The 144,179-nt window shown below is 45.2% G+C and overlaps 1 protein-coding gene, 2 long non-coding RNA genes, 1 other non-coding gene and 1 pseudogene across 5 annotated transcripts; 3 read left to right on the top strand and 2 right to left on the bottom strand.

The window, feature by feature from the left end:
• Positions 1-28,292: 28,292 nt before the first annotated feature.
• LOC129006836 (uncharacterized) lies at positions 28,293-59,389 on the bottom strand. Of its 2 annotated transcripts, XR_008492098.1 has the most exons (3): positions 58,027-59,389; positions 56,632-57,457; positions 51,362-55,191 (listed from the first exon to the last, which is right to left on the bottom strand). It is a non-coding gene; the product is annotated as an uncharacterized LOC129006836 (long non-coding RNA). The 2 variants fall into 2 exon arrangements; XR_010127416.1 differs by lacking the exons at positions 51,362-55,191; positions 56,632-57,457 and adding an exon at positions 28,293-29,545.
• Positions 36,084-49,361, top strand: LOC129006837 (uncharacterized). Its single transcript, XR_008492099.1, has 3 exons — positions 36,084-36,237; positions 43,242-43,331; positions 49,195-49,361. It is a non-coding gene; the product is annotated as an uncharacterized LOC129006837 (long non-coding RNA).
• On the top strand, positions 54,486-54,585 carry LOC129007026 (small nucleolar RNA U13). The gene has a single exon (XR_008492205.1). It is a non-coding gene; the product is annotated as a small nucleolar RNA U13 (small nucleolar RNA).
• A 1,640-nt stretch (positions 59,390-61,029) lies between the features above and the next one.
• On the bottom strand, positions 61,030-138,772 carry LOC129006834 (isoleucine--tRNA ligase, cytoplasmic-like; annotated as a pseudogene).
• Positions 87,321-90,043, top strand: LOC129006833 (putative UPF0607 protein ENSP00000383144). Its single transcript, XM_054437016.1, has one exon. The coding sequence runs from the start codon at positions 87,761-87,763 to the stop codon at positions 88,688-88,690; it is 930 nt and encodes a 309-aa protein (XP_054292991.1). The 5' UTR covers positions 87,321-87,760; the 3' UTR covers positions 88,691-90,043.
• Positions 138,773-144,179: the final 5,407 nt, after the last annotated feature.

The raw sequence follows: 144,179 nt of genomic DNA, 5'->3' as shown, positions 1-144,179 counted from the left end.
GAAATAAGTTAATAAAATACTTTACTGTTATCATTTATTTCTGATAGTAAAGTAATGATACAATAGATTTAGATCCTCATTTTAGCCATCACTTAATCATGATCATGTACCACTGAACTTAAAAGTTGGAAAAAAAGCAATCTAAATTTCATCTGAGCTCCAATCTCATGTAATTTATAAAATTTTAGAAGAACACAGGTAGGTACTCAGAGTAATCAACTTAGCTTTGGAAGAAGAATTTAATTTTTTATTACCTGCCGCAACCATAGCCTGGTGAATTGATTTAAATCATTGAGCTATAACTGCTTTTTGAAGATTTTTTATTTTTCCCCTTCTTGTGATGTAGTAATTAACAAAATGTAACAATCTAAATTCAATATATAATTTCATGTTATAAAATAAAGGTTATGCATGAAATATAGTTAATGGTCAAATAAATTCTTTGTTAAGATTGGGGACCTTTGCAATTTGTGAGAAACATTCACACACACACACACACAGTCTGTAAACAAAGATAAAATGTTTTTGCTGAATAATGTAATTGTCATTTCCTGCTCCCTTATTGAAAGAGAAGTGTCTGTTTACCTGGATTGTTGCTTAAATCTGCCACAAATTTGTTACTCAAAACCTTATTTATTATATTATAGCAAATAAGGTAATAATTACTGTCAGAGAAGGGGACATACTTTTTGTAACTCTTTACATTTTTCTTAAAATACAAATTCTGTTATATAAATTTTGATTTTGAATCTTTAATTATCTTTTCATTACCTCCCATACATCCTCTAAGTTCTCTTTGTCTTTTTCAACTTCAGTATACAGATTTCAGCAACACTCTAATTTTTTACTGAGTACTTAACATATATGAGAAAAAGATACTTTACAATTTCCACATGCTGTAATGAAATATGTTGAGCTTAGTTTATGTTAACTGCATCTAGTTCTTGCTTGATTTCTTCTTTTTTCCTCTAAAGTTATATTTTATCCTGCAAGTTGTGTATATATGTGTATTAGTTATGTATTTGTTTAACAAATTATCCAAAATCTTAGTGGATAAAGCAGCAAACATTTATTATCTCACAGTTTCCATGAGTCAGAAATTCAGAGAATGCTTAGCTGCATTCTCTGTGTCTGAATATCTCACAAGGCTAAAATCAAGGTGTCGATTGGGCTATCGTTATCCCAAGGTTCAACCAGTGATGAGTCCACTTTTATAGTGACTCAAGTAGCTGTTGGTGGGACTCGCTTCCTCCATGGCTATTCTTAATTGGTGGTTGGCAAGAGGCCTACTTCACTATTTTACCACATGGATGTTACCCATAAAGCATCTCACAACATGGAAGCAGCTTCGACACGGCTAATAAATAAGACGGCAAAAAAGAATGTGCAAGAAAAAAGTCAAAGGCTTTTGTCATCCAGACTTGGAAGTGATTAAGCTCAAGTGTGATTAATCTCAAGCCAACTATCAAGCTGAAAGGACAGGATATGAATATTAAGAAAAGGGGATCACTGAAAGCCATTTAGGAAACTGCCTACAAATTATGTGGATATGGATGTTTTATGAAAATAAAATTCCTTGTCTTAAAGTGGTTTCTTTTTACTTTTTTTCTACATCTAATATTTTAGAACCCAAAACATGGGGATAAAGACAAATTTTAGCATCTTATCCTTAATATTTAGCACAGCATATGTCATGTTGAGGATGCTACTCTTTTTTTCTCTCAAGTGATGGTGATTTATAATGTCTAGAATAAAGTATACTTAGAAGCCAAATTAAAACTGTATTTTATCATGTTTGTATAAGCTTACTAAAGTATTACTAAATACTCCTGTTTGCATCTTCATCATCTCCCAACTTTTTTTCTCCTACTATGGCATCTTTTTGTATCTGCATGAACCAAATGTGGCTTTTGAAATAGGAAATTTTGGATGGAATAATAATCCACTATGAAGGAGTCGTATAGTTAATGTAAGGAGAAGGGCTGACTTACAAGACAAGACCTAAATATATTTTGAAATTCTTCAACACTACTATACCTTCTCCTTAATGTACCCACAACATATGTCTCAGATTTCAATAGTCCTTGGAGACACATTTTCCTCAAATACCTGAATAAAAAGACAAACCTACAATCTTGCTTTATTATATATAAGAACTTAATAATTTACCAAGTATTCAAAGATATCCGGGAACATTTATCTTCTTCAAAGTATTTCCTGATTTTCACTTGCCATTCCATTTCTCATCTGGATCCAGATAAGAACCTTTACCTACTTTTCTGCAGGTTACTCACTTCTGGCTTTCTTCGTGCTTGTGTGGCTCTTTTTTAAACACTTCACACTGAGTTGTGGACACCTATCCCTTCTTTTTTCAAAAGGTCTTTTTTCCCTTCTTTTTTCAGGAGGCAAGGAAGGGGGAGGCAGTAGGAAGGATTGAACAGAGAGGAAGAAGTGTGAAATACTCATTTGGAACAATGGGAGATTGAATAGACAGGACAAAGAATGATTAAAGTGAGGACTGCTGGCATGGTCCTGTTTTCCTCCATCCATGTTTAGTTGCATCGTTGTGGCATGGAATACATGGAGAGCTGGGTTTATCCAGGGCTCCCATCTTACTAAGCAGATAGGAGGTGACAGGGAGATGGGTGAGTTGAGGAGGTGTGCAAGGGACCAATGAGAATGGTTGGCCATGGAATTTAAGCTGGCTCACTAGAAAGGGAAAAGTAATAAAGGAAGGAGGAAACACTGAAAAGGTAGTAAGACCTGGATTGGAGGTGCTGGTAAGGTTGCAGGAGTTTTCAGGGCAGTATAGGGAGTAACCTGGATAGCTAGGAGGTGGTTATCAGAGTGGGCTGCTGTGGGGTTTGCAGTCCTTGGACCTGACAAGGTCTAAAGTCTGATCACGGATGGAGGGGGAATCTGAGGTAGGGCAGAGGACAGGAGTGGGCTTCATGAGATCAAAAGCTTGTTAGAAGGATTATCTACCCGGATACTGACATCTCCATTAAGTAAGAGGCCTAGTGTGAAGAAATTACAACATCCTAAGCTCTTCACGGATAAGGGAAGCATGCGCCACGTGGGTAGCCTCCCCAGTCCAGCACCCAGAATATAGCCTATGCAGAGTGAATACCTGGGGGCTGCTGGGGGTGAAAACAAGGTCCCTGTGATAGGACCTGAAGCCTGGGGATCTCGGTGACAGGAGTGGGCCTAGGTTTTTGGTGCAGAATTGAGCCTTGAGTGCACTGGTGGGATCTTATTGAAAGGAACCCCTCCAAGACTAGAGGAAGACGCATCCTCTGACAATGTAGGCTCTGTAGGCGTCCCAAGTACCTGGGCTGGGGGTTAGATGGACTCCAAGGCATTTCCTTAGGTGGCAATGGGAGGATCCCTGGGAAGGCAAAGCTGTGCAGGAAGAAAATGGCAAAATGCTACCTTCCCTCAGGGAAAGCCCCTTTCCAGGGAGCAGGGAAGGCAAGGCAGTTTAGGCTGGGTCAGTTTGTCCCTGCCATCAGAGTCTGTTGGTCCTGGAAAAAGAGGGCCTTATTTTATTTATTTATTTTTCTTTGAGAGAGTGTCTTGCTCTGTCGCCCAGGCTGGAGTGCAGTGGCTGGATCTCAGCTCACTGCAACCTCCGCCTTCAAGGATCAAGCGATTGTTCCGCCTCAGCCTCCAGAGTAGCTGGGACCACAGGGACCATGGGCGCCCGCCAGGACGCGGGGTTTTGTTTATTTATTTATTTATCTATTGAGGGAGAGCCGTAGCCTCCCTATATTGCCCAGGCTGGTCTTGAACTCCTGGGCTCCAGCGATCCTCCCGCCTCGGCCTCTCAAAGGGCTGGGATTACAGGCATGAGCCACCGCTTCCGGCCAAAAGAGGGCTTTAGGGCACCCCCAGAACCCGAGATCTCCCTCATCTGTCACCTTTAAAGAGGAGGAAGTGGACTCCCAGTCGAGCCATAGTCCATTCGCCCCGGGCACGGTCACTCCGGGGTGGCCAGGACCAAATGTGTCTCCTTCTGGCTTTTGCACCGCACCAACTAATCCGCTCCAGGACGCACGCTGCCCTGGCCTTCGGGGAGGACTAAGGCGAGCGCGGTGTACGCTGATCGGGAGTGCCACCGCGGGAGTTGAGGCAGCGAGTTCCGAGGGCGGGATGGGGCGGAATCGGGAGGGATGCGGACCCGGTGGAACGCACTGCGCACACGGCGCCGGCGCCTGCACTCAGCTGTTGAGGAGTCTTTCTTCCAGCTCTCCCCTGAAAGTCCTCCAGGACTTTTTTCTGCCTTTTGTTTTCCTCTGGCGAGTCGGCGCGACAGTGAATTTCCGTTTCCTGCGGTGTCCAAGCGGACTTGAGGAGTCGCAGTTGTGAGCAGGTTCGGTGCCGGGGGCTGGGGTAGGCGGCGGTGCGGTCCGTGGCTCTGGGGCACTGGGAAGATCGCGAGTCGTGCGCGTGGGAAGGTCCTCCCTGGTCCTCCGGCTCATCTTTGCTCCCGAGGAGCAGCATATTTCGCATCTGCCTGAGGTGTGCCCGGGGGTCGTTGGGAGAGGGACGGGGTGAATCCCTGCAGAGAGCCCGGACGGGGAAGGAAGGTGTCGGGGAGACGTGGTTTCCTGGCGACGTGGTCCCGGCAGGCGACTTAGACCTGAGCCGAATCTGTTGACCCCAAATTGTGCTCTTCCCATCAAGAAGAAAAGGGAGAGAAACATTAGTACAAGTTCGGAACTAAAATATAGTAGAGAAGCAACATAATCTCTGAAATCACACAGCTATTCGGTTTCAAATAGCTGGCACCTAGTGCCCAGCTCTCCTAACTCCCGGCTGGTGTTCCTTGACATTATGGTGATATATAAAGACTTTCTGTTTCCGCTCGTGTGTGTGTCTGTGGGAAGCCTCTGACTCATTTCTGTGCTCCACTAGCACCCTGTGCAGCCTTGCAATGTGGCCCTTATTGCATGGCACGAAAGATACTAGTTTGGATTTCCTCTGCAAGTCAGATCATACCTATATCCATTTACTGGCACAGTGGCTAGCACATCATAGACAGAAACATTTATTAAACGGAATTAATACAGGACCTTAATTGAATGAAATGGCACCCTGCCCCGCTTTTTTTCAATCAAGCTGTCAGATTTTATGCAGCACGATATCCTAAAAAGACTCACTAATTCAGTGATTACCAATTTATTGGCCACAGATTCCCAGGTACCTCAGAAATCACTGGAAGGGTCTCTGTAAGTCCGTGGGGTTTCCAGGCATCATTTAGAGCAGTCATGTCTCACACATACAGATATTGCTATTTTTCAAATGTATGTAGATGAGTTGTAATTTAGGAGTTTTGCAGAGTCAACAGCTACTAAAAGTAATGCTGCGATCCTATTGGAAGTTCATAAAAACGTTTTAAATTTTTTATTAAAATTTAAGTTTTAGTTTAAGTTAGGAAACTGCTTCATTAGACCAGTCGATATCTAGGTCTGAGCTGTCCAGTATGGTAGCCACATGTGACTATTTAGAGTTGGAATGAAATTAATTAAAAATTCATTTTTTTTCAGTTTCTCTAAGTACCTTTTAAGTAACCACATGTGGCTAATGGCTAAATGGCTGAAAAGTACAGATATAGAATATTTCTATCCTTGCAGAAATAGATACTGATGATGTTGACACTTAAGATGAATAAAAAGTAACAATCATAAAATGTAATCTTAGCAGAAGTAACTCATCTAATTTATAGCATAACAGAGAGAAGTGAAATTGGGGAGGGTGAAGCAGTTTCTACCCTTGTTCAGTGAACAGATACATCATGTCTTCATAAAGACAATCCAGGTGAGTGCTGTCGAAGGGAAAAAAGGCAGGATGGTGACTGAAATGTTAGGACGGGGAGTTGGGCAGGCTTCACTGGGTGAAGGACAGCCGGAAAAAATCAGCAGGAGATTTGGGGGAAAGAGGTCCCAGATGGGAGGAAGCAGATCAGAACAGCACAGCCACCACAAGCACAGGGTCTGCTTGGCTCTGATGTTTAGGGGTGAACACAGACCGAGGCCAGAAGAGGAGAGCCCGGAAATGTCCGGAGCCCAGAGCCTCGGCTACATCTAACTTCACATTTGCACAGATCACTATTGAGCACAAGGCTATGCTACCTGTCCCTCCCAACTCCTGTCTGCCTGAGCTCACCTGGGACAGAAGACAGGACTTCCAAACAACGGGACATGAGCCAATTCCTCGTGAGGGGAGGATTTCAGAGAGTGTTATCGGGCAAAGTGGACCCAGCCCCCGGCAATTCAGCCTTATTGGTCACACAAGACCTGTGGCCATTCTTGGGGACAAGCACAGAGCCACAGCAGGGGCTGTCACCTGTCACATCCCTGGGCTGAGTCCACAGGGGTCCCTTCGCTGATCTCATGTGCTTGTCTGTAATAGCAGTGTAAGCATTCGAGTGTGGGATTAGCCTGACTGCACAGAGGCAGGGCATCCAAAACAGTAGGATATCTGTGGCACCTGCGACAGTAGGTGCCTGTGGCACCCGCGAAGGCAGGGACACTGGGGGGATGCTTCCTTCCTTCCAGGGTTCCCTCCAGCCTGCCTCAGGCCCTGGGAACTTTATTTTAAAGAGGAAACTGCTGAGAACAAAGAGAGAGGTTGCCCCAGTGACTCTTAATTCCTGATCAGACCCTGGTTCCCCAGCGAGAGAAAGGCCGGACGATTTTATGAAATGAGCTCGAGAACGAAACCCTCCATCCCTATAACTCATGCAGAAGAAACACACGACTTTGGCAGACTCCCCACATGGCTTTTTGTTGACCTGTGAAGAACAGAGGTCAGAGAAACTTTACCTTTGGATTTAAGACTACCTGGATGAGACCAAGGGGCGTCTTCCTCCTCCTATTCCCCATCCCCAAAGCTCCTGTTTCCTCCCCACCTTGTCTTAAGTCCCTAAGAATTGGAGCTGCCTTTTGAACGCAATGGAGCTGCTAGTTTATGATTCTCTGCACTCCATTAACTTCAAATGCAGATCAATGATCTATAAAATATAGAACAAGGAAGATGAGGAAACACCGCTAGGCTCAGAAATAATTTTCAACATTTCTGCGTATCAGAAATGGAACAGAAACAAAAAGTAAATGATTTTTAAAGGTTTTAGAAAAATTTTTAAGAGAGCATCTTTGACTTTGAGGGCAGGAAAAGATGTAAATAAGACATAAAACAAAAGTCATAGAAGAAATGGCTGAAAAATGTGATAACATTAAAAAGTTTTACATTTCCAACAGTAGTCAATACTGGAAAAAAATGAAAATACAAACATAGAGAAGACATTTGCAATGCAGATAACCAATGTCTAAGATAAATTAATAAGAAGAAAGGCAAAACCTGATAGGCCAATAGATAACTTACAGATGAGAAACCATAAACAGCCAAGAACATGCATTTCATTTTTGAGCCTCACAATTAACCAGAAATGTGTATTAAAATAAGAAACCATCTGGTTTGGTTGGTTCAGAATCAGTGTTTGGCAAGAAAGTGGTGTGACCAGAGCCATCCTACACTGGTGGAGAAGAGGAAATTGTTCAACTGCATTTTAGGGCAATTTAGCAAAACCTGGTAAAGATGAAGATGCCCCCAAATTGTATTTCTAAGCAAATACCTGTGCAGTTTAGAAAGAAACTCTTCCACCTAGGTCTACGGAGACACAGATCAGAACATGTGTTGCTGAGTTATTCGTGACAGCAAAAAACTGAAAATAATTGAATTTCCATGAATAAGAAAATGGATAGATAAATCGTGGTGGGCTTATGGGGCACACTACTACTGCACTGCAATTGAAATAAGCATGCAGCCACAAACATCAGTGTGGGTCAAAATCCCCCAAACGAAGCAAGTGACAGACAGCATGATATTTATATAGGATGTTAGAATATGCAAATTGTTTATGGATTTATATGTGAATCACAATTCTTCCTGGACATACACAACGCTTTTGTGCTCATAGAATAAGTTACACTCTCTGGGCAGACACATCTGAAGGAAGCGGCTGGTGCTGCCTCTGGTAGGGCCTGTGGTGCAGGGCTCTGGGGTGCAGTCTCCCTGTGGCCCCAGCTCAGCCCTGGCTGAGTGCTCCCATGCAGGGCACAGCCTGTGAAGCCCTGGGGGTAGCCCTGATATGACGCCAGTGTAAGACTGTGCAGGTGGAACAGTAAACCAAATACTGCATGTTCTCACTTATAAGTGGAAGCTAAACATTGAGTACACAGGGACGTAGATGGGAACATTACACACTGAGGACTCATAGAGGGGCATGGAGGAAGGGGGATGAGGGCTGAAAAACTACCTACTGTATGTGCTGTGCTCCCTACCTGGGTGACAGGACCCAAACCTCAGCATCATGCAATATACCACCTAACAAACCTACACATATACCCCCGAATCGAAAATAAAACTTGAAATTATAAGAAATAAAAGTAAAATAAAAGCATGCAGGTAACAAAGGACACATTCAGGAGGGTGGGGGCCTCCAGGGAGGGAAACAGTGGAACCGGGCTCTGAGGTGAACTGCAGGGGCCTCAATCATGTTATATTCTCATTATGATGTTCTCTCTGCCTCTTTGTTTTAAAAATATTTCACAGCTTAACTAATCACTGAAGCAGAAGAGCTGTGTTCTGGAGATTGCAGGTGCCCTCCCTGGCCTGCCTCCACCTGGCTTGAGCCGCCTGCAGGTGACTGGCCTTATCCAGGCCCCACAGTGCAGGCTCAGGAACCCTAGGAGTTGCCTGTCTGAGGGATGCCCTATCCTGCTCCTGCTCCACGTTCCCCAGGAGCCTCCCTACCTCCCTCTTGGACCCTGGGTGTCCTCTGCTACCCCATTACACCAGAGGCTGTGGGAGGGGCTGAGCACTGGTGTCTTGGCCATGTCTGTGCCCTGCACCAGTTGCCCGCCCACTGCAGGGACACCCTGCCTTGCAAAGTGACCCTCTCTGGAAGCGGAGCATACCTGCAGCCGCCATTGCCAGGACTGCTTTTTGGCTGGATGTGCCTGGGGGAGCAGGGGAACAACCTGTTACCCACATAATCCTCACTCACCCTCTCTGCCATCACCCACCCCAGGTGCACAGGACGTCCTGGTCATTTGGGTGAAACATGTCCAGCCTGAGGCCTCGCCTTGGTCCCATGTGCATGAGGGACCAGCCTCATCACCTTGGTCCTGTCCCAGCGCCATCTGCAGAGCCAGCCTCCATCTTTCTTCGTATCTAGACCCCCTGCTTCTGCCTGTGTTCTGCATGGAGAAGCCTTCACAGAAGATTCACTCTCCAGCTGGTAAATGTGTCTGGTGCCCCATGTGCTGCCAGGAGAGACTGTGAGTGCCCCCCATCCCCGTTACTCAGTAGGACCCCATGCAACTGTCTTCACAGGGACCCTAATGCCTCTTGTCCTCAGTAGGACCCTGTGCACCCCCATCCTTAGTGGGACCTCGAGCCCTCTGTCCTCAGTGGGACCCCATGCCCCTGCTCTCAGTGGAATCACATTTCGGCTCATAGCCCTCAGCACAGTTCTGGGTTCAGTAAGTCCTAATATGCCCCTGCCTGGCTCTTACACACTGTCTGCTTCTACAGGGTGTTATATCTTCATTAAGATGGTAAACTCCTAGGGACAGAGGCTCTGTTCCCCCTTCTTCGGCCACTCAGCAGCCTGCCCAGCGCTGGTGCTGCACACCCAGGTGCAGACCAGGGAGCCCGGCTTGCAGCACTTGAGCCTTTTCTAGTTCAGGCGGGACCTGGGGAGGGGGGACTCTGCTGGGGGCAGGGCCAGGCTTCCCCGTGAGCATTCCTCTGTTGGTGACCCTGTTGCCTCCAGTGGGGAAGAAAATCCAGGTCCAACCATCACACCAGGAGCCAGGCTGTGCCATGAAGAGGACTAGCATGAGCCTGGGGTTCCACAGGCCTGGTTCAGTGCCCTGAGCTGCACACACCGGCTGTGTGTCCTTGCATGGTTACTATCGTCTCTGTGCCTCTGCCAAGGGGGTAAGAATATGCACCCACCGTAGTTGGTTGCTTTGAAAAATAAATGAGGGGATATGAAAGCAAGGGCCTTCTTGCAATCATTCGCTCTCTTCATGCAGGACGGTGAGCGAGAAGCCTGTGACGCCGGCATGGTGGTTCCGGCCACCCTGTGAATTCAGTGGGTATCACTTCCATTGCCCAGGAGCAATGCCCTCACCGTAGAAACCCCACAAGACGCCCTTAGCATGGCGGCCGACGTCTCTGTGGACAACAGAGATTTTCCTGTGCCTTTTGGAGCATCTGTGGGACCAGCGTGGGGGTGCTCTGCCTGATAAGGCACAGGTGCCCCCGCTGTGGGGTCAGAGTTCTGATTGCTTTTAGATTGTGTCTCTGCCAGGGAAGACGAATGAACACAAAGTAAATTACCATCGCTTGGCGCGGTGACGGGGACCAGCCTGTGAGGCGGCTTCTGTCCTTCTCACTCCTTATCTCTTTCCTCTCTCCTCACCCCAGCTCCTGACCCAATTGAGTGTCATTCTGGAATATGAAGCCCAGCCAGAATGGAAATAGAAAGCCAATCACATCACCGCATAAAAGAGAGAAGAAAAATAAAAATTTGACTGCAATAACAAATGCCCATTTCTGTTAAATGAGTTAAATTTTTAAGAGTCTATCTCTGGCCAGGTGCAGTGGCTCACACCTGTAATCCCAGCATTTTGGGAGGCCGAGGTGGGTGGATCACCTGAGGTCAGGGGTTCGAGACCAGCCTGGCCAATATGGTGAAACCCTGTTTCTACTAAAAATAAAAAAAATAGCCGGGTGTGGTGGTGGGTGCCTGTAATCCCAGCCACTTGGGAGGCTGGGGCAGGAGAATCTCTTGAACCCAGGAGGTGGAGGTTGCAGTGAGCCGAGATTGCACCACTGCACTCCAGCCTGGGCAACAGAGTGAGACTCCATCTCAAAAAAAAAAAAAAAAAAAAAGTCTACAGGTGTTATAACTTTCCAAATAAATAAATAAATAGAATTATAGGTACGTTAGAAACTCAGAGGTTAAAAGGACAGAAAGAGCCATCCCATCTGAGTGTTCTGTCCAAATTCATCCTCAGCCGAGTTCCCCACCTGCAAGGAGACAACCTGGGATGGATCCAGAAAGGGACTCCACTGCATCACATCGTACATTTCAGTTAACCAAGCCGAGTCAGTCCTCGGGTAGGGACACAGGGAGGGAGAATGAGACGTGTGTCGCACCCGCCCCCTTGACCACTTCCTACTCCCTCAGATCCACCTCCTCTTGTGCTGTCCTGGCAAGAGGGCCTGATGGTTACAGTGTGAGCCATGCTATCAGAGATGGAGGCCTGTGGGTCCTCCGATTGCAGCGAGGGAACCCAGAATTAATACATCAATTCTGGGTGGCTTATAAAGAAAATAAGAAGAATGTATTTGGATTCCTAGAATGAAAGCACTGACTCAGACAGCTCACAGGTTTACCCACGGAACTGCCGTGTCTCCACAGAACTAATTGGTATTTACACCGAGTCTTCCTTGGTCTTTACAGGCACACCCTGGAGACATTGTGGGTTCCTTTACAGATCACCACAATAAAGCCAACATATAACAAAATGGTTCAGACAAGTTTTTTGGTTTCCCAGTGCATCTAAAAGTTATGTTTGCACTGTACTGTGGTCTACTAGGTGTGTAATAGCATAATGTCTAAAAATGTATATACGTTAATTTAAAAATCCTTTATTACTAAAAGTTTTTAACAATCAATTATCTGACCTTTAGATGATTGATGAAGGATGTTCAATCAATCCTCAATTGATTGAAGGATGTTGATGGCTGCTGACTGATCAGGGTGGTGGTTGCTGAAGGTTGGGGTGGCTGTGGCAATTTCATAAAATAAGACAGCAATGAAGTTTGCCACATCCCTTGACTCTTCCTTTCACAAAAGATTTTTGCTGCTTGACAGCACTTCACCCACAGTAGAACTTTTTTCAAAATTGGAGTCAATTCTCTCAAATCCTCCTGCTGCTTCATCAGGTAAGTTTATGGAATATTTTAAATCCTGTGTTCTTGTTTCAACAGTGGTCACAGCATCTTCACCAGGAGTAGATTCCACTTCAAGAAACCACTTTCTTTGTTCATCTATAAGAAGCAACTCCTCATTACTTCAAGTGTTATGAGATTGTAGCAATTCAATCGGGCTCCAGTTTTAATTCTAATTCTTTTGCTGTTTCCACCATATCTGCAATCACTTCCTCCACAGAAGTCTTGAGCCTCTCAAAGTCATCCATGAGGGTTGGAATCAGCTTCCTCCAAATCTCTATTGGTGTTGATATTTTGGTCTCCTCCCATGAATTACAAGTGTTCTTAATGGCATTTAGAATGGTGAATCCTTTCCAGAAGGTTTTCTTTTTTTTTTTTTTTGAGACAGAGTCTTGCTCTGTTGCCCAGGCTGGAGTCCAGTGGCGCAATCTCGGCTCACTGCAAACGCCACCTCCTGGGTTCACTCCATTCTCCTGCCTCAGCCTCCCGAGTAGCTGAGACTACAGGCACCTGCCACCACGCCTGGCTAATTTTGTTTTGTATTTTTAGTAGAGATGGGGTTTCACTGTGTTAGCCAGGATGGTCTTGACCTCCTGCCTCGTGATCTGCCCACCTTGGCCTCCCAAAGTGCTGGGATTATAGGCGTGAGCCACTGCACCCAGTCTCCAGAAGGTTTTCAATGTACTTTTGTGCTTTGCCAAGATGCACTAGAGGAATCACTATCTATGGCAGGTATAGCCTTATGAAATGTATTTATTTTCTTTTTTTCTTTTTCTTTTTTTTCTTTTTCAGGTGGAGTTTAGCTCTTGTTGTCCAGGCTGGAGTACAGTGGTACAATCTGGGCTCATGGCAACCTCTGCCTCCCGGGTTCAAGTGATTCTTCTGCCTCCGCCTCCCGAGTAGCTGAGATTAAAGGCATGCACCACCACGCCCAGCTAATTTTGTATTTTTAATAGAGACGAAGTTTCACCATGTTGGCCAGGTTAGTCTCGAACTCCTGACCTCAGGTGATCTGCCCACCTTGGCCTCCCAAAATGCGGGGATTACAAGCGTGAGCCACTGCACCCGGCCCATGAAATGTATTTCTTAAATAATAAGAGTTGAAAGTCAAAATTACTCCTTGATCCATGGGCTGCAGAATGGATGTTGTGTTAGCAGGCATGAAAGTAACAATCATCTCCTTGGGCATCTCAGAGCTCTTGTGGGATCAGGCTGTGTTGTCAATGAACAGTAGTATTTTGAAAGGAAACTTTTTTTTCTGAGAGTAGGTCTTAAAAGTGGGTTTAAAATATTCATTACACCATGTTGTAAACAGATGTGTTGTCATTCACACTTTGCTGATTCATTTACAAAGCACAGAGAGAGTAAATTTAATGTAAATTTTATGGCCCTAGGATTTTCAGAATGGTGAATGAGCATTGACTTCAACTGAAAGTCCCCAGATGCTTTAGCCCCTAACGAGAGAATAACCCTTTGCTTTGAAGCTTTCAAGCCAGGAATTGACTTTTCCTCTATAGCTATGGAAGCCCTAAATGGCATCTTCTTCCAATAGAAGGCTGTTTTGTCTGCATTGAAAATCTGGTGTGTGTGTGTGTGCGTGTGTGTGTGTGTGTGTGTGTGTATCCATCATCAGTGATCTTGGCAAGATCTTCCAGGTAACTTTCTGAAGCTTCTCCATCAGCACTTGCCGCTTCATCTTGCACTTTTATGTTATGGAGACAACTTCTGTCCTTAGACCTCATGAACCCACCTCTGCCAGCTTCAAACTTTTCTTCTGCAGCTTCCTTACTTCTCTCAGATTTCACAGAATGGAAGAGAGGTAGGGCCTTGCTCTGAATTAGGATTTGGCATAAGAAAATGTTATGGTGGGTTTAATTTATTCAGAACACTCAATCTTTCTCCATATCGGCAGTAAGGCTGTTTCCCTTTCTTAACATTTGTGAATTCACCGGAGTAGCACTTTTAACTTCCTTCGAGAATTTTCCTTTATATTCACAACTTGGCTAGCTGGTGAAAAAGTCTCAATTTTTGACTGATCTAGGCTGTCAACCCATGCTTTCTTCACTAAGATTAATCATCGCTAGCTTTTTATTTAAAGTAAGAGCCATGCAACTCCTCCTTTCACTTGAACACTTTGAGGCCATGGTAGGGTTCTTAGTTGGCTCAACTTCAATATTGTTGATTTCAGGGGATAGAAAGGTCTGAGGGGAGGGGGAGAGAGAGGGGAATGCTGGTGACTGGAGCAGTCAGAACACACATGGCATTTATTGATTAAGTTTATTGTCTTATTTGGTTGCCACTCATGGTGCCCCAAAATAATTATATTCATAATACTAAAGATCATCACAGATCACCATCATAGATGTCACAATAAGGACAAAGTCTGAACTATTGTGAGAGTTCCTACAATGTTACCCAGAGACACGAAGTGAGCACATGCTCTTGGAAAAATTCCAGTAGAGGTGGTGGATGCCAGGCTCCCCCCATCTTCACTCTGTCAAACATGATATCTGTAAAGTGCAACAGAATGATGGGCACCTGTAGTTAAGCAGGTTCTGCAAATGCTTCTTACATATTTTCACTATTGTGACAAACAAGACACACAACTGAAGCAAAACTTGCATAAACCCAAATGCTCAGGGAAAGGCGGCTCATTCACGGGATCCCAGGGAGTCATCTACATGCACTCTAACCGTGAGTTCCCCTTCCTGGCCCAACTAAAGTCAGGGTCTAAATTGTATTGGCTGTGTGGTCAGTTTGGAGTGTGTGTGTGTGTGTGTGTGTGTGTGTCAGACTTTAGGAACTGTGAATGGCACATGCTTTTTCACTGTCTTAGCCAAATTTCAGCTTATGTCTCACTGGCACATCCACCCAGGACTCTTAGGAGAGGGAGCTAGTAGCTGTATCTATCACACAACTATGAAAGGCTGCATAATAAACAACTAGAAAACTTGGTGACAGACAACATCAGCACTGATTTGGCTGTGGGTGGTGCTTGGCCAGGGTTTGCCTGTGAGGGGCTGGGCTCAGCTGAGGCATCTTGGTCGTGCTGCAGAATCTTCCATGCTCCTCTTGCACCAGCAGCCCAGACAGACATGCTCTTGATGGCAAAGGCAGGGGCCCAAGAGGGCAGGCCCGACCCCTTCAGTACTTTTCATGACTTGCTCATGGACACAACTGCTCTCATGCCACTGCTCACAGCAAGTCACTCAGCTGAGCCTCCAGCCAGCGGGTGCGGAGGAGCAGCCCCTCAGCCTGCCCCAGTGCAGTGCAGTGCAGTCCTGAAAGGTGGAGGGAGGGGTGAGGAATTGGAGTCATCAATGACATCTGCTGAAGTAGCTGTTTTACTCCCTAAACACAAGTTTCTAACCCTTAGTGCCTGCTTGAAATGTGTGAAATGCGTGAACAAGAGGAAAAAGGGAGAGAATAAGAGAAGAACGACTTTTGTTTTACTTTTCTTACTTTTCTTTATCTGCATTTTGACGCCTGGCATTGATATAATGCCAGACTCAAAATTAGTTGGTGAGTGGCTTTGGGAGCCCGTCAGTCACATTTTGAGTGTTCTCTGCTAATTTCTGCTAAGCCCATCAGACATAGGCTTCTTTCTTTCCTAAATGACGAAATTATTTTTAAGGAAAGTTTCTTTAAAATGGTAAATAAAAATGACATCTTTTCAAAACATAGCTGTACAACAGTTTGCCACCTGCATGTTTGTGCCACGGCATGTGTCATTCCGATTGGAAGCTTTGTCAATCATTGAAGCATGTGCTGGATGTACGCTCAGCCTATGAGCATTGTCCCTGGTGTGTCTGCCGCAGACGCACAGGAGGACCTGGAGAAGGGCCCTGGAAATTGGACATCGCCTGCCTCAGCAGCCAGTGTCCAGGTAAAGCATCCATTGCCCCGTTTCAGAAAGGCCTGAGGTGGCCAGGGGAAAACCACGAGGCAAAGTCAGTGCAGGGGTGTCTCCCCTATTGGCTTCCTTATTAAAACAGGCAGGGGGTGTGGCTTCTCCTTGGCTCCTGCCCCTTGGCTCTCTAAGGGCTTTGCTGGCCACAGGGGTGTTGAGGCAGCTGGACGTAACTTCCCAAGGTCCTGCCTTCTGCTCAGGATGTCCTGGCTGTGTCCCAGCAGCTCCCATTTTTCCTTTGTTTTGTGTAGGAGGTTCACTTCCCCAAAGCATGCGTGACTTTGTTATTCTTGGCCATGACAAGTCCCAGGGCACTTATTTATTTTTTAATAAAATGGATTCAAATCTATTTTTCCACTGGAATCTGAATCTTTTATTTATTTATTTTATTTTTTTGAGACAGAGTCTCGCTCTGTAACCCAAGCTGGAGTGCAATGGCGCGATCTCGGCTCACTGCAACTTTTGCTTTCCGGGTTCAAGCAATTCTCCTGCCTCAGCTTCCTGAGTAGTTGGGATTACAGGTGTGTGCCACCATGCCAGGCTAATTTTTGTATTTTTAGTAGAGATGGGGTTTCACCATGTTAGCCAGGCTGGTCTCAAACTCCTGACCTCAGGTGTTCTGCCTGTTTCGGCCTTCCAAATTGCTGGGATTACAGGCATGAGCCACCACACCTAGCCTGGTATCTGAACCTTTTAAATGTATCACAACAGTGGGGCAACGTTAGGGCCTGGGCGGGGTGACCACAGAAAAGCTGCGAGTAGGGCTGCCTAATCGAAGGGTTCCTTTGCCAGTCGGGTTCTAAAGCTCATTAGCTACCCAGTGTTCCTGCGCATTCCCAGGGATTTCTGAGACTCCCTGCCACTGCTCCTGGGGGTTTTGAGCTCTGCTATCAGCGATGGACTGTGGCCTTTCATTTCACCTCTTAGTCTCCATCCGTGCCCTCTCTGCTTCGAGGGCCCTCATGCTTTCTTCCCTCCAGGGTGTGGACCTGGTGCAGAGATCTCATCTGGACTCTGGGATACCTGGTTGTGGTTTGCAGCCATAGGCTCTTTCCCCCGCTGGGGATGGCCTCAGCCTCTACTTTGAGGAGGAGCCTCCTGTCTTGTCCTCGCCTGGCCCCTGGCTCTCCATCCCTGTGCTCCACACCATCTGTCCTCTGGGAGCGGGCATGAGTGCCTTCCTCGGGAATTGGAGCCTAGGAAGATCTTGCAGCCTCCACCGGCATGCAGCTTCACAATTATCTTATTACGGCTGGGATAAGGGAAGGAGGGACAATGGTCCCTGTCATGGTAGTTTTACGAAGCTTTGTCATCCTTCCACCTGGCCCATGTTCTCTTCCTCATACCCTGGTGGGAGGTCCCAGGTGAGGAAGCTTGTGTGGTGTCTGTGTTGCTGGCCCTTTAAGAAGCTGGGTCCTGCAGGGAGACCAGTGGGCATCAGCAGAGCCAGCAGCTTCCCCCTGGAGAGTGGGCTGTGGGATTCTGATGACTAAGACGCACTCCTAGAGTCATTTGCCCTTCATAGGGTGAACATGGACTTGTTCAAACCAGGACGCCTTTGAGCACCCAGATCTCTGGGTCTCCCTGCACTGGTGCAATGGCTGTAAAAGTGGGGTGTCTCTGCAAGTCAGGGCATGGGATGGTCCTATCTGCAAACCGGCATTCCATGCCCCTTGCTCAGCATGGGGGTGTTGGGGCGAGGTGGGCAGGGACAGACGTGTGTTTCCCACAAGCCAGGATCTCCAGCGCCTCTAGGAACAAGGCAGATGGCAGGCAAGAGGGCAGGGTCACTGGAAAAGGCATTGGGAATAAAGTCCCAACACTCGCCCCCGGCCCAGGCCCACAGGAGAGGAGCAAGGCAGTGCAGGGCCCTGCCAGGACAGGCTGCTCCATTTTGGCACCCTGAAACCACTTTCTTACATTTTGCTGCCCTAAAAATGTAAAAGTAGAAATACGTTAATCGTTCCAAATTGCTGTTTGTGCCTACAGATTCTCAATTGTAAGGCGCCAGACTCTGAATTTGGTTTATTTGATGTGTCTTTCCAGCAGGAAAACATTCTGGTGTGACCCAAGTGCCTGTCCAACCAACCGAGGCTGTTAGGATGCCTCTATGATCTGAGTGTGTTCCCAGAGTTTATGTGTCGAAAACTTAATCCCCAACCCAACAGTGTTGGGAGGTGGGGCCTAGTAAGAGATGACTAGGGGATGAGGTAAGTTCTGTCCTTGTGAATGGATTAATGTTGTCATCATACAGTGTGTTCGTTATCATGAGGGTGGGTTTGTTATAAAAGAGAGCTGGGCTCCTCTTGCATTCGCTCTCTCTCATGTGTCTGTCTCTCTCCCCTCCTCTCTGCTTCTGCCCTGGGATGGCACAGGAAGAGGGCCCTTGTAAGATGCCAGCACGTTGATATTGAACTTCCCAGCCTCCAGAACTGTGAGAAATAAATGGCTTTTCTTCATAATTATCCCATCTGTGATACTCAGTTTTAGCAACACACAACACAGACTCAGGCTGATGCCAAGTACAGCTTTCATGCAGAGGTTCCAGGCAGCGGTGCTTAATCCAGCACCCACCATGCTCCCTGAGGCCCTCTGTGTGTGGCACCCGCTTTCTTGGTGAGAAGTGGTCTTTACTGGTGAGTGTTGGAGAAATTCCTTGAGCTGTTGATGTGTAGAATGTTCTAGGGCAAGGCTCTTGGGGGCACACACCTCCCAGGAAGGCCAAGTCCCATCCCAGGCTGCAGGTGAATCTCGCCCTTACGCCAGCCCAGCCCCTTTCTCATTTCTTAGCAGACGTATTTCTGGAGGTATCGCTGCACCTACAGTGGCTGTTTAATTGCCGTGGGTGGAGGCATTCCATTATTTGCCATTAAGGCTTGTGTTTTTAACATTACATGAATGCAAGGTAGCCATGTAGCTAAATTTCATCTTTTCCCTGCGGCACTTCTTAAATGATTGGTAGGAGGGGTTATGCAATTGGTGAGACTGACAAGGTTTTGTGCCAAGTTTAAAAAAGTGATATTTGGGGGATTCATGTCCTCCTATCAGCCTGAATAGTGAATCGTCACATGCCAACACCAGGTCCATTCAGCAGGCTCTGCCTGCACCTCCTGAGTCTTGCACAGCCTTGCCTGGTAGCTGCTGTCTCACTATAGATCAAAGAAGAGTGAGGGTCCTGATGCATAAAGAACAGGCCTGGGGCACAACCCAGGGGCCGTCCTGGAGGGCCACCAGGACATCAGGACATCGGTGCTGCACTTCCCTCATGGGTGAAGGAGAGGGGGCTCAGGGGCACTGCCTTGTGTCTATTCTGGGGTCCCTGCTGTGTGGCTGTTTTCTGGAGGCCAAGTTATCATTGCCTATCACTCAGCATCTGCACAGTACTCCCAGCCTGAGGCTTCAAGCAGTTAGGAAAGGAGAACAGGACACCTTGCTGCTAATCAAAGTGTTTGGAGAGTTCTGCTCTCCTTTGAAGCCCCGGGGCACATTCTCTGATCTTCCCAGCCACCTACCTTCCTCTGCCTTGTCTTCTCTCTCCTCCATGCTGGCCTGCCAGGCACAGGTCGGGAAGGCATTGACTTTGGTCACAAGGCTCACCGGGGCTGTGCTGTGTTATCTGGGGTGGATTCTTCCCTTCCCTTACCTGTGGGACGCATGTGTGATCTGAGCAGTTGCCAATTTCTTTTCTGTCTCTGAAAATGTGCCTTTTGTCTGACTTCCTGGTTAGTCAGCCTCAGATCCTGCAGCATTCAACCACTTAGATTCCTCATGACCTTCCCTCCTGCCCTGTGCCCCAGATGAAGACCACTGCACACTTCCCTGAGTCCCGGAGGATGACCACCACCTCCTGCCCTTTGTCCAGGGACAATAACCTGACATCCTGCCTTGTGTCCCAGGAGGAGGACCATGGTGTCCTGCCCCATGTCCAGGGACAATGACCATGGCCTCCTGCCCTGCATCCTGGGACGATGACCATGGCATCCTTCCCTGTGTCCTGGGATGCTGACCATGACGTCCTTTCCTGTGTCCCAAAACCGTGACCATGGTCTCCTACCCTCTGTCCCAGGACAATGACCATGGCAGCCCACCCTGTGTCGTGGGATGATGACCATGGTCTCCTACCCTGTGTCGTGGGATGATGACCATGGCCTCCTACCCTGTGTCCCAGGACGATGACCATGGCCTCCTACCCTTGTCCTGGGACAATGACCGTGGCGTTCTGCCCTGTGTCCAGGGAGGATTATCATCACCTCCTACCCTGTGTCCTCGGCGGATGACCATGGTGTCCTATCCTGTGTCCAGGGACGATGATCATGGCGTTCTGCCTTGTGTCCTGGCAGAGTGACCATCGTGTCCTGCCCTGTGTCACTGGAAGTATGGCCATTGCCAAGTGAGATAACAACTTCCATTGAGCTCAGCCAGTGGGAAGCCCCAGAAGTGCAGCTGTGCAAATGGGAGAAGGGTTTAGCATGGGAGGAGAGGGACCCAGATGTTTGTTCCAGCAGCTGCCAGGTCTTGCACAGTGTCTGTGCTTTAGGAGCCTTCTTCTGTAGCTGTGACTCCCTCTAGCCGCAGTCACACCACCGCCTCTTTTCAGCCTTCCTGCTGAGGGGTCTTGGTGGCCCTCATGCTCCCACCTGCTGCCCTGTGCTTGGCCAGCCTTGGTCCTTCCTGTAACCCACAAACAGTCTATTTGTCCAGCCACCTTCTCTCCACCATGCATCTCAGCGGGGATGATGGGGGCAGCAAAAATGTATTCTTGGAAGGCAGAAAGATTTTACATTTTTTTTTTTTACATATATAGCATCAATATATACACAGTACATAAGCAGAGACAGAGTCTGTGGTGTGAACATTTCATGGAAGGCCATTTCAGGAAAGTGTCTGAAAAGGCTCCTTAGGGGGTGATTATGGAAAACACACTAGGAAACCCACCATGCAGCAGAAAGCCACGGGCTTTGGGATCAGAACAGGGATGGCAGGGCCGGGAGGAGAGGGTGGACTGCAGAGGCTCTCAGCAGATGGGGCGGATCTGAGGGACTGATCTTAGGGTTGTGTGAGGACAAAGCCAGGAGATTCAGAGACACCAAATTGTGGCCCTGAGCAGTGGCAGGCACCGCATCGGGCAGGCAGAAAGGTCGGGGGCATGGGTGGAAGGGCAGCAGGGCAAGTGTCTGTGTGGGGGCGAGGTCTGAACTACGTGAGGACCAGCAGGGGTCTTATTAGGAGACAAGAGCCAAGAGAAGGACCAGAGACAGGAATTTGGGATACACAGGATCCCTGGGCCACAGAAGCACCACAGCTGAGGACGTGCGAGGTGCTGAGCTGCCCTGGGGAAAAGACGCAGCCGTGCAATCTGGAGAAGGGTCTAGCTTGGGAAACCTGCCCGCTGGCCGCCAGTGAGGCCAAGAGATGGTGAGTCAGGGAGTGAGCGCCCAGTGTGGACAGAAGAGGCTGGGTTTGGTGATGGGAAAAAATGCTGCTGTGTAATATGTTAATTATTTTTATAGTATAACACCAATGTGAATCAAAAAAATCAAATTCAAGAAGATCCTTAGAAAAAGTATAAATGGGCCGGGCGCGGTGGCTCACGCCTGTAATCCCTGCACTTTGGGAGGCCGAGGCGGGCGGATCACGAGGTCAGGAGATTGAGACCATCCTGGCTAACACGGTGAAACCCCGTCTCTACTAAAAATACAAAATTAGCCAGGCGTGGTGGCGGGCGCCTGTAGTCCCAGCTACTCGGGAAGCTGAGGCAGGAGAATGGCGTGAACCCGGGAGGCGGAGCTTGCAATGAGCCGAGATCGCGCCACTGCACTCCAGCCTGGGTGACAGAGCAAGACTCTGTCTCAAAAAAAAAAAAAAAAAGAAAAAGTATAAATGGCAGCAAATGTCAGGTATAATTCTGTCTGAGGGCCCCCAAATACCCTCTCACAAGTAACCAAAATAAACCAACTCTTCTTCCAGAGGACTATTTTCTGGCTGGGCAGGCAAGATCTGCTCTCTGCCACCCTGGGAACTGGGTTGCTCTGCACCCATCAGCCCGGCCCCTTCCTGGGGAATTTACCCAGCGCCACATAAGAGTCACAGAGTCACCTGGGAGGTGGGCCTGAGCCCCGGGAAAGAAAAGTCTCTCAGGGTGAGCCCTGTAGGGATGTGGGGTGTGGGCCCTGGAGGGATGTGGGGTGTGAGCCCTGGAGGGATGTGGGGTGTGGGCCCTGGAGGGTTGTGAGGTGTGAGCCCTGGAGGGGTGTGGGGTGTGAGCCCTGGAGGGATGTCGGGGTGTGAGCCCTGCAGGGGTGTGGGGTGTGAGTCCTGCAGGGGTGTGGGGTGTGAGCCCTGCAGGGATGCACGGTGTAGGCCCTGTAGGGGTGAGGAATATAAACAGAGGGAGCCAACAGACCAGGAGACTTCATGCCATCACAGGACCTCCCTCAGGGCAATCTGCCCAGTTTCTCAATAGGATTCCTTGCCCTCACTCTGGGCTGCCCACCTGGAAGAAGGTGGAAAGGGGCACAGACACGCTGCTTGCCCTCTTCCTGTCTGTCCTGGGTTCCTGACCCCAGGCCACCACTCTAAGATTTGCTGCTTTCTCCCACTGAAAACCAGACGGCTTCAAGTCATCTAACTCAGATGTCCCTGACGGCGGCTCAGGCAGTGCTGGGCTCCCACTGTTCTCGGGGCAGGTGCACACGCCAGGGCCCGGGGGGCACAGGGCATGGCTGGGTGGAGAGCACTTTCAGGGGTGGTTAAATGCAGAGCTGCCCTTCCAGGGAGGACATCTGAGGAACGTGCGTTAGGCCTGCCTGCCTCTGGGCCACCATCACTTCCAGTACGTGCCTCCTGGGCCAGTGCCATCTGTCCTCACCCAGGAGAGCTCACTTTCTATGTGACACTTTAAATGAAAACCCAGCCTCCCTCCTGGGCCCTGATTCTCAGCCTCTCCATGAAGATAATGGTGAGAACGTATTATCTCTTGTGTGATAAATATGAAGCTGCTGCTGTTTGAAAAATGACAAAGCAACAATTTGGGCCCATTTACTGAGTGCAGCAGGCACGGGGTGAAACTATCATGAGAAATAGTGGAGTGCAGAACCTTCTGCCTGTGGCCGGCATTGGCATTCAGCTCACACGTCAGGTGAGGAGAGGGATGGCTCTGCTCCAGACAAATATTCTTGTCATGCTGATCTCCTTCTCAGAATTGTGAGCGCACCTGGACCACAGCCGTTGGCAATGAGCAAGGCCAGGCCAGGGCATGCACTGAAGGCAGCAACATGGTCAGATGCAATTGCAGTTAAAGATGGGGAAAATAAAAGTGAAGGAAGAACCAACCCTAAACCCGGAGGTGGAGTTTGAACCGAGGTCTTCTGAGGGCCTGAAGCTCTGTCCCTGGGACAGGCATGGGACTCACAGGCTCCTCTGCCTATTGGCGGATTCTTCCTCAGCTGGGGCCAAAGGAATTTTGCCACGGAAGTGGTGAAATGCAGAGAAAATGCAGACCAAGGGCTACTGACAATAGCCCACTTGCTCGGTGACCTGATTTTCAAAGCCCTTTCACATTCTTTATCTCATTGGAGAAAATGATCAGTTTATAGAACTTGAAAATGTAAGTGACTTTGCAGCCTGTGATTCTGGGATAAATATTTACTTTGGAGGGTATTTTTGCTCCCATTATGTCTGTAGTTGTTTAAATTTGATCTTGACCCGGGGCTGATGAAGAGGGGCTGGGCTTGCAGCTCTGAGACTGAGGCTATGGATGGTGCTTGGGCAACCAGGATGTCCTCATTTGGTAAATGTCAAATGTGCTTAGTAGGACTGCAAGCACTTGATTTCCAGCTACTTTTGAAGATTTAGACATTCACCAAGTGGGATGTGCAGGGTTTGGTGTTGCCCTTTTGGGTGATTTCATCTGAAATTCACTTCCTCCTGGTAAAGAGAGCCTGGAGCATTCGAGGCTGCTGTACAGCAATACTGTCCATGTGCAATACAGAGAGTTATGACCAACCAGCTACATATAAGTTAGTGCTATGTGACAATATTTCCACACACACAGTGCTTAAAACAACTCACATTGTGATCTCAGTTTCTGTGGACCAGGAATCCAAGCACAGTGTGAGTGTGGCATCTGCATGTCTGCAATCCAGGTTTCTGCAGGGGCTGGGCTCTCATCTGAGGCTCATCTGGGGAAGGATCTGACACTGAGCTCATGTATTTGTCAGCAGTATTCAGTTCCTTGGGGCCAATGGGCTGAGAGCTTCAGTTTTTTATTGACTGGTGGCTGGAGGTCACCCTCAGCTCCTTGCCCTGTGGCCCTCCCCTAGGGAAGCCCACAACATGCAGGCTTGTTTCTCCAAAGCCTGCTAGGGGACAGCCTGTGAGTGAGATGGATATCGCAATTATGTGAGCATGCACACGCCACCGTCTTGCGCATTCCATTGGTTAGGAGCATGTCACTGGTCCTCACTTCAGGGGAGAAAGCTCACAGGGGTGAACCCCAGGCAGGGGACTGTGGGTCACCCCAGGGTCTACCTGCCATGCTGCCTTTTAGAGAAAGATGACATTTGCTGGACATTAAGCCCAAAACGTGGTTTGTTTTTAACATCTGAAGAGTTTTCAGTTGAAGTCAGCAGGTTAACAGTCCATATGCTTTAAGAAGTTGCTTTGCAAGGCTCCGGCTGCACAACAGGAGCTGTGGGCATCCATCCCTTTCCTTTGCCAAAATGGTAGTCCGTCTTTACAGTGCCCTGTCAGTCTGCTGGAGCCCTCCAGGGTGAGCATTCTTGTTGGAAAGGTGGTTTTTCTGCTTGGTGCCACTGTTGATAGCTAAAGGGGCCATCATGTTGGCTCCCGGCCTCAAGAAAACTTATCTTGGCCTGTTGGACATTGCATTCCTGAGGCATGGACCTAGGCTATGGATGTGAGGAGATGACAAAGGGATGAGTGTCAGTCATCAGGAGGAGGGTGCTTGTCCACCCTTCCTGCCAGGAGAGCATCGCTGTGTCCTATGCCAATTTGCAAAATGCCTTCAGGCCCCCCGTAGCCCTAAGCCTGGCTCCCCGGTCTGTGGTAGATGCACTAGGCTCCCTCATTTGCTACTCACAATTTCCCTTTTGCTCAGGGTAGCCAGAGCTCAGCTCTACTAAAAATAAAATTCCTCACTGAGAGCACCAGGGCATGATGAGTGGATGCTGCTGACCCTCTGAGTTATGGACGCCTCTAGGCACTATAAGATGAGTGATTCCCCCATCACAGGAAGCAAAATAATTGGCTACATGATCAGAAATAGCAGGTTTAACATGAACAAAGCTTGTTTACTTATGCATTAGCAATGAAAGCTAGGTCCACTCTTAGGCTGAGAAAGGATGTCAACTGAAGAGACTCACTTTATGAATATCCACAGCCTCAAAGGTTCAACCTCTGGCTGAACTTAGATAGTGGCTCTTACTTCTTTTTTTGTTTGTTTGTTTTTGTTTGGTTGTTTGCTTTTGAGATGGAGTCTTGCTCTATCGCCCAGGCTGGAGTGCAGTGGCACAATCTCAGCTCACTGCAACCTCTGCCTCCAGGTCCAAGTGATTCTTCTGCCTTAGTCTCTCGAGTAGCTGGGACTACAGGGGTGCACCACCATGCCTGGCTAGTTTTTTTTGTATTTTTCTAGAGACGGGTTTTTGCCATGTTGGCCAGGCTGGTCTCAAACTTCTGATCTCAGATGATCTGCCCCTTTGGGCTCCCAAGGTGCTGGGGTTATAAGCATGAGTCCCCGCGCCCGGCCTGGCTCTGACTTCTTAAGGGATCCGTTCTTTCTCTTCTTGCTGAAGATATGCATCTGTATACATAGACATGCATATGAAGACATGCATGGCTCACACATATGCAGGATTACTGAATCAGTAGTTTCTGGGCGTCATTTTATGTGCAGAGCTACTTGGTGGCCACTATTTTCTAAGTAAGACAGAGGGTGAAGCAATATGTGATATCTGTGGCAGACTTAATAAAGTAAATATATTCCAGTTCTTGGTGCCCTTGCGTTTTTTCCTTATGGGATTCCTGGTGCAGAGCGTTTTAGACATTGATTTTAGTTGGCCTTCTTTTCTGTTGTTGCCCATCTCCTCAGCCTGCAAATCCCAAAGCAATGGCCACTATTTGTGCCATCGCCAAAAGTTTAAGTTCACTCTCATTTAAAACCAGACCGCTCTACAAAACTTCTCAAAAATAATCTGTTATAAAAATAATATTGCACAAAAGTTCATTGTGTTTTTGCTGTTCTTGAGAAAATGTGATTAGGCCGGTCCCTGGGTAGTGGAAAAATGAGTGCCACTTTTCTGAATAAAACAAGTGAAAAGCTAAGATGTTCATGATATTTTGTTAGGGGAAGCAGTTATTCACGTAAAACAAAAACAACAACAACAACAAAACACTTTTCAGGATAAAAACACGAAGTAAAAATTGATTTTTTTACCAGAAAAATAAAATATATCTACAATTGCATACATGCAAAGAATTGCAGTGAATTATCAAATGCGAGAGTGTAGATTTCTGCTAAATTCCTATGTAAGGGAAGTGAGGCGTACGCTCTGATCATTGGCACTTACCCCGAGCCAATATGTTTTACCATGTTGCTCTTTTATGCTCCTTTCTAGAGTCCTGGGGACAGTGTACAGGCCAGGGGCCAGGACAGACCCCAGCCCTCCTGCCTGCAGGGAAGCAGCTGTGCCCGGTGACCTCTCTCATCCACCATGGATCTGGATTTCTGGGCCTCTGCACCTAAGTAGACAAGAGATGGCAGCCCATGCCTCAGCTGCCCCTCCAGCTTCCCCTTTGTGGGTTTCCTGGCCCTGAATCCTGAAACAACAGTTTTTTTCCAGTCACTCTTCAGCTGGGCAAGTTTCCACGTTCTTTAGGACCTACCAGTTCATCAGAACCATGGATCATCTTCAGACAAACAATGGAATCTCATCTTTTCCAGCTGTCTTATCCTCCATGGGACTTTAAACCTACTTACACTCTACTTACACCAGAAGCCTCAGTTTGGGATTTTAAACCACCTCTGGAATTGCAGCTGGGCAGGATCTAGCTGTTCCCTACTTACACCAGAAGCCTCAGTTTGTGCCATGCCTACATGGCCATTTCCCTTTTTCCTTCGCTGTGGCCAAATCCTATTCGTCCTTCAAGTCACAGGTATTCTCAACATCCAACATCCAATCCAACTGCCAACTTCTGCAGGGCTTGCCATTTGTCTCTGCCTTTAGGACACTTGTATAGACAATGTGGATTGGGATTGACTCAATAACTGGAAGGTATGTCTCCCAGTGCAAGAAGCAGTGAATCCAGTAGTCAGATGGTGATAGAGAGTTGATAGGTAAGTAGGTAGGTAGAGAGAAAGACAGAGAGGGAGAGAGAGTTGCAGGTAAATTCGGGTATGTAAAAAATTCCCCTTGACTCTGGGCATTTGGGTCAGGGAGGGGGTGGAGGACAAAGAAAAAGCCTATCAGTTCAATGAGTGGAGTATCTCAGTGACAAAGGACTTATGCTCAGATAATCTTTTTCGGTGCATTTTCACAAAATTGGTCTCCCAATTTCTAAACATTGCATTGAATTTTTCATGATTTTTTTTCTAATCCCACAAAATGCCAGATTACCCAGGTGACAATTTAGGGATAGATATGAGAACCAAAACCTAGAAAATTTTCAAACAACTAAGAAAAATATACCACCCCAAGTCATTTTTATAATTATACCAAACGTATGTTTTATAATCCCAATATTTTAAAAATAGTATCTTATATTTAAATTCTAAGCTTGTGAAGGGACGATTCATCTGCTGTATCTTAATCTGTTACTGATGGTCTGTCTGAAGTTGACAGTGTGCCTGAATGCTTGAAAGGAGCCCCCTCTTTCCCTCATTGCCAACACACCTGCCCATGGTGGAGGTTCACTGTCTTTCCCTGCCCGTGGCCCTGCCTGTCATCTTCTGGGGGTAGCGTCTCCTTTCCCCTGGAGAACAGTCATCCTCATTCTCTGAGGTCTTGGAGAGACTATTGTCCTGGTGCCATGCACCCTGGAGGCAGGGGTGACCCAGGCTAAGCCAATCATACCAGCCGGCTCCCTCTCCTGGAAAGGATGTGGCCTGCCCAGGACCTGCCCTGGATCTCAGCCCCCTTCTTGCTCCTACCCTATGTGGGGCAGGTGGGCCAGTGTGTCTCCTATGCAGTGAGTGCCAGAATCTCTTCTATGAATTTCCATTTTCCTTAAATGATACAAAGAAACTTTCCATGACTTTCCATCCAAGAAACCGCACCCTGCTGCCGGGCATTCTTTAACACTGTGCTATCTGGACACAAGGGTAAGTGAGTCCCTGTTCAAATGCTCTTTTATTAGAGACTGGACTGTGAAAGCCTTAGAATAAAATGAGAAACACATATTCGTGGCCATATCCCTCGTCATTTGCAAATTATGAACTCCAAAAAGCCTCATGTGCTCATTTGTACTATTTATAAATATTTTTAAATCAACATAATCTTAGAATATTTCCTGACAGTTTTGCATAAAGTAATTGCTACATTGATAAAATTATTTGCAGGATCAATTAACATAATTTAAGTGATTATATAATTGGAAATATAAACATTACATTTTATATATTTTTGTATACAAAACTGAAGAAAGAAGAAAACTCTGAGTTGCATCATTTGCTTTTGGAATAAAGTGGATTAAAATATCCCCTTCTGCTGAGGGAGGTCACTGACATCTCACTCATTGCCACTCCATAATGGCCACTCTGTGGACGGTGACTCTAAGAGCTGCTGAGAACTGCAAGGCTCTGTGTGGGCTCCCAGACTCCAGATCCACCTTGCAGCAATAACAGGGAACGTGAGTCACAGGAGGCGGGCGGCTGGGGAGCAGCACCCTGAAATGCAGGCAGAGCTGGGAATTACATCCGTGTGGGTGGAGTGCGCTGTCCGGGTCTTGGACCTGAGAATATGCTGGCACTCCAGGTGAATGGCATCCTGGTGGAGGAAGCATGGATTCCAGAGTTCAGCATGGAAGATGGCAGGTTAGAGCCAGCCCCATACACCAACCAACCGCAAGAAGCCTCGACGTGAGTAGAGTCTGACATCTCGGATTCCAGGGGCAGGTATCACCCAGGCAGAGGGCCAGTCAGGCAGGCCACCTGGCAGGCATGTGGGCAAGCAGCCTGCCTCAGCCTCAGGCTGGGACTCAAGGCACAAGCCTCAGGCACGGGTGGCAGGTATAAATGGAGGCTGATGGTGGAGGCACTTCAGCTCTGGGCCCATTTGTCCAGGCAGAGAACCCAGCCAGGGAAATAAATGAGGCCCAGTCTCCAGAATGAGAATGAAAAATGTGTGCAAGGCTGGGGAATGTGACAAGAGCCCATTTATCCAACTAGACAGCGAGGCAGGAAAAGAACGATGGCCACTTTCCACTGTGCTGGGCGTAAGCTGCTTCTTTTCCTGCTGTCTTGGGGCAGCCTTGCCATGGAGAGGGCTGGGGAGCCACAGCAGGGAGGCCTTGAATGCCCCTTCACCCCTTTGGTGAGGAAGAAACGTCTGCCCCAGGGTTATGGAGGATCATGCAGCACCTGACCTAGGACCAATGAGATGATGCGGGTTAATCAGCCAAATGCACTCACATCCGGGGAGGAGGACACCACGCCACATGGGGTCACAGGGGGATGCATTCGGAGCAGTGAGCCGGTAGGGCTGTGGGGCAGTCTGGGTGGTCCCAAGAGGGCGAGGTGCCCTTGCTTCCTGCAGGAGGATGTGAATGGTTTGTCTGAATGACTCCACGGGCTGTCAGGGACCTGAAACCCACTGCTCAGTGATCAGTGGGAGCTGCCTTAGCTGTTTGATAAAGGGGATTGTTTGGCGAGGGGGCCCTTCTGTGGGGGCAGTGTCTAGAGAGAACTTGCAGTCAGGCCTGTTTCTATTGTCGAGGAAGCACATCACACTGAACCTGAATTTGGAGTCTCACAGGGGCATTGAGTGGGGTCTTTGCTGTGTGGAGAGGTGGGAGCAGAGGCCGGGTGGCCTCACAAGGCCAGCATCGTCGCCCTGCTCTGACTTCTGACATCCGACCTCACCTCTAGTTTCAGGGCTCTTGGGCTCTGGGTTGGTGGCCACTCCCGCCTTGCACCTGCTTCCAGGGCCTGGCTGGCTCTTGGGTCAGCTCCCAGCTTCTCCTTTTCCTACTCATAGCAGTGGCCCCTGCCCTGCCCAGGGAAAAGAATTCTGCTCCTAAACCTCACTCCTCATGAACAAGTTTCTGGATCCTGTTTTTCAGTTGGACCACCCTCTGGCTGCTGCAGGGCCCCTCGCACGCAGCTTCCACAGACTGGAGACCTAGCAGGCTGCTGTGCTGCTGTCCTGCTGTCCTGGACCCAGGCAGGTCCACAAAGAGGCACCACAGGGGTTTTCCACGCTATTTTATGGAGCAACACTTGAGAAGGGCCCGATAACCCATGATATGTGGATGATGCAGAGAACTGGGGAGCTGGGCAGTGAGTCTGGGGAAAAGGGTGCAGGCCCAGGAATCTCTGAGTGGCCCCAGCTCAAGGTCAGCCCCAGACTCAGGACCTCAGAACCACAGAGCAGGAGCTCCAAGGAGGAAGTCTGGGCCCTCCAGCCTTGGGATGAGCTCTGTATGGGGCCCTCAGGTGGGGGATCGGGGTCTTCAGCACCTGACTTACAGCCTCATGCCATTCATCCATCCTTGACTCCTCCCACCAAAGCCCTACAGCCAGCCCAGCCTCCCTGGACACTGGGCTGTTTCCACTCATCCATTCATGGTGAGTTTGGGCCTTTCTCAAGCCCTTGCAAAATGGTAGACAAAAGATTGCAAATACAAACACATAGTTGTTCACAGCCCCCCACCTTCTGACCCACCAATGGCAGAGGTGAGCCATGGCAGGCTGTCCTCACCCCGAGGGCTCTGGGGTGCTCCTCGTCCTGACTCCCTTCCAAGTCCTGTCTGGTTGGCCAACTTGCTGGAGAGCATTGGGCCTCTCCCCTCAGTCTTCTGGCCAGCAGAAGCTTGGTGCTGGGGGCCGCTGGGCCTGTAGAACCCCCAGTGCAGGTCCTCAGTGGGCCGTGGCCCTGTGGGGTAACTACCTGGTTTTTTTATGCTACCTCTCATCTCCATGGTGAGCTAGCTCTCTGCATTCTGCTGGCCCCGGGTCCTGGGAGCATGGACCCCAGGTCTCTGGTCCTCGTTACCTTCCGGATACTCCCCACTCCCCGGATATCCCTCACTTGTATTGACTGGGTGTGTGGTTCCGGGTGTGTGGTTCTGCCACATCACTTTCCTCAGGCTGCTCTGGTGGCCAAGACCCACTGTGTGGGAAGGTGGCTCCTCCCTCGGAGGGCCATCCACAGCCTCAAAGGGTGAGGTCTTCCTGTCTGCCTCCCAGGAGGCCTCCCGGCAGGTGTTCTCAAATGGCAAGCAAGCCAGAACCAATGGCAATATGAAGGCAGGTGTGATTCAAATAAAGGACTTCATTAGCTCAAGTTTTGGATATTAAAACAATCAAATTGAAAAATGTCAGAATAAATAGGTTTATAAATATCACCAGATACTTAGAATTAAAATTTGCACATTGACGTTAGCTTATTTAATCTCAATAACCACCCTATAAAATATTAACTAGTGTTATCCTTATGTTATGAAAAACTGTATCCTCAAATATATAAAGCCCATATAGATAGCATCTTACTGGTTAAAGAGAAAAACATCACTTCTGACTAGAGAGAGATTTCCCAGAAATTCATCCACCTTTGATTTGAAATACCAACATGGCTTTCTGACTCAAATGCAAAAATCATTCTATATTCACATAATTCCATTTCTCATTTCCCCCAAGCTAAGACTCACTGAATCCTCCAGTTTCCAAATCACTTGTATTGACAGCTTGATATATGAAGAAATAAATAAGATTTCCAGGGAGAAAATTAATTTCAAAAATAATTAAAGATGATTAGCTCCTCCTGGTTGAATGAAAAAGAGGTTTTGTTTCTGCAACATGTAATCCTAAGGGTTGGACACACCACTTCAGGGGCCAGAAAACTGAAGAAGACTATTTCTAATCACATGAATTAAAAAAAAAAAACAACATCCTTACTGAGTTGCTATTGATGGTCTGGGAGAGATTATTATGATGTCAAATTTTCTTACTTACCACTGACAATTCTCTTAAAAGGAAGAAAAGAAAGACTGTCCTTGAAGTTTACTAACTCTTAGAATATCAAGCCTACTTCATTCTTCGTAACATTAATAACTGGTGCAGAAGCCAAACAGAAGAGTCTGAGTTCAGAACATTTTTGTCTAATGGAGGGGCACAGGGACTCATGTCATGCTTCAGGATACCTTGTAACCATTCATGTTTTATTAGAGAAGATAATCCAGCTACATTCTCAAGGTGGGTAAGTCAACATGGTGAGGTGCCTTGGATAGAGCGTGCTTCCTGTGCTGGGAGCTCGGGTGCCTGCAGGCATGGGCTCCCTCTGGTGCACCCTCTGCAGCTCCCCGGATAGCCAAAGCAATCTTGAGCAAGAGCAACAGAGCGGGAGGCATCCTGTTTCCTGATTTCTAACTGTATGACAAAGCTTCAGTGATGCAGTGTGGTACTGGCATAAAAACAGGCATATACATAGATCAATGGAACAGAATAGCTATGCAGAAATAAACACATGGACACATCGTCAACTAATTTTCAATAAAGGCACCAAAAAATCAAAATGGGAAAAGGATGATCTCTTCAATAAACAGTGTTGGGAAAAGTGGATATCCATATGCATTAGTTTAAAACTGACCCAGATGTTATGCCACACACAAAGATCAACTCAGAGGATTAAAGACTTAAATGTGAGACTTAAACCATAAAACTCCTAGAAGCAAACAGGAAAAAAGCTTCTTGACATTGGTCTTGGCAATGATTTTTTGGATATGACCCCAAAAGCACAGATCAACAGAAGCAAAAATAAACAAGCCGGACTGCATCAAACTGAAAGCTTTTACACAGCAAAAGAAACAATCAATGAAATGAAAAGGCAACCTATGTGATGGGAGAAAATATTTGTGAACTATATATCTAATGAGATGAGTATTCAAAATATACAAGTAACTCATACAACTGAATAGCAAACAAACCAACAAAAGTAACTCAATTAATAAATGGACACAAGACCTAAATAAATATTTCTGCAGCAAGGACATAGCAGTGGCCAACAGGTGCAGGAAAAGGTACTTAACATCAGGAGTCACTGGAGAAATGCAAATCAAAACCACAGTGGGACACCACCTGTGATGGTTAATGTTGAGAGTCAACTTGATTGGATTGAAGGATGCAAAGTATTGTTCCTGGGTGTGTCTGTGAGCGTGTTGCCAGAGGAGATTAACATTTGAGTCAGTGGACTGGGAGAAGGAGACCCACCCTCAATCTGGATGGGCACCATCTAATCAGCTGCCAGCGAGGCTAGAATAAAGCAGGCAGAAGAAGATGGAAGACCAGACTTGCTTTGTTTTTCTCCCATTGCTGGATGCTTCCTGCCCTCAAACATCAGACTCCACGTTCTTCAGCTTTTGGACGCTTGGATTTACACCAGTCATCCGCCGGGGGCTCTTGAGCCTTTGTCCATAGACTAAAGGCTTCCCTAATTTTGAGGTTTTGGGGCTCCACCTGGCTTCTTTGCTCCTCAGCTTGCAGACAGCCTATCTTCACCTTGTGATTGTGTGAGCCAATATTCCTTAACAGACTTCACATATACATCTGTCCTATTAGAACTTTCCCTCTAGACAACCCTAATACACCACCTCACATCTGTCAGAGGACAATTATGACAGAATAAAATGTGGCAAGTGTTGGTGAGGATGTGCCTAGTCATTTTGACATGTTAATAATTTCTTACTCAGATATTCAATACTTCCCTCCCTTTTTTACACTGTAAACATATAAAACATTAAGTTTTACGTTCTGTTCTTGATAATTCCAGTATATGCAAGCTTTGCAAATCCAATTCTCTTGTTTTTTTATGTTTGTGATGTGTCTTGTTTCCTCCTGCAGACTGTACTTTAGATTTATTTAGCTTAATTTTTGTATCACAGGCACATGTCTGATGGAGCCCTATCTGTAACGACACAGAGGTCTGCACTGAAGGGGCTTTCTTCCAGACCACTCACTTTAGATTTTGACAAGCACCTGGGGACACCATAACCTACGACTACCTTTCAATAGTAACTTGAGGTTTTTTGGACCATCTATGTTGTGTAAGTGTAAATTCAGGTCAATAACTTGTGTGTAGCTAACAAGGTGGTTACAAAATCTCAGAGGAGATTCCCCACATCCCCTTAGCCAGGGTGGGGTTTCTTGTGCTCCTTCCTGTAAGGGTGGATTGCTTTTTCTAGTTATTTTACTGATAGGATAGTCCTTTCGGTCTCTGGCTTCATGGAAGAGGCTCCTCTCCAATGCCTCCTCCAGGTGGGGCCTGGGTTTTGTCTGCTGTTCTCCAGGCTCAAGGTCACCAGTGCTGGCACGGGCCATCAGCACAGCTGTGGTTTCAGAGCTGGGTGATTCTCTAGTTTGCTCTTTCCCTTGGTATTGGCCTGAGGACTTTCTCTACTTCTTTCCAATGTGACGCCATGTATAAGATTTGTTTATTAATATCGTGTCCAACACGTTTAGTCGCATTGAGTGGGAGGATTTTCTGGAACCTCTAGTCTGCAACATTATAGAAATGAAAGCACCAGCCTGCGGCTCTCCCTGTGGCTCTCCCTGTTTCCCTGGATGTCACGGTGCTGAGTCTCATCTCACACAGCTGCAGGTGACCCTCCCGTACTGTCACCCACGCACTGAAACTGTCACTGCCATTTGCTCCCTGCGGCTCCAGAAGGCATCCCAAATCTCATCCAGAAACTTGTTTATCCATTTCTTATGCACACGTGTGCACATCACTGTGTGCATAAAATGGATCCACAGAGCCCAGTCTTCGGGAAAAACAGACAAAACGTATCATTGTGGTGCATTTTTGTGATTGCTAAGAAAGTATATATGTCAAGCGTTAGGGAATCAAAGCAAAGAGGCCAAACCAAATAAAAGCATTACACTGACAAACAAAACCCCAGTGTTACATCCTTATGTCCAGGAAGCAGGCAAAGGGCCATCGGTCTTCCTAGACAAGGCCCTCACACCTCACTGGCTCCACTCTCAGCTTTCCCAAGAGAGTGACCCTCTAATTTTCAACTCAAGGGCAAAGTAGGGTAGTGGTTAGGGTTACAGATTCTTGAGCCAGCCTGACTGGGTTCAAATCCCGGCTCTGTCACATACTAGCTGCATGACATAAGGGATGCTAAGGAATCTCTCTATACCTACATTCAACCACAGATGCACCTCTGCAGCTCCATGCAGCCTCTGCTGTGGTGGGAGTCGCCCAGAATCCAGCTGTCCCCACTATATCCGGACCCAGATGAAGCGCTGTGCCCAGGGCATGAGGCTCTGGCTTTCTTAGTAGGTGCCTTGTACGAATAGGGTTGGGCAGAAGACTGGCCTTACCTGAGGGCATCCCACTGGCATCCTAACCTGGGGCTACCAGCTTCTAGCACGCTAAGAAAAGAAACATTCATTGTTGAAGCCACCCAGTGCTTCCTGGAGAAGTTCAGGGGCATCAGCAGCCTATGGGAAGAACTTTGACCAATGGGGAAACTGGACAATGAGGAAGAAGCAGAGAGACAGAGGCCAGCTGTATTTCCAGTCTAGCTAAGGCCAGCTTGGTAACAAATCATCTTATCATCTTTCATTTGCATTTCTTCCCTTTTACCTCATCCTTGCTGTCCTGGGAATAGACATCCAGCTCCAGCTGCCACAAAAAATGCCAGGCGCTGGGTGGCTTCAACAACAAGTGTTTCTCTCAGAGTTCTAGAAGCTGGTAGTCCCAGGTCAGGGTGCCAGCAGGAGGTGTTCTGGGGAGGCCAGTCTCCTGGCTCGCAGACCGCTGCCTTCTCACTGCAGGTTCATGTGACCTTTCCTCGGTGGACACACATGGAGAGAGATCTCTCTTCTTCTTATGAGGTCACCAGTCTAATGGGATTGGGACCCCACATTTGTGACCTCATTCAACCTTACCTCCTCTGTGTTAAGCCTCTCTTGAGTTGCCATAAAGAAATACCTGAGGCCAGGCGCGGTGGCTCATGGCTATAATCCCAGCACTTTGGGAGGCCGAGGTAAATTGTTTACCTGAGGCCAGGTGCGATGGCTTATGGCTGTAATCCCAGCACTTTGGGAGGCCGAGGTAAGTGGATCACCTGAGGTCAGGAGCTTGAGAACAGCCTGGACAACATGGTGAAACCCCGTCTCTACTAAAAATACAAAAATTAGCCAGGCGTGGTCATGAGCACTGTAATCCCAGCTACTCAGGAGGCTGAGGAAGGAGAATTGCTTGAACCCGGGAGATGGAGGTTGCAGTGAGCCGAGATTGCACTCTGCACTCCAGCCTGAGTATTAGAGTAAGACTCCATCTCAAAAAAAAAAAAATAGAAATACCTGAGATTGGGTAATTGATAAAGAAAACATGGTATCATGGTTCTGCAGGCTGTACAGGAAGCATGGCACCTGCATCTTCTCAGCTTCTGGTGAGGCCTCAGGAAGCTTTTACTCATGGGAGAAGGCAAAGAGGGAGTAGGCATCTCACGTGGTGAGAATAGGAGCAAGAGATGGGAGAGGCACCACACAGTTTTACACACCCAGATCTTGTGTGAACTCAGAGCTCACTCATCACCAAGGCTGTGGCCCAAGCCATTCATGAGGGTTCCACCCCATGATCCAATCACCTCCCACCAGGCCCCACCTCCAACACTGGGGATCACAGTTCAACATCAGATTTGGGCAGGGACAAATCTCATCCCCAAATACCATCACCTAGAGGGTTAAAATTTCAATATGTAAATTTGAGAGAGGGCCATCATTCCGTCCACAGCAATGACAGCTTTTATCAGCATACGCAGCCTTTTTTCTTAAGTTCTGTTTTCATTTGGTTATTTTTATAATATTATAAGTATCTGAATCCATTAACCAAAATAAAAATTGGAATCTTGCTGAAAACTATCTACCTCTAACCTGCAGTGGCCACACCCACTCCTTGCTTCCCCCACACCCAAAGTAAATGTTATCCTGGACACAAGTTCATCATTTTTTTTTTATTTTCCTATTTATACATTATATTTTCCTAAAATTATATGCTTTATTTTCATTATTTTTAACTTTATAAAAATGATATATTCCTGTGTGAATGAATGTGTACTAAAAGAGCCAGTCCTTCAAGATGGGTCCTGAGGGGCCACCTGGGCCTATGTTTTAAATTGAGACAAGCTTCCATTTGCCACTGAGACATACATTCTCTGAGTCTTCCAAAACCCACAACTCTACTTAAATTAGGGACTTCTAGAGCTCACCTCAACCATCCAATCAGATGTCATCTGTATTGACAAAACAAGGCTCAGCTGTATCAACCAATCGGGACTCAACTGAGTCAATCAATCAGGACTAAGCAAGTTCGAATCCTACATTTACATAAAGGGACCTGATTGGAAACCTGGGCAGGAATTTTGCTATAAAATCTGAACCCTCTGTTTGTTCTCTGGAACACACCTTAGTTTCACACGGAAGGCTGTGTCTCCCTGGTTTGCAAACTATTCACTGGAATAGTCTCTTATCTCTAAATGCCTTTTCAGATAACTTTTGTTCATACCTGAAAGTAACCTTTTGGGACTTAATTGTTCACTCAATATAATATTACTACTATTAAGCCATATTGAGTGTGTCATTGCATTTTTTCATTGTGTTTGCTGTGAAATATTTCACCAGGTGCCTATACTAGAGTTTATTTATCCATTTTACTACTGATGGGCATTCGGCTTACTTCCAAGTCTTTGCTATTGTAAACAGTGCTGCTAAGAACCAACTTCTGTCTCTAGTTGTTCATATGCCAGAATCCCCTTGGAGTATTTATCCAAGAGAGGAATGTCTGTGGATAGAACATATGGATAGTTGACTTTAGGAGCAGATGTCGAAATGTTTCCCAAAGTGTTTGTACTAATTAATACCCCACCAGCAATAGGCCAGGAATTCCGTGGATCCCCCTTCTCTCTAACACCTGGTATTGCATCTCTCCCTGGCATTAAACATAGTTTGATTAGCCAGGGAACCTTTCTTATCCAAGAAGTCAGGGCAGTCTTAAAGGAATAACACTCTCTCTCTCTCTCTCTGGAGATAAAACAGCTCCGACAACTATCCGGATGCACTGGAGGACGTTGCAAACAATCCAAACCAAAAGAACGTTTAACATGGTTCTGAGCAATGCATGACATGGATATTTGCGTAGAACTTTTGGACTAGCCTTCGTTAGGGTCTGGCAGTCAGAAAAGAATGAAACAGCCCATGCCTGCTGGGGGAATCACAATGTAGTTCCAGTTCTCACCGTGTGGGAGCATCGACATCCCTCTCAGGATTGAGTAAAAGTCCACATGCGTTTCCCCCATGATCTGCAGAAATGACATATAGGTGCAGGTCCCAGCGCCATCACTTGGAGACCGTGAGCCCCTCTGTGAACGTCCCCCACTCAGTGTCTCCTCTCTAACATGCAGCATCTGTCTACGGGGCTGTAGAGAGAAGCAGGAGAGGTCACAGAGAATAAGGGACATTGTGAACCAGCTCCAGCACCCATTATTTCTTTGATGTCAACCGGAACAGAATTGTTTGCAGGACATAATGAGTCAGTAGTTTATAAAACACTTATAGACACATGTTTGTCTAAATGGATTGAAGGCAAATTGGGTGAATTTGCTACTACCTTGCTCTGAAAAAATCTGACCGCCTCCTGCAGGTACCCTGTGGATTTGGGGAGAGAGGGTGGGGCTCCCAGGAAACGTTCTTTGCCTCAGTGCACCTGTTCAAGCCCCTGAAGCAGTGAAAGCAGAACACACTGCCTCCAAGCCTTCACAGGGACTCAGCTGTTTTTCTGTGGAGCATAAATCTCATTTCTTTCCTTGTGGCTGCCAGCAGAAAACAGACTGGTAATAGCCATAAATATCCAATTAATTTTGCTGTATTCATTTATCACAAAAAGTTTGATTTAGATGTGTTACTTTGTGAGTCTCTATGTGTTTCATTTCCAGCAGGTATAAACCACTCCATAGTTTATACCTCAAGGTCAACATACAGGTAATTTAACATCATAACAAAATAACATATTGATTAATGCAAAGAAAGCGACCCTTCTCAGAGCAGGTTCTTACCTCATCTTGTATGAATGACCCATGTGCATAGAATTGCCTGTTAGACTGGCAGGGAATGGGGTTAGCAGGAGCCATTTGAGAAAAGGATATTAACAATGGGTCTTTTACCACAGATTTCCCACCCATGAGTCCTAAGAATTAAAGAGGAATGGTGGATACAAAGCATTTCTGTAGCAACCATTAGAGACATGCAATATGCTAAGAATCCAGGGGTTTCCATCAGAGCACACGTCTATTGTCTATTTTTTTGTTGTTGCTGTTCTCAAAACCAGGGCCAAATCAATGTAATAAGATGGAGAACTATTTTAAGAACCAAGATGGTAGCTCTGAGAGAACTCTATTAAGCCACTACTAGAGCAACATCAACTAAAATTCACACCCTTCATTACTCCTGTGACTGAAGCAGGTGACACAGAAGGGCTCTGCCATCTCTACTCTGACTCTGCCCAGGCAGCTTTTCATCAGCACCTTGCATGGCTCTAAGGCACTAGCAGGTTCCTGACTGGCAGCAAATGGGCCCAGGAGAGACTGCGGCACATGGCAGCAGCTGGGGACCCCAGCACTGCTGCTCCCCTGAAAGCCTTGCTTCACTTTGAGGATGCCTGAGCCATGTCCACATTGGCTGTGCTGCTCAAACAGAATTTGCTGAAAAGATTTGCAATTCAATATGCTTCCTTCAAACTTGACTGTGAGACCAGATTCTATTTTCATGCAAAGCCAGGATGCAAATGACTGCTGGGGTGGCCAGGCCTCCTGCAGAGCTTTTGGAGGCCTTCTGCAGAGAGCAAAATAAGTCACTGCTATAAATCTCTCAGACTCAAATAGCTCAACAGGTGGAAACCACATTTCCACCAAATGCTTCTCCAGAATTCACTCCCTGCCGGAGTCTGTCTTGTGTCTAATAAGAGAAAACAAAAATGTTTGCATCATTTTTTCCCCTACACAGCCATTACAGATAGAGCTTTCTATTCTGAATGCTGAGTAGCATCTTCAGGTCGGGTGCAGGGGACCACCCCGGGACAATGCAACCCCCAAACCATCTGGGAGTCTGGGTTCTGCAGGCTGTGTTGAGGGTAGGAGGCTTCCTGCCATTCTGTGCAAAGTAGCATATGCAGAGTGGAAGAGAAAGGATGACTCTCATCCTCATCCACCCACATGAACATCTCCAGCCAGTTCTGAGCTGTTGGGCCCCAGAGGCTCAGGCGCGACTGTGAAGATTCGGGGAGAGGAACCGCTGCAGGCAGCCAGAAATTGGAGGCTTCAAAGGATGAATCAACCCAACAAAGCCCTTGAGTCTCAATCGTTTCAGGCGAGGGGAGCATGCCTTGAGCTGGGGCAGGACACTGTGCCATGATTCCTTAGGAAACATGCATTTCTAAGAGGGGAAGCCTTGCTGTGTAGGAAGTGGAAGCCTAAAGGCCGAGGGACAAGGCATGGATGGATTCCCTTTGATGGTGCTCAGAGGCCCTGATTATGAATGATCAAGCATTTGTCCCTGAAAACTCTATGATTTGAGTCAGGAGAAGGAGTAGAATGATAAGCACATCCTTGGCTGAACTTAGAATCACCCAAGAGCCCTAAAGCGCGCAGTGCACCGAAGGCTGTGTCCCAAACCAACTGCACTGGAAACTCTGAGGTGGGCCCCGGGCATGCATCAGGGTTTGCAAAGTTCCGCAGGTGCCTGTAATGCACAGCCAGGGCTGAGAGACACGAGGTCCTCAGCAGATTCATCCTTTAAGATGACAATTCTGCACATCTGCACCCTCATCCTGACGGTTTCCTCACAGGGTCCTCTGAAGTCATCCATCACCTCTGCACTATTTTTATCTTTTCCTTCATCTTATTTTCTAAGAAATCTGCCCAGACGTGACCTATACATCCACGATTTATTCTCTGTGGTGTAAAAACCCTCTGTACCACCACCAGAATAGATGCATAATTTGCTATTCAACATGCAATACATGCTTCATCTATGTCTTTATATTTCTTCCTTTCAGAGTGGTAGCTGTTTCTTTATTCTCTTCTATTTTTGTATAAAAGATTTCTTTTTTTTTTTTTTTTTTTTGCATCTAATGGAGGATATCAAACAGTTTTAAGCTATTGTCTTTTGGTTCAGTTTGTTCTCAATTTTAAGAGGTCTGGTTGTTGCCTGAGTTCCCAGGATGTTGTTCCATTTCTTTCTGGCTAGAGATAAATTTCTTTGGTGACATGTGCTTGTGTAGCCTGTACGTTTGTCCTGGTTGGCTTGTGTTAGTCATTCTTAAATTTGGACCCATGAGGCTAAGCGTTGGTCAGCAGAGGAAGGAGCTCACCTTGCCCCGCCTCTCTGCTCCTCTACTCACTGATCACACTTAAACACTCCCTTGCTCTATCAGCTGAGAGAGTCTAGAAGCAGCAACACCTCACTAGCAATGAACACACCAGTGCCTGATCTTGGTTTCTAACACCGTTCTAGTAAAGGAGCCAGGGCTTCTTGGAGAATTTACTGATTCAAAGGCAAAGGCGGAACACGCAGAAGATGAGCCTGGAGCATCTTTAGTAGCAGAAATTAAGGAAATGCCCAAAAAGCCAAGTGATGAGCACCTATCAGAGGCACACCGTAGCCGGGAACCTGCCGCGGGAGCTCACCAAGGCCAACCTCAAAGAAGTTGAGCAGGAGAAGCAGCAAAGTCACACTGGAGTCCAGCCCGAGCATGGGCTGAGTATCCATGAGTCCATAGCAATATAAATAAAGATTGAGTACGTAAGTAACATGGAGGCATCAACGAGTATTCCCACCTCCCCACCTGAACACTTCCCAGTCACTCATGACTGGAGTCCAGCCTGAGCATGGGCTGAATATCCATGAGTCCACAGCAATATAAATAAAAGATTGAGTACATAAGTAATGTGGAGGCATGGATGAGTATCCCCCCCAGGACATTTCCCAGTCACTCATGTAGCTACTTCTCCTTGGAAGTGGAGCACAACCCATACCCCTAAGTGTGGGCTGTGCATGGTGACGTCCTTCCAGAGAGGACAGCATGAAGAGGGGACTTCACAGTGGGGAGACCTCGGCCAGCCGACCATGGCCACCACTGTCAGTGAAGAGTCATGTCAGCAGTTTGTGTACCCTTGTTATGACATGATGAGAATGACATTTACCTGTGTGGTCTTCCTCCCAAAACCCATAAACCCAGGCTATTTATGAGGAAAACCTCAGACAAATCCCAACTGAAGAGCATCCTGCAATGCATCTGACCAGGGCTCCTCAAACCATCAAGGTCATCAACGGCAAGGGCCGTCTGAGAACCTGTCACAGCCAAGAGGAGTCCAAGGAGATATGGCAGCCAAATGTGATGGGGTCCTGGGCAAAAACAGAAAATTGGGTAAAACCTAAAGAAATCTGAATAAATGCAGACTATTTTTAGTAATAATGTATCAGTGTTAGTCGTGACAAATCTAGCCTACTAATATGTTAACAACATGAGAAACTAGGTATGAGTATATGGTAACTTTCTGTAATATTCTTGCAAATTGTTAGTACATCTAAAACTATTGCAAACAAAATAATTTATTTTTAAAATGACCTACCTAAAAGAGGTTAAACTTTGATTACAAATCAACTAAACTCAGCCTGTTTTCAGGACATTACTCTTTGTTATGGTCTGGAGGGGTTCTGAAAATTTTTACGAATATAATTTCTCCTTTTGAAATGGGGTATTCCAGAATGCCATGCCTCCACAGATATAATTGGGGTTTCAGACCAGGGGACACAGACTTGAAACATACCCAAGAAAGAAATAGTCATGAGTCTAGAAATTAAATTTTCTGATGTTCTAGGTATTGGTTTTCTTGGAACGTCTGACATGTCTAACACATATACTGCACCACATCACTGGATCTATTGTACTTTAATGCTGGTTTTTGTTTGTTTGTTTGTTTTTAACCGTGGATCATTTCAGCGCAGCTTCAGGCTTAGCATTAGATGCTAACAGCAACTCTATTGAATATCTTTCTTTAGGTATCAGCATTTTCTACCTGGGAGAAAGAATTACACAAAATCGTGTTTGACCCACGCTATCTCCTGCTCAACTCTGAGGAACGAAAGCAGGTAACAGGGTGGGAAGGCACTTTGACTGAGGAGACACGGCATGAAAGCGACTGTTGCATCCTGGATCTGGGGAGCTTTTCATTGCTGAATAACAGACACCCATGTTGTAAATTTGGCCAGTGGGGAGGAGTTACAGCTCCAGTACTGTAGCTTGCGAGCTTGTGAACAGAAGAGTTAGAGGGACTGAGGAAGGTTATTCTGGTCATTATTCTTACCTCAGCATTTGGTTATGACCCTAGAAGACAAATAATTTTAAAGATGAACATGTAAATTTTAGGAACATTAACCCTCATTCCAAATGATTATAAACCATATGTTAAAAATACGAAATACTTAAGGTATTATATAAAGATAGTGAAATAGGTGGTCTTACATAAGACCTTAAGGTTTTATATGCTTAAAGTCTTATATAATATGAAAGTTGTCAGAATCAAAATGAAGTCACTAATGTTAAGAAACCCCTAACAAATAGAATGGAGGAAGGCCATGAAGAGAGGGTTCTCATACTTGTATACCTGATAACTAAAAAGACTCTATGAGAACCACAGTCTTGCACACAAGGCCATCAAAACATTTTATTTTATTTTACTTTATTTTAGACAGGATCTGGCTCTGTTGCCTAGGCTGGAGTACAGTGGTGCAATCTCGGCTCACTGCAACTTCCACTTCCTGGGCTCAAGCCATCCTCCCACCTCAGCCTCCTGAGTAGCTGGGACTACAGGCACCAGCCACCACGCCTGGCTAATTTTTGTACTTTTTGTAGAGATGTGGTTGCTATATATTCCCCAGGGTCATCTTGATCTCCTGGGCTCTAGCAATCTTTCCACCTCGGACTCCCAAAGTGTCAGAATTACAGGCGTGAGCCACTGCACCTGGCTCATCACAACCTTTAACACACAAACAGCACTTCTGCAAGGACACCTGCCCAACAACTGCCTGTCCAACCTCAGACTGGCTTCCTCCTGTTATGGATCTCTGTAGCCAAAGATAATTATTTCAAAACAATGATTTAATCCTCTCATTTATTTTTCCTTAAAAATTATTGTCTTTTTTTACCTCCCTGAATATTCTCATCATTTACGATGGCATGTGTATTCCCATTGCAATGCTCTTTTCCCAAATAAGCATCCATTTCATTTCAGAGAGCCTCTTTCTGCTTGTTCTTCAGGTCGACAATAATAGTGATGAAATAGGAGTGGTTCAGAGAACAATAGCAGCACCATAAAGGGTGGAAGTTCTACAAAACACCGCCCAGAAAACACGGAATTGATTAGAGGGGGTTCTCTGGGGGTTATTTTAAGGAGAAACTTGCCAGGGGTCTGCCCTAGCTTTTCACAAAGTAGGTGCCTGAGCCAACACTGCTTTCCATATCAAACAGAGAGAGGGACAGATGGCGTTGGCTCACAGGAGGGGCCTGTTGTTGCTGGGAGAGGGACCGATGGTCTGACAGCACTAGTGGGCACAGCCTGGGTCTATGTGGCCCGTGGAGCACGTCTGAGAATGGCCCTGAGATAGACTCTGGAAGGTCCAGACTTCCCTGCCTCAGTTAGACTCCATGTATGCAGTCACGTCTTGCCCTCTCTTTGCCTTTGAGTTCAGAAATGATGCACATGGAAGGTGAGCTATCAAGAAGAGCTGCTGAAAACAGAAGAGCCAGAGTTAATTAGGGGAGGAGGGGTTCTGTGACCAGGGGCCCCCATGTTGCCGTCCAGTGGACTTCTCACACCAGCAGAGTCTGATAAAGCCCCAGACGGAGGGTGTGGGAATTGCCATTTTATTTTCAATTCTGTCCTCTGCTCATAAAGTCCCTTTATGCCTGAGATGATGTCAGTGAAGCACGAACCCACAGAGTCTCAGTCACATGGACCCACGTTGCTTGTTGTAACCAACTCCCACTCTGTCCTCACTCCCGCTCCCAGCCCTCGCCCCACCACTCCGCTCATTGGAACTGGACCCTCTCCCTGGTGCAGGCTCAAGGGTAGGCTGGGCACTGTGACGTGTTCCCAGGATTGACTGCCTTGGAATACAGAACTTGAACCTTTCAAGAACTTGGAATTAATAATATTTTATTATCTTCTAGCTGAGTTTCATTTTCTGTAAAGAAATATTTTAAAATACGCGAAATGTGTTATCACAGTCTCAAAATAATGCTGCAATAGAGTAAGCTGAGTTTGGGTGTTATATATTTTTTTCCTATAGCGAAGGAAAACCATAGACTTTAATAACTGGTCATATATCACCCTTTTGTTGCAATTTTAAAAATCAAAAATTTCAGCTATAGGCTGGGCATGATGGCTCATGCCTGTAATCCCAGCACTGTGGGAGGCCGAGGTGGGTGGATCACCTGAGGTCAGGAGTTCGAGACCAGCCTGGACAACATGGCAAAACCCTGTCTTTACTAAAAATGCCAAAAATTAGCCAAGTGTAGTGGTGCTTGCTTGTAATCCCAGCTACTTGGGAGGCTGAGGCAGGAGAATCGCTTGAACCCAGGAGGCAGAGGTTGCAGTGAGCCGAGATCACGCCACTGCACTCCGGCCTGGGCAACAGGAGCAAAACTCCATCTCAAAAAAAAAAAAATTTAGCTATGGAAAAGCATAACAAGGAGCCTGTTATTTTATATGACAGAATCACTGGAGGACATAGGCAGGAGCCATAAACCGGGCAGTGTCTAAAAATCATCAGTATATCTGGGGTGTGTGTGGCATGTGTGGCATGTGTGTGCTGTGTGTGGCGTGTGGGTTGTGTGTGGCGTGTGTGGCGTGTGCCACCATCAACTTGTTTGCTGTTGTCAGTAGTTCTCTCTCTGCCGTGGATACCTTTTGAGGCCATTAGTCCCTTTAAAAAACATTGAATAAGTAAGATCATCCCCACCACAAAAAGAAAATTCCAATTTATGATCAAGCCCCTTTCAAATATTCTAGTTTAAATGCTAAGGCACATCTCTTAAAACAACTGGGAACACAGAGTCCCAGTCTGCTTGCTGGATGGAAGTGGTTCATGGGCAGGGCAGGGCTGGCCCCCCGATGTCTGGAGGACGTGGGCATCCCACCCAGGGCTCATCCAAGGGAGCACTGTGAGGCGGGACCTTCCTCAGGCCATCGTCAGAAACAGCAGATGCCAACCCTGATGGGGTTGGCCCTACCTGGGCTGGGATGCCCTGGCCTTGCCTGGGTGGGTTCTCTGCAAATAGATGAGATGAGAATACAGCTCATGCTAAGTACCCATTGCCTGGGGAAAACCTTTAAACATCCCTGTGAAATCACCTGGAGGAAACCGTGGGCCTGTCCTAATGTCCTGCAACTTGGTCCCAGAAGGTCCAGTGGGAAAGAGGAGCAAGCAGGCCACGCTGTAGCCAGTGCACTGGAGGGTCCAGAGAACACTCAGAAGAACTGCCTGCAACCTCATCAAAGGGGAGCATGGCAGCTCGTATGAGGAGTGGGATGGAAAGAAATCATAGCTGGACCCCATCCAAAGACCACAGTCCTATTTAGGAAGAAATTGGGTTAGAATCTGTACAGGACTTAGTGTCACACAGCGTTTTCATGGGGAAAGCTAAGGCCCCTGGTGTGAAAATCAGCCCTTCCTCTGCTGAGTGAGCTGCACAGGAGAAGAGGGTGATCCTACACAGAATCAGGGTCGAGGGAGTGTGAATCAGGCCTGTTTCTGTGGCAACAAATAGTGTTTTGTTTTATTGCGCTAGAACATACAGCAATGATATAAAGGCCAATGGAATCTCTTTTAAAAAGTCATGCTCCGCTTTGGATAAAGCTGGTATAATTTGGTAAGGATGAAAAACAAAACCTGCAATGTTAAATTATAGCAGCGTAAAATAAAGTAACAGAGCAAAGCGAGAGGAAAAAGAGAGCATTTGATGAGATGGAGAAATGGTTCTAGGCAGAGAGAGAAGCAGGCATTTCTGAAGAACCCTGACCCCACAGCCAGCCAGGCTTTCTCTCCAGGTCTAAAATTAATAGAGCAAAACTCTAGCTAATGATGGAGCCACATGCTTTTATTTGGATAATAACCCTGCATTCATTTTTTTTATTAGTTAAATATAAGACAACTGAGAACTTACATTGCTATTTGCCTTGAAGGTATAAGAAGCCAATTATGGCCAGGCGTGGTGGCTCAAGCCTGTAATCCCAGCAGTTTGGAAGGCTGAGGCGGGTGGATTACCTGAGGTCAAGAGTTCAAGACCAGCCTGGCCAACATGGTGAAACCCTGTCTCTACTAAAAATACAAAAAAGTTAGCTGGGCGTGGTGGCACATACCTGTAGTCCCAGCTACTTGGGAGGCTGAGGCAGGAGAATTGCTTGAACCCAGGAGGCAGAGGTTGCAGTGAGCCGAGATCATGCCATTGCACTCCAGCCTGGGCAACAGAGTGAGACTCTGTCTCAAAAAAAGAAAAAAAAAAAGAAAAGAAAAAAGAAGCTAATCATATGCTTACTTACATATACATGCACATATTCTCAATTTAAGTCATATTTGTGGATGTCTCATTTTGCTGCTGTATCTTCAGGAGACCAGTGGCATTTGGTATTCATAATCCTGTAAAGGTTTGCCACTGCTGATATAGAATCTGAAACAACAAGACAAAGTGGGAAGAGAGCCGCTCGGGAGAAGGGGCTGAGCAGTGCTGGGGTCGAGGCTTTCACGGGCCCACCCTTGCCTTCTCATCCCCACTCATTTGGCATGAGTGGAGAAGCTGCTGCCTGCTTGGTCCTCAGTCACATTCTAGGATCTGCCTGGCCGTTGGTTGGATTGGTGCACAGTTGCTATTTACTGGCCTTATAGGATCCTACGTGGACTTTCTCTTGGTATTTTTATTTATGTTTGCATAAGCACTTTTCTTCAGTTTATTTTTAACGTTCTTGAGTTTGGGGTAGCATTAGGAATGAAAGAACTTTGTCCCTCTTTGACTCTGTAGTCTATAAATGACCATTTTTCGGTTGTTAGAACAATGATCCATCTTACTCTGACAGAGAAGAGGTTCTGTGGCCTGACACAAAGAGATTGCATCTCGTTATGCAGGCTGCCAGGTTCCAGGAGAAGTGCCCTGGAGCCTTGCCCAGAATTGCCTGCCAGCTGATGTGCGTGTTCTTCCCACTGAGGAACAGGGTTTTCCTGTTTGGGGCAGCATTTGAGATGCATTTCTGGTCAGACAGGGGCGTGCCCAGTGCCTGAGGGTCAGGCCTCCTGGCCAGTTGTTTCCACACTGATGACCCAGGCAGCCTGGCATCCTGTGACCTCCTCAGAAGAGGCCGCTTATGCACCCTGAGTCCTCCCCAAGGTGCCAGACACCCAGGTTCACAAGTGGGGATCAGAGATGCAGAATTTACTTTCTTTTCACAAGTTAAAGTCATTTTTGGGAGACTCGAATGTCAATTTCGTCACCCTAGGAAGTGACCAGCATGAACTAAGGGCTCTACTATGTTCTGGTGCCACTGGCCATGATGAGAAAGTGAGGAGGCAGAGCATTATGGATGCTGCTCAGAGGCCACAGTGAGGACCACTGCAGCCTACAGCACGGGTTCCGAACCGCCACTTGGTTCCAGACACCTGCAGAGAGGTCAGCCAAGTCATTCTCTGGGTTTCTCCAGCAGGGCTGCTTCACGTTTGACCCAGAAATGGCGCCTGCATGTAGAGAAATGCCGGGTCATGTGGGGACCCAGGTTTAATTATTCAGACCGCTTGGATCCTTGAGAGCTAGGCTGAAAGGCTATTATTGCTCATAACTCCAGCAACTGTGAACAAGAACAGCTTTTGCCATAGATTCTTGCTGCTTTCTCACGTGCTTGGAATACAAGATTTCATTTCTGATATGCAATTTCATGATGTTTTTCTTCTGTGTCTGTGTTTTAAGATATTTGAACAGTTTGTCAAGACAAGAATAAAAGAAGAATACAAGGAAAAGTAAATTGCTGCTAGCCAAAGAAGAATTCAAGAAACTTCTAGAGGGATCTAAAGTGTCTCCCAGGTGTGGAGAGAGAAATATACTGGATGATTTCTGGGGCTGGGAACTTACCAATGACAAGAGGACTCTTCAGGTTTGTTTTTGTTAAATCGTGTAACCCAGGCTTCCACAGACACGAAAGTCTGAGCTTTGAAGACCTGCCGGTGAGACCAGGCTGACTCCCCTCTATCACGCTGCCTGTCATAAGCCTCCAAATGTCCCTCTCATCAGTCCTGGGAAAGTGGGCTATTTGCTAACCAAATGCATCACAACCATTTTATTCCTACCCTGTATGCATTTCAAACGTCAGCAGCCCCGACTGACCCAAATAACCCATCAACGTGTAAGCACTCATCAGATGAGGTCTGGTTTCTGATCTAATGATCAAGAAGCAAAAATGCAAAGCTAACTACAAACAACAGAGCCATAACCCCTACCACACCCCTTGGTTCCAGATGTCTTAACAGTTGGTCCCAGAGTAAAATGAAGATTTGATATACCGGACAAGTGAACCAAGTTAACTAGGTTGCCAAAACTTACTAAAATAATAAATGAGGCATTATTTCCATGAAATAAGACACACTTATAAGAAAACAGATGTTAGACATTGGAAGAATACATAAGCTTAACTGTTTCTTAAAAATTAGCTTTAATTGACTGATCTTTAAAAAGTAATAAACATGGGCCGGGCGTGGTGGCTCACGCCTGTAATCCCAGCTGCTCGGGAGACTGAGGCAGGAGAATGGCGTAAACCCGGGAGGCGGAGCTTGCAGTGAGCCTTGATCGCGCCACTGCACTCGAGCCTGGGTGACAGAGTGAGACTCCGTCTCAAAAAATAAATAAATGAATAAAAAGTAATGAACATGTACTACTTTTAGAACTATAAAACTGTAGGTTTTGTAAACATAAAAATGGTTAACAAAGTATTTTTATTTTAGACTGGAAGATGCAGCATCAGTTTTTTGTTTTTTTTTTTTGAGACAGACTCTCACTCTGTCACCCAGGCTGTAGTGTAATGACACGATCTTGGTTCACTGTAACCTTCGCCTCCAGAGCTCAAGCAATTCTCCTTGCTTCAGCCTCCCAAGTAGCTGGGATAACAGGCACCCACTACCAAGCCCAGCTAATTTTTGTATTTTTAGTAGAGATGGGGTTTCACCATGTTGACCAGGCTGGTCTTGAACTCTTGACCTCAGGTGATCCACCTGCCTCGGCCTCCCAAAGTGCTGGGATTACAGGCATGAGCCATCAGGCCCGGCCAGCATCAGTTTTTAAATGGACATTAATTGATGCTTTCTATGAAGGCATAGGCCTCCTTTGTTTGACCTGTGATTTGGTTGATCAAGAATTAGGTGACCTAAGTTAGTGCTAGTTACACAATCCTCATAAAACTTCTCTAACTATTCTAAGGACAGGTACTTTCTGAGTGGGGAAAAAAATAGCATGAATTATCTTCATCACAATTGCTAATGTAAGGTAAATTTGTGTCCCGTTGCTTGCAACTTGTGATTTTCTATGGTTAGAGTATGAGAATGCTGGGTTCTAGCCATGGCTTAGCTGTGTCCACCCACCAGGTGGCCATGGGGCAGAGGCAGAGGAGGCAAGGGCTCGGGAAAAGTGCTGGAGCCCTTTCTCTGCCTTAGTTCACAGCCTGGCCCTGGCCCATCTTATCCCAGCCATGGGGTAAGTATTGGACCTTCCTGTGCTTCAGAGCCCTCCTCCAAATGGGAGGATGACCACAGACACCTCAGAAAGTGACTAGGAGAATGGTGTGAAGGGCTGCAGGGAGGGACCCCGGTGGTGCCTGGCAGGCAGGAGGAGCTCCGAAAGTGATAGCTGTCATTACTGCTATTGAGATGGTCATTACTATTGAAGACATTTGGCCAGCATTCTCTATTGATAAACCAGCAGCAATAAGCCACATACTCCCCTTCCCATGAATACATCATGAAGACAACGGAAAAAATATTCGGAATGCATTGAGCCATTTAACGAAGATGACATACACACATACACACATACACACACACAGAAGGAAAGCGAGGGATAGAAATTAGAAGAGAGTCAAACTGACTCTTTAAAATGAGATTTAATTGCCTATTTTTTAAAATAGATTTTATTGTATATATTTAAACTATACAACATGTTATAGGGCACACAGAGATCATAGGATGCTTACTATAATGCAGCAAATTATTTTAAAATTTACACTTGGATATATTGCTTTTATAATTACGAAGCTTTTTTTTAATTTTAAAAGTAGCTAAGTTTGCAACCTTTCAACAACTTTTTCCAGATATTCTGTCTACTTTTCTATAGGCATCCCAGTGAAACATGTACAATTCAAATGACCACATGCTGGACAGCCAGGCACATCCCCATGCAGGCCACGTGGGCCTCTTAGAAGCAGCCTCTGGGGCTGTGTAGCCTCCTGCAGCCATACAATCCCGTCCTGGTCGCTTGTCTCAGCCTCGGTCCTGAGCAGCCTGTGGGAATGGTGGCAAGGGGACAGTCCAGAACACTCGCGGACAGCCCCTAGCCCCAGCCCTGCCCGCCTCTTGGGGAAGCAGCCACCAGGGACTGGGTCCTAGCCAGGTGGGGTTGGTCACCCAGTGGGGTTGACACCTGGTGTTCCTTCCTGAAAGCTGCAGCAGCCACCTCCTTCACGGCAGGCTGGCCTGAGTCCCACTTAGCGGAAGGAGAGCAGAGATCCAGGGCCCGTGAATCAGCTGACCTTCGTGAATTCACACCACAGCTCGTCAGCATCAGCAGAAAGCCGGTGCTGCCCCTTGGCATGGCTAAGGGGCCATGGAAGCAGGAGGCTCCCTTTCTTTTCAGGAACACTTCTTCTCAGAGAGGCCCAGAATAGGGCCTGTCTAGCAGCTGCCCCCATCCAGCCCCTAACTGAGAATGTGTAGACGCCTGTCCAGCCAGGGGAGCGTGGAACAAGCCCAGGCGAGTCTGACCGTTTGACTCATCCTCCGCAGGTCAGGGGTGGAGTGTGGCTTAGCCACGGCACACCAAGGTTGTTACATCAGTAAAGGAAGGAAGAGCGAAGGAGGGAGAGAAAGAAGAAAGGAACGGGGAGAAAAGGAGGGAGGGAGAGAAGGAAGGAGGAAGGGAAGGCAGGAAGGAGGGAGGGAGGAAGAGAGAAGCCAGAGAGAAGTGCTTTTCTTGCGAGAGATGTGTAAACAAGCACCCCCACAGACGGAGAGCAGGAAAACGGCAGCGCCTTCAGGAACGAATGAGATGAATTGTTCAATGACACAAATGAGCATAAGTCTGCTAATTATTTGTCTTGTCTTCTAACAGCCATGTCGGCATCATCTTGTTGTTTGTATATTTCAGAAGCTATTAAGTTATAATAATTTAACACAATAATTCAGTGTCTGTAAGGAAGTATAAAATTCTCTGTAAATAGAAATGGTAGGGAATAAGAATAATTCCCCGGACAAAGAATGACCACATTTTCCACGCACCCCGGAGCACATTGCCCAGGCCAGGCCCTGTCCAACTGTTGCTGGACAAGCAAGTGCATCTGCATAGCCCAGCGGCTCCAAGCCTTGGCCCCTCTATCCCTGTCCCTATTCCTGGCTTCAAGTTCAAGGATAAGAGAACAGGAAGTTGCGTAAGAATAAGTTCTCTTCCCCACCCTGGTCTGGGCGCTGCCTGGGTCCTCCTCTTCCCTCCTTCCCTTCCCTCACTGCCTGCAGCTGAGCAGCTCTCCCCGGGAGCTTTCTCTGTCCCACACCAGGAGCAGGAGACTCAAAGTGGATTGCTCCCTACCTCTGCCACTTTCTGGTTTTTCATCCAAAACATGGCTTCTCTGGACATTGAGGTCCAGAGAAGTTTTGGGACTTGCACGGGGTCTCATAGCGACTGAGACTGAAGATTAGAACTCACAAACCCGAAGCTTCCTGAAGGAGTCAAACTCTTAGAATCTATTAGAAAGGGCGACTAAGACTGAGCCAGAGAAGGGTGGCCTTGGAAGTGAGAAATGAGGCCTGGCACGTTGGCACCCCCACCCCCAATTCACAACACATCCTCTCCAAGGCTGGCTCTCCCGTTAAGGCCGCCTGTTTCTCTGCTTCCTCATCTGTAGCCCCTGCAGGGGCCCGTCTAGACCATGTAAGGGAGCACGCTGGCGTCTTCCATCAGGTGCTCCCCTCCCTGGTTTTTCAGACTGTACTCTTGAAAAAAAACAAAAAAACAAAAAAAAAAACAAAAAAAAAACAAAAAAAAACACCTAAAGTTACTCTGGGTTCCCAGTAGAGCTCATTCCATCTTCTTTGCGGCGTCTTGCACCTCTCACAGCCCCCAACTACACACACACCTATCCTACACCTTTCATAGAACAGGCCTGCTTCCCTCCCTCCCGTGCTAGCTCCAAGACTTCCTCCTCCAGGAAGACTTCCATGACTGACATTTCTTGGCCCTGGTCAGCCTTATAACAACACTGGCTAACATTTATTGAGCTCTTCCCATGGACCAGACATTATGCCAAACCCTTTGCAAACATCATCTAAGTGAATCCACACAACAACCCTATGAGGTAGATCTTAACCCTGTTTACAGGTGAGGAAACTAAGTCACAGAAGGGCTAATCAACTGGCTGGGTGTTACATAGCTAGTAAGTGATAGTTTGAACTCTGCTTTGTTGTGGCAAATGCCACAACCCCTTACTCTCTGCCTCCAGCATCCTGCCTCCATCATTTTGGCTGTAGACATCCCCTGCAAATTACCCTGTATCTACACACACACAGAGACACACGCAGACACACACGCACACACACAGACACACATGCACATACCATCTAACCTTTCAAACAAGTCCAGTGGTTATCAGTTATCACAGGCAATCTTAAAGGGAATGAATTCCCAAGAAAGCAATCAGCAGTCTGAAGTGGGGGTTGCATGGTGTAGCGGCCCCTCCCTCAGCCCTGGTGGCAGTGGGCGATGAAAATGGGTGCTTAGGTGTGACTGCAAGTGCATGAGCCCGAGGTCTTTTACAACTAGCTGCGTGAGACACCTTTTCTGGCACCATCTGTTTACTGACACTGCTCAGCCTTGGGGGCCCAGAGTAACTACCCAGATCTATCTACTCAGGAACAACTGCAGGGATTATCTGCCCAAGTTATTTGCTGTCTGTGTATTCCTGTCTCTGCATCATGTGCACATGCAATAGAATAGAACAAGAGGTGATCCTTTTGTAGTTAAGAAGCGTGATGATTGGGTTTTCGTGCTCACGTGTGAGAAGTGCCTCCCTCAAACCTTGTTATGAAGTCAGCACATTACTGGACTTTTATTTTTTTAAAAAAGAAGAAAGAAAAAAGAATAGAACAAGAGGCATCATGCCTTTTCATCACCATCAGATTGGATGCCCCAGAGCCAGGGGCTCTATCTCCCTCTTGGACTATTTCCAGAACAGGCCCTAGCCAGGGGGAATGTCAAACCCCCGGTGAGTGTCAATGAGCCTCGCTGAGACTAGTTTAGGAGGAAACTGTTGAAAAAAGAGAGACATATGAAGGATTCTGAGTATCTGAAGTCTGTCTTCCCAACCTTGATCAAACAGGGCTGGCATTGAGCCCAAAAGTGGTAATAGCTTCTGGACATGAGTGTCAAGGCAAAGAATACCAGTTGGCTATAAAGACGACTTTCTGGTCTTCCCTAGAACCAAGATGGAGAGGTGGAAGCACCTACCTCATGAAAGGTACTGGCTAGAAGGAGAAAATCTCACAGCCGTGGAGTGGGGGAAGAGACGTGATGTCATTTTTATTGAGACCAGGTCAAGGAATGTGCAAGAGGACTTGCGGGTACCTTCTGGAGCCCATAGCTCCTGGGCGCCTCCTATGGTTCCGTCTATGGCTCCTTCTAAGGATCTTCGAGTCCTCTCTGGCCTGCTACTTCCTGCATATCCAAGTGTTTTAACATTTTTCATTCTCAACTCTGTGTCAGGAGGACCTAACTCCCCACCCTCCCTCCCGATCCCCAACCCCCAATTTTCACCAACTGGTTGGGCTCCAAGCCCCCAGAACCAGCCAAGTATTGATCAAGAGTTGCCCTGATCACACAGCACACAGCTCTCTTCCTCCAGCCACAAACCATTCCCTTGAATTCTACACTCACCCACTAGGCTCAATTTCCCTCTGGTGTGGAGAGGCCTTGTAGTTCACCTCCACCTCCACAGAGCACCCATAGGAGGCATGATAATACTAGCCACCATTTCAGAGTCACCCTCGGGTGTCAGGCACTGTGGGGACTTTCACTGAACATATTATCTCATTTAATCCTCTCAGCAACCTGCTTCCTCCTCTCCATGTACACATGAAGAACCTAAGGCTTAGAGGTGTTCAGTGAGTGACTCTCAGTAGGTGGCAGAGCTAGGAAGGAACCAAGGTTTGAGCGGCCCAGAGAGAAGCACTGCTGGTTACATCATCAGATGCCAATCTGTGCTGTCCTCAGCAAGGGCTGGGATACATGGGGCAGGACCAAGCTGGGCACCTCCTAACATCGCTGAGAAGAGAAAGGAGCCCCAAGACTTCCCCACTGTGGCTCTTCTCCATGCCAGCCCTCAACCCCACCTTCAAGTGCTTTTGTGGTAGAGCTGTTCTCCAGAGGGCAAAGAAAGAAAATTCCTCTTCTGAGACACCCTCAGGACAACTGTAGAAATCCTTCACACAGCATCCAGATGGGACCCCTCCCCAGCCCAGGGCAGGGGACATGGTCCTCTGCCACCTCCTTCCAATATCCCAGACCCCACTGCTAAATTCCCTATATTGCCTCAGGACCCACCATACTCTTTCTAGCTCCCACTCCCTCTCTTCTGTCTGCCATTCTCAGAAGCATCCCCTGAGTTTTGAGAGAGAGAGGGGCTTTCTCAATCCCCAGGAAGACACAGACCAGCTCAGAAAACCCCACCCCCACTGAACCCAAATGCAGACTTCATAGCTCCAAGGGAATTGTGACAAGCTAGTGGGAAAATCTTCTGCCAGCATGGATGGTAGGATGCTTGAATTCCAAAGATGACAGTGTCCCAAGTCCTTCTAGAAAAAGGATCATTAACCAGTCTAGGAAGACTTAATGCTGGGAAAGGAAGCTCTGGAAGGCCTTATCTCTCCTGCCCTTTCAACCCAGGCAAGGGACCTTCCTTCGGCTCGCCCAGAGAAAGGCTCCACAGAAGTCATATCTAAACTCTTTAGCCATAGGACCCTGTCTTCAAATGAACTAATGTCACATACTCCCAGGATAGAAAACTGCTGAAAGTGGGGCTGCCCTGGGTGTGGGGTGGGGCCAGAGCCTGCCCTGCTTTGCCAGATGCTGAGCACCCAGGCTGTGTGCTGTTGTTACCTTTATTCCCATGATTGCGTCTGCCGTCACCTGCTGCACAGTGAAGGATTCCATTTGTCCTTCTAGAAGATGGACATAATTTTTCTCTCTCACTCCGTCCTTACCTGGCCCACAGCCTGTGCCTTTTGGGGTGGAGTGGGACATCCCAACCTGGGGACAGGGACATTTGGAGAGGAGCCCCAAGAAGAGTTGCCATCTGGGACCCTCTATCTCCCAGTGTCTATCTGGCAGTGTCCCAGGACACTGCCAACACTGAGCATCCTTTTAGTTCCACAAATTCTTGCTAGGCCCCCATAAAGATTCGCCCAGCCTCCTCTTCCCCTAAGCTCCCACGTGCTAGAACCCCAAAGCCATGAGGGGCCTCTCTCAGGCCAGAAGGAGCTCTGGGATCCCAGCCCTCAGCAGAAGGCTCCAGGCTTTCCCACCTGCTCCCAGCTCCTCTGAGGAAGTTGATGGAGCCTGCAGAGCTGGGCTAGAGGAGGTTTCCTTTCCCCAGAGCGGGGCTGGGGGTACGGGTGGGTGGCCTGGAATGTGCTCTCTCACCCTCCTCCTGCCCAGGTGGTGAGCAGCCAGAGCCCCCAGCCCTCCAGCTCTGAAGGAAAGCTCCTGTGAGCCAGAAGGACAGGACAGCTGCCCCCAGTAGGGTCCCCTTCACACGCCATCTCACCCCAACTCAGACGCTAAAAATGGTTCTCTGGTTTTCAGCCTCGGCGCCTGCCCACAAATTAGTGTCTCCAACACAGCCTCTTGGGACATGACTTTAGGGAGGCCCCTGGGGGAGCTAGGAGGCCCCAGTGAAGGGAGATGGTGCTGGCAAAGTCACTTTCTGAGGAGACAAGAGTGGATAAGGCCCCCCTCCCAGCTTCTGGGACACCTCCCCGCCCCACGAAGGCCACCCAGCCTCAGTGTGACAGCCCTGTTGTCCTCACCATGGCAGAAGAACAGACATTATTTCCACCACACTGGGGCACGCTCCCCTCACCTCCACCTCCACCTCCACCTCCAGTTCTGTCAGCTTTACCCTCAGCCACCATCCCGGGCACTGCTCTGCTGGAAGAGAATGCAGCAACAGGAGAAGGGGCAGCCAGCCCCACGCCCTCCCGCTCAGGGTCCAGAACCCACCTTGCCAAGCCTGGGCTCCCGCAGTCAGCCCACAAGCACGGAGGCCAATGGGGAAGCCAAGTCAGGGAAGCCCGGTCTCCCTGCTTGCCTGATATTTAGTCTCAGACTCTTCTTCCCTCCCCAGTCCCGCAACGGTCAACTTCGAAGGGGGTGAACCCTCTCCGGGATGCCCACGCCCCAGGGCACCAAGCGAGCAGGTGCCCTGCTGAGGCCAGGACTGGGCGCTAGCCAGCAGCCCGCAGGACCAGGTGGGTACAAGGGAGCAGTACTCACAGGTAAGCCGTCAGGAGGTCCAGGTCCCCTGGTACGGCGGACAGCCGGAACTCAGAGCAGTCGGCAGACAGCACGATGCCATCCTCCTGGCAGTGGCAGGGGGCCGGGCAGGCGGTGGGCCCCGGGTCGGGCTGGGGGGCGCCGCCGGCGCTCCGGGAGGCTCACAGAGCGGTGCAAAGCCACAGCGTCCGGAGCCCGGGCGGGCTGGGCATCTCGGCGGCCGGGCTGCTGGGGCCCCTGGAGGCCGGGCGCGCAAAGGCACGGGCGTGGTGGCCGCAGCTGCTTCTTCCCAGTCCCAGCGGGCTGCACCGTTGGTGGGGACCGCCCCGGGGGCTCTACTGGGTGTCGGCGGCGGCGGTGGGAGCGCCGGGACAGTGCAGTCAGACAGGCAGGCATTGTTGAGTCATCTTCGTTATTCAGTTTCACAGGCGGGGCTTGGCAAGGGAGGGAGACCCAGCCGGAAGAGGAGTCAAGGAAACTTTCTACTCTGCGGCTCGCTCCCCTTCCCTTCTTCCTTCGGAGCTGGCAGGAATTTCATCCAGGAAACAGAAAAAAAAAAAAAAGGAAAAAAGCAAAGAAACCCAAGCGAGCAAAGCTCAGCCCGTCAGAGACCTGCACTTGTTTGGAAAGAGTGTCCCAGAGACTTGGCTGCAGGGCTGGGGACCCTCTTGCCTTTAGGGACAGCCACGGGGACACATGGGACCCAGAGGAAGTCTCTGAAAGAGACCTTGGGGCTCCCATAGCCCCTCATGCCTCCACCACGTTTCACGCTGGAGGAAACTTCGAGACCCAACAAGGTGACACAGCTGATGGGGCATCCCCAAAGCTGGAACTCGTCAGCCCTCCTCGGCCTGTCTCCTAGTACAGGAGAGAGGGGAGTGAGGGGCTACCCTGGAAGAGGCCAGGCTGCGGAGGGTTCCACTGCAAGCTGGGATGACCCGGCAGTGGGCAACCAGGAGCAGTCTCCTCACTGAGAGGCCGTGCCTTGACTCCAAAGAAACGGGTGTGGAGTTCCACCCGCTGAGTGCACCGTGGATGGAAATGCACTCCCGCAGCCTCTGTCAGGTTTACGGGGACCACCTTGTTCCCTGCTCCCAGGACCTCGGGAGGCTGAGGGACTGCGTGCAGCTCAGCTGGTTGCCAGAGCCCACCACAAAGCAAGCGGATTGGCGCCACCTGGAGGCCGGGTGCTGCAGCTGCAGCTCAACCACCCTGAGGGTGGAATTCCACCAAGTGGCTGACCTGGCCGGCCCCAGAGCCCTGGTGAGCAAGGGGCATGGTGGTTAAAACTGAGGTCAATCCCTGTTCTCTCCTTAGACCATAGTGAGCTGGCTGTGCTTCCTTCACGCAGTCTCTTGCTCTCTCCCCCATGCTGAGCCAAGCCCCAGCGCAGAGCTAGAGCAGGCTGGGGGCCCCCCTCCTTCCTTTTTTGCCCTATCTCCCCATGGTCCAGCCAGAGAGTATACCAGAAACCTGGGACCTCAGAGACATCCAGGATTTCTTCCACCCTGTCCTTCCACATGCCAGGATCCTCTCATCAACACCTCTCCACTCTCTGATAACCTCCCAGGGCTAGAGGGGCTGCATAGCTGGACCAAGAAATGAGCAGACCTAGGCCTCCAGTTGGTGCCATGGTGCTGAAAGTAGATGAGCCTCCTAGGAAGGCCAAAGGATGGGCCTACATGACCAGAAAGACCCACAGATAGAGCCACCTCTGCCCTATGGCAGAAGGCTACCGCAGGCCAGCTGCACTTCCTTCACTCAACCATAGCCTTGGCTCCATCTCATTTGCAGCTCCTGCTTCTCCAATGTGAGATTTTCCCAGAGTGGAAAAGCTATGGTTGAGCCCTGTTGCAACGTCAGCAGCAGCTGCTTGAGACAGACCTGGGCAGCTCAGAGTAGAGCCTCCAGCCTGCTTTTGTGAGGGTCATTAGGGGGCCCACCCTCAGCTCCTGATAAACATGGCATATGGAGGACACCGACATTTAGTCCTCCTGGGAGGGCACCAGTGCTTTAGTCTCGTTCTGGGAAAGCTCTCGGCTGAGCAGCCAGCATGACCTCTGTACCCTTCTTCAACCAGACCTGAGAAGGACCCTCCTGACTTCTGACCCGTTGCACCTTAGTAGGAACTCAGGTTGGCCAAAGAGCTTTTCCCCCCTTCCCCTTGGGGAGACCCAACTCCATTTCAGGGACTCTTGCTCTCATCTGTTCAGGCTTTCTCTGTGTCCTCCCAGGGCCTTCCACAAGGGGCAGTTAGTGTCCAGCATCAGGCACTGCACCTGGAAACTTCCAGCCTGACCAGGGAGGCAGGCAGGAGCTCATGTGGCCAGCAGCAGTCATGCACATGGTATGCAGTGCAGTCCTAGAGTGTGTGGGACAGGCAGCTGCCTCCCCACCTTCTTTTCTGGTCTCTGCTGCTCCTCCTGGTTTTTCCTTTCTCCATATGCCCTCCCTGCTTTCTCCCCCACCTCCTCCTATGTAGAGGGGAGGAAGGAGGAGAGAGCGAAGGAGCAGGGAAAACTTGGCAACTCCACCTGAGGGGTGCCTCCAGTGCCTGCCTTCCGAGTAACAGGGTAGCTCTGGCACCTCCATCCTGGTGGGGGCTGAGGGTGGCCCCTGGGGGCTCTGGCAGGTAAAGAAGGCTGGGGATGGCAGGAGAAGGGAAGTGGGAAACAGGATAAACCCTACTGCATACAGCGTGGTGCATACAGGGTGATGGGGCAGAGGACAAACAATTTGGAGCTGTGATTCTGAATCCAGGGTTTAGCACCACAGAAAACTAGACATGGAGAGACCAAAGTCGGAGGAAATTTAGAAACTGGAGGATTAGCGGAGAGAGGATTGCTTCAGGGAAAAAACCAACAGCATAGGGGCCATAGGTCATCGAGTTCAACCAGACTCCAGGTCCTAGCTTCCATCCCATGGAAGCTCCATGTTTGCCCACGAGACCCACACGCTGGGCCCAGGTCTGAGGACGGACAGACAGAACACACTGAGCTTCATGCTTGGCCACAGGTCTTTATTCCAAGACCCTGTAACTTCGCAGCACAGGGCTCAGTGGAGGCCACCCTTCCAGGGAGGCCCAGGCCCACGTGGATGTGTCGGGAATGCTGTCCCCATCCCACAGGACACTAACCTCTCCTGCACAGTGACCAGTGCCGACTCAGGCAGCCCGTCTGCCAGCGCGCTGTTCAGACAGCTGTAGAGGCAGACATACTGCTTCTGGAGATTGACATAGGGTTAGGAGGCTCACCCCGCCTGCCCCAGTGTAACAGAAAAAGGCTCCCTTGTGTGTCCCAACCCCTAGGGCTCCATCTGGGAGAACGCACAGCGGTCCACAACGCCACCTGGTGGCTACCCAGGTGGTGCTGCCTAGGGGCCTGGGCAGCAGCTCCCTCATCTCCCCGCCCCTTCCCACAGCTGAGCCCCCACGCCCCCACCCCAGCCCCGTCGCCCCGGTCGCCTCTCACCAGCGTTGGGGTCATAAGGCCACAGGCCTGAGACTGCTGCAGGGCCACGTTAAAGACATCCACGGTGCACTCAGACCCTGCCTGCTGCAGCAGCTGCTTCATGGCCAGGAAGGTGCCCAGCTGTGTCGCACCCTTGCTGCAACTGACCTAGAGGTGGATGAGGTACCTAAAGGGGGTGTGGCGGGGGTGTCTGGGGATGTGAGAAAACCCAACCTGGGCGCAGGGACTGAGAAGGGACACCGGACACTTGGTCAGCCAGCCAGCCTGGGCCCAGGGAGGCAAGCGGTAAATTCCCACCGTATTAATGAGGACAGGGTAGGGTATGGAGAAGACAGGGGCATTGTGAGACTGTGTCCTTTTAAACAACCCAAGCAGGGCCCAGGGAGATCTGAGGCTATGCCAGAGGGGCAGGGAGGGGCTTCCAGTGTCCACTCCCCCAAGGCCGTTGTCCAACAACACCTGGAGTGGCTGAGCAGTGTGCCCGGCTTCTTGCTGTTGCCCCGAGAGCAGCACTGGCCTACAGCAGCCAGGAAGGGCAGCAGGGTGGTGGTGGGCAGCTCATGCCCAGGCTCCAGGTATGGAAACTGCAGTCTCTGCACCCCCCTTTCCTTCCTGCTCTCCCCCTGGGGCAAAGACATGATCAGCATTGGTGCTGGAGAGGGCAGAGGGAACCCGCACAGGACTCTTCCCCGACACAGCACCCCATGCCCTGTGGCCCCAACACCTACATGTGTGACCCTGAAGAGGGTACAGAGCCAGCCTGCTGTGCTGCTCTCGGCCACCCAGTGCACTGTCACCATGTCTGTAACTACAGGCTGCATCTCCGTTGGCCAGAATTCCTATGGCTGGGACCAAGTTAGGGCTGCTCAGGCAACTTCCTGAGATCTCTGCCCCTGCCCGGGTTAGACAGCACCACAAACTACCCACCTCCATCCTCAACCCTAACTCCTGAACCTCCCTTCCTCTGCTCTCTTTCTCCATGGCATCGGGTGGGCACAGAGAGACAAGCACATGAGCCCCGTACTGCCACACCAGCTCCTAGAGCTCCTCTGGCCCTGCGGGGCCAGTCAGCACCATATGATCATGGCCAGAGGGCCCACCCTGCAGAGCACAGCTCATTGGCTTCCAGAGACTGAAGGTGTCCCCTGCCAAGCCCACAACTCTGGGAGCCCCCAGCAGCCCCAGCCCGGGAAGTACAGGTGATCAGAGAGGGCAGGAAACAGTGGCAAAACCAGCATCATCTCACAGGGAAGAGCCAGGCTTTGGGCATGTCGTCGGGGGGCTCCCCTCCACCAGAGAAAACTGCCCCTGAGAACGGTCATCTGAGGGAAGACAGTGAGGGTGAAGCTGCCAGAGGCCCCCAGCCCACGCTGGCCCCCTGCCCCTCCACAGGGTCCACAGTGAGACAGGAGACGGGGCTGTCCTGCTCATAGCCAGGCGGGGGTGCGGAAGAGCCAGCCTCGTCCCTGATGGCCTGCAGCAAGAGCTGGGAAGGAGATGGGTGCCCTGAGGCTGGGAGATCCTACTGCAGGGCTGGCTCTGCAGGGGAAAGCTGCCCTTGGCTGTCACCCATTTCCCGGCCTGAAGCGTACCTCGTACTCCTTCAAGAAGCCAGCATTGGCATTGGCTGCCCTCTTGGCACACGCCTGCGGGAGGTTTGTCACAGAGATGGGCCAAGACCTGGTGGGAGGGCTGGAGAGGGAGAAGGCACTGAAGGTTCCCCAGCTCCCCGTCTATTCTGCTCGGCTCTGCCCATGAACAGGAGCAGGGAGCCTGCCTGTGGGAGGCACAGGGAAGCTGGGACTTACTCTGAGATGTTAAAGGGCCCTTCCAGAATCTCGTTCAGTAATCAGCTGTGCAGGAAGACGTACTGGCTCTGCCAGGGGAAAGGGCATCAGGCTGCTCAGCGAGGAGCGAGCGGGGCCTGCAGGGAGATTTTCCAGGCCCTGACCAGCAAGGCAGGGATCAGGTAGGAGAGGAGAGGGAGCCACTGAGAAACCTTCCCTCCACCATCCCATGTTGTCAAAGCTGACAGGGTCCTGTCCCACCTCCCCTTTCACAGAATAGGAAGCACAGCCCAGGTAGGATGGTGATGTGTCTGAAACTCTCTCCCCAGGGTCTTCTGTGTGCCTCATGAGCTCTCTTTCCTGGTCCCTCCTGTAGCCCTGTGGCTACCCCCCTCCCTCCCACGCCTTCAGGGTCCCAGCTGCCCAGCCCAGCCTGCAGGGCCCCCACAAGGGTCTGGATCATGAGGAGCTGGTGCATCCGGAGTGCATACACAGCATGGAACACATCTACCATCTGCTCCTCCTCCAGCTACTGCAGCAGCCTCGACAGGGCCATGAAGGTGCCTGTCTGGCCCATGGCCGCACCGCAGGGACAGCCCCTGAGGAGCTGAATGGGTGAAAAGGCTGCCCATGTCCCCAGCTCTCCCCACAGTCCAAGAGCCCCCCACGCCTCCAGGCCAGGCAGGGGCTCTCCACCCTATGCACTTACCTGCCCTCACCTGCAGTGCACCAGGATGGGTCCCATGCCCTGGGTGGCCCTTGCCTGCTACTGTACCAGCTCCATAAAGGTGAGCAGGGAGCTGGGGGCCTCAAGGATGCTGTGGTGGGGTCAGGTGGTGAACCGCAGTTGCTCCACCCTCCGCTGCTGTTGCTGGACAACCTAAGAAGTGGGTGGGAAGGGGGCAAAGGGGCAGAGGGGCCCTGCTGCTGCTCCTTAGCTTCCTAACTCCAGGTTCCCATGGCCCAGACTTCACACTTTCTTCCCCAGCTGCCTAAGGGCAGGGATGATGCAGACCAACTGTTCCTTGAGGGTGGCAGCTATGTCTCCCCCATCAGGATGCTTCCTGAGCCCTCGGGTCCTTCTCTAGCCTCCTGGGTAACCTCTGCATATAGAGGGTGCCTGGGCAGAGGAGTGATTCGGGTCTCTGGCTTTCCTGCCCCAGGAGTGCACAACCTGGGAAGGAAGTTGGGCACAGGGGGTATGGGGTGAGGCAAGAGCCCTGAGCTGGCATGGAGGAGGTCAGGAACCATCATGTCTCTCCTGTTCTTCCTTTCCCTCACTGTGCAGCCTCAGATAAGCCCTTAACCTTCTCTGTGCCTCTCCACCCCTTCCCTAACACACACTTCCCTGGGTGGTGACTGAGTACTTGTGGTCCTCCGAAAGAGAGGGCTCCAGGGACCCAGGAAGTGAGGCAACCTTCTCAGGGGTCTCAGCTCTAATGCCTGTCCCACCCCTCATCCTTGGGGCAAGCACGTGCTGCAGCTGGAATTCCCGCTTGGTCCACTCATCCTCAGGCTCCTCGGCTAGGAGGTGGATGGTGATGTGACCATGGGTGACCGGGGTAGGGTTGGTCAGCCAGTAATGCTCACACAGCACCTGGGACCAGAAGGTTGAAGAAGGGAAGGGCGGCTGTGGGCCCAGCCCTATCACTGCCGCCCCCTGCTTTACCCAGTCACACCGCTCCCTGCCCACCTTTCTGGTGCCTGCCGCCCTGCTGGGATTCTGCTCTCTGTAATGACCCAGCTCCAAGGCTCCCTCCTCCAGGAGCTGCTCTCCCTTGCCTGGGCTCCGGCATCCTTGCCCTCAGACATCTCATGACTCTCAGGATTCTGAGTCAGCCACTAGGTTCCTGAGCCAAACAGAACAGCCCTTATTCAGCGGCCAGCGGCCCTGGGCTCACTGCTCCAGCAAGAGGACAGACTCGGCAGCCTCTCTGCATGTCCCAGGGCCCTGCGTCTGCCAGGCTTATCGAAAGGAAGGATCCATGATGGTACCTTTGACACCGGCCCTGGGCAGTCCCTACCCCTTGGTGCCTTCTCTGCCCAGGGCAAGAAGCCTGTAGAAACTAAGCCAAGCTGGGAGTTTACATACCTGGTTCCTCCCACTGCCTCCCCATCCCAGGGACCACCCCATCCTGTGTCTGGGTGGGAAGTGGTTCCACCACCCTCCAGGCCTGATTGGCCTCACTCCAGTCTGCCTCGCCTTCCCACGGGAAGATGCCAACGGGGCCATCCCCACAAGGAGAACGTGCGCCACCTGGTGGCCTTTCCAGCAGCCTGCAAGGCGCACTCACCCTCCCGTTCTCCATGCTGATGGTCAGCATGATGATGATGTGGACCTGCTACTCCTGCACCAGCCGCCAAAAGTTCTCCAGCGTTTTCTTGAGAGGCCCCTGAGAGGCAATGAATTCCTGTGGGTGGGCGGGTGTGGCCCTGGGGTGTAGAAGGCAGAGGTCAGGAACATGGTAACGGGCAATGCTTGGTAAGGGGCAATGCTTGGTGTCCAGCACACAGCAGATTTCCAACATTTGACCTCCAGGAGTGAGGATGCTGTGCACACACCTACATGTGTGCACACACAGGAACACGCGTGCACCCAGAATGCAAACCAGAAGGGCTGACTTCAGAGACACCACCCCCGTCCCTGTCCCACCCCAAAGGGACAAGAAAAACCCCAATGAAAACAACAAGATACTGACATGAGTTAAATAGCCCACCAAGGCCACCCTCTTCACCCACCCAGGCCACCCTCTTCACCCACCCAGAGTCACCTTCCTAAAACCAAACTGCATTTCTTCCATGCTCAAAAATCTTCTATGGCTCCCCACTGCCCACCAAATAGAGTCCAAAGCCCTCAGCCTAACAATCAAGCCCTCCTTCATTCAGCCCATTCAGCCCCAGGCTATCTTTCCCATTACATCTCCCACCAGCCAGCACCTCCCCACTCCCTCACCCCTACGCACCCCCCACCACACACACACACACACTGCCTGAATGTTACTGCCTAGCTGTTCTCTGGCCGCTTCTTCCAGTCAACAGAATGTCCTTCCTCTTTCATCACTTATCAAAATGTTACTCATCCTTCAATAAATCAAATGTCTCCTCCTCTGGGTAGCCTTTCTTGATTCCTCAGGTGGACGAAATTTCCCCTTCCTCCATGTGCCCTGAGTACAGTGTTTTTTCCTCTATTACAGCCCTTGTCACTGTGTGTGGTGAATGTCACACACATGCCCACGTGCTCCTTTGAAGGTGGGGAATGTGGCTAACTCAGCTCTGCCTCCTGCATGCCCAGCACAGAGCCCAGCACACAGTAGACCCTTGCTAGACACCTGCTGGATTGAGCTCATGAAGCCCAAGCTGGTGATCTCCTACAGAGCTGTTACAGCTAGTGAAGGCCAGTGTGGCCTGCAAACCAGCCCATCTCCCGAGCCGATCCCAGATCCCATGGACGGCCTCACCGGTGGCCCTTACTGGGATGAACTTGGCGTTGATGTAGTCAGAATGAGGCTCTCCCTCCAGCTGGGTCAGCCTGACCCTGGAGTGGTCGTCTGCAGAAAGTGAAAGCTGTGCATTCAGGTCTGGGCACATGAAGCCCCCCGCCCCCATGCCAAGCCCTAGCCCTCTGCCATGCATCCTCTCCTGCCCCCAGCAGTCACAGGGTAGCACATGTGGGTAACGGTTCTTGGTGGTGTTGGCAGGGTACTCAGCCTCCAGTCTGGGCTGCTCCTTGCCCACCTCCTTCAGCTCCTGCAGGGATCAAGGGCAGGCACTGGTTGCTGAAGTAGACCCATCTCACCCCATGCCAGGAAAGGGGCAGTGGGGGCAAGTGTGCAACTGTGAGTTCTCTCCAGACCTTCAGACAGGTCCCAGTCTTCCCCGCTCTGAGCCCAACGGCGGTGGTAAAGGCCTTACCTCGAATTCCAAAAAGAAAGCCTGGTGCGCGTGAGCACTCTTGGCCTCATAGCTCTGCCTGAGGCCACAATGACCACAGGCTTATGTAACAACACTTAATCCCACTTCAATTACTGAAAGCCTTCTCAAAAAGGATGGATACAAACAGTCCAGACTCCAAAGACTGAAATAAATACCTAACTCTTCAATGCTCAGATATCACTGAACATCCACAAGAATCAAGAGCATCCAGGAAAACATGATCTCACCAAATGGACTAAATAAGGCACCAGTGACCAATTCTGGAGTGATTAAATTATATGACCTCTGAGACAGAGAATTCAAAATACCCATCTTGAGGAAGCCCAACAACTTCAAGATAACACAGAGTAGGAATTCAGAATTCTATCAGATTAATTTAATGAAGAATTAACATTTACAAATCAAGCAGAGGCCAGGCACAGTGGTGCACACCTGCAGTACCATCACTTTGGGAGGCTAAGGTGGGCAGATTACTTGAGGTCAGGAGTTCCACACCAGCCTGACCAACATGGGGTTTAGTAGAAACCCTATCTCTACTAAAAATACAAAAAATTAGCTGGTTGTGGTGGTGCATACCTGTAGTCCCAGCTACTCAGAATGCTGAGACAGGAGATCGCTGGAACCTGGGAGGCAGAGGTTGAAGTGAGCTGAGCTTGCACCATTGCAAGCCAGTCTGGGCAACAGAGTGAGAATCTAGCAGAAATTCTGGGGCTTAGAAACTCAATTGACAATTTGAAAAATGAATCATAATCTCTCAACAGTAGAATTGATCAAGTGGCAGAATGAATCAGTAGATTCTAAGACAGGCTATATGCAAGCACACAGTCCAAGGAGAAAAAAGCAAAAATAAATAAAAGAGAAGGAAGCACTATTACAAGATCTAGAAAATAATCTCAAAAGGGCAAGTCTAGTAACCATTGGTCTTAAATAGGACGTAGACGGAGAAACTGGCGTAAAAGTTTATACAAATAAATAATAACAGAGAACCTTCCAAACTTAGAGAAAGACATGAATACCTAGGAACATGAAGATCAAGAACACTTAGAAGATTCAAGCCAAATAAAACTACCTCAAAGTATACAATAAGCAAACTCTCAAAGGTCAAAGATAAAGAAAGGATCCTAAAAGCAGCAAGAGAAAAGAAGCAAATAACATAAAAAGGAGCTCCAATAAACCTGGCAGCAGAGTTCTCAGTGGAAACCTTACCAGCCTGAGGAAACAGAATGACATTCAAAGTATTAAAGGAAGAAAAATTTTGGACTAGAATATTATACCCAGCAAAATTATCCTTCAACATAAGAAGAAATAAAGACCTTCTCAGACAACAAAAGCTAAGGGATTTTGTCAACACCAGACCTGTTTTACAAGAAGTTCTTCAATGTGAAAGAAAAGGGCATTAGTGAGTAACAAGAAAGCAACTGAAGATATAAAACACACTGGTAAACTTAAGTACACAGACAAATACAGAATAGCTTAACACTGTAATTGCATTATTTAAACCACTCATATCATTAGCAGGAAGACTAAAAGACAAATCTATCAAAAATAATGATGACGGCCAGGTGCAGTGGCTCACACCTGTAATCCCAGCACTTTGGGAGGCTAAGGTGGGTGGATCACGAGGTCAGGAGATCGAGACCATCCTGGCTAACACGGTGAAACCCCATCTCTACTAAAAATACAAAAAATTAGCTGGGCATGGTGGTGGGTGCCTGTAGTCCCAGCTATATGGGAGGCCAAGGCAGGAGAATGGCATTAACCCAGGAGGCGGAGCCTGCAGTGAGCCGAGATCATGCCACTGCACTCCAGCCTGGGCGACAGAGCGAGACTCCATCTCAAAAAAGAAAAAAAAAATGATAATAATAGTGACAACATGGGAGGCCAAGGTGGGCGGATCACTTGAGGTCAGTAGTTTGAAGTGAGCCTGGCCAACATGGCAAAACCCCGTCTCTACTAAAAATACAAAAAATTAGCCAGGCATGGTGTTGCACACCTGTAATCCCCACTACTCAGGAGGCTGAGGCATAAGAATCACTGGAACCCAGGAGGCGGAGGTTGCAGTGAGCTGAGATCATACCACTGAACTCCAGCCTGGGCGACAGACACTTGACCTCAAAATAATAATAATAATGACAATTTCTTAAGAGATAGATGATATAAAAAGATGTAATTAGAGAAACCCTCCCCCCCCAAAAAAGGCAAAAAACAGCCATTGAGGCAAGGGAAGATGGAGTAAAATTGTAGAGTTTTTTTAAGTTTTCTCTTTGCTTGTTTGCTTTTTTCCTTTTTTCTACTCAGTGTTAAGTTTTCATCAGTTTAAAATAACTAGTTATAAGCTGTTACTAGCAACTCTTATAATTACCACAAAGCAAAGACCTATAATAGATACACAAGAAATAAAAAGCAAGAAATTAAAACATATTACCAGGGAAAATCACTTACAAAGACAGAAAGGAAGTAAGAAAGGAAGACAGGACCAACAAAACAACCAGAAAAAATTAACAGAATGGCAGCAGTAAGTTCTTACCTATCAATAATAACACTGAATGTCAATGTACTAAGTTCTCCAAATCAAAAGACATAGAGTGGCTGAATAAATTTTTAGAAGATGTAACTATATGCTGCCTACAAGAAACTGTCTTCACCTATAAAGACACACATAGACTGAAAATGCAGGGATGGAAAAAGACATTCCATGCAAATGAAACACCCCCAAAAAGAGCAGGAATAGCTATGCTTATTTCAGATAAAATAAATTTTTCAGTCGAAACCTATGAAAAGAGACAAAGAAGGTCATTATATGATGATAAAGGGGTCAATTCAGCAAGAGGTTATAATGATTGTAAACATTAATGTACCCAGTGCTGGAACACCCAGATAGATAAAGCAAATACTGTTAGGATAAAGAGAGAGAATTCCCAATACAATAACAGCTGGGGACTTTGACACTCCACTTTCAGCATTGCATAGAAAATCTAGACAGAAAATCATCGTCAACAACAAAAACCCTTATCAGACTTAATCTGCATGATAGACCAAATGGACCTAATAGACATTTATAGAACAGTTAATTCAATAGCTGCAGAATACACATTATTCCCCTCAGCACATGAAATATTTTCAATGATAGACCGTATGTTATGCCACAAATCTTAACAAATTTTTAAAAATTCAAATAATAGCAAGTAATTTTTCTGATCACAATGCAGTAAAACTAAAAATCAGTAATAAGTAGAACTTCGGAAAGTAGAGATATTGACCGGGCACTCACACCTATAATCCCAGCACTTTGGGAGTCTGAGGTGGGTGCGTCACTTGAGTTCAGGAGTTTGAGACCATCCTGGCCAACATGGTGAAACCTCGTCTCTACTAAAAATACAAAAATTAGCTGGGCATGGTGACACGTGCCTGTAATCCCAGCTACTCAGGAGGCTGAGGCAGGAGAATCGCTTGAACCCGGGAGGCAGAGGTTGCAATGACCCAAGATTGACCCACTGCACTCCAGCCTGGGCACCAGAGGGAGACTCCATCTCAGAAAAAAAAAAAAAAAAAAAAAGAAAGAAAGAAAAGAAAGTATACAAACAATAAAAACACATGGAAATTTGACAACATGCTTCTGAACAACCACTGGGTCAATGAAGAAATTAAGAAGAAAATTAAAAAATTTCTTGAAAGAAATGGAAATGAATACACAACAGAACGAAACCTATGGTATACAATAAAAACAGTGCTAAGATAAAAGTTTATTAGAATAAATGCTTACATCAAAAAAGTAGAAAAGCTTCAATTAAACAACCTAACAATGCATCTTAAAAAGCTAGAAAAGCATGGCCGGGTGTGGTGGCTCATGCCTGTAATTCCAACACTTTGGGAGGCCAAGGCCAATGGATTGCTTGAGCTGAGGAGTTTGAGACCAGCCTGGGCAGCATGGTGAAATTCCATCTCTACAAAAATTAGCCAGGCATGATGGTGCACACTTGTAGTCTCAGCTACTTGGGAGGCTGAGGTGGGAGGATTGCTTGAGCCTGGGAGACGGAAGTTGCAGTGAGCGGAGACTGTGCCACTGCACTCCAGGCTGGGTGACAGAGGGAGACCCTGTCAAAGAACTAGAAAAGAAAGAGCAAACCAAACCCAAAATTAGAAGAAAAGAAATAGTAAAGATCGAGCAGAAATAAAATTGAGACAAAAAATACACAAGATAAAAAGTTGGAGTTTTGAAAAATCTACAAACTTTTAGCCAGATTAAGAAAAAAAGGAGACAAGAACCAAATAAATAAAATCAGAGAGAAACAGGAGACATTACAACTAAACCCCAGAAATTCAACGATCACTAGAGGCTGTTATAAGAAGCTCTATGCCAATAAATTGAAAAGCATATAAGAAATGGATAAATGCTTAGACACATACAACCTAAAAAGATTGAACCATGAAGAAATCCAAAACTCAAATAGACCAATAACAAGACTGAAGCCTATAATAAAAAAAGTCTCCTACCAAAGGAAAGCCCAGGATCTGATAACTTCACTACTGAATTCTACCAAACATTTAAAGAAGATCTAATACCAGTCCTATTCAAACTATTCCAAAAAATCAAAGAGAAGGGAATACTTTCAGATTCATTCTAAGAGGCCAATATTACCCTGATAACAAAACCAGAAAAAGACACAACAAAAAGGCTGACCCAGTGGTTCACACTTGTAATTCCAGCACTTTGGGAGGCTTAGGCAGGAGGATTACTCTTGGTCAGGAGTTTGAGACCAGCCTAGGCAACATAGCAAGACCCTGTCTCTACAAAAACAAAAAAAAAATTTAGTTGGCTGTGGCGGCATGTGTCTGTAGTTCGAGATACTCAGGGGTCTGAGAGAGGGAAAACTGCTTATGTCCAGAAGTTTGACTTTTTGAGGTTACAGTGAGCTATGATCATGCCACTGTACTCCAGCCTGGGTGACAAAGCAAGACTCTTGTCTCAAAAAAAAAAAAAAAAAAACAAAATGGTAAATTTTTGGTATATTTTACCATAATAAAAATAAAGGAAGTTAGCTGGACTACAAAAAAATAAACTTCCTTCAATTCAGAATATGGGAGGAGTTCATACTGTTGAGATAATGGGAAGGAAAATACCATGAAGTAATAAGAGATTGATAATACTGCCCAGGTCAAGATACTCACAACATATTGCCAATAAGAAAAGGCATTGCGAATCTCCCACTGACATAGAAGGAAATGACCTATATGACCTAATATGATAACCTTTTACCAGTGATACGGTTTGGCTCTGTGTCCCCATCCAAATCTCTTGTTGAATTGTAACCCCTAATGTTGGAAGAGGGATGTGGTGGGAGGTGATCTGATCATGGGGGTGGATTTCCCCCTTGCTGTTCTCGTGATAGTGAGTTCTCACGAGATCTGGTTGTTTGAAAGTGTGTAGCACTTCCCTCTTCGCTTTCTCTCTCCTGTCACCATGTGAAGATGTGCTTGCTTCCCCTTCGCCTTCGGCCATGATTGTAAATTTTCTGAGCCCTCCCCAGCCATGCCTCCTGTACAGCCTGTGGAACTGAGTCAATTAAACTTCTTTAAATAAACAGTCCAGTCTCAGGTAGTTTTTTTTTTGAGACAGGGTCTCTCTCTGTTGCCCAGGCTGGAGTGCAGTGGCGCAATCTCAGCTCACCGCAACCTCCGCCTCCTAGGTTCAAGTGATTCTCATTCCTCAGCCTCCCAAGTAGCTGGGACTACAAGCACACACCACCACACCCAGCTAATTTTTTGTATTTTAGTAGAGACAGGGTTTCACCATGCTGCCCAGGCTGGTCTCAAACTCCTGAACTCAGACAATCCGCTTGCCTCAGCCTCCCAAAATGGTAGGATTACAGGCGTGAGCTACTGCACCCAGCCTCAGGTAGTTCTTTACAGCAATGCGAGAACAGACTAATACAACCGGCAAGAGAAAAACCTAAAGTAAAACAGCAAAAAGTGTAACCAACATTTATACATAAGGGTTATATACAATCTGTAACAACAGTAAAGTGTTAAATTCTAAAAGAAGATGGCTTTAGATTTGCGGATAGACTTTTGTTTCATTTCAGATCACGACCTTGAGCTGCATGACAGTCTTTTTGATTTTTGAAATTTTCCGTAGAGATGGGACCTTGCTATGTTGCCCAGGCTTGTCTTGAACTCCTGGGCTCAAGTGATCCTCTCCTCTGGGCCTCCCAAAGTGCTGGTACTACAGGCATAAACCATGCCACCCAGCCCCACTTCTTCTAATGAGGTAGCTGTCATTTACATTCTCATTTAATAGAGCAATGTGCTGTCTCATTCAGCAGAGCTTTTCACGGGAGGTCTGATGAGCAAGAACAGGCTTGTGAGAGCAAATAACTAAGACCATAAGCAGAGGCCTGAGGTGGAGCTTCCAGCACAGACTGAACAACTCAGGCCCTCCTCAGACAGGCCACCTGCACATGAGTATCTAAGAGAGGACCAGAAGACCCCTATGAAGGCATCCACCCTGGAGCAGCATTCAGGGAGAGCTGGAAGGGCTTTATGGGGCTAAAGAATTGATGGGCAATTGAAGTGGGTTGTGGGTAAGTATTAAATTATGTTTGTGTGAGCTTTGCCATCAGGAACATATTTTATCTTTAGCTGATGGTGACAGTGCTAGAAGTAAATAAATAAGCTCTTCTCATGAACCAAAATTCCCAGTGGCACTATGGAGTCCTGGTTAAGTTGACAGGTCTCTGGCTGAGGGAATACAGAATCCACTTTTAGCAGCTGTGTTAAGAGACAGTTAACCATGAGACCATTATAGCATTACTTTACTCAGGAACCAATCACAGAAAAGGCCGTATGTGGACACAGTGAGAAGATGGCCAGCAGATAATATCAAGGAGAGAGGCCTCAGGAGAAACCAAACCTGCTGACACCTTGATCTTGGACTTCCAACCTCTAGAAATGTAAATAAATAAATTTCTGTTGTTTAAGCCACCCAGTCTGTGGTATTTTGTTATGGCAATCTTAGCTAACTAATACAAACATTATTTCTCTTCCATTCATATAGGCTTTATTTTTTTCTTTTCTTTTTTCTTTTGAGACGGAATCTTGCCCTGTCACACAGGCTGGAGTGCAGTGATGCGATCTCAGCTCACTGCAACCTCTGCCTCCCAGCATCAAGCCATTCTCTGCCTCAGCCTCCTGAGTAGCTGGGATTACAGGCACCTGCCACCACGCCTGGCTAACTTTTTTGTATTTTTAAGTACAGATGGTGTTTCACCATGTTGGCCAGGCTGGTCTTGAACTCCTGACCTTGTGATCCACCTGCCTGGCCTCCCAAAGTGCTGGGATGACAAGTGTGAGCCACTGTGCCCGGCCTACAGATTTTCTTTATTATCTCTAAGCAATGTTTTGTAGTTTTCAGTATATAAGCACTATACATCTGTGGTCAAATTTATCTCTGAGTATTCCATATTTTAGGATACTATTCCAACAGGTTTTTTTTTTTTTTTTTTGAGATGGAGTCTCACTCTGTTGTCAGGCTGGAGTGCAGTGGTGCGATCCTGGCTCAGTGCAACCGCCACCTCCCAGGTTCAAGCAATTCTCCTGCCTCAGCCTCCCGAGTAGCTGGGACTGCAGGCGTGCACCACCACCATGCCCGGCTAATTTTTGTATTTTTAGTAGAGACAGGGTTTCACCATGTTGGCCAGGATGGTTTCGATCTCTTGACCTCATGATCTGCTGGCCTCGGCCTCCCAACGTGCTGGGATTATAGGTGTGAGCCACTGTGCCCAGCCTACAATAGGTTTTTAATTTCAGTTTCTGACACTTATTAAAAATAAACTTTTGTATCTTCAGATTTATAAAAAAGATGCAAATAGAGCTGATATACTGACACGCAGTTTACCTTATCACTAACATTTTACATTATTATAGTTTACTGATCTCATTTTGTTTGTGCATATATTGTTTTCCTGATTGTGTGTGTTCTTTGTAGCTCACTGAACATCTTTAAGATTATTACCTTGACTTCTTTGTCAGACAACTCATAGATCGCCATCATTTTTTTATTTTTTGGACACATGGTCTTAATGTGTCACCCAGGCTGGAGTGCAGTGGCATAATCATGGCTCATTGCAGCTCGACCTCCCAGGCTCAGGTTATCCACCTGCCTCGGTCTCCCAAGTAAGTAGCGGGGCCTACAGGCACATGCTACCACATCCACCTAATCGTATTTTATTATTTTATTATTTATTTTATTATCTTTTCTAGAGACAGGGTCTCTCTATGTTGCCCAGGCTGGTCTTGAACTCCTGGGCTCAAGTGATCCTCCCTCCTCAGTCTCCCAAAGTGCTGGAATTAGAGGTGTTGAGCCACTTTGCCTGGTGATCTCTGTTTCTTTAGAGTTAGTTTCTAGAGATTTATTTGTTCCTTTCATAAGGCCATGTTTCCCTGTTTCATGGTATGCCTTGTGATTTTTTTTTTTTTTTTTTTCTGGAGACAGTGTTTCGCTCTTGTCCCCAAGGCTGGAGTGCAATGGTGCGATCTTGGCTCACTGCAACCTCCACCTCCTGGGTTCAAGAGATTCTCTTGCCTCAGCCTCCCGAGTAGCTGGGATTACGGGCATCCTCCACCACGTCCAGCTAATTTTTGTATTTTTAGTACAGACGAGGTTTCACCATGTTGGCCAGGCTGGTCTCGAACTCCTGACCTCAGGTGATCTGACCGCCTTGGCCTCCCAAAGTGTTGGGATTACAGGCATGAACCACCACACTCAGCCGTTTTTTTGTTTTTTTTTTTTTAAAGACAGGATCTGGGCTGGCGCGCAGTGGCTTGATCACGGCTCACTGCAGCCTCAAACTCCTGGGCTCAGGCAATTCTCCTGCTTCAGCCTCCCCAGTAGCTGGGATAACAGGCATGCACCACCACAGCTGGCTAATTTTTTAAATTATTTGTAAAGATGAGGTCTCTCTGTGTTGCCCAGGCTGGCCTTGAACTCCTGGATTCAAGTGATCCTCCTGCCTTGGTCTCCCAAATTGCTGGGATTACAGGCATGAGCCATTGTGTCTGGCCACCTGCTAATCTTTTGTTGAGATTTGGGCATCTGAAAAAACAGCCATCTCTCTTAGCCTTTATAGACTGGCTTTGTAAAAAGGAACAGCATTACAAATTAGTTTAGCTGGAGATCTTGGGGACCTCTTGAATCTTTTCTAGGGATGTATCTTCTCTGGGTTTGTCTGTGTAATTTCCTAAAGAGGTTTGCCCCTGTGTCTTTTTAAGAACTCATAATTTCTTGCTCCCCTTGGTATCTGTTTATGATACTAGTTCCTGCAGTGCTGTAACAAGGCTATAGCTCTCACATTTGTTCTCAGCAGCCCCTAGTCATCCAAAGTATGACACTGTTCCTGTCAGTGCTCTGAGTCACATGAACAGAAATCAGTCCTTTGGTCAGCCCCACTATAAGCCAGAACATGGGACATACATTCCACTCTACTCTTTCCCTCTTGAGAAGGAAGGTGCAAGTGGGAGATACCTCCAGATTGTGCTGCACTGTGCTTGGTACTGGGAGAACCTATGGTATGCAAATGTAATGGACTTTCTCACCTGCTTCAAATCAGCTCTTCTTGCTTCTACGTTCACCTGGGGTACTGCAACTTTTAAACTGATTTCTGAAAAATTCTCACAAAGGCAATTTGGTCCATATATTGTTAAGTCAGTGTCTCTATGGGGGAATGAGGGCCTGGGGCTTATTTTTTTAATTTTTATTTTTTGAGACGGAATCTTGCTCTGTCACCCAGGCTGGAGTGCAGTGGCGCGACCTCGACTCACTGCAACCTCTGCCTCCCGGGTTCAAGCGATTCTCTGGACTTCAGAGGAAGCCGTAACAATAAACAGCTTATGCCCCAGGATAGTTACGGGATGTCAGACAGCCACACTCAGACCATGTATGATTCTAATCATGGCAGAGCTGCAAATTTCTGGGCACCCTGAAATGCTCTGTATAGGGGTGGCAAGATGGGGCTGATTTCCCTTTCCTAATCCCATCATTTGGTTAGGTACCCATACACATGTTTATATTACCCTACACTTTCCCTGTATAACAATTATCAAAACCATAATTATTTTCCCGAATCTTTAATGTCAGCAAGCACCATGAAAGTAAGGACAAAATCATCCTAGGCTCCAGGGATCCTCCCACCTCAGCCTCCAGAGTAACTGGGATGGCAGGCACATACCACCACACCTGGCTAAGTGTGGTGGTATGCGCCTGTAGTGATCTCAAGTGATCTATCCATCTAGGCCTCCCAAAGTGCTGGGATTTCAGATGTGAGCCACTGTGCTCAGCTATTTTCTTTCTAAACTGTAAGAATTATTTATAATAAACATTTTTATCAACAGGAAAAAAAGTTTTATTTAAGAAAAGGATGGCCGGGCGCGGTGGCACACACCTGTAATCCCAGCAATTTGGGGGGCCGAGGCGGGTGGATCACCTGAGGTCAGGAGTTAGAGACCAGTCTGGCCAACATGGCAAAACACTGTTTCTACTAAAAATACAAAAATTAGCCAGGCATGGTAGTGCGCACCTGTAATCCCAGCTACTTGGAAGGCTGAGGCAGGAGAATCACTTGAACCTGGGAGGCAGAGGTTGCAGTGAGCCAGGATCACACCACTGCACTCCAGGCTGGATGACAGAGCGAGATTCTGTCAAGAGAAGAGAAGAAAAAAGAGAGAAGAGAGAAAAGAGAAGAAATGAAAAGAGAAAAGAAAAAAGAAAAGAAAAGGATGTGATATTAAAAGTCAAACAGTAGCCTAAAAAATATCTCTCAACCTGAAGACATGAATGATACCCTTGTCTGTGTAGACACCTACCAGTCTTTTGGAACTGCTCCAGCTCCTCACTGCTCAACTGCTTGATGGACGTCATCACTGCCTTAAAGGCTCCCTTCAGATGCTTCCCCAGGACCATGTGATCTGGTTCTGCCCTTAGTCGAATGCCATACTTGTTTTTATCTGTAGACAGTGTAACTTTTCAAACATTCAATTCCTACAGTTAGTGCACTAGCACTAGCATGAGACATGAAAACATATGTTCATACAAAAACATATGTCCACAGCAGCATTATTCCTAATGGCCAGAAAGTAAGAACACCTCAAGTGTCCATCAAACATCAAAGTGTTGTCCATCAAACATCAAAGTGTTGATGTAAGCATCAACAGAAAGCTTCTGTCTAGTTTTTATGTGAAGATATTTCCTTTTTCACCATAGGCCTCAATGTGCTCCCAAATATCCCTTTGCAGATTATACAAAAAGACTATTTCCAAACTGCTCAATCAAAAGAATGGTTCAACTCTGTGAGATGAATGCACACATCAACCGTGAATGGATAAACAAAATGCAGCATACACATGCAATAGAGTATTTGGCAATACGAAGGACCGAAGCACTCATACATGCTACAACATAAATTAATGTGAAACATTATGCTAGGTGAAATATTCCAGACATAAAGATTACAAATTGTATGATTCCACTTATATGAAATGTCCAGAGAAGGAAATCCAGAGACAACAAATAGGTTCGTGGATGCCAGGAAATGGTCAGATGTTGAGGGGAAAATGGTGTGTGAATGCTAATGAATACTGGGTTTCTTTCTGGGATGATGAAAATGTTCTAAAACTATGGTGATGGTTGTACCATTCTATAAATATGCTTAAAAACCAGTGACTTGTATGGTAAGAAGAAAATGTTTGTTATGAAGATCTACCAAGACAGTTTGAGCATAACAGAAAAAGGACTCCAGAACCAGAAATACAAACTTCGTCCCTCAGAGGTAACCTTTGTGCAAGCAATTTCAGAGTACCACAAGGTTAACTATCAACTAAGCATAAGATCAGTTAAACAGAACACTTCATGCTTCAGTCATGCTATTGAGGATTACTGATGCGGCAGGGATGGTGATGGCACAGTAGCGGATAGGAAAATGAGAACAGCTTGAAGCAAATAGTACGGAATGTTTAGTTTTGCCATTATATTTAGCTACATTAATTAACCTCACTTTAAGTGAAGTAATGAATTTTAAATTTTTTCAGCTGGGTGTGGTATCGCAAACCTGTAATCTTAGCACTTTGGGAGGCCGAGGTGGGAGGATCACTTGAGATCAGGAGTTAAGAGACCAGCCTGGGCAACATGGCGAAACCCCATCTCTACAAAAGCCTGTACTACTATGCCTAATCTCCACCACTTGGGAGGCTGAGGTGGGAGGATTGCCCGAGCCCAGGAGATGGAGGCTGTAGTGAGCCAAGATCACATCACAGCACTCCAGCCTGGGTGACAGAGCGAGACCCTGTCACAAAAAAAAAAATTGTATTTTATGCATAGCCACAGGTACTAATTTCAGAATTTAAAATCTAACTTTTGGTTTCTAATATTTCTCTGGAACTTTCAAGCAACTGAAAACCAAATATAGAAATTAACATTTTCTATAATAATAATTTTAAATGTCACCTGTGAAAAGAATAAACAATGAAATTTTAAAAAATATTTGTTTTCTATCATCACAAAGAAGATGAGGTAAAACATATTTGTTTTTAAAACATCATGGAATACACATGTTTTAAAATATCATTGAATAAAAATGTTTAGGAAGACAGCTGACACTATAAACTTTGACCCCAAAACTCCACTTCTGGCATCTATCCAATATCCATACACTGATATATGCATATATGTACACACAAAGCTTTTGTTTGTAGTCAGAAACCTAAATGTCAAACAACAGGAGAGTAATTAAATTATGAAACAGCCAGGAAGTGAGACTCCAGGGAGAGATGGGGTGGAGAGAGGCTCACTATGCTAGTGCTTCGACTTTTTACATGCGAGGGTACTTGTCACTTGCATAATTTGGAGGAACAAAGTTTCTTTGGTAGTTATCAAAAAGTACTTCAGAAGGCCAGGCACAGCGGCTCATGCCTGTAATCCCAGCACTTTGGGAGGCCAAGGCGGGCAGATCACTTGAGGTCAGGAGTTTGAGACCAGCCTGGCCAACACGATGAAACCCCATTCTCTACTAAAAATACAAAAGTTAGCTGGGCGTGGTTGCGGGTGCCTGTAATCCCAGCTACTCCGGAGGCTGAGACAGGAGAATCGCTTGAACCCAGGAGGTGGAGGTTGTGGTAAGGCACCACTGCACTCCAGCCTGGGTGACAGAGTGAGAGACTCTGTCAAAAGAAAAGAAAGAAAAGTAAAGTAAGGGAAAGGGAAAAGGAAAAGGAAAGGACAGAACAGAGAAGAACAGAATAGAACAGAACTTCAGGGAAGTGAATGAAGACGATAGATGATAGGTAAAGAAATTCATTGATCTTGAAACATTTTTAAAAGAATTACAACAAATTTATGTTGATTCCAAGCACAGTGTAAAATATGGATTATTACATTTGTTATGACTATACTAATAAAAATAAATTACACAGTCAATATGTACTTTGAGGATTATCCATCAAAATAATGTTCTAAGTCTATCTGTACCAAAAACAGACAAATCATCTACCTTACCTCAATGATACACTTCTCCAAAGACTTGTTATCTTTAAGAGCTTCTGGATCTGGATGGATAACTACAATTTCTTTCAAAGGATACTAGGAGGAAAAGGGAGGGGAAAGTTCACTCAGCAGCCAGTCCTCTAAAACTGCAGAAAAATGGAATATTAAATGTTTATTTGAATCTCAAGCTCTAGTCAGGCTGGACTAGTACTAAGTCATTCACACCCTCACTGCAGAAAAGGAAAAAGGCCATTGGTGGAAGCTCTCTATATTAAGAAAGCATTCCAAAGACTTAATTATTTAGGTCTGTGCCATGTAAAATAGAAGTAAAATTTCAAACCTTTATGGGAATAGTTTTTCGGTCTCTGATCACTCTTCCAAGTTCAATCACAGACTGTATCTGAGATACTGCACTCTCTGTTTTCTTGTCAATCAATTCTTCTCTGAGTGGTAGAGGTAGGAATATGAAAGAGTTTAGATTTAAAAGGAGAAAATTGAAAGCACTAGGCATGCATAAGCAAGGAAGAGGGTCAGGCTAGAGAAGTGTGGCTAGGCCCTCCTGGTGAAGCACCAGGGGAAGGGCAGCACAGTGCCTGCCACTCAGCACCCGGCACCTCCCCAAGGAGCCCCCATGGGGCACGCCCACACCCCACCTGCCGCAGCTCTACAAAGGGGTTCCACATCAAGCATCCTTGCTACCGTGTACCAAAGTGGGCCCCATCCTGCAGCCTGAGGAGTTCATGTCAGCTGGGGTGGGAGGCAAGGCACAGATGGAGCTGGAGCAGGGAAATGCCTCCTCTTGCCCACATGCTTGAGCAACTCTCCCCTCCTTGGCACAGGTGAGGCTTATTTCTATTTGAGTCCTACCGAACACGGGGCAGCATGAGGTAGTGGATGCTGAGTGTGTCCTTGTCCTGAACAGAAACAGGGTCAATCAGCACCTTTAGATTCTGGTACATCAATTCAGTGAGAAAAGGTGTGTAGAGAGCCTGTATGAAGACACAGGACATCATGTCAGTCATATGCAGTCATCAACAACTGATCTCATTTATACTGAGAAACAACTAAACATGTTAGAGAATGACACAGTAATATGCACCAAAATGGGCATGAGGTTACAAAACATGCCCTGTGAATGAGAAATGGCCTCATATCCCTGAAGCATAGCTGCAGGACTGTAGCTAGAAAAAACCCAAAGCACCTCTAGAATTCTGAAGGATGTCTAAAATAGAAACAGGAGCACCTAATGATGTATCAGCCAAGTCAATATGCACAGAGGATGGACTGTCCCAAACCTCAGAAACTTCATCTGTAAACTGGGGAAAATACCCCCTGCTTCACAGGATGAAGGTGATGAGATCAGGCATGGAGGTAAGCACCAGGCACAGCACCTTGTACAAAGCAGATTTTCCTTCGGTTAATCTATTATTTTATATACTGCAATAAATTTTGTTAGTGTCTGATTTTTCAGTTTTCTGAAGTTTGTAAATATTCTATAATAAGTCACCTTTGAATTGCTTTTGCAATTTGTACAACAAAATTTTATTTTAAGCAAATCATTGAAATAGTAAGAATTTCATGAAATCAAGGTGGTCCACCTTTGCTCATAACAACCCTTCATCTCCTGCCTTCTCCTTGTTTCTCTACTCTTCCTTCCTTGTCCTAGAGCACTAGGATTAAAACATGTCCATGCAGCCACCTTGTATTGGGTCCCACCAGAAAGTAGTCCCCTGAAACTCAAGCCAAATGCCACAGGCAACACAAACAGGCTCACTGGTTGGTGTTGGCAAAGTCTGGGTCCAGGCCCTGTCCAGGGTGTACTTACTGAAGCAATCTGGCTCCATATGTCTTGCAAATGATTTAAAAGCAGCTACAAATTCCTAGACCCAGAAGCCCCAACATCTGGAACAAAGAGCTTATTTGAAACGCGAAAATTGTTCCCTGACCTAAGGGAAGAGCAGCAGCCTCCTCAGCAGTGAGCCAATCTCTCCAGGTCTTTCCATGGAAGAAGGCCCAGGCTCTTCCCCCCCCGGAGGCAAGGAAAGTTCCAGTGATCTTGCAAAGGTCCCTTCATCCCTGCTGTTCGGTGGGCTTTGCTTTACCAAACTAGGTACCAAGGTTTGGGGAAATTAAAATTAGCACATGATAGAACCATGAAAACTGGAGCTTCAGGTTTGCAAAAAAAACAGCATGAGCACAGCATGGAAAGATGTAGCTTCTCCTGATGCAGGAAAGGTGAGGCCTAAAGCTCTGAACCCACACGTGAAGACAAGAGATACTGTGGAAAGTGGAGAGACTAAGAATAGAGGTATGAATATAAAAGTTACACCATTGATCTAAATATATTAACAGAAGCCCCATTTTTTTATCAAAAAGGCAACAGATGACTCCCTCACATTGGTATTTGAACAGGTATATTCAATAGAGCTACTAACGAGTTATATATGCCTGCAAATTCAAACTTTTTGACTCTAAGTAAAAATAGAAAATTTATATTGTGACTCTGAGTACCCCCATATTTATAAGTGAAAACAAAAGTTTTCTGAAATAATGCTTGATGCACTCTCATATATTCAATTCTATTCTACACTATTTCCTTCTCTTCCATTTCATTCCATCCCACTTTTGAAAAAGAAGGTCATGGAAGGCCTGCAAGATGGCACATGAGAGGAGGTTAATGCCTGTGTCCTCCAGAAAAAAGGACAAAAACAGTGAATAAACAAGTTCATTTGGACTGGAGTGTTTGAGAGAGAACCCTGGACAGCAGTGAAGAGACAGAAAACCTGAGGGTCAAGGAAACCATTAGGGGTGGTGAAATAAAGGGAAAGCAAAATACCCTGCTTCTACCACACAATCTTCCTAGTCGGGATCAGCTGGGAACAAGAAGACCATTTCCTCAGTGGGGAAAAAGGTAAGCAAACAAACTCCAGCAGTCCCATTAACATTGTGGACACCTGCATTCTTTGTTGCTGGGAACTCCTGTTAAGTGCCCACAGATTCTCAGCTCAGTTTAGGGAACTGCTTGGTGTCCCCACAGGGCTATACTGCCCCAGAGGAGGAGCCCACATACAGCACCATCTAGAAAGCCAAGCCATAGCTGAGTATATTCTGCTCCACGAACTAGTGGTCACTGCCTCCTTCCAACCCAGAGGCTACCCTGTCATTACAACAGGATTCTCCAGGAACGCAGCTATTGCTGTCTATATCCTAGAAAAACACTCTCCAAGAGGTTTGCCTTCCACATCCTAGTGACTGCAACACTCTAACTGTGGACTGATTTCTCATGCCATTGGTGCGCTCAACAACCGGGCCTGTTGCTTCTAGGAGATCCCCATCTCAAGCCTGCAGACCAACCCCAGTAATCCACAGCCAGGTGAGTGTTTCCAGGGGAGTCCCATCTCAAACTGGTGAACCAACCCGTGACTCAGTAACACAGTCACTAGCTAGTCATGCAGCTTCCTGAGACTGCCGCCTTCCCCCACAACCCCCGATCCTGAGCAGGAAAACAAACTGCACATGCTCCTGCAGCCTAAGGTCACCAAGGCATGCACCAGTATCACCAAAATGGATACTAGCAAAAGAAAAAAAAAAGGCAAGAAAAAAGCACAGATACTACACTACTGTATCCTCCTGGAACTAAAGCAGATGCAGCCCATCCAACTGACACCCTAAGATACATCTCCAGGTGAAAGTCTTTCTCTACATAAGCCACTCTATACAATTAGAACAGGTGACCATGTCAGCAGTCTCATAAATACAAACACAGGAGATAAGAAGCACGAAAATGCAATGAAACTTGACACCACCAAAGGTGCACAATTCTTCACAAAGTTACCCTAAATAAATGGAAATTTTCAAATTGCCTTAAAAGGAATTTGAAGTATAGATCTTAAGAAAATTCAATGAGATACAAGAGAATACAGATAGAAATCTTAATCAAATAATAAAAAACAAGCCATAACCTGAATGAGAAATTCAACAAAGACATAGATAACTTTAAAGAAAACAAACCAACCAACAGAAACCTTAGGAATGAAGTTCTGAATGAATGAAATAAAAAGTACAACTGAGAGCTTCAATGGCACACTAGATCAAACAAAAGATAGAATTTCTGAACTTGCAGACAGGACTTTTGAAATAACCCAGCCTGAGGGAAAAAAGGAGAAAAAAAAGAATAAAAGGAAGCAAAGAAAGCCTATGAGACTTGTGCCATGACATTAAGATAACCAATTTTTGCAATATAGAAGAGAAACAGAGAGAAGAGACAGACAAAGACACAGAAAACTTATTTAACAAAATAATAGCTGAAAATGTCCCAATTCTTGGGAGAGATATGGACATCCAGTTCCATGAAGCTTAAAGGGTCCCATACATACTCAACCCAAAAAGGCCTTTTCTAAGGCACATTATAACCAATTTGTCAAAAGTCAAACACAAAGAAAAACATTCTAAAATTAGCAAGAGAGAAGCATCAAATCACAAGTAAGCAAGTCTCCTTTAGACTCTCAGGAGTTTTCACAGCAGAAACCTTGAAGGCTAGGAGAGATTAGGATGATATATTCTAAGCGATAATGACAAATCAGTTAGCAAAGAGTACTGTACTTAGCACAGCTACCTATCAGAAATTAAAGAAATAAAGTCTTTCCCAGACAAACAAATGCTTATGGAATTTGTCACCATAAGACCAGCCTGACAAGAAATGCTTAAGGGAATGCTTCAATCACAAGTGAAAGAACAATAACTACTAATGCAGAAACACAGGACACTATCAACCTGTTAAAAGTAAATTCACATTCAAATTGAGAATTCTATGTTACTGAAATGATGCTTTAGAATCTTTCAAATCACACTTGAGAAAGTTGAACATCAAAATAGTCAAAAAATTTTTATCTACAATGAGTTCTTAATAAATACCCAATACAGAACAATATAAATTAAGGCAAAAAAGTGCAAATTTTGTGCACTGACAGGGGACATGGGGGAAGTACAGCATGTTTGTGTGTGATCAAAACTTTTTATCAGCTTTCGTCTATCATAACTATAAATTTTTAAATGTAAACTACAGAGTAACTCAAGAGAAAAAAATTACACCAGGTATGTCAATGAAGTAAAGGAATCAGGGCTTATCAGTACGGAAACTCACCAATCCATAAAGGAAACAATAAAAGAAGAAAGAAATGAAAGATCTACAAAACAACCAGAAAACAATTAACAAAATGACAGAAGTAACTTCTTGCCTTTTAATAGTATCTTTGAATATAGATGGTTTCAATTCTCCAATAAAAAGATGTAGAGTGCCCGAATGGTTTTTCGTATCTGTTTCCCTGGTTCAGACACCCAAGAGTATGTCCTTCTCTTGGTCATAAGAAAATCTAGAGTTATATTTAGGGTATCATAATGTGTGGTGAAGAGTGGACCGAGCTGACATGCTCACAATGACCAAATTATGTTGGTCATATTTTAATCCAGTACACTGATCCACTATTAACTTGTAAATAAATAATGTACTTGCTTTCTAGACACATTCTAGGAAAACCAGAGAAACTGACTTTTATCTATATAGAATAATCCACTGGCGAATTTCTTTTAGGATAGACCAAAGCTGATCTAGAACATAATCTTTACATACTTGGAAGAGATGAGAGAGAACCCACCAGATGAGAAAGAACATCTGGGCTGAAAGTCTCCATTAGAACAGCAATGTGGAATGGTGCTGTGCTGGCAACTGGTAGTCCCTGCCCTACATCTTTGTAGAGGACTGGAGCCCAGAGCATGCCATGGTCAACTTACATGTTGAAGTGAAGACCTCCTTCTAGGTGTGCATGTGCTTATTACAGATATGCCACCATGCTAAGTACCCCCAGACTACAGGAAAAAATATGAATACATGCTGTATCCATGATCAGGAGGCACGCAGGCCAGAGTACCAGCTGTGGAATCGCACAACCTGGGTTCAAAGCCTGGCTGGGCCATGACCACCTGGATGACCTAAGAAACAGTCTCAGGCAAATTCATAAAAAGAAGTGGAAACCCTGCCTGCCAGGAAGGGATGTGGTAAGAGGCAGCATCCAGTCAGGTCAGGGCACCGCATCCTCTCCTTGGAAGCCTGCACAGTGAGCCTGGTGGCCCTTGAGGCCACAGCAGCCATGGAGAAGGCGGGCCTGGCTCCAGGCAACAGACGCACTGGAGAGGCCCCAGGGGGAGCCTGGCAGGATCTGGCTGGTCCTGCGCTCTGCTTCCAGGTTCTGGCCCTGTAACCCAGGGGACAGGGCCAACCAAGACAGGGCCACTGGGTGCTAGCAAGTAGGTTGGCCAGGTGCCAGGCGGGAAGGGCTCTGGCGGATCAGCCCCCCACCCCCAACAGCCCCACAGGGGGGCCCATCCAGGGCCACACACCTGCCCCCAGGAGCAGGACGTCCCTGAGGCTAGAGTCCAGCTGGACAAGTGGAGGGATCTCAATCTTTGCCCTTTGACTCCTCTTGTAGGCACCCTTGCTGGGCTCCTAAGCAGTCCTCCTCACCCTGGCTCTGTCACCAGCCCTATGGTGATGTCATAAACTCCCAGGTGCCCAGTGTGCACCCGGCCACAGAGAAGTGGGTGACTTAGGAGTAACCTCTCCGCTTCTGACCCTTAGTTTCGTCTGTGCACAACTCGGTCAAAATGGGCAACTCACTATGCTTATTTTGTTCCTGGTTCCACCGCAGGTCCTGGCCACGCCATCGGCAACGTTCTCCTCTAAGCGTATTCTGTTCCTGGTTCCACCGCAGGTCCCGGTCACGCCAATGGCAACGTGCTCTTCTAACTAAGCGTATTTTGTTCCTGGTTCCACCACAGGTCCCTGCCATGCCATCGGCAACCTGCTCGTCTTGTCCGTGAGGCCTTCCCAGCTGGCCCGGCTCACCCCGTGGCTCCTGCACCTGTGCCTGCCCCGGGAACCTTGGGCCGTTTCCCACTCCTCTTCAACCGTCAGCGACATCTTGGGCCTTCTTTTCCAGTCAGGTGGGACGGCACCCCTAATGAGGCTGTGTCTTATCCCTCGGAACATGGGCACCCCACAGAAGGCCCTGCCTCCTGTGGTCTGGAGCACCCCCTCGAGGAAGAAACCCGTGCTGTCTGCTCCCAACTCCATGATGTTTGGACACCTCAGCCCTGTGAGGATCCCTCGTCTCAGACGCAAGTTTAACCTCCGACTTCCTTCATTAGATGAGCAGGTGATCCCAGCCAGGTTCCTGAAGACAGAGGTGAGGGCAGAAGAGCCCAAAGACGCAACGGAGGTGAAAGACCAGGCAAAGACCCAGGGGCAGGACAAGAAAAGGGGCCCCTGTAGCAATGGGAAAGCAGCCTCCACCTCTAGGCCCCTGGAGACTCAGGGAAACCTCACTTCCTCCTGGTATAATCCCAGGCCCTTGGAGGGAAATGTCCACGTCAAGAGCTTGACAGAAAAAAAGCAGACTGACAAGGCCCAGGTGCATGCAGTGAGTTTCTACTCCAAGGGCCATGGAGTCGCCAGTTCACACAGCCCTGCTGGAGGCATCCTTCCCTTTGGGAAGCCTGGCCCATTTCCAACAGTGCTCCCTGCCCCAGTTCCAGGCTGCTCCCTGTGGCCAGAGAAGTCGGGCTTGAAGGTGCTGGGTAAAGACCACCTGCTCAGCTCTCCAGGTTTGCTGATGGTGGGGAAGGACATGCAGCCCAAGTATCCTGCAGCTCTTGGATCAAGTAGGTCTTCTCCATCCAGAGCTGCCGGCCACAGGTCCCGCAGGTCCCGCAAAAGAAAACTGCCAGGGCCACCGCTGCAGCTGCAACCGACCCCTTGCCTGAAAATGAGGTGGGATAGAGACGAGCAGCCCCCACCAGCTAAGCTTCCCCGTCTATCTCCTGAGGCACTGCGGGTCAAGCTTCCCAAAAAGAAGGACGCCTCCAGCAGGGCAACATGGATAAAAACATGAGGGTGGTTAAGTAGAACATAAAAATCCAGGAGATGAAAACAGCCGCTTGGGAGGAAAAAGAAGACACGGCAGGGCAGGCGTGGTGGCTCACGCCTGTAATCCAGCACTTTGGTAGGCCCAGGCGGGCGGATCAGGACGTCAAGAGATCAAGACCTGAGAAGCATCTCCACCTGGTCCCCGCATCATCTGGGAAGTGAAGAGCGCCTCTGCCCAGCGGCCCCACCGTCTGGGAAGTGAGAAGCGCCTCTGCCCAGCCGCCCTATCGTCTGGGAAGTGAGGAGCGCCTCTGCCCAGCCGCCCCACTGTCTGGGAAGCGAGGAGCGCCTCTGCCCAGCCGCCCCATCGTTTGGGAAGTGAGGAGCGCCTCTCCCCAGCTGCCCCACCGCCTGGGAAGTGAGGATCGCCTCTGCCCAGCACTCCCCCCAACCCCCTACCCCACCGCCTGGGAAGTGAGGAGCGCCTCTGCCTGGCTACCCCGCCGCCTGCGAAGTGAGGAGTGCCTCTGCCCGGCACCTAACAGTCTGGGAACTGAAGAGCACCTCTGCCTGGCCACAGCACCGTTTCGGAAGTGAGGAGGCCCCAGCCCAGCGGCTGCTGCATCTGGGAGGTCAGGAGTGCCTGTCAGGAATGCCCACTATCTGAGAAGTGAGGAGCTCCTCTGCCCTGCTCCCGCACCATCTGGGAAGTGAGGAGCGCCTCTGCCCGGAGCCCAACTGTCTGGTAAGTGAGAAGCGCCTCTGCCTGGCCGCCCTACCATCTGGGAAGTGAGGAATGAGCCTGTGCCCTGCCCCCCTACCGTCTGGGAAATGAGGAACGCCTCTGCCAGGCAATCCCACTATCTGGGAAGTGAGAAGCGCCTCTGCCTAATCTCACTGTCTGGGAAGTGAGGAGCACCTCTGCCCTGCTCCCGCACCATCTGGGAAGTGAGGAGCGCCTCTGCCCAATCTTACCCTCTGCGAAGTGAGGAGCGCCTCTGCCCTGCCCCCACACCGTGTGCACAGCAAGGAGCGCCTTTGCCCAATCCGACCATCTGGGAAGTGAGGAGCGCCTCTGCCCTGCCCCCACACCGTCTGCGAAGTGAGGAGCGCCTCTGCCCTGCCACCGCCCCACTGGGAAGTGAGGAGCACCTCTGCCCAGCAGCCACCTTGTCTGGGAAGTGAGGAGCACCTCTGCCCAGCAGCAGCCACGTCTGGGAGGTCAGGAGCGCCTGTGCCCGGCTGCCCCACCATCTGAGAAGTGAGGGGCGCCTCTGCCCGGCTGCTGTGCAACCCTACAAGTGTGACGTGACAGCCTTGTATGTGATCTTTCTGCCCTCCCCAAGTTTGCATTTTCGACATTAAAGTTTACTTTTATTTATTTATTTATTCATTCATTTATTTTTAGACGGAGTCTCGCTCTGTTGCCCAGGCTGGAGTGCAATGGTGTGATCTGGGCTCACTCTAACCTCCGCCCTCAGGGTTCAAGCGATTCTCCTGCCTCAGGAATAAATAGGAGCCTTATACGGAGTAAAGGAAACAGGATAAAAAGAATTAAAGTTGGAGCCGTTCCACTTTTATATTATTTAACTAATATCTGAATTGATAGGAACATAAACAATTACTTGCACGTTTTCCTCTCAATGCTAAGTTAAAGTATTTTTTGTGATGTACATGTATTTACTTAGACAAGTATTAGCTGAAGAACCTCCCCATTACTCACAATTATGGCAATCCACATTAAGATAACGTATGTCTTACTCTGAACTGTAGATCCTCATTCTAGAGCCAAGGGCCCTGACATATATTGTACTGCCAGAAATTGTAAGAATCAATCTAGTGTTTCTTAGTCCTTACTTAACATGTATAAGCTAACAGGATTTCTGAAAAGGAACTAGAACTATAAGGTGTTATAAAACTTCTATTTTTGGCAGACTAATACAGAATAGACATAAATGGAGGATGCTGCAGCAAGTAGGTGCCAAAGGCAGCTCATAGGCCAAAGGGTACTAGAAACAAGCCAATCATCTTACTGTAAGTCTGCAAAGAGAAAGCAGAACACTAAACAAGGTTTCTAGGGCCATGGCACAATCCTCCATCCCATTTTCACCCTAATGAGTAAAAAGGAAACGTAAACATTAAACTGCTAAAATAAGTCTTTATCATTAAAAAATAAGTTTATTAAAAAGAGGCTATCTTCAAAGAGCATGCAGCATATAGACAGGACAGGAGACAGAGAAAGGAGAAAGGAGAAAGGGCCACGACCACAGGCCATCCACGGTCGGTGCCACCAGGGTGGCCCTGCAGGTGAGTGCAGGAGGCCTGGCCAGGATGTGCACCTGCTGTCCCACTGACTATCCCCACCTGAGGCGAGCTGATAGGAAGGTAGAGCTTAACTGTAGGACCCGAAGGATGAAGGTAGAATGGATCTACCCACAACAGACAGAAACAGTCGCTAACCAAAAACTTTAAAGTACCTTTAAATAAGATTTCTTATGTTAAAAAAGTATATACTGTGTATTAAAAAAATACCAATTCATTGTAGGAAAAACGATAATGAAAAAATTTCAATCATAATTAAGTTATCCAGAGACAACTACTGTAAGCATCTTAGTGTATGTCCTTCTAGATATTTGTGTGTGAGATACATCTGCACAAAAATGAAATTACAGTTGTGTTGCAGGCTTTTATTATTAATGCCTTTTAAGACATGACTGGCCAGGGGTGGTGGTTCACACCTGTAACACCAGTGCTTTGAGAGGCTGAGGACGGTGGATCACCTGAGGTCAGGAGTTTGAGACCAGCCTGGCTAACATGGTGAAACCCTCTCTCTGCTAAAAATACAAAAATTAGCCAGGCATGGTGGCGCACACTTGTAATCCAGCTACTGGGGAGGTTGAGGCAGGAGAACCACTTGAACCCGGGAGGCAGAGGTTGCAGTGGGCTATCATGCCACTGCACTCCAGCCTGGGTGACAAGGGTGAAACTCCGTCTCAAAAAAAAAAAAAAAAAAAAAGACATGACTAATGGGTAGTGGGAGCCTTCATTGGGCCTGCGGTAAAGAGACCTTGCTCTCTCTATTATGCATCATTGTTATTTATGTGCCTGGCTTAAGTCCTGAGACCAGGACCTATGCTCTGCTCATCGTAAACCCCTAACAGCTACAGAGGAGTTCTGTCCACAGTAAATAATATCTAACTCCCTTGTGGTAGAAGGAAGTACCCCTCTCAATATTAAAGCCGTATCTGCCATTATTTTTATAAAATATTTGCATGATTTTATTTTGAATTTTAAGAGGTCTGCTCAGTGTAGTCCCTGTTTGTGCCCTGACATTCTCCCTCCAATATGACATGTACATAATTGTGTTGTGAAAATAATGCAAAATGACTTTTAGAACTTATAGATCCCTATCCCTCAAATGATAAATATACTTAAAATGCAATGTAAAAGGAAAAGAAAAACAAAGCTTCAAAAACTGAGAGCAATTGAAAATGTTCTCCCTTCTCGCTATTCTCATATTTCTTCTACTTTCAAACTTCATACACTTTTTGCTTTTCCCACCAGCAGTCTGCACGTACCTTTAATTTTCTGCGGTTCATTGTAACATACCAATTGGTCAGACTATCTACAAACTTGACCAGGCGAGGCACCACAGTATAAAGCCTATAAGCTAAAAGTAAGACAAGTCAATCAGGCAGCAAGTGGGTTACCAGGCATCTGGGGTGGGGAGAGGGCTGGATACAACAAAGAAGGGGCAGCTCCTTCCATCCAAGTGCCTCCACTTACTAAGGAGGAAAGAACCAAAATGAAGCAATCACACAATGACTGTTTGTTGAGGATGTGCTACATGGCAGTCAGAGTGTTTAGGGGTGCACACAAAAAAATCACCACGTGAGCCACATGCAAATTCCCATTGGTCAGTGAGAAAAGCCACAAACTCCAGTATGTGTGGATCAAAGTCCAAGGCTGCCCACTACGCAACTGTCGGAAATGCCGTTTACTCCGAGTTGTGCAATTTGACAGCATCAACAATGCCCAACTTCTTTCCATTGTCTTACACTGTACTTCAACTAAAAGACAAAAAGCACAAATCAGATGCTAAGAGGCACAGCATAGGCCAGCGATTCTCAAACAAAAGCAATTTTTCCCCATGGGAAACATCTGTCAATGTTTGGAGAAACATTTTGCTTGTCACAACTTGGAGGGTAGCACGATGCTACTGGAATCTAATGGGTAGACCCAGACATGCTGCTCAGTTATAATGCACAGCACAGCCCCACCACAGAGGATGACCTGGCCCAAACTGTCCATAGTGCTGCAGTTAAGAAACTCTGGCACAGGCTAGGAATAAAATAGAACTGGCCTTCTAAACATAAGTCGACTAAAAGCAGCATCAGAGGTAGTGAAGCTCTTGAGGAATTAGGAGGATTTGAAGGGTTCCCTGAGAAACTCAGAGATCAAGTAGGAAAGAAAGGGTGTTTAGCCAATTGTCTGAGGCAAGGCTTATTTTACGGATTCTCATTCACCTCCCCTTTAATTAATACTCTTTGTTATATAAAAACAAACATCAAAAACAAAAAGAATAAGACCAATACTTAGAAACAAATACAACTTATAGTAATGAAAAGAGTCCAGGGAGTGTTAATGAGGCTTCTGGTCTAAGCTAAGAGATGAGAAGTTGCAATGGGTAGAGCTGCTCTCTGCTGCTTTTCAGGAAGACCAGAACTCAGGTGCCAGTGGGCTGAGCCCCAGGCCAGAATCGTTAGCTGGTCACACTTTCTTCTACAGGTGATTTCAGTAACTGAGACCTGTCTAAATGATTTCTAGGGTTCACAGCACTTTTTACCTTCCAGGAAGCCCAGGTTTTCTATGTTCTTGTTTCAACTCTGAGGGAGTAAATGAACCCAAATGAACCCCACATACAATGAATAAACATATAACACACAGGGGCAGCAGCAGCAGCCACTACCCAGGCCACCACCACCCTGTGAGGCAGGTCCTCTCACACCCACAGTGCTGCTGAGGGAGTGGAGGACATGAAGCTGACAGGCCGGCAGAACCGGGACTTAAACACGACCCACAAAACGTGGCTGCCGACCTCTAGTTTCCAGGCAGACCAGGCTCCAGCCAGGATGCACTCTCTCCAGACCCAGCTTCACAGGAGGTCATGGCAGCTGGTGCCCAAATACTGAAGGGGGTCCGGGCAACAATCCCCACGTTTCCCACCCACTCGTATCACTCAGGAGGGAAAAGCGGACACAGGTGTGAGCATGTCTGGGGAGAGTGTGCTGGGCTGCCAGTGCTGCCCTCCCCAGGGCAGCACTCAGCCTCACACTCACTTCCATCTTCAACTATGTCTATCTGAGCAACAACAGCTGGACTGTCGTGATCCTTCTACATGTTTAACAAGGTGGACAAATCCTGTAGCAGTCCTTGTGTGCTAAATGGGGCAGCACCGCCTACTCCAGGGAGCAGCATGTGCCCGTATCTAGGCTAATGGTGAATCCCAGGTCTGTGGCGGCCGCTGCTCCTGCCCAACAGCAGCAGTAACCACAGAGCCCTGTAAGGGTGGATTTGCCTTGCCCTCTTTTGCCCTCACTGTGACCCAGGGCCTCTGTCCACCCACTTTTAACTGATTGTCTGAGGTGTCCTAGATTTCTTACCTGGACCTATGGTTGTGACTATCTCAAACCTTAAGGAAGCCAACATAATGTACTTTTTGAATCTCTGTGAAATTACCCAACAAACTCACTGTTGTTAGTTAATAGAAATACAGCAAAATGTCCATTTCATTATTGCTCTTCTGACTTTTCTAATTTTTCTGGAAAAGAAGGGGTCTATTTAGTAATGAAAATAGATCTAAAAATAAGTTATAAATGCATTAATAACAAGTATTATTTATTGAGTACCTATCATCTGCCAGCTACTTTATGTAAATCATCTCTACTTAAGCCTTACAAACACTACTGGGCATTCTGCAGATAAACTGAAGGTCAAGATAGACTGAATAAGAGTGGCATCTGATGGCACAATGGGGTGATTATAGTCAATAATTTCTTGTACATTTAAAAACAACTAAAAGGGTATAACTGAGATGTTTGCAACACAAAGATATGATAAATGCTTGAGGTGATGGATATCGCATTTACCCTGATATGATTATTACACACTGTATGCCTATATAAAAATATCTCCTGTACCCCATAAATATATACATCTACTAAGTACCCATTTAAAAAAAAGAAAATTGATGGTCAGACTTCAGGCAACTCTCTGGATTGGGAACAAGTGGTAGAGTTGGGCTCTGAACCTATGGCTATCCAGCTCTAAAGCTCTTCTGTGGAGGGTTGAGACCACGAGGACAACCCCTAAAGACAGAATTCCCCAGGGCTTTTTTTTAAGATGGAGTTTCGCTCTTATTGCCCAGGCAGTGGTGCAATCTTGACTCACTGCAGCCTCCGCCTCCCAGATTCAAGCAATTCTCCTGCCTCAGTCTCCTGAGTAGCTGGGATTACAGGAGCCCGCCTCCATGGCCAGCTAAATTTTTTTTTTTTTAAATATATTTTTAGTAGAGACAGGGTTTCGCCATGTTGGCCAGGCTGGTCTCAAACTCCTGACCTAAGGTGACCTGCCTGCGTTGGCCTCCCTCCCAAAATGCTGGGGATTACAGGCGTGAGCCACCACACCAGGTCAGAAGTCCCCAGGGCCTTGAAACAACGATATCACGACAATTCACAAGCCTTAACAAAACTATATGAGAGGTAAAAGGAAACAATTATTTAATTTTCTGTCTCTCTCAATATTTCCACTACTAAATATCAAAAGGGCAGTTACAAAGAGAATAGTCCTTATTCCTGGGAGGACAGACCAAGAGAGACTCACCTGCCATTTCAGTCTCAAAGAAGCCAATGAGGGACTGCATGAAGGACAGGATCCACCAGTCTGTAATGTTGGGGCTTTCTCTAACCATGTTCTCATTGTAGAGAAATTCTATTTCTTCCTCCTAGGAAGGAACAATTAATGAAACACTGGCACACTTGGGGAGAAAGTTACTATCAGGAAATAAACTTCTTAAATTACTTAAACAAAAACAAAAAGAAAAAATCCCAGACCCTACTGGCAATGTGAATTTCTGATTTTCAGCAATATTTTCAAGGTAAGCACCAATGTGGCACATTAAGTCCTCAATTAATTATGTTTTTGAGTAAACTGAAGAGAGTTTAGGAAAACATTACTTCTCTGCACCAAAGAGTAATTATGAATTGAGAGAGATTCTAAAATCTTGTCAGAAAAGTGTAGGGTTTAGTTACTTTAAACCTCAGGAAGGAAGGACAGTAAAACTGTCTAGGATTGAATGATTGTCCACAAACTGAAAATGAGTACTGGGAAATAATTTCCATGCTAAGGCTGTTCTTTTTACCCAGAAAGTTCTATCCCACTCTTTTTGCTTTGCAAAATCCTCCTTGATCTTAAGTCCTTGCTTCACAAACAGAACTCATGTCCTGCTTTGTTTCTCTGGCAGCACCACAACCAGGCTAGCAGGGCAGTGATAATGTGACTCTTCCTCTGGGTTTAAGCCCCTGATCATGGAGTCTGTGTCTTGCTGGTATGTTCAGATGGACCCTGGCTGTGGGGAACTTTGACCCCACCTGTATTCCTGAGTCCCACACCAGTGGAGGCCTGCAGAGTGCACCTGCCCAAGGACTGTTTGCCCTACTTGGCAGAGAACCACATGCAGGACAGGTGGCAGGGCTGCAGAGAGGAGGAATGCTGGGAGCCTGGGGAAGATGACTGCCCTTCTCAATTCCTGGGGAAAGGCTACTCTGAGTGCCTCAGGTGAACATGATGTGTCCTCATTAGAAGAACAACCAGAGCCCAAGGGGAGCAGAAGTGACCTGCCTGCTGGAGTGAGATAACAAGAGTTCATTTTTCCAACCAGCTTTTTCAACTGCTCAAGCAGGAATAATATCTCATTTTCATTCAACAGTTATTTACTTACAAGCAATTTACTTGTAAGGTGCTGGAGATCAGGTGTGCGTATCGGAACTCTGACCCCAAATCAGGTCTTGAAAGCCCATACAGGAACATGTGCAATGAAGGTGATAGACCCTGACAGTGGTCAGTTGTGGGGCATGGAAGGTGGCTCTAGAACAAGGGCTTCTCAGGTGAGAAAGTAACTCCTGGGTGTGGAGGTAACTGCCATTGAAGTACACTTCCACATACATCACAACTATTATTTGTGACCCTAACAACCCACTGAAAACTCCATTGAGAACTGCTATCACTCTCAGATTAGCCCATATGCCACCCCACTGAGGGGCCTTCTCTGACCACCCATCTCAAGTGGCCAGCCCTAGCTAGCCTGTGACTCCGCCTTCACTGGGTGCTCTCTCTAAAAGTTGCTGACTCTTTACTCTCTCTCCCAATTCCCACTCCACTGGTTCCATAAGGGGAGGGGTGTCTCACCCAACATGGTGTTTCTGGTACCAACAACTGGCTGACTAGGCTGGGCGCTGTGGCTCATGCCTGTAATCCCAGCACTTTTGGGAGGCCAAGAAGGGTGGATCACCTGAGGTCTGGAGTTAAAAACCAGCCTGGCCAACATGATGAAACCAAGTCTCCACTAAAAATACAAAACAATTAGCCAGGCATGGTGGTGGGTGCCTCTAATCCCAGCTACTGGGGAGGCTGAGGCAGTGCCTCAACCCAGGAGGCAGAGGTTGCAGTGAGCAGAGATCGTGCTACTGCAATCCAGTCTGGACGACAAGACTGAGACTCCGCCTCAAAAAAAAAACAAACAAAAAAAACAGAACTGGGCGACTAAACAACTATAGGACATAACTCTTTTGCAGGCTAGGGCCCATGGTCTTGGCACAGCCCGGACCCTAGATACCTTCTGCACCTGCATGTATGGCCTCCCCATGGCTCTAAGTTACCCCAGCATCAGGCAGCAGAGAACAGCAGCCCTAAAGTCTCACGCAGAGCTCCACCTCACAGCTTGGTGAAGGGAGTGCCGTGGAGACACGGCAGGTACATGTGCAGCCCCCTACAGCTCATACCTTCTGGAGCCTCAGGTGGTTCTGGATTAAGAAGTGATAGGCATTGTACCATGGGAGCAGTACATCCTTAAGGATGTCCCGCACACCCTCCTCTTTAAAGCGGAGGTTTTCTGCTCTCACCACAGGGGAGTTAATCAGATATAATCTGGAAGAGAGAGAAAAATTAGACAGAAAAGATACTTAGACAGTAAACCAATTATTACTACTCAACATATTGAGAGAGCAAGATGAAAATCAGTCCTGTTTTCTACAAAAGGGGGAAACTATGAATAGTCTTTGAATGGTCAATCTAAAACTCACAAAACTCACTCTCACTTTCTGTAAGAGACCTAGCAAATTATAAAAGACGTATATAATCTGACACCAAAATATGGCACTGTATAGCACAGAAATGCATCTTATGCCACTCTCACTGCAGGACCAATGGGGTACACCAGCACTAAGAGAAAGGCTGGCCTGGTCCTCGTCAAGAACCACTGTGTCCTTCTCACGGACATGACCTGCATCTGCTGCTTGCAGAGACAGGGACTCACAAGGAAGAGCCTGCCTTCACAGAACAGTCTTGACATCTGGCGGGCAGAGGTTAGGGATGCTGCTAAACATCCTACAAAGAACTACCACCACAAAGAATTACACAGCCCAAATGGCCAGCAGTGCCAAGGGTGAGTCTAAGAGACAGCGGAGAGTTGGGGGAGAGCCCCACTAATGGCTCCTGGGCAACACAGGTACTGTGTGAAGGTGCTGAGTCACAGGCCTGGGCACTGGTCTCATGCCTAGGACATAGGGACGCTGAACAAGATCTCTAGGTCCCTTTCAACTTGAACACTGTGTGCTTTCATGATTACAACTACCTCAAGCAGTGGCTCAAATTTCTCCAAAAGCTTTTCGATATGAGTATTTTTATTACCTCTGGCATAGATATATCTCACATGGCTCTGTAAGTACAAAATTAAAATAAATGATGAAAGAGAATTCTAATACCAACAAGACAGGGAACCTAGAAAGGAACCTAGAAGTAAGGCAGAGGCAATCAGCATCTAGCCTGGGGAGGACTTGGACAGCTCAACAACACCCAACACAGGTCCTCTTCCTCAAACAGACCTCTAGGTTTAAAAATGCCTTTATTATTTAGAAAACTATTTTGGGGGTTTAAAATCAACAACCATACCAACATAACATCCAAATAACAGAGATATGTTGCTAAAAATCTAACTATAAACCAAATCTAAGAATAGTGACTAATAGTATAGGAGATGCTTACATAAAAACACAATAGATACACACAAGGCAAAGCACTGGTTTATACCTGAGGGCATCAGCACCATACTTCTGGATGATGGAAACTGGATCTGGTTAATTCTTTTTCCATTTGCTCATTTTTTGGCCATCACTTGTAAAACAAAAGGGAGATGCCAATTAAGTAACTCAGTATCACAGATGATCTTGTTTTAAGGATACAAATCATTTGCAAACAGGAATACACAAAAGGAAATGGGAAGGAGTAACTTAGAAGTTAGTGCTAATAGGCCGGGCACGGTGGCTCACACCTGTAATCCCAGCACTTTGGGAGGCTGAGGCAGGTGGATCGCCTGAGGTCAGGAGTTCGAGACCAGCCTGGCCAAAATGGTGAAACCCTGTCTCTAGCATAAATATAACAATTAGCTGGGCGTGGCAGTGCACACTTGTAATCCCCACTACTGGGGAGGCTGGGGCGGGAGAATTGCCTGAACCTGTGAGGCAGAGACTGAAGTGAGCCAAGATCGCGCCACTGCACTCTAGCCTGGGTAGCAGAGCAAGACTCTGTCTCAAAAAAGAAACAAACAAACAAACAGTGTTAAGGTACAATGGTAAGATATTTTGTTAATATTTGCAAACTTCATTTTGAATATCATAGTAAGTCCAGGAGGAAGCTTCAGGGCAGACTGAAGAAGAAAGATGTGCCAGAATATATCTCAGAGAAATGAAAATTTACATTATCATAAAAACCTATAATCAATTGTTCACAACAGCTTTATTCATAATTGCCAAATGTTAGAAGCAACCCAGATATCCTTCAAGAGGTGGATGATCAAACAAACCATGGCATACCCATAATACAGAATGCTATTTATCCATGGAAAGGGACGAACTATTGGTATTTGCAGTCATCTGAAATCCCAATGGAATTATGTGGATTTAAAAAAAGCCAGCTGGGTGTGGTGGCTCATGCCTGTAATACTAGCACTTTGGGAGGCCGAGGCAGGTGGATCGCCTGAGCTCAGGAGCTCAAGACCAGCCTGCCAACATGGTGAAACCCTGTCTCTACCAAAAATACAAAATATTAGCTGGGTGTGGTGGTTCATGCCTGTGGTCCCAGCTACTCGGGAGGCTGAGATGGGAGAATCGCTTGAGCCCAGGAGATGGAGGCTGCAGTGAGCCGAGATCACGCCACTGCACTCCAGCCTGGGTGACAGAGTGAGACTCTGTCTCAAAAAAAAGAAAAAAAAAGCCGATTCCCCCAAGTTAGTTACTGTATAATTCTATTTATATAACATTCTGGAAACGACAAAATTACAGAGATGGAGAAAAAACCAGTGTTTGCCAATGATTGGGGATGACAGTGGGAAGGCAGGAGGGGAAGGCAATGCAGGAAGGAGCCTTTGATGTTGAATTCATTCAGTACTTTCACTGTGCTGCTGGATACAGGATCCTACACATGATAGCTGTGTACATGTAAATGCGTATAAGCAACTAAGTATATGTAAATCTAGGGAAATATGAGTAAGATTAGTGGGCTATATCAATATCCTGGTTGTCATACACACTGTAATTTCACAAAATGTGACCACTGGGGGAAACTGGGCAAAGAATTTAAGGGATCTCTATTATTTTTCATGACTGCATGCAAATCCACAATGATCTCAATACAATTTCCCCCTTTTTTTTTGAGATGGAGCCTCACTCTATCACCGAGGCTGGAGTGCAGTGGCATGATCTTGGCTCACTCTAACCTCTGCCTCCCAGGTTCAAACGATTCTTGTGCCTCAGCCTCCCAAGCAGCTGGGGTTGCAGTTGTGTGCCACTGCACCCACTAATTTTGTATTTTTAGTAGAGACGGGGGTTTTATCAAGTTGGCCAGGCTGGTCTCCAACTCCTGACCTCAGGTGATCCGCCCACCATGGCCTCCCAAAGTGCTGGGATTACAAGCATGAGCCATGGCACCCAGCCCTCAATACAATTTTCAATTAAAAAAAAAAAAAGTAGCACACATACTACAGAGGCAGACTGCCTGGGTTCAAAATTTGCATTTACCACTCATTTGCTGTGTGTCCTTTGACAAGTTACTTTTTCCTGTCCCTCAGATTCCTCAAAGGTCACAATGGGATTATAGGACCCATCTCAAATGGTTCTGGGGATTAAATGAGCTAAAATGTGAAAATGCACACAGTGGGGCCTGGCAAAAAATAAGGATGCACAAAATGTTAGGTGACATCCTCTTCCTCCTCACAGCATATACAGCAGGATTTCTTTGTGGGTAAATATTTCATTTTAAAATTTTTACTTATGTTTACTTTTATTCTTAATGACTAGAGGTAATAAAGTAAAGGAAAAATGAGACCTCCTTACAATAGCAAAAAGTGGGAAATAATGCCCATTGGGAGGAAGTTTCAGATGAGGGCAAGAATGGGATCTGGTGGCAGAGTACCTGGGTCAAGCCTAGTGTGGCTGTCACTAGCTTTGATCCTGGGCACCTGCGGTCACTAGAACCCATAGCTTCCTTATGTGTTAAAAAAAAAAAAGGACAACAAAATCTACATGGAAGGGCTGATGTACAGATTAAATAAGATCTATAAGCAAAAGTATTTCATAAAATGCTAAGTTCAGTAAATGCTATTTTATTACTAGTAATATCACTAGTAGCATTATGTTACTAGTAGCAGTAACATAATGGACTGAAACATAATGGACTGAACTAGTAGTAGCAGTAACATAATGGACTGAAAGTCCTCCCCTTCCTCCTCCTCCATCAGGCTTAGCTCTCACATACTCCTTCTTGAGAAACAGTGGAGACAAAGCTCCACCTGTCACTACAACAAAGTTGACTGCTCTCACACAATCCTTCTTGAGAAACAGTGGAGACAAAGCTCCACCCGTCACTACAACAAAGTTGACCTACCTTGCCAGGACGAGCCCATTCACAATTACATTCTTGAAAGGCTATTGTCCAAAGAGGGCCATGGCCAGCACCAGCAGGGTATAAAACCTGAAAAAAAACCCCAAACAGTTCAATAAAAATAGAAATGAAGTCCAAGCATAAGAAAGAAACTCTATTTATTCATTGAACTGAATTTCTATTTTTCATAAGTCATGTCTTGATAATCACTTAAAGCAATGATTCTTAATCCTGGTTACTGGAGACCAATCAAATTACTGTCTATGATTTGAAAAAACACCCAAATAAAGGTCTGGAGTGATTTACTGACCATTTCTCTGTTACCAGGCCTCCCAGGAAGTCTGTGTGGAGAGCCACATGGCAGCACTGGGTGGCCTCTTAGGACCACCCAGAGGGACCTAGCTGAAAATGAGGATGGGTGTTGAAGTTGGCGCAAGATCATATGGAAAAGACAATTTGATGACAAAAGATGCAAATGCACTCTTACCCAAAAGTGATAAGGCAGACTAGAAAATGCTCTTATTGTGTAAAATGTTGTGTACCTCATTTATGTGCTAGCTAGCCTGTTCCCCAAATGAACTCATATCCCTGACCACTGTCCCAGGGGTGATGCTCTCCTGCCTCTCTGACCTAGTCCTGCACTCTGAGAACATCAAGGGACATGAGCTGAGGAGACCAGACCCCATGGTTAACATAAACACCGATCCAGATATCCCTCCCAGTTCTAAAGAAGAGTTGGGAGGAGCCCTGGTGCCCAGGAGAGGCAGCCCAGGCCTCAGGGACAGAGAAGGAGGCAGGCAACAAGGACACAGGACCCACATGAGGACTGCTACCAGCTAACAGGCTTTGCTACTTCTCAAAGCAACAAGCTCACTGGTAAGGCGTCTAGCCCTTTCTAAAAATAGAATTTGTTCTGGGGAGCTGTTCCTATAGACAAAAAGGACTGGAATCTGAAGACAGCACATTCCTGAACATGAAGACTTGAATTCAATGATTACCCAAAGCTGTCAAAGAGAGAAAATGACACCAACAATTCCTTAAACACACTCCTGCAGAAACATTACTATAAATGTATACTTAAAACCTGGGCTGGACGCAATGGCTCATACCTGTAATTCCAGCACTTGGGGAGGCTGAGACGGGCGGATCACTTGAGGTCAGGAGTTTGAGATCAGCCCGGCCAACTCGGTGAAACCCCATCTCTACTAAAACTACAAAAATTAGCTGGGCGTGGTGGTGCATGCCTGCAGACCCACCTACTTGGGAGGGTGAGGCAGAAGAATTGCTTGAACCCAGGAGGTGAAGGGTGCAGTGAGCTGAGATCACACCACTGCACTCCACCCTGGGCAGCAGAGTGCAAGATTCCGTCCCAAAAAAAAAAAAAAAAAAAAAGTAAATAAAATCTGGGCCAGCAAAGCCAATCCATTGAAAGAAAGTAATTCATCTTCTTCCAATTAAGGAACTGCTTTACCTAAGGCACCAGATAAAAATCAATGCCCAAATCCTCTCCCATAGGTATATTTTTAAAAATCTGGATTTTTTTAGAATGTTGATTTATAAGGCTAGCCTCAATATCTGAGCACACTGCCAACTATCCCTCAAATTTCTAGCACCCAAACTACTGTCTTTTATGCCAATACTCAAACATTTGAGTAAATGATCTGATGTAAGCTAAGAACACCTAATTTTTTTTTATCATTTTAACATCCAGTATAACACATATATTCCAAAATGCCAGTGAGATCATTCAAATTGTAAAACTACAGCCCTATTGTAGTGGGAGAGTCCTACTCAAAAGGCACTTTAATTAGTCCGTGCTTGGTGGTGGGGGGCAGAGGGCAGGAATGTAGCCTGTCTTATTTGCCACAATCTCTCCATCACCCAGTAGATAAATGGCAGCGACTTAGTAAAATACTCCCTAAATAAAATAAATCAATAAAACATGTGATGAAAGAACAAGGGGGCATACCATCCTCTGGTTTGGTCGATGCCCTTGGCAATGAAGTCTGCAGGAAAAGCATCCTCAAACTCCCTCTTGTTTTCAAATGGGTAATGAACCTGAGCATAGGGCATGCTGCCACTCTCAAACCAACAGTCAAACACTTCAGAGATGCGGTGCAAGGATCCCTTCCCACAGCGTGAAGGAATGGTCAGGTGGTCAACACTAACAAACAGAAAAGTAGTCATTTCTATTAACTGTAAGCATAACAGAACTTGCAGTTTAATTGCTAATAGGAAACACAAAACCCTGACAAGATATTATACACATTTGCAAACAGAAATATTAGCAATTCTCAAAGGCTTTCAGAGAGTACCATGAATCCTCCATCTGAAAGGTTATGCACCATTCACCTCACATTTCACAAGGACAGAGACCACAATACTGCAATATGACATGAGTCATCAACAAAGTAATTCATCAGGCTAGTCACTTCCATGTGTGGCTCTGTAATCCGCTAGAGACCAGGTCTTAATAGGAGAATGGTAAAACTGAAGTGAATCGAACATTTAGAAACTGACCTCTCTCTGTGGAGATCTGAGATCTTTGCTCCTGACAGTTCAAGTTCTGCCACTGACCCAACGCATACCACCTGTCAAAAACAAAGTTCAACAGCAGGAGCTCCTTAGAGCCAAACAGAGCATACTGAGTTAATTTATATAGCATGCATGTTTAGTTTGAGAGACTGATAATTCTCTTTTTCCTTTTTTTTTTGAGACAGGCTCTCACTCCCATTGCTCAGGCTGGAGTGCAGTGGTGCAATCACATCTCACTGTAGCCTCAGCTTCCTGGGCTCAGGTGATCCTCTCACCTCAGCCTCCCAAGTAGCTGGGGCTACAGGCAGGCGCCACCCCACCCAGCTAATTTTTTGTAAAGACAGGGTTTCGCCATGCTGCCCAGGCTGGCCTCAAACTCTTGGACTTGAACTATCAGCCAGCCTCAGCCTCCCGAAGTGCTGCGATTACAGGCGTGAGCCACTCAGCCTGAGACTGATGATTTCCTATAAAGGCACATTAACACACAAGTCTGGGCTGAAGGATAGTATTCGCTAATGTGGCTTCTCTCTCATGAAAGACACAGTTTAGTCTTAGTCTCTGAAGAGGCCAGGGTTGACACTGCTCCTTTGTTTCCACCCCAGTATCAGAGGGAGTCCCTACCTAGAGAGAACCTTAAACATTCATAGCCATACTCTCAATGGGTATTAAGGGTTTATCACTTGCAAATCATCAAAGTAACCGGCGTAAGTGAAACATCTTAGATTATTTCTCTAGGGCATTTTAGTTTCCTCCTGGCACCTGAATCTGGCTCATTAATCTGGAATCTTCCCAAGAAAAACCTAGAGCTAAATTATAGTCATACAGTGCTTAATGGCGGAAATACATTCTGAGAAACGCATTGTTAGGGTGATTTCCTTAGGCAAACATCACAGTACACTTATATAAACCTAGATGGAATGGCCTAAAACACACATAGGCTATATAGTGGAGCCTATTACTTCTAAGCTACAAACCTGTACAGCATGTGGCTGTAGTAAATTCTGCAGGCAACTGTAACACAATGGTAAATGCTCTGGTTTTCCTATGGTTTATCCCCAGCAAATCTCATGTTGAAATTTAATCCCAGTGTGGCCATATTGACAGATGGAGCCCGACGGGAGGCGTCTGGGTCACAGGGTGGATCCCTCGTGAACAGACTAATGTTCTCCTTCTGCAGTGAGTTAGTTCTCACTCTATTAGCTCCTGTGAGAGCTGACTGTTGAAAAGAGCCTGCCCGCACTCCACCGCCCGTTTCTTCTCTTGCCATGTGATCTCTGCATACTCTGGCTCCTGTCCAGCCTTCCGTCATAAGTGGATGCAGCCTGAGGTCCTCCCCAGATGCAGATGTCCAGTCTTGAACTTTCCAGTCATCCAGAATCATAAAGCCAAATAAACTATTTTTCTTTATAAATTATCCAGCCTCAGGTAGTCCTTCGTAGCAACACTAAACAGACTAAAACAGAAGTATTTGAGTTTCTAAACATTATGAAACACAGAAAAGGCACAGTAACCATATGGTACCATAATCTTGTGGGACCACTGTCGTATATGTGGTCTGTCATTGACTGAATGACATTATGTGGCGCCTGACTATATTGTGCTTGGACCCAATTAAAGCAATCAGACAAAGCCACAGGATGCTAGGATTATGTCCAGGTGAAGAGCTGAGAGATGGGGCTAGCTGGGGCACTCAGAATGGAGGGATCATCTGACAAAGGCCACACCAAGTAGGAGCTGCTGTGGGTTCTCACCCAAGGACGTTCCGTTCCTAGTGAACACTGGTGGCTTCTTTCTCTGCCCTTCCTGTTCAGTACTGAAAAGTCTTCTGATTCAGCTACTTCACTGTTGCCTTTCAGGTCCCCATGGGAGATTCACCAAGGTCCCCAGAGTGCTGCTGCTCGTCACTGCAACAATGCTGTCAGCTTTGGACAGAAGGCCAAACACACAGATCTATCTGTATAGTAAGTCCTCGCCTCATGTCATTGAGAGGTCCCAGTAGCTGGGACTAACTGGCGTGCACCACCATGCCTGGCTAATTTAACAAACATTTTTGTGGAGATGGCACCTCATTATGTTACCTAGGCTGGTCTCAAATATCTGGCCTCAAGCGATCCTCCTGCCTTGGCCTCCGTAAGTGCTGAGATTACATGTGGGAGCCATCACACCTAGCCTAAAGTCACAGTTATCAAGAACCTCTGTATGACATTAAGTGAGGACATAGTATATCCATATACATCTGTATATCCACACACATCCTCTTATTCATTTGATTTTAGAAGTTAAATGTTAAATGCTTTGGTAAATCTCTTTTCAAGTTTTCTTTTTTCATCATCTATAAAGTCAGTTTAACCATAAGCTAACAGCATACCTTACTGTAGGGGGAAGAAAAGACATCGGGGAAACACACACAAAAAAATTTAAAGTGTGTATTTCCCTGAGAAAACTGTATCCTTTTATTTTTACAGAGGAAAGTTTTATAAATTGTATTTAATTCAAGGAAAAAAAGTTAAAAATCCTAAAAACAGATTATCTTATGTCATGATGCTAGAAAGGAATAAAGAGGAAAAAAGATGAAATAAAGGGGCAAAGAAAAAAAAACCCTATTCTTTTAAACCACATTCAGATTTCATGAACAAAACGCTTTAGTAAAAATCAACACAAGGAAATACTGCCCCGCCTCACCTCCTCAAAATCATCACTGACCCACAGTGGGATGGGGATGCCCCAGTATCTGTTTCTGGGAATTGTCAAGTCACGTGCATCTTTCAGCCAATTTGCAAATCATTTTTCTCATACCAACTCTGGGACCCTGCAATAAACAGATCACATAACCAATCACATAAGAACATTAGCAATTCAATATGGAAAAATTCAACATGTAAATAATATCCACAGGAGCCTTTGTATAACGCTTTGTGGACCAAACACTCTGGAAACGTGGCACTCACTGCAAAGAGAACGTCTTCTAAAGGGACAACATAGCACACACAGCAGTTTGTGCTGCCATCAATGACCTACATCCAATAGATAACCCCACAGCACACAGGCCCATGTCCTCCTCGTCAACTGGAGTATGGCTGCCACATACCTGTAACCAGTCACCTTAACTCTAGCCAGCCTCATCCATACAACTCTAGTCTTCACATTATCCTCACCATAGCAGTTTTACTGAACTCATTAAGCAAAGGCCAACAGGCCAGGGGATTGGTAGCTGCTCTAGCAGCCCTCTTATAGCCTCCTCTCTGGTCATCCTTGGTCTTGAATTTCAGGCTCCGACAATGAGGCAAGTTCCCTAGAATCCTTCTCACTTAACTGGCTTTGCCCATGCCTGCCCTCTGCCATGCAGCCTTTCTCCCCTCTGCATCTATCCTCTTGCATCCCTCCCACTCCCAGTACTCTTTATTCCTAGGCAGTTACTGCCTTATACTTCAAAGATCAGTTTATATGCCTGCACCCCCTTGAGGCTATCTTACTAATATTCTGTATCTAGTATCTTATACATTAGGGGAACTAATTAGCTTACTAGCTCTACAAATGAAAAGTTGTCTTTTAAGAAATCAAGACCACTCTGCTAAGAAATATTAGAAAGCTACAGTTTATAACTATTTCCTTTGCTGCCCTGAGATTCTCCCCATTCTCCTAAACTCAAATACAGTTTTCTAGACTCTAGTTGGGTCCTTGTGAGAAGTAAGAGTGGTGATTACCTTTCAAACTTGTAGTGAAAAACATCCATCTGAAATACACAGGTTCAAGCCTTGTTTCACTTTGTACCCAGAGGCTGAAATGATACTTCTTGGGCTATCACCTGTAGGACACATATCAGCTGTGGAAAGCAAAGGCTTCTGTGCTTGGAGCTTATCCATACAGCCAAGCACAGGGTACATCATCCACTGCAGGACCGACAAGAGTAAGTACAAATGGCTTTTTGCAGGTATATCTGAAAATAATGTTTACTCTGAAAATGACTATTATTGAAGGCTAGCAAACTCTGGCAGTACAGCCATATTTTTCCAAGGTTATTTCATTCCATAAATCGAATAAATGGTGGTTTATCATTTCCAATGAGTTTAAAAAGAAAAATACTCCCTTACATACTTTATCACAAGAAGGATGTTACTTCTGGTTCTGTAACATTATTTGAATTATTTTGTGCTCCTAAACACACAGAAGAGAAGATAGCTATTATAATACACAATAAAAGACAGTTATTAAAATTATAACTTGGGGGAAGTGTAAACCATACTAACCACATGACGAAAGACACTATGAAGAAACACATCTTACTGCTCACCAGTAGCACAGGTCATTGTTCCTTAGGAGCTGGTCCACCATGTTCTCCACTCGCACAAACCAGCTGGGCACTGCTTTGTAAATTAGAGGAGTGTCTGATCTGGGGAAGCAGAAACACACATAGCTGCTCAGGCTGAGACTAGTAGGCACTAGGGTAAGACTGACTTTTCATGTCTTATTGACAGCATCATCACTTACTTGGCCTTCTGCTAATATTCATTTTTATTATAGATAAAAACATCTAAGACTTCAAAATTGGTCATATCTTTCCACAATAGTAAGAAAGGCAAAAACTAATACAAGAACAAGACTAGAAAAAACTAGTTCTGCTAGTGACAATTATCTAAGAAACAATGTCAACTTCAACTTCAGCACAGAAGAGGCAATGTGGAAAGCAAACACGATGCAACTGAACATTTCATTTTCACCCATACTTTTACAGCATGGTCTTATATTAAAGGTTAAAATCACATTAAATTTTTCAATAAACTCTATTACAAAATTTTAGAGATGTTTCTCATCCTAAAAAAAATGTGGCCACAACACAAAACAGATTTGTACAGGTCTATTTTTCTCACACAGTTCCTTAGGAAAGCAACATTTTTAGCCATTCATAAAACTCTCCTAGACTAGGCGCTGTGGCTCAAGCCTGTAATCTCAGCACTTTGGGAGGACAAGGTGGGAGGATCATTTGAGCCCAGTAGTTTGAGACCAGCCTGGACAACACGGCGAAACTTCATTTCTATAAGAAATGCAAAAATGAGCCAGGTGTGACGGTGCCACCTATATAGTTCCAGCTACTTCAGAAGTTGCGGTGGGAGGATTGCTTAAGCTGGGGAGGTGGTGGGTGCAGTGAGCCGTGATTGCGCTACTGCATTCCAGCCTGGGCGATAGAGTGAGATCCTGTCTCAAAACAACAACAAAAGACAAACAAAATACCCAAGTCTCCTAAAAATGACATAAGAGGGTGGCTTCCCAAACCAACTCTAAAGGATACAAATGAGATGAACACCACAAATATGATGGAATGGGCACATATGGTAAGTGTAAGCACAGGCTGGAAGCTCTAGCTACAACACAGTCTTTGTTTCTTCTTCTGACCTCCAGCAAAAAGGGTAGCTGTGAGTGAAGGTGGTAGCAACCAGAAGTCAGCCTTGTTGCTTCAAAGTCCTGATGATACTTTTGTCAGCATCCTACTAAAAAAATTAAAATTTAGCCATTAAAACATACTATAATAATACTTAGGAACAATGTATTACTAGAATGTGATACCCTGTTATGAATAAAAGGCACAAATAACAAATATTATTTTTAGTCACTAACTTTAAGTAATTTTCAAGTACATTCCACAACATTTAAGGTCATAAAGTTTTTTGATATGAAATGACAACCCCAAGGTCACAAAGGTGCTTCGTGAGGCATGAACTGGAGTTTTTCTGATCTCTCCCCGTGAAATTTCAGAATGCTTCCTCTAAAGGTATGAGACCCTCTGAACGTAACTGATAACATCTATTCTTTATTACTGATTTTATGTGATGACAAAACTAAACAAAAACAACTTCCTAGAAGAATTACAATACAATTATAAATGATGATAGAGACTAATCAAAAGTAACAGACACCCTTCTATGCCATATGGATTACAGACCTTCACATACTGTCCTGCGAAATCTGTCACCTCCGTTGTGAAGCAGCCTGAAGCATCCACAGGGCAAACGGGGAGTGAGTCTTTCCGAATAAAGTCCATACAGACCTGATAGTCATCCCGAGAAAAGACAAAAGGGAGGGAAGAATAAAACAGTCTATGTATGTGTGTGAGGATGAGGTAACAGATTCCCAAAATAATTGTTCTATATTGTAACATATACATGTCATCAACTTTGTCCTGTAAACTAAAGGTAACTCAAGACTGCTGACTGGAGTCTAAAGGTAAACTAAAGGTACCTGTAAACTAAAGGTAACTCAGCTGAGGCTGACTGGTGTGGTGTCATGTGGGTGGACAGGAAAAGCCCCTAAGTGCAGCAATTTGAACCACTGAGTGTGAAACAAGTAACTTTACCCAGTGCATTAAGCTAAGAGCAGCATTCCTGAATGCATCCACAACCAGTGATGTTCAACAGGATGACGCACAAGTGCACAGACTCTGCGGAGATCAAACACTACCCTTGCCTGGTCCAAGTGCAACGGAAGGCCTCTCACAAAATGTTTACCAAGGCCGGGTGCAGTGGCTCACGCCTGTAATCCCAGCACTTTGGGAGGCCGAGGCGGTCAGATCACCTGAGTTCAGGAGTTCGAGACCAGCCTGGCCAGCATGGTGAAACCCCGTCTCTACTAGATGCACAAAAAATAAGCCACACATGGTGGCAGGTGCCTATAACCCCAGCTACTTGGCAGGCTGAGGCAGGAGAATCGCTTGAACCTGGGAGGCAGAGGTTGCCATGAGCCGAGATTGCACCCTTGCACTCCAGCCTGGGCAACAGACGGAGACCCTGTTGCCAAAAAAAAAAAAAAAAAATTTACCAAATGGGGTTAAAAGCTATAGTTTAAAGTATCAATCTTCTATAACGTTAACATGCACAGCATTCAGAATAGATATATGAGCTATAACTCTAGAGTCAATGACAAACACCCACATTTAAAAAAGAAAACCTCAGGAGGCTGAGGCAGGAGAATCGCTTGAACCCAGGAGATGGAAGTTGCAGTGAGCCGAAATCCTGCCACTACACTCCAGCCTGGGTGACAGAGCGAGACTCCGTCTAAAAAAAAAAAAACAAACAAAAACAAACAAAAAAACAAAAAAACCTAAACTGCAATTCAAAACCAAGAAGTTACCTTTTAATTCTCTACTAACAGTGGGATAACCATACCAGTTAATTGACCCTAAAATGATTATGAACAGTATTTGACTAGTTACTAAAACTCTTAAGTAGTATTATCAAGAATACTTCCTTCCTTCAAAATGGACCAGCTTTTTAGGTGATTACTAAGGAACTGCTGACTTCATTGGATACAAGTAACAATGGCACGGTGGCTGTACTGAAAATAAAAGTCCTTATCAGTCAGAGACATGAAAGACATGAGGTTGAGGATTTGCTTCTAAATCCTCCAGCCAAAATAAAAAAGTGTGCTACTGTACAGAGGAAGAAAACAAGAGAGATTACCAAAACGTTGAGTTAATGCAGCTGGATGTGAAAAAAAGTCTATTATAATATTTTCTTCTGTGTATGTTTCAAGATTTCCATAATAAAAATTCAAATGATGGTTACACTAAAAGCCCAGATTTTACTACTATACAACATATCAATGTAAAAAAAATTGCACCTGTACCCTCTACATCTATAAAAGTAATAAAAACCCAGAGATTAAGCATGAAAGCAAAATGGCAAATGAGGGCAGACTACTGTCACTGCCTTTTATAACAAAGCCATATTTCCAATCCGTCTCACTGACAAAACGATCAAGCCTAGAGGAATGTGTATGTAGGTGCTACACCATGCTACAGAGGAGGTAAAAGAAGTTCAGATAGGCCAGGCAATGTACCCAGGAACTGCCTGTTAGTGGCAGTGCCATGATTTAAGGTGAGAGGTTGTTTACTGTAAAGCATGTGCCTTTATGTTATGCTGCTTTTATTCATACACAAATTACATGAGAAGGAATGTGTTTTTAGAAAAATTATTCTGGTCAAAATATAAAATTACCTGTAGAGTACCATCTTGAGGGGAGAGGTCAGATTCCCTCTTCTGAACATTTAATTAAGAACACAGCAGAGGTGATGGGAATGGTCTGTATCTTGGTGGCTGAGGCACCTGCACGTCTCTACATGCCTATCAAAACTCATACAACTGCACACCAAAAAGAGTTTACCGGATTTGGCCCACTCTTTCCAGAAATCAGCTTAGGATGAAAGGGAATTGCAGATACAAATTTTACAAGCCATCTTGCAGGCAGTGAGCCAGAAAAGAGGCCAACCTGGTAACTCAACATGATGAGACACATGACTCCGTATCTATGAAAAGTGGCTACCGACATACTCAAATACATTTGCCGGACTTATGCTACTCACAGCACTGAAGTAAGGAGCTTGGTAGAAAACCCCTGTGGCCGCCTTCTTCCTTCACATAGCTGTCAACAAGCACAGTGAAAGCGCCATTCTCTTTACACTGGAAAGGACAGCAGGCTTCAGGGATAAACATTACTGTGTTACAGTTTTTCCTAAGAACCTGAAAATGCTTTTAACAGATAAAATTATCTTCAGAAAGAGAAAAGAAAGAATAATTCAGGCTGGGAAGAAACATGCTAATTCAATACATTTTTTCCCATAAATAAAAAGTTACCACTTATAAATGAAATAATTATCTGGAGAATGGCAGATAAAAATTTCTAATTTCTTTGGTTACAAACTGATGTTTTTCATTAGTTCTCCCTCCCCCAACTTTTTGCTCCCAGTATGCAGTTTAGGATAGTCTCAGCAAGCACGCTCCCTAAATTGTTCACTTCCTGGTACATTTTCAATCACTGCATATGTTTTGCTTCTCTTTTTCTTTTCGACTCAGCTCAAGTTATTCAGTCATAAAGGCAAATCTTGAAAGGAACAGGTGGGAGCCACTTGTAGTAAGTTCCACTTACAGGTGCTCCATCACCTTAATACTCAGGGGAAATGTGTTCAATTTCATTTTCTTTGCAACAGCAATATCATCATGTTAACACATATACTGCTAACAGATCTACTCTTTTTACTTTCATCTCTTTACATTTCTTTCCACAAACCCTTGTTTCTGCCAAACTGGCCCTTTGATTTCCTTCCTTTTTGCAATGGTAAAAAGTACTTTCACAAATGATTTTCATGTTTAACTCTTATAATCCTGTGAACAAGCTACTAGTATTCCCATGTCTTAAAAATATTCTGGCTGTATTTGCATTTCACAGATGAGCAAACTCAGAGCAAAGGTTAAATTTAGTCTTATCCAAATCACACAACTAGCAGTGATGAAGCCAGTACCTGGAACAGGTCTTCTGGTTGCAAATACAATGTTATTTTCAATTACAATACAGCACTCGGTTTCTTTGGAACTTAAAACTAAACTTGAAAAATAACCATAAAATTTTAATTGTTGTAACCCAAATCACCTTGAAACATTTTAGAAGTTATGGTATGATAGGTGCTAAAACTTTGATAGTTTAAACAGAAAGAATACATGGGTCCTTAGAATTACATGTATACTTAGTTACATGTTCTATACTTAGAAGTAGTATAGACAAAGTCACTGCATCTTGTCTCTCAGGGTCTACTTTGGGCCTACCCAGGCCATGGCTGGGCTGCTTCCACCCAGCTCAGTAGATACCAACCACCAGGAGCGGCAGTGCTGCTCCATAGGCTGTGTCCGCTGACTCAGCTTCCCTTGATATTTCACAACAGGTATATTTCAGTGACATCAGATGATTCTAACCTGGGTCAAACGATTTATAGCACTTGCCTAAAGTCACTGAAGGTTTCAGGCAGTTTAAGAAGCTTATTTAATGAGTAGGTGTTATTCAACTTAATATGTACCAAGTGCATATTCCAGACAGACCTCTACTTAACCTAAAGTTCCTGTCTAGTGTATCCGTGTGCATTTTTTCAGGGGGTTGAGTTTTTGGGTTCTCAATAGGTTTTGTGATTCAGAAAGGTGAAGAGTCACTGATCCAGTGGAAGAGATTTTAGATACTAAAAAAAATACAACATAAAACGAAGTATGTTAAGCTATATGATAGGAGAATGGAATGAAGTAATGACATTTTTCCAAGGGAGAAACCAAAGATGCATTTCAGAAAACTTTCAGATGACATCTGAGTTCAGACTTGAAGGGTGAGTTAACTCGGCAGATATCAACATAAGAAAAAGATGAAGCCTTTTAAAATGGTAGGAAAACTTAATTAAAGAAAGGCAGGGAAGCAGGAAAGGGAAGAGCCAGTTTGACTGAATAAAGGATATGTCTAAAGTAATGTGGGAGGATGTGGTCAGGAAGCAGCTCTGCCACACACCGACTGGGGAGGGCACATCCTAAATGCTGGGAAGTAACTAACGCCTGCAGGGAGGAATGGGATGAGGGCAGAGCATATGGAAATCCACTGGGCAGCAACATGGGAGGAGGAAGGCTATTACGTAGGCAACGAGAAATGTGGGAAAACACTCAAGGGGCACAAAAGTGAAGAGGCGGGTAACACACACACTGTGGATAGGGCCCAAACTACAGAGGTCTCCTGAATCAACCAGACTCTCCCCACACAGAACAGAAACAACAGAGGGTTCAGCGAACATTTTTTTCTGGGATGGGATGTAAGTGATATGTCCAGTTGATTATTATTTCCACATAACCATAAGGCCAGGTCTGCTCATTATCTCGTTTCAAGACCTTTAAATAAGGATGGAGGAATTCCTCCTTGACATTATTCTTTCGGTGAGAGAGTGTGGGAGTGGGGACAACAGGGTTTGCAACTGTAGCTGTGGATTCTCCATTGTCAGAAAATAAAACCACATAAAACAACTTTATGACTCTGAAGAAACTAAGGTGCTAAATGTATGAGCTCTGTCGTGGTGCCTAGATTTAAAACACCTGCCTCATTAACCTCCTTGAAATAAAATTGTGTTTACCTTTACACACGATGTTTCACTGTGATTACTATCTTATCTTTGTCAAAACAAACAAAAATCTCAATAAATACCCTGCATGATATGTAGACTACGTGCAATAAAAATATACACCTAAAAATCCAATCAAATGTAAAGTGATTCCTCATACAATTTGAGAAAAATATTCAAATAAAAAAATCCCAGCTTGGCCAGGCACGGTGGCTCACGCCTGTAATCCCAGCACTTTGGCAGGCCAATGCGGGTGGATCACGAGGTCAGGAGTTCAAGACCAGCCTGGCCAAGATGGTGAAACCCCATCTCTACTAAAAGTACAAAAATTACAGCATGTCTGTAATCCCAGCTGCTCGGGAGGCTGAGGCAGGAGAATCGCTTGAACCTGGGGGGCAGAGGTTGCAGTCACCCAAGATCGCACCATTGCACTCCAGCCTGGGTGACAGAGCAAGACTCCGTCTCAAATACAACAAAAAATCCCAGCCAGGCGCAGTGGCTCATGCTTGTAATCCCAGGAGTTCAAGATCAGCCTGGGCAACATAGCGAGATTCTGTCTCTACAAAAAATTGAAAACTTAGCCAGGTGTGGTGCTGTGTGCCAGTAGTCCCAGCTACTCAGGAAGGGGCAGGGGAATCACTTGAGCCCAAGAGGTCGAGGTTGCAGTGAGCCGTGATTGTGCCACTGCACTCCAGCCTGGGGGACAGAGAAGACTGTTTAAAAAAAAAAAATCCTCTAAAACAAGAAAGCAACACAATTTAATTTTGTTGGCACTAAAGCAGACTTTCTGGATTCAGGTACACTCATAAAAGTAATATCAATTCCACTTCTCACAACACAGCAGCTATCAAATAATCGGATTGTGGAGAGCGCCCACAGTAGTGGTCCCTAAGCTTACCTTCACGAAATAGTCAAACAGGGGCCTATACTTCTTGCCTTTAAGATAGGCACCAGGAAACCTAGAAAAGGAGAAAGGCAAACTCACAATTAGATTAAAATCAAATATGAGGCTGCAGCCACATCAAGCTATCACCCCCCTCTAGTTTACTGGCTTCTCAGCCCTAGCCATTAATGCTGTAATGTGTGACTGCAAAGTACTCGGTATAGTATTAGTACTTAAAACTAAATTTTAATAATGCAAGCTTTTGTATAATAAATCTTTCTTTTTAAAACTAAAGACACACACACAGACACATGCACACAAACACAGAGCAACTATTTGAGTATTCACTTTTCAAGGATCTCATAGTCACTCTCCAATTTATTTACAGAGGGCTGACAATCTGGCTTCCACTAAAATGAGTAATCTTCCTCTGGCAACATCTATGGGAAAAAGGAAAAACATGGACTTCAGTCATATTCTGAACTTGGCTGATTCTAAAGACATGCATCAAGCATACTTTTGTCCTGAGGAGCTCCTGTACCATGTGCCTCTAGTGTACCCAGTACTCACAGAGAAATACTGCAAAGAACACTATGGTATACTGCTTCCCAAACATGAAAATGACAAAAACATCAAATGCACTTAGGCAGTTGGTAGTTATTATTTATCACTCAGATATCCATTTGAAGTAACTCTTTATTTTTTCCTTCATAGGGTAAACATGTCAATGTTTAAAAATAACATTGACAAAGTAGCTCACAAATTAGGTGCCACATATCACCCCCCTCAGACATTCTCATTTGAGTGTCTATTGATCCAGATATTTTTCTATGTGTATACTAACAAACATATACATAAATGTGTAAGTTCTTTTTATTTTCCTAATTGAGGTAATATTCTATCTGGTTTTGTAGCTTTTCACTTAATATACTGTCAACATCTTTCCATGTATTAGCACATACAGACTTTTCTCATCCTTTTAAAGAGCTCTATGGGACGCTATTTTATAGAGGTACGAGTTATTTCTAACAAGTTGACAGACACTTAAATTGCTTTCAAATTTTCCCACTATGAACACTGGGATTATGAATGTCCTTGATGTATCTATGTACCCTTATTCTAAGTGTTTCTGGAAAATACCTGGGGCATCCTAGGAAAAGAAAAGCTGGAGCAAATATATGAACAATTAAACTTCGATACTGAAAATCTAGGCCAATTTAAACTCTCATGCTAAGTTATGATATTACACATCTGAGATTTACTAGCCTATGTCATATATTTACTTCACTATAAGAAAAATGAGTATTTACGGGTCATTGTAAAAGCCTTTGCAATTTATTGAAAAACTGCTATGAATAAGGCTGCCACTCCCTAGCTCTGACCTCACAGGAACTTCATTGTAAGTGGAGCCCACATTTTCTGATAAAGCTCAGATACAAAGTCTGCCAAGCACAAGAGTTACGCACAGGTAGATGGGTGATGTGTTTTGAGATCTCAGTCAGATGGCTGCTGAGATTGTCAAGCTCACCATAGAATGGCCAGTGACCCACCAGTGACACAGGGAAATTGTGCAGATGGGACTGTCCTTGCTCCAGAGAAGCAGCTGCAGACACCTGAGACAGGCCTCTTTGTGGCCAACAGCTTTCCAGTAGGTCAACTCTTAGTCCTATTTGCTCCCAGGAAAGAACAAATTAAAAGCTCCTTCTGTACCTTTTTTCTGACACCCAATCTTTCCCCATTCCTTTCTCAGTATTTTTCCCTTGCCAGCACAAGCTATTGTTCAATCAAGTTGACTGTTTTAATACGACTATTTTAAAAAATCATGGTAACCATTCTTACACAGCATTAAACACAACTACAATGTTATGTAATCGTTACTATTATCAATTACCCGAAACCTTTTCATTTTCCTATACTGAAACTCTGTACTCATTAAACAATGACTCCCCCTTCCCTGCCAGTCTCTGTCAACCACCATTCTACTAGTCTTTGCACTCTGAATTTCATTTCTCGACACCTCATATAAATAGAATCATGTAGTATCTGTCTTTTGGTGACTGGCTCATTTTAATTAGCATAATATCCTCCAGGTTCATTCAAGGCATAGCCTGTATCAGAATTTCCTTCCTTTTTTAGGCTGAATAATATTCCATTGTATGTAAATACCTTATTTGGTTTATTCATTTATCCAATGATAGACACCTGGGTTGCTTCTATCTTTTGACTATTGTGAATAATGCTACTATGAACATGGGTGTACAAGTAACTGTTCAAGAATGCTTTCAATTCTTTGGGGAAAACACTCAGAAGAGAAATTGCTGGGCCATAGTGTAATTCCGTTCAGCTTTTTGAAGAAATGTCACTGCCTTCCATAGCGGCTGTGCCATAGCTTTTTTCCTGGCAATGAGTTTTTCTCTTTTTCTTTTACCGCCACAAAACTACCAAACCTGAAGGTATATTTGTTCACAAAGTACCAATCTTCTTTTTAAATCTCGGAAAGGCCCCCGTTGAGACTGGTAACTCTCTACCAGGGGACATTTGAAAGGCAAAAAGTTCCCAAGTTCTGGTATCAATTACTAGTAACGACGTGATGCCACATCGCTGAATCTTAGATTCTTCATCTGTTACAGGGGCATGGTGTGGAAAAACATGCTATAAACTGGAAATTAAAAGAAAATTTTATGTTCTACTTTTTATATTTCTGTACTATTTTAATTGTTGTGTTAGTTTTCAATTAGAAATGAAAACAAATGTTTAAGGTTATTTTTCTAATTAAGTCAGATTCTTTTCAAATAATTCTATTCTTCATGCAAAAAGAAAGGTAAGCTTTCTTATTTTCCAAAATATAAAATTATCTTATCCATATTAGTCATAAGTAACCAGCCTCCCACTTACCTTTAATTTTCACATATTGCATTTCTGGATTAGCACAGACAGCAAGGTTACTAGGTAGAGTCCAGGGAGTGGTTGTCCGAACAACTAAAGATACAGTTTCATCTTCTTCCAAAGGGAAAGTTACAAATACTGAAGGATCTTGAACATTCTGAAATAAATTGAGGTATTGTTTTACAAATCCACAATAACAGACACCTAAGAAAAAGGAACTGATCCTAAAGAGGAAGAAAATAAATCTTCAGGGTAAACCGAAGAAACCACTTACCAGACTTACAAAAAGAAAATTAGCAACAAATTCCAAGTAAAAAATTTTTTAAATACTTTGAAAAATGTTTTAATCACCACCTTAGTAGTCACAAAAATAATGTCTTTTGACGCCTGGTGACTTTTTTTTTAGATGGAGTCTTACTCTGTCACTAGGCTGGAGTGCTGTGGTACAATCTTGGCTCACTGCAGCCCCTGCCTCCTGGGTTCAAGTGATTCTTGTGCCTCAGCCTCCCGAGTAGCTGGGATTACAGGTGCGTGCCACCACACATGGCTAATTTTTGTATTTTTAGTAGAGATGGGGTTATTCCACGTTGGTCAGGCTGGTCTCAAACTCCTGACCTCAGGTGATCCTCCCACCTCAGCCTCCCGAAGTGCTGGGATTACAGGCATGAGTCACTGTCCCTGGCCTCTGGTAACTTTTTAAATTAATGTCTAAGTAGGAACATATGATGGAGGTTTCAGTATTATGATCATCTATTTTGTAAGTCCATGAAGAGTTAGATCAAAAAGATAACTGTTCTGGAATATGGTTATCTTTTTGCCCAAAATACCAAAAAGATCCTACTAAAGCAACACATACTTGAAATTGTAATAGACCCATATAAATTCAGCTCATTAAATAAGAACAAGATTGTCTCCAACTTTACTGCTATGTTTCAATACAAAAATATCAAGGATTTAAAAATAAATAGCTCTAAGGTAGGAAAAAAAATCAATCTCCAACAAAAACCAACTGCAATCTAAATAAATTGACACAAGAGCCATTAGTCACATGTAAAACATCAGACAAACCTGAAATAAGGGACACTACTATTGGCCTGTACCTCCTCAAATATGTCAGTATTATGAAGCATAAAGAGACTAAAGAGCTCTTTAAGATTACAGAAGGCTGGAGACATACCACTGCATGAAGCACACAATGTAGGCCTTTTTTGTTTTTCTTTCTTTTTTTTTTTTTTTAACTATAAAAGGACACTGTTGGTCCAAGCAGAACCCAATAAGATCTACGCATGAGGTAATACAGCATCAATGTTAATTTTCTAACTCCAGTTATTTCAAACAATGTTACTGATTTTAGGAAATACATAGTTTTTAGAGGAAAAGGACCATAATTCCTGCAACTAAGTCTCAAAGGGTACTGTGCCCCACTCCCATTAAAAGAGAGAAGGATAAAGCAAATGTGGTAAAAGGTTAACATTTAGGGAATCTAGCTGAAGGATATAAAGAACCCTCCACTTTTCTGTGAGTTTGAAACTACGTCAAAATTAATTTTTTCTTTTCTTTTGAGATGGAGTCTCACTCTGTCACCCAGGCTGGAGTGCAGTGACGTGATCTCAGCTCACTGCAACCCCCGCCCTCCTGGGTTCAAGCATTCTCCTGCCTCAGTTTCCTGAATAGCTGGGACTACAGGTGCACACCACCATGCCCAGCTAATTTTTGTAAAAAATTAAAGTTTTTTAGGCAGGGCACAGTGGCTCATGCCTATAATCCTGGCACTTTGGCAGGCTGAGGCAGGAGGATCGCACAAGCTCTGGAGTTTGAGACCAGCTGGGGCAATATGGTGAGATCCCGTCTCTACAAAGATAAAAAAATTATCTGGGCATGGTGATGCACGTCTGTGGTCCCAGCTGCTCAGGAGGGTGAGGCTGGAGGATCACTTGAATCCAGGAGGTCAAGGCTGCAGTAAGCTGTGTTTGCACCATTGCATTCCAGCCTAGGTGACAGACTGAAGTCCCTTCTCTAAAAATAAATAAATAGAAGTTTTAAGCCAATACATATATATGTATGCATACTTATATACATACATATATATGCATACTTATATACATACATATATATGCATACTTATATACATACATATATATGCATACTTATATACATATATATGCATACTTATATACATACATATATATGCATACTTATATACATACATATATACACATATATATATTTTTTTGAGACAGAGTCTAACTCTGTCACGCAGGCTGGAGTGCAGTAGCACACTTTCGGCTCACTGCAGCCTCAACTTCCTGGGCTCATGTCATTCTCTTACTTCAGCCTCTGGAGTAGTTGGAACTAAAGGTTCACACCATCACGCCCAGCTAATTTTTGTAATTTTAGTAGAGACGGGGTTTTCTCATGTTGCCCAGGCCGTTCTCGAACTCCTGGACTCAAGCAATCCACCCAACTCGGCCTCCAAAAGTGCGGGGATTTCAGGTGTGAGCCACTGTGCTTGGTCAAGTCAAAAAAATTTTAAAAACCCTTGGTTAACAATCAATACACAGACCGCTTAGAATAGAGGTCAGCAAACTATGGCCCCTGGGCCAAATCTGGCTCATCACTTGTTTTCATGCAGTGGGTGAGTTAAGAACAGTGACAAAATTGAGAACACTTTGCCTAAAAAGCCTAAAATCTCTAATTTGCAGAAAAAAGTTTCCCAACCCCAGTATTAGAACTAAACATTAAGTATACTCTGTGACTCACCTGGGCGTGATGGCTCACGCCTGTAAAAATACCAGCACTTTGGGAGGCCGAGGCAGGTGGATCAACTGAGGTAAGTAAGGAGTTCAAGTCCAGCCTGGCCAAGATGGCGAAACCCTGTCTCTACTAAAAATACAAAACTTAGCTGGGCGTGCTGGCGGGCACCCGTAATCCCAGCTACTCGGGAGGCTGAGGCAGGAGAATGGAGTGAACCTGGGAGGAGTTTGCAGTGAGCCGAGATCACACCACTGTACTTCAGCCTGGGCATCAGAGTGAGACTCTGTCTCAAAAAAATAAAAATTAAAACAAAGTATACTCTGACTCGATAATTCCACTACTTGTTTGTTATATAACCAACTGAAACGTGTACAAGACCTAAAAGACAACAGTCACCATGTGTTTAAGTCTTGGTAGATCCTGATTAAAAAAAAAAAATACAAAAAATAAAATATAACCCCTTGGGAAATGATTAAACCATTAGAAATATGAACTGATGATGTTCAGGAATTAAATAATTTGAGAATATTAAAATAAAAAATATTAAAGGTGGCTGGATGCAGTGGCTGACACCTGTAATCCCAGCACTTTGGGAGGTCAAGGCGGGTGGACTGCTTGAGCCCAAGAGTTCAAGACCAGCCCAGGCAACATGGTGAAACCATCTCTACAGAAACACATAAATTAGCCAGGTATGGTGGTATGTTCCTGTAGTCCCAGCTACTCAGGGTGCTGAAAGGGGAGATCACTTCAGCCCGGGAGGTCAAGGCTGTGGTTAGCCGAGATCGCGCCACTGCACTCTAGCCTGGGTGACATAGCGAGACCCTATCTCAAAAACAACAACAAAAAGGTAACTGCTGATGACTTTTTAAGGTGTGACAACGAATGCTAACATGGCAATGTTTAAAGAAGATAAAGATTATTTATAAAAGATCTATACTGGTTATTTCTTGATGAATTAATATATCTGGAATTTGTTTCAAAATTGGAAGGAAAGTGGTAAAGAATATGTGTATGAATGAGGCAAGATTAGCCAGTCATTGGTTGCTGGGGGCCTTAATGGGCCTACAGAAATTAATTATACCATTCTGTTTGCTTTTGCATGTCCCTGAAACTGTCCACATTCAAGTGTTTTAAAAAAACAACCAAACAGGCTGGGCGCGGGGGCTCACACCTGTAATTCCAGCACTTTGGGAAGCCGAGGTGGGTGGATCACAAGGTCAGGAGTTCAAGACCAGCCTGGCCAAGATGGTGAAACCCTGTCTCTACTAAAAATGCGTGGTGGTGGGCACCTGTAATCCCAGCTACTCCAGAGGCTCAGGCAAAGAACTGCTTGAATCCGGTAGGTGGAGGTTGCAGTGAGCCGAGATCACGCCACTGCACTCCAGCCTGGGCGACAGAGCAAGACTCCGTCTCAAACAAACAAACAAAAACCAAATATAGCAATATATTAAGATTTGACAAAGGTAAGCCTTGGAAACCTTGTGTTTACTGTATTATTCTCTACATTGTTAAGTGCTTAAAATATTTTGCTAAAAAAATACAAACATGAGCACAATCACAGAGAGGTGGTAAGGAGGTAATAGAAATCATCATACCTGCCTTACAAGGATTTACAAAGATCAATCAAACAGGATATGTGAAAGCATTCTATAAATAAAACGTGCTTTGAAAGGCAGATTTTACTAATGTAATTTCAAACCTAGGCCATGAAACAAGAATTCCAAACAAGTCAACATCCTTTAAAAACAGAGGGTCAGATAAACTCTCAAAACTGAAAACAACTACAGTATACACACATGAGAAGAGATGGTTCACATTTCAGAAGACTCACTAGTATATAGTATCTGCCTAGATATGGTATAACAATACACTCTGTAAACATCTAACATTTCTAAACACCTCAATCATAGCAACAACAACAACTGATTCTATTTCATCAGAGGAAAAATAATACCATTTGGCATCTCAAGTTAATTTTTTTCCAAATACCGTTAACAAATAAATGATATCATGAGGTCCCAGATAAGGCGTAAAATTACCCAACCCTTAAGAAACGATGACTACAGGAAGTATGTCAAAGCTGGACTTGTTAACCCAACAGACAGGCACAAAAATATGGTCAAAACAAGCAAAACCTATCACATTAAGACACATCATAAATCCAATGTGGAAAAAAAATCCCTCATCTTAACAGAGCCTTAGTATACTAACTGGCAATATTTCCAGCACTCAGTAAGACGTGGTCAAAGTGGTGGATGTCGTGGGGGCAACATTCCATACCGGGTCTACTTGGGAATACCTACTGTGATCATAACTATTCAGCTTCCACCTACAAAACTCAATGCTGAATAATGTCTCTACATTTCACGTACCTTATAATTCTGGTGTGACTCGAAGTTGGAGAGTGGAGTGTTACATGCCATAGAGAAGGGCATGACTTTCACACCTCTATAAAAAAGGCCTTTATCAAAGAGTTGTTTGAAGACCCACCTGGTAAGAGATGGAGTTTCACGATTACATAACCAAAATTCTATTTCTGAAAATACAAACATTTATGCCATTTTCTTTTTAGAGTTTCTGTCTGCCAAATAAGTGAAAAAACAATGTCTTCCATTGGGAGACTGGCTGGTAAATTATAACAGATCAATATAGTAAGACACCAGGCAGACACTAAAATGCTAATATCTACTGATATCAAATGATGTTTAAGACATAATGTTAACTAAGAAAAGCAATTGGCGGGGCTGGGCACAGTGGCTCACGTCTGTAATCCCAGCACTTTGAGAGGCCGCCGAAGTGGGTGGATCACCTAGGTCAGAAGTTCGAGACCAGCCTGGCCAACAAGGTGAAACCCCATCTCTACTAAAAATACAAAAATTACCCAAGCATGGTGGTGGGTGCCTGTAATCCCAGCTACTTGGGAGGCTGAAGCAGGAGAATCGCTAGAACCTGAGAGGCAGAGGCTGCAGTGAGCCAAGACTGTGCCACTGCCCTCCAGGCCTGGGCAATGGAGCGAGACTCTGTCTCCAAAAAAATAAAAATAAAAGCCCTACATTCAAAAACAAACCTGTTCCCAAAGATTTTCAGGGAAATAACGATGGACTCAAAAATAAACTGATTCATGCTAGTGCATTTTTCCGATAATACATATTTATAGAATATTTATCATATTTACAGTTTTAAATAAACCTACCAGACCGATTCCATGAATTGTGGAAACAGAGTTTTATAGTCATTGTCAAAGTCAATCCATCGGCCAAGTCTCCTAACAGTAGACTTTAAAATATTAATATTAGAACAGTATTAGACAATTATATTTATAATTGTACATCAACGTGTGTTTATTTCTATTGTCACCGCTAATGAAAATTTAGGGAAAACAGAATAATCAATGGTACAAGTAAATCTATACTGCTAACAACGTATTATGTAAGGTTAAGAACCAGTTTTCTTGGCATTCATCCTACATGCACAAAATGTTATTTACAAGTATAAATATTCATTTATAAAAGTCTACCAAAACCACCACTTGGCAAATACCACAGGTGTAATTATTACTGGCAAAAACCATCCATGGATGTTAACATTAATAAGTGAATGTATGACAAGAAAAAGAATATTTGTAAAGAATCTCCCCACAAAATACTTATTAATTACAAAGGAAAAACTACAACTTTACAAAGCAGAAAGCTGACAGCACCTTAACCAAGTGAACAAAGTTATCACCATCAATGAGACACAGCAACAACACAGGCCAGCTGGTATGATGCACTGAGAAGGGCATAGCATCACTTCTGCGGCATTGTCACCAAAAATGCATAACTAAATTAAACCAGGAAACCTCAGACATTGAGAGACATTCTAGAAAATAGCTGTTTTGCAATCTTCAAAACTGAGAAGGCCATGGAAGACAAAGGACTAAATAAATGTTCCATACTTAAGAAGACTAAAAAGACATGACAACTACAATATGTGATTGGTCGGAAATGAAAATTAATGGGACAACTGCTTTTGAAAATTCTATTAATATTATGGTTACTGAAGATGTTAGCAGCTGGAAAAGATGGATGAAGGATATAGGGGAACCCATCATACTACTTTTTAAATTGCTTAATAAGTCAAATTATTTCAAAATGAAAAGTTAAAAAAATGGAAAAAAGTATTTGAGAAAAAAAGAGGCCTATATATCCATGTTATCCCATAGCCAATCTGCCAGCAAATCCTACTGGCTCTACCTTCATTGTAGCTCAAGGGTCTCGCCATTTCTCACCTCCACTGCCACCTCTCTGATGACTCCCACAGCCACACAGCAGGCTTCTCTGCTTTAAGTGCCATCTGAAGACAGGTGCACGTTGTTCATGGTGCTGCCAACAGGCAGGTGATTAGCTGGCACTGGCACCACCTGGCACACCTGGGCATGAAAAAGGAGGAAATCTCCATTAGAGACACAAACATATAAATTTCATTAATCCTATCAAGCTCATCGTTAATGCTATTATGGTTGACATGAGAATTCACTAGGCTTCCTGATGAAAATAAGACGGATATGTATCTCTAAGAATAATATACACAAATTATATGGCAAAAATATTAAAGTTCATACAATGGGCAACAATAAATATGAATGACCATCCAACAGATGAAAAGTTTCTTGCTAATTCAAATTACTTTTTAATAGGAAAAAGTATTTACTAAACACTTTGAATCATTATGCATATGTGTCATATCTAACACTTATTAAAGCAAAGTTTTAGAGAAACAGCACTTCCTGAAATTTCTTCAGTAAATGAATTTAAGATCATTAATTTTGTTTAAAGGACAAGAATTGTCTTATTCATCTTTATATCTGCTTTGCATTATACCTAATGCAAAGGCTAACTCAAAGTTATTTAATGAATATGGAAAGAAGGAAAAAAGACAGCAAAAGAAAGTCAAGAGGGAAAGTTGAGAAGAGGAAGGAGGAAAAATAAGTAAAAAATATTAAGGCCCATGACAGATCCTAACTCAGCACATGAGAGGTTACTGAAATTCACCAACAAAAAGTTGGGGGAAAATATCTAAATTTAGACAAGGCTGTCAAACTGTAGTTTCTTTTGTCAGCAATTTATAGATCTTACATCCCAGCTGAAAATCACTTGCTAATCTAATGTCAAACCCAAGTTAAAAGAGACTTATGTAGACTTATCAACATGCAGAAATCACTGATATTGTTATAAAAATCCTGATCACAGAGGACTTTCTGGCTGGAAACAATGATCTTAGGGCTACTGAAGTCTTCAGACCCAAAATAAAGCTAAAATGCATTAACAAAACAAGATGGGGAGAGGTGGCAGTAAGAGAAGATTGGAATTATTTGAGTTAGTTCAGACTTGTTATTTACTTACTAGTCTATAGGGAGTTGGAATGTACCCCCACTCATTGTCTTCTTCACAGAGATTTATGTAAGGAGGAAAATGTTCCATCTAAATCATTTAGGAAGTTCCATGCAACTGACCTGAGAGTATCATGTAATCCAGAACACAATTTGCTTACTCCTCTTCCAACTGAGTTAGTAGTATACAGGTAAAGACAGCATCCCAAGTCAGTGTCTGAAAGCATTTTTCACAGGTAAATTATATATATGATTTTTCCATTGAAATTATAAACATGCTTTTTGTAATGTAAAAGCCATTAGGAGGCTGAATGAATGATAACCTCCCACTTCTAAAATAAGAGCTTCAGTGTGACTTTCAGGGAAGATGATTTGAACCCCCAAATCAAATATTCAAAATGTATCTGGACCAGGGTCCAAGAGAAGGTCAAATAGTTATCATCAGGAAAATGTGGTTTAGCCTGCCAATTTTTTTTGAAAAGCTTGTACTGAGTCAAGTTTAAAACATTCCTAATTACAATTTGAAATGACTAATTTTAATTTGAAATAACTAAGAGTACAGTACAAAAGTTTAATAATTGCATAGTAAGAGATGCAGGAGCTCTTATCAGCTCAGTAAGTGACCTTGAACCTCTTTGAACATCAGTTTCTTCATCTGTAAGATGAGAATAATAATATGTACCTCAAGGTTTACAGCGATGGCCAGATGAAATAATAGAGTTAAATTCATCTATGTTGTTCTCTGGTTCAAAGCCAGAACTCCATAAATGGCAGACAAAATTATGTCAATATACTAATGATACACATTGAACTAAAATCTGTTTCTGTAGATTTTCCATTCAAAGATCTTAATCAGTCTCTGGAGGAACAAAGCACAAAAGTTAAATATCTTTTCTATTTTAGGCCAGGTGCAGTGGCTCATGCCTGTAATCCCAGCACTTTGGGAGGCCGAGGCGGGCAACGAGATCAGGAGATTGAGACCACCCTGGCTAACATGGTGAAACCTTGTCTCTACTAAAAATACAAAAAATTAGCTGGGCATGGTGGCATGCACCTGTAGCCCCCCAGCTACTCAGGAGGCCGAGGCAGGAGAGTAGCTTGAACCTGGGAGGCGGAGGTTGCAGTGAACTGAGATCGTGTCACTGCAATCCAGCCTGGGCGACAGAGCTAGACTCAATTTCAAATACATATATATATTTCTATTTTAACACAGCAATACATTTCTCCCCTTAGCTCTGTCTTTCTCTATCTAAAATAAATAGTATCTCTATGATAAGTAATTGGTTTACTAACTTACATTGCAAAGAATATGCCTTAAACTGAAGCTTATGGATAAAACTTTCAATGTTTATTTTCATAATCATGCTGCTCACTATGTTTAAGTGGAGTCTTTCCACCGGAAGCATGGCTTATTAGCTGGAGGAAATGCAATGTCACACCATCAAATTACTACAAAAATGCTGTCAGCTTTAAAATTCAATCTACCAATCTGAGACAACTGGGACCTGTACATACTGGTTCCTCAAATGAAACCTCGTTAAAGTGGGTAACCATTTTTAAAACAATAAGTTCACATCTTCAACATTTTAACTTAGAACTTATAAATGACCTTTACTCACCAACTTTAGATTAAGGCCCAAGGCTCTGTGGAGGGGCAGAAGTGAAAAGGACAAACAAAAGAAGACTGGCCAGGAGAGGATACAGGCTGAAGCTCAGTGATGAGGACACAGGGCTTATTATAGTATATTCTCAACTTCAGCCAAATATGGCACATTTCATTATTAAAAGTTAAATAAATTATTCTAAATACTATTTATAAGAAAAACAGGCCAGGCACAGTGGCTCACACCTGAATCTCTGTAATATTTGGGAAGCAGGAGGGAGGATAGCTTGAGCCTAGGAGTTAAAAACCAGCCTGGACAACACAGCCAGACCCCTGTTTCTACAAATAAATAAATAACATAATTATCCAGGCACATTTCATTATTAAAAGTTAAATAAATTAATCTACATACTATTTATAAGAAAAACAGGCCAGGCACAGTGGCTCACACCTGAATCTCTGTAATATTTGGGAAGCAGAGGAGGGAGGATAGCTTGAGCTTAAAGACCAGCCTGGACAACACAGCCAGACCCGTTTCTACAAATAAATAAATAAAATAATTTTCCAGGCATGGTGGTGTGTACCTGTGGTCCCAGCTACTGGAGGCTGAGGTGGAAGCACTGCTTGAGCCTGGGAGGTGGAGGCTGCAGTGAGCTGTGACTGCACCACTGCACTCCAGCTTGGGCAATGGAGCAAGACCCTGTCTCAAAGAAAAAAAGAAAAAAGAAAATGAAAAAAGAGAAAAACAGGAAAAACATCCTCTTCCTAGATGACAAACCAAAGGTCCAAGAGAATGAAAGCAAACAGACAAGCTTAATACCATCCTCTTCAGTGAGAAACTACCCCAAGAGAAATACCAAATGGAATACAGGGAGAGAATCAAAGAAACACTTTTAGTTCTGGGTTAAGATGTAAGTTGGAGCCTATAATGTCTGAGAATTTCTTGGATACTGCAGGCATTCTGCCTCTCCTGTTGACTCTGGTTGAGTCAGTGAAGGAAATAAATCATATCTAAAAAGCCTTGCCTCTTCCTCTCCATGAACTCGCATGCCTGTTTAGAAGAAATGGTAGACCATGGAAAGGCACAGACCCTAGCTGAGAGGTGCCAGGGAGCCTGCTGCTTAGATTCTGCTCCTGCCCTTGGGGTTTCCCAGTAAGGCTCCCCCATGGAGGGTGGGAAAGGAAGGGGTGAACAGAACAGACTCTCAATCCCACACCTGATGAAAACCAGTTTGAGACTCACTTCACTGAGTCTTTCTAAAACATTCAACTTCTTAATGACAACTATTTCCTGTATTTTTTTTCATTCCTGTTTCATCAGTTATGGAAGATGTAATATTATCACAATAGTAAGTACCAGTTACAATTACCAAACCTGTTTGGGAGGAAGGCTGACTCTTGGCGAGCCTGCAACTCCTCTGGTTGGAGCAGCACTGCACGGATGTGTCCAGCAGTTTCTTGCCTACAAGAAACTCAGTTCATCTATGAAGACATACATAGACTGCAAGTGAAAGGATGATAAAAGATATCCCATACAAATGCAAACAAAAAAGCAGGAGTACTATACTTAGATAAAATAGACTAAGTTAAAAAAAAAACGTAAAGATAATTGTATAATGAGAAAAAAGTAAACAGCAGCCTCACAATTATAAATGTATATGCAACCAACACTGAAGCACCTAAATACGGAAGCAAATATTAACAGGCCTTTAAGGACAGATGGAATAGAATATAATAATAGAATACCTCAACACTCCACTATAATCAACACCCCACTACTGTCAACGGACAGATCATCCAGACAAAACGTTAGTTCACTAGCACATGAACTATTCTGCAACACAGACTATCTGTTAGGCCAAAAAACAAGTCCCAACACAATTTAAAAAACTGAATTCATATCAAGTATCTTTTCTGACCACAGTAGAATAGGATTAGAAATCAACAGGAGAAACTTTAAAAACTGTACAAATATATGGAAGTTAAAATACAGGGTCATGAACAACCAGTAAATGAAAAAAAAAAAGGAAATTAAATATTTTTTGAAACAAGAACAGAAACAACATAACAAATCATGTGGGATGCAGCAAAGGCAGTTGTAAGAGGACAAGTGCATAGCTACAAATGCCTTCATCAGAAAAGTAGAAACATCTGAAATAGCCAACCTGACAGTACACCTCCAGTAATGAAAAAAACGAAAAAATTCAAATGCTAGAATTAGTAGAAAAAATACCATAAAGATTAGGGAGGAAATTTTAAAAACAAACAAAATATACAAAAAGTCAATGGAACAAAGAGCTGGAGTGATTTAGAAAAAAATCAAAATTGACAAGCTTTAACTAGACTAAGGATAAGAAAAAGAAACAGATGAAAAAGCAAACATTACAATTGATAACACGGAAATATGAAGGATTGTAAATGATTACTAAAAACGTTTATATACAAATTGAAAAATCCAGAAGTGAATCAATTTCTAGACACATAATGAATTCCCAAGGTAGAATGATAAAAAAATAAAAAATCTGAACGGACCAATAATGAGTAATGCAATTAAAGCAGTAATAAAAAGTCTCCCAGCAAAGGAAAACACAAGCAGCACGGTTTTACTGCTGAATTACTAAGCATTTTTAAAAGAGCTAACACCAATTTTACTCAAAATATTCCCCATAAGGAGAGCATTTGGTTGTCCAGTAAATGTGGTACCACCTGTGGGTTTTTTATTGACACCTCTTATTATGCAAGCAAGTTCCCTTCTACTCCTAGTTACTTAAATATTAGGTACTGCCCGTGGGTTTTTTACAGTTACCTTTTATTATGTAAGCAAGCTCCCTTCTACTCCTAGTTTTCTGAGAGTTTTTATCAGGAATGCAATTAGATTTTGTGAAACACCTTTTCAGCAAATCTTGAGAGGATCATGTTTTTTGGTTTGGGTTTCTTAATATAAGTTATGTTAACTTTTTGAATATTAGGTCAATGTTACATTTCTGAGATAAACGTAGTCAAGAGGTATTATCTCTTTTTAGGAATTGCTAACTTTTATTTGCCAAAATTTTGTTAAGAATGTTTGCATTTATGCTCATAAGGAATATTGGTCTTTAGGTTTACTGTCTCATAATGTCTAATTTTGCTATCAGAGCAATTCTGGCCTCATGGAATGACTTGAGTAGTCCCTTCTTTTCAAGATTTTAGAAGAGATTATTTTAAATTGATATTTTTCTTTCTCATTTGGTGGAAATCAGTGGTGAAGCTATGAGACGGTACATTTCCTTGTGGGTGGGCTTTAACCACAAATTAAATTTTTTTAACAAATTTGGAAAATTCATGATATCTATTCATTCTTAAGTGGGCTTTGGTATTCGGTAGTTCGTGTTTTTCAAACCGTATGTCCATTGCATTTCAGTTGTTGAATTTATTGACAAGTTATTTACACTATCTTATTATTATCCTTTTACTATCTGGGAAATTTTTATAAATGTCACCTCTGTCAGTCCTAATTTGGTTAACTCATTTCTTTCCTTTCTCTTGGTCAATCTGCGTAGAAATTTTATTGATCTTTAAAAAGAAACTTCGGTTTTTAATGATTTTATTATTCTTCAGTTCTCTATTTCCTTGATTTCAATTTGTTGTATTTTCATTTTTATTCAGTTCAAAATACTTTCTAATTTGCTTTTTGGTTTCTTTTTTGATCCTTGGTTTATTAGGAAGTGTTCTATTTTATTTCCAAATATTTGGAGATTTCCAGATAGCTTTCTGTGGTCAATTTCTAATTTAAATCCATCACAGTCGGAGAACATACTTTATATTACTTGAATTCTTTTAAGCTTATTGATACTGGTTTCATGGTCTACAATATGGTTGCTCTTGGGAAATGCTCTGTGTTCATTTTCTGAAGATATTTTTGCTGGTAAAGAATTCCAGTTTGACAACTTTGCTTTTCTTTCAGACTTTGAGGATGTCCCTCTACTTTCTTTTTGCTGGCATCGATTCAAATGAAAGGTCCGCCCCACCACTGTTTGTTCTTCTGTATGTAATACGGTCTTTTTTCTCCGACTAGTTAAGATTTTGTCTTTATTATTGATTTAAAGCATTTATGTGTGCCTTGGTATTGTTGTTTTACAGTTTTTCATGCTTAGGGTTCATTGAGATTCTTGGATCTGCAGATTCATGGTTTTTATTACATTTAGAAAATGTTTGTATTTTATTTCTTCAAATATTCTTTCTGACCTTCCTTTTCTCTCCTTTGCTGGCTCCAATTACATGTATATTAAGCTGTTTGACCTTGTCCCAAGACTCTTATTTTTTTAAGTTTTTCTTTCTTTCTCTGGGTTCTATGTTATATAGTTTTTATTACTATGTTTTAAATTGCACTAATCTTTATTCTTCAATGTGAATTCTGCCATTAATTTATACAGTGTGTATCTTACATATTATAGTTTCCATGTGTAGAATTTTGATTTGGTTCTCTTTTAAATTTTGGTTCTTCTATGTCTCTACCTGAAACATTTATTATTTCCTGTGCTGCTTCAACATATGAAATTTAATTACACCAACCACTTAATGTCCTTACCTAATTTCATTATGTGTGTCATTTCTGGGTCACTTTCAAGTGACTTATTTTTCTCCTTAGTATGGATAGTATTTTCTTGCTTTTTGCACCCCCAGTAAGTTTTGGCTACATGCTGGGCATTCTGAATTTTACCTTATTGGATACTGGATACATACACACACACGCACATGCATACACACACGTAATACCTTTGAGTTTATTCTGGAACACATTTAAGTTACATGTAAACAATTTGTCCTCTTGGGTCTTGCTTTCAGGCTTTCTCAAGTGAAAACAGAGCAGAATTTAGTCTAGGGCTAACTCTCCTTACACTTACACCACCATAGTCCCCTGCGTGTGCACTTGATGCCTGGTGACGTCGCGTGCTTCGCACTCTGGCTAGTGGAAACTGGCACTGTTCCTAACCCTGCATGAGGCCCCGGGATCCTTCCCTGTAATTCCTTTGGTGATTCTTCCCTGGCCTCAGGTGGTTTTTTGTTTTTTTCACATACACGTGCTGATTTCTAGAGAGTTCTCTGTGCAGCTCTCTCCCCTCTAGGGCCCTCCCCCTGTAGGCTCCACCCTCTCTGGTCTTCCTGAGCTCCTAGCTCTGTTTTCTCCACTTTGGGAGACCTATGGGTTCCCCCTTCCTGTGCTGCTACCTGAAAACTTTCTCCAGGCAGTAAGGTCGAGCAGTCACAGCACCCACGCAGGGCTCCCTCTCGTTTCACACCCTTCAGGAGAGGTTTCTTCTGTTGTCTGATATATTTTGTCCAAACCATTGGTTGATATATTTTGTCCAGTTTTTTTCTCCCTTCCTTCCTTCTTGTCCCACAAGAGAAAATATTCTGGTTCCCATTACTCTATCTTAGCTGAAAGTTACGTTACTTTTTTAAAATTTCAGTCAAGAGAAAGTTTTACCAGAAACATTTATTCAACAAATATTTATGTGCTATTTTCTGTGAAGATTAACATGCCTAGAGCTGTGAATAAAGACAGACAAGATCTCTGCCCTCAGAGGTGAGAGAAGCATGAAGTGAATCTCAAAAAAAAAAATTAATTAATTTAAAAAAAATTCCCCATAAAAAGAACAGCAGAGAAGGCTTCGAAACTTGTTCTATGAGGACAGCATGACCCTGGTAAAAAATCAGAGCAGGACACAACACACAAAGCCAACCACAGGCATTTTAAATATCCCTGATGAACACAGATGCAAAAAATCCTCAACAAAATACTTGAAAATTGCATTTGTCAACACAATAAAATGATTATCTGCCATGATCAAGTGAGATTCATCCCAGGAATATGACGATGATTCAATAAACACAAATAAATAAATGTGCGACATCACATTCAGTGAATCAAGAACACCATATAATTATTTAAGTAGACGCTGGAAAAAAAAATCAACATTCCTTCATAGAAACTCAACATGAGTACAGATGGAACATGTCTCAGCATGACAAACGCCATATATGACAAACCAACAGCTAACATCATAATCAATGGGGAAAAGTTAAAAGCTCTTCCTCCAAGATCTGGAACAAGCATGGCTACTTTTACACCACTTTTATTCATCATAGTACTGGAAATTCTAGCTACAGCAATTAGACAGGAGAATGCAATAAAAGGCATCCAAATTGGAAAAAAGGAAGTCAAATTTCCTGTTTGCAGGTGACATAAACATATATATAGACAGAGAACCCTAAAGATTCCACAAAAATCCTACTATAATCTAGTCAAGTTGCAAGATACAATATCAATATATAAAAATGAGTAGCACGCCGATGCATCAATAGCAAAATACCTAAGCAAGAAGTCAAGAAAGCTATTTCATTTAAAAAAAAAAATGGTATCTAGGGATACACTTAACCAAAAAGGCAAAAGATACAAAGAAAACTATAAAACATAAATGAAAGATATTAAAGCAGACATAAGTAAATGGAAAGCTATCCCATGTCCATGCAGAAGGATATTGTTAAAATATCTGCATCAACTAATGGGATCTACAGAATCAATGCAATCCGTCTTAAATTACAAAAGACATTCTTAAAAGAAATAAAAAAACCATCCTAAAATTCATATGCAAATACAAAATACTTCAGACAGACAAAAGAATCTGGAATAAAAAGAAAAGCTGGAAGCATCACACTACCTGTTTTAAAAACACACAAATCTATATAGTATGCATGGTACTATCAAAACAGCATGATGCTATCAATAAAAGGAGCGGAGGAGAGACAGAGACTAACGAATGACAAGACAGACAAGTGGAACACAACAGACAACTCAGGAATAAATTCATGCATTTATTGTCAACCCATTTTTAACAAAGTCACCAAGAACACACATTTGGGAAGGACAATCTCTTCAATAAACTGTGCTAGGAAAACCCAACACCCACATGTACAATAATCTATCTAGGCCGTTATCTTACCATATACAAACATCTACTCAAAATAAAGATTTAAATGTAGGACCTGAAACTACTGGAGAAGAAAACAGGATAAATGCTTCATGAAACTGGGAGAGGACAAGGAATTTTCAAATAGACATCAAAAGCACAAGCAACAACAGCAAAGATATAATTACATTAAACTTAAAAGCTTCTGCAAAGCAGAGAAAGCAATCAGAAGAAAACATGCCGGGCGCCGTGGCTCACGCCTGTACACCCAGCACTTTGGGAGGCTGAGGTGCACCGATCATGAGGCCAGGAAATTGAGACCATCCTGGCTAACACGGTGAAACCCCGTCTCTACTAAAAATACAAAAAAATTGGCCAGGCGTGGTGGCAGGCGCCTGTAGTCCCAGCTACTCAGGAGGCCAAGGCAGGAAAATGGCTTGAACCCAGGAGGCAGAGCTTCCAGTGAGCCGAGACCGTGCCACTGCACTCCAACCTGGGCGACAGAGCGAGACTCTGTCTAAAAATAATTAAATTAAAATTTTTTAAAAATGAAGAAACAACCCAGAGAATGGAAGCAAGTATTTGCAAACTATGCATCAGACAAGCAATTCATACACAAAATATATAAAGAACTCAAAACCACTAAAGAGAAAAAACACAAATGATCTTATTAAAAAAATCTACCCAAAACCTTTGTCCCCCACCATTATTTCCCTACCTTCTTTTCCAGACCGCCTTTGGCCCCCTCCCTCTCACCACCCTTTTTCTTCCTCCATCTGCCCTCAAACTTCTTCACCATTTTTTCCCCATCATCATTTCACAAAGCCTTCTCTACTCTCCTGCTCAACACCCTTTTCCCCATCCATCTACCCAAACCCTTTCCCCACTGTTTCTTCCCACCGTCTTTTCCCCTTATCCCTGGCCACCCTCTTTCTCCCCCTTCTGCTCTCATCACCCTCTTCTGCTTTCATCTAATCAAAAACATTTTCCCCGTCTTTTCCCAAAACCTTCTCCCCACTCCTGCTGCTCACCATCCTCTTTTCCCCCTTCATCTACCCAGAAACTGTTTTCTTCATCGTCTTTCCCCCGTTCTTGCTTGCCATTCTCTTTCCCTTCTCCATCTACCCAAAAACATTTCCCACCGTCTTTTCACAAAGCCTTCTCCCCACTCCTGTTCACCTCCCTCTTTTCCCCCTCCATCCACCCCCCAAAACTTTCCCCACCATCTTTTCAAACTCTCCCCGCCTTACCACTCGTGCTCTTCTTTCCCCTATCCTGTTTGCCACCCTCTTTTTCGCCCTCCATCTACCCCGAACTATTTTTCCATTGTTTTCCCAACCCTTTATCCCTGCTCCCTCTCGCCACCTCTTTCCTCTTCCTCGTCACCCTCTTTCCCCCCTCCATCTATCGAATCTTTTCTTTCTCCATCATCCTTCTTTTCTGCCAGTCTTTTCACAAAACCTTATCTTCCTCCTACTGGCTACCCTGTTTTTCCTTCTCCCACTTGCTACCCTCTTTTGCTTCTCTACCCAAAAACTTCCCCCCCCCCCACTGTATTTTCTCTCCGCCGTCTTTTCACAAAACCTTCTCTCCCTACTGCTCGCCCCCGTTTTCCCCCATCACCACCCACTTTTTACTCCTCCCACTTGCCACCCTCTTTTTCCCCTCCATCTACCCAAACTTTTTACCCACCGTCTTCGTGCAAAACCTTCCCTCCCTCCCGCTCCCCACCGTTTTCCGCCTCCACCTACCCAAAAACTTTTTTCCCCACCAAATTTTCGCCACCATCTTTTTGCAATGCCTTCTCCTGCTAAGCTATCCTTTTCTCCCTTTGGCATTAACTACCCTCTTTACTCCCCTCCATCTATCCCAAAACTGTTTTCCTTCTCCTACCGCTCCAGCTGGGCTATCTCCGTCGCTGCCAACAACCGCAGCGAGGCGAGCCGTGCTCCCGCGGCTCCAGCCTTCCGCATACGGCGCGGGACTCCGAGATCCTACTCCTCTCTGCAGAGCTGCTAGCAACTGGACTTACAGATGCAGGAACCTGAAAACACCTGATTTCGCTTCAGCATCATTTATATACTGCGGTTATGCTCACAGAGGTTCCTGGACTGCATGTTTTGATTGGATGAGAAAAAAACCTCCAGGCTTACTCTGATTGGACTTTATGATCATGTTCTGATTGGACGAGAGCAAGTCTTAACAACCAATCACAGCATGAAAATAAAGTCCAATCAGAGTAGGCCTAGAGGTTTTTCTCTCATCCAATCAGAACACGTAGTCCAGGAACTGCTTTTGCATAACCTCGGTATATAAAGTATGCTGAGGTTGAGTCAGATCATTTCAAGCTCTTCTGTGTCCAGCGGAGGAGGTACTTTGTGCCCTGCTTAGAGAACTGGAAGAGGCCGCAACCTTCCGCCTGTTGGAGAATGGAGGATGGATGAAGCCTGGAGCCCTGGAGCCTGGGACACTACCTCACAGCGGTTGGCCATGGCGACAGAGCAGTAAGAGAGTGGCTGGCAGCTGGAGCTTCTCCTGCTGGGCTGGAGGACTAGGAGAAGGAAGAGGCACCACCACATGCTGGAGGTTGGAGCCTGGAGCCTTTGCCACCGTGGCTCACCTCGCTGTGGTTGGTGGTGACGTCGGAGACTGCCGCTTTGCCACAGTGGTAGAAATGTGATGGGGTAGGTGAGTTTCCTGGGGCTGCCCTGTATGTACGCCTTTGGGGGAAGCGGTGGGGTGTCATATTGGGGCTCACTGCTAGAGGCTACCCTGCCTGTGGCAGTGGTCTGGTTGGGGGCTGTCTCCACCGTTGCCTTTCTGGTGGTCAGGTTGGTTGGCTGGCTATCTGGGGCAATACTGCCGGTGGTGGCAGGGGTGGTGGGGGGAGGTAGATTGTGTACACTAACGTGTACTGCCTGTGGCTGGGGAAGGATTAGGGGCACTATCTTCTGCGGCACTGCCAGTGGCAGGGGGTGGGTTGGGTAGAGTTATCTGGGGCTGCAATGATGGCAGTGGGGGGGTGGTTTAGGGGCATTGTTGGGTGCTGCACTGCCTGTGACTGGGGGGTACGCCATCAGGAGCTGAACTGCCTGTGGCGGGGTTGGGGAAGGCGGGTTTGGGACGCTATCTAGTGCGGCAACACCCATGGTTGGGTCAGATTGTGGACACTATTGGGTGGTACACTCCCTGCGGTGTGGGGGGAGTGGTTTTGGGGAGGTATTGGGGTTACGTTGTCTGACACTGTAGGGTGTGTTGGATGTGCTATCCGGGGGCTACACTGCTAGTAGCAGGGAACAGATTAGGGGTGCTATGGGGGCTACACTTGCCAGTGGCGTTGGCGAACTGAGGAGGTGGCAGCTACAGCAGTGGCCTCCTCCTTCCTTCTGGTGGCCTCCTTCCTTCTGGTGGCCCCTAGGTAAGGGATCATTCTCTTCCTGGACTCCAGACTCCAGAAGGTGATTTTTCTCCTGCTCGAGCTAGATTGCACGGCAGGGCCCCCACGCCCACTGTGGTTTTCTGGCCTGCCCTCATGCTCTGTGTTGCGGAGACCACCTGGGACTACCAGGCAGGGAGTAGTAGACACCACGGGGGAAGTGAGGGACAGGGCACTGTGGGTGGAGGTGTCAGGAATGGGAACCAGCCCTTGGGTGGGGAGGGCTGGTTGGGTCTGAGTTTCTCTTACTTGGGCTCCCTGAGGGAGGGCAGCCCTGGTGGGCCCAACAATTCCTGGCCAGCTGGACTTGGCCAGGAGCCAGTTTCAGTGAAGTCACTCCCACCCCAGGCCCCTGTTCCTGGCCAGCTTTTGCCAGAAGGAGAGGCTGGATTTTGAAAGGTGGGTGTGAGTGCCTTCAGTGAAACTGATTCCTGCCACCCAGCCACCAGCGTGACAAGGTGAGGCTCTAATGGTTCCACTGCCTGAATCCTGTTTTGGGGTTTTCTGGCTTTGCCTGCCCAGCTGCTCCAAGCCAGGCTGAAGGAGGAGGAGGAGGAGTCGCCTGTGGTACGGTCTGAAGGAGGAGGAGGAGGAGTCGCCTGTGGTACGGTCCAGCCTGCAGATGATGTGGCTCTGCAGCTTGCCTCATGCGGTTGGTGGTGGCGATGGAGACCGCAGCTCAACCGGAGCGGTAGGAGGGCACCCACGGGGGCCAGGTGGTAGGAGCCTGGTAGGGTGGGCTGGTACATTGAGGGTGACAGTGGTTGTATTGGCATTGGCGCTAGTAGTGGTAGCAGTGGGAAGTCTGGGGGCCGGGAATGGGGAGTAAGAGCACTGCAGGGCCCATCCCGTTCTGGGATGGGGAGGAACCTGTGGGTGCTGTAACGCAGGCCTTGGTGGCAGTGGTGGCGGTACACCTAGGGCAGAGGAGTCCTCCCCTTTCTCCTGCAATCTCTGGAGGGTGCCCCCGTCCTGCTGGTGCCTGAGCCAGGCGTGAGTGGCACCATTGTCTCACTGTTAACAAAATTTAGGGGGTGACTATTTGTGTATCCTTTTGCTTGTTTTTTGTAGTGATACTCTTGGAGTTACTCAAATTTTATGAATCCAGGAGGGGATAAAAAGTATAATAGGCCTTCTAATTTCCCACACTGTTCTTTTTCCTTTTTTCCGTTGTGTATTTTCTTGTTCCTCTTCATTTTCTTTTGCTACTGCTTCTATTTCATGTTTGTATTGTTGTTTCTCCTCCTGTTTGGTGGTGACTCCACCAAAAAAAAAACCCGTTAAAGCTGATAAACACATTCAATAAAGTTGTGAGTCACAAAATTAACATACAAATAGTATTCTTGTATCTGTACACCCATGACAAAATATCTGAAAAATAAATTAATAAATAATTCCATTTATAATAGCATCAAAACAAATATATAAGTATATAAAATACTAATGAGTAATTTTAATGAGGTGTGAAAGATGTGTATACTGAAATTTATAGCACATCGATGAAATAAGTTGAAAGTGACATAAATAGAAAAATATCCTGTATTTCTTTTTTTTTAACAATATAATCATAATTTTATTTGCAAATAAATATATATGTTACCAAAGTAGCTAGCTATATAGTTTAAAGAAATATGCTGTATATGGCTGGGCATGGTGGCTCACCCCTATAATCCCAGCACTTTGGGAGGCCAAGGCGGGTGGATAACAAGGTCAATAGATTGAGACCATTCTGGCCAACATGGTGAAACCCTGTCTCTACTAAAATTACAAAAATTAGCTAGGCTTGGTGCCATGTGCCTGTAATCCCAGCTACTCGGGAGGCTGAGGCAGGAGAATTGCTTGAACCTGGGAGGTAGAGGTTGCAGTGAGCCAAGATTGTGCCATTGTACTCCACTTGGCGACAGAGCAAGACTCCATCTCAAAAAAAAAAAAAAAAAAGAAAGAAAGAAATATGCTGTATTACATTGACCACGCATACCTATTATTACCCACAAGGCACAAACTCCTACAAGTTGTTCAGGTTTCAGGCTAAACTGTAAAACTAAAGTCAGCTGATTGATAATTTTTTTTTTTTTCTTTTATTGTAATTATTATTATTATTATTATTATTATACTTTAGGTTTTATGGTACATGTGCCCAATGTGCAGGTAAGTTACTTATGTATACATGTGCCATGCTGGTGCACTGCACCCACCAACTCGTCATCTAGCATTAGGTATATCTCCCTGTATTTTTAAATTTTTACAAAATGTGTGCTGATATAATTTCTTTTATACCTGATATTAGGAATTTGTCTTGTTTTTGTTTTGATGATCAGCCTGCTGGAGGTTTATAAATATTTGGTTTCATGGACTTTTCTCTATTTTTTGTTTCACTGATTTTCACTCTGATCCTTAGTATTTCCAAAACTGTTTTATTTTGTGTTGAATTTGCTCATCTTTTTCTAATTATTAAGGCAGAAGCTGGGGTAGTTAATTGATCTACAACTGTCGTCTTTTCTAATGATACATTTAATCCCATAATTTTACCCATAAATATTACCTTATCAGAATCACACATTTTGAAATACTGTTTTCACTCTCACTTAGCTGAAAACGTATTCTAATTTCTCTTTTGAAATCTTCTTTAGTCCTTGCAATATGCAGACATGTGTAATCTATCATTCTAATACTTGACGTTTTCCAAAAAAGTTTTTATTATTAGCTTCTCATCTATTTCCAATGTGGTCCGAGAGCATACTTCATATGACCTAAATCACTCCAAATATTTTGAGACTTGCTTTCTGGCACAGAATGTGTTCTATCTTCTGTTTGCTTGAAAGGAGTTTATATTATGTGATTGTCAGGTGGACTGATTTATAATGTCAATCAAATCAAGTTGTTTGATAGTTTGGTTTGTTTAAGTCTGCTCTATCTACACTGTTTTTTTTTTACTTGTTTTACCAGTTATTAAGAGTGAGTATCGTAATTCCCAGTTATAATTGTGGAATTGTCTATTTCTCTTTTGAGTTCTATCGGTGTTTGTTTCATTTGTGTTGAAGCTCTGTGATGACATACAATAGGGCTTGTTATTCTTTGAATTGTTACATTCTCCTGAGAAGCCGACCCTGCTCTCCTTATAAAATGACATTCTTCACCCCTGATAATATTCTTTTATCTGATGTCTACATTATCTGATATGAATATGGCCACTCCAGCTTTCATTTGATTCATGATCAATTTTTTTCAATCTTTTACTTTTAATGTATTTGTATCTTTATACTTAAAATGTCTTTCTTACAGGCAGCATGTACTTGGGTCTTGATTATTTTCATCTAAGCTGACAATCTCTACCTTTTTAACTGGGATACTTAGGACATTTAACAAGATTTTTGAAATGGTTAGGTTACACCCGTCATGTTATTTTATCTTTTACTCAATCCATCTGTTCTTTGCCCCTTTCCTCTTTGATGCTCTGCTTTGGTTTTTTGTTGTTGTTACTCCATCTTATCTTTGTTGGCTTATATGATGATAACAAAACTTTTTGTTCTGTTATTTCAGTGGTTGCTTTACAACTGTAAGTTACTGCAGCCTACTTTCACGTGTTATTATCTTATTTCATGTGTGATATAAGAACCTTCAAGTAACATGCTTTCATTTTTCCTTTCCTGACCTTTGGCTATTGTCCTGCATTTCACTTACACGTAAGTTACAAACTACACAGAACACTGTTGTTATTTTTGTATAAAATTCAATTACCATTTCAAGATTTTTTAATGGAGGGGTCTTATACATCTTCCTATACAGTTACTTTCCAGAGCTCTTCATGCCTTATTACAGATCAATATTTCTATCTGGTACCATCTTTCTTCTGCCTGAGGAGTTCCTATTCTATTTCCTGTAGAGCAGGTCTGCTGGTGATACATTCTTAGTTTTTTTTGCTTGGATATATCTTTATGTCACCTTCGTTTTGGAAAGTTATTTACACTAGGTACAGAATTCAGAGTTAACAGTATCTTCTCTTTTAATATTTAAAATATTTTTTCCATATCCTCCCAGATTCCGGTATCTGATGAGAACTCTGGCAGCATTCTTCACTTTGTTAATCTCTACGTAAGATGTGTCCCATCCCTCTATGCCTGTATCCCTAGGGCTCAATACTTTGATTACTATGTATCTTTATGGAGTTCTCCATATTTCTTATTGGTGGGCTTTATTGAGTTTCTTAGATAAGAGATTTATAGTTTATATCAAATTTGAAAACATTTTGGCCATTTTTTTCTTGTAATATTTTTCCTGTCTCTCCTTTTTTCAGTCCTTCTGGGACTCACATTACACATATTATTGGCTGTTTGAAGGTGTTCTACAGTTCCTTAAAGTCCTTTTTCTCTATTTCCTTTTGGATAGTTTTTATTGCTGTGTCTTGTCTTTGGCAATGTTTAATCTGCCATTAATCATGTTCCATGTATTTTTCATCTCAAATTAACTAAGAGTTTTTGGTTGGGCATAGTGGCTCACACCTGTAATCCCAGCCCTTTGGGAGACTGAGGTGGGCCGATCACTTGAGCTCAAGAATTGGAGACTAGCCTGGGCAACACGACAAAACCCCATGTCTCCAAAAATTAGCCAGGCGTGGTGGCGTACGCCTGTAGTCCCAGCTACTCAGGCTGAAATAAGAGGATAGCTTAAGCCTGGGAGGCAGAGGTTGCAGTGAGCCAAGATCACGCCACTACTCCAGCCTGGGTGACAAAGCCAGAACCTGTCTTTAAAAAAAAAAAAAAGTTTTTATCTTTAAAATTTGACATGGGTCTTTTCATTTTTTCTATCTCTCTAACTTTTTGAAAGCATGAAATAGTTATAATAACTGTTCTGATGTTGTTTTCTGCTAATTTAACATCTATGTGAGCTCTGGATTGATTTTGATTGGTTGATTCATGATGGGTGTCATTTTCCTGTTTGTTTGCAGGCTGAGTATGCCTAACACAGCAGATATTAT

Source organism: Pongo pygmaeus, chromosome 8, assembly GCF_028885625.2.
Source record: "Pongo pygmaeus isolate AG05252 chromosome 8, NHGRI_mPonPyg2-v2.0_pri, whole genome shotgun sequence".
In the NCBI taxonomy this organism is placed as follows: domain Eukaryota; kingdom Metazoa; phylum Chordata; class Mammalia; order Primates; family Hominidae; genus Pongo; species Pongo pygmaeus.
This window is presented reverse-complemented; position numbering and strand designations above follow the sequence as displayed.

What these genes read in the sequence shown, in the direction of transcription:
- LOC129006833 (XM_054437016.1), top strand. Translation starts at nt 87,761, where the DNA reads ATGAGGCTGTGTCTTATCCCTCGGAACATGGGCACCCCACAGAAGGCC.